Below are 144,179 nucleotides of genomic sequence, written 5' to 3' on the forward strand. Positions count from 1 at the left end.
GGGAAACGCACGCTCGCACCCAGCTCTCGTGGGTGTGGCGTCTCTTGATGCTAAGTCGGCTTCTCCACGTCTCACGGTGCCTGTACGGATTTCTACTTCAGCCAGCTCTTCCCTCTCAGCCGTGGCCTGCCTGGATTCTGGTGCCTCTGGGAATTTTATTCGGGAGTCCTTGGTGAATAAATTCCGCATTCCGGTGACCCGTCTTGTCAAGCCACTTCACATTTCCGCGGTCAACGGAGCCAGGTTGGATTGCACCGTGCGTTACCGCACGGAGCCCCTCCTAATGTGCATCGGACCTCATCACGAGAAAATTGAATTTTTGGTCCTTCCCAATTGCACTTCCGAAATTCTCCTTGGACTACCCTGGCTTCTACACCATTCCCCAACCCTGGACTGGTCCACTGGGGAGATCAAGAGTTGGGGTCCCTCTTGTTCCAAGGACTGCCTTAAACCGGTTCCCAGTACTCCCTGCCGTGACCCTGTGGTTCCTCCTGTATCCGGTCCCCCTAAGGTCGTTAGGGACTCTGCCTGCCACAAAAAATGCCTCTCCCCCCCTCCCAGTCCACTCAGGCAAGCCTCGGTGCCTCCTCATGGCCCTCGTCCTGGTGTCACACTGCCCCGTGCCAGGCCTCGCCCTCTGCCCTCCCTCCCCATTCCCACTCCTGCTGTACTGCCTGCCATTGAGGAAACCATCCATTCCTTCCCGGTGTCCTCATCCCAGGGGAGGCAGTCACCGGACAAAAAAAAGGGGAGACCTAAGGGGGGGGTACTGTTACGCCTAGCGCTCCGGGTCCCCGCTCCTCCCCGGAGCGCTCACGGCGTCTTTCTCCCTGCAGCTCCCCGGTCAGTCCCGCTGACCGGGAGCGCTGCACTGTCATGGCCGTTGGGGATGCGATTCGCACAGCGGGACGCGCCCGCTCGCGAATCGCATCCCAGGTCACTTACCCGTTCCCGTCCCCTGCTGTCATGTGCTGGCGCGCGCGGCTCCGCTCTCTAGGGCGCGCGCGCGCCAGCTCCCTGAGACTTAAAGGGCCAGTGCACCAATGATTGGTGCCTGGCCCAATTAGCTTAATTGGCTTCCATCTGCTCCCTGCCTTTATCTGACCTCCTCCCATGCACTCCCTTGCCGGATCTTGTTGCCTTGTGCCAGTGAAAGCGTTTTGTGTGTCCAAAAGCCTGTGTACCAGTACTTCTGCTATCCACCCTGACTACGAACCTTGCCGCCTGCCCCCGACCTTCTGCTACGTCCGACCTTGCTTCTGTCTACTCCCTTGTACCGCGCCTATCTTCAGCAGCCAGAGAGGTTGAGCCCTTGCTAGTGGATACGACCTGGTCACTACCGCCGCAGCAAGTCCATCCCGCTTTGCGGCGGGCTCTGGTGAAAACCTGTAGTGACTTAGAACCGGTCCACTAGCACGGTCCACGCCAATCCCTCTCTGGCACAGAGGATCCACCTCCTGCCAGCCGGCATCGTGACAGTCACACTGTCTCTGCTGGCATGCCTTCTTTTTATAGTGCATCTTGATGACATCTCTTTTACCCATGTAAGCGATGTATAAGCATCTGATCATCCACATGATATATAAGAAAGATGGATTCATTAGACCAGGCCACCTTTTTCTATTACTCTATTGTCCAGTTTTGATGTTTATGTGCCTATTGAAGGTGCTTTCGATGTTGGAATGGAGTTAGTTTTGTGCAACCCCATGGGCGGCAAGCTGCGATGCCCTGTGTGTTCTAACACTTTTCTTTTAGTCGGCATTAACTTTTTTTAAGCTCTTTTGTGGGATCGGACCAGATAGAATACTCTTAAAGGGTACCTTTCATCAAAAAAACTTTTGATATATTATAGATTAATGTATGCAGAATAACTTTCCAATTGCATGTTATAAAAAAATATGCTTCTTTCTATTTAATTCTCCACTTTGAAAAAATGACCACTAGAGGTCTCCCTTCTAGTCCTGGCCGCAAGCCCTTTTTATAGATTTCAGTCTCTGTCCTAAATCTCAGACTGCAACCGGGACACAGACAAGCTCAGCACTGCTCCCTGCAGTGAAAGAAGCATATTTTTTAATAACATGCAATTGGAAAGTTATTCTGCCTACATTAATCTATAATATATCAAAAGTTTTTTTTTGATGAAAGGTACCCTTTTAGTTCATGTCATTGGTTGCCCTTCCTTGGGCTAGTTTTAGTAGGAAGCTAAAGTAGAAGTGGAAGTGCTAGTCACAGATGTTAAAGACCTTATCCACTGCCAGTTTCTCTGACAGGTGAAATATTAATTTGCGTATTTCCAACATGAAGTGCTATTTCAGACTGATCAGACAAGATACCTGTAACTGGCTTGAACAATTTACTTTTTGACTGGTGGATGAGTAAACAATGTATAAGTTGTATACATAAATAAATGTATGCACCCCTGATAAAACGCTGGCTGTGTCTACAGTGTTTACAACTCATAGGACGCATCCAACGCTTTGCAGAGGGGCAGTGCCAGCCCAGGGACCGGATGCCTTCCTGGATTCTGAATTCTGGTGTGCACCTCCACTGTTCTGATAGCCCTACCCAGGCACCCTGACCTCCCCCAAGGTAGGAAGCTTAGTGCTAAAGAGGTGGAAGGTGAAATTATCTATCCTGTTCCAAAAGGACATGTTGGTCCCTATAACATATCGTAAAAAAGAGTAGTTACATTTATACAGTTATAAAATTTCAAACAGACCTTTAAAGGCAGCCATAAGGCCCTCGGTAAAAAATGAGTTTGACGCTCCTGATATAGGCGTTTTTATTACAGACTGGCTTTAAGCATGTTCATACCTGTAACATATACTTAAATAAAAAATATTTATGCTTCAAAACAGTCTTTGAGGAACGTGTTTCAAGTTAAAGTGCATAGCGCTTGCTGTGCCTCCTGCTGTTGAGGTAATATACTAAGTTTGTGCTCTTAAACTTTATTCAGCATCCCTGTATCTTCAACTGCCATGTGCAGCCAGTGGAATAACAAATACAGATATATCATCTAGAGAGGCTAGCTTTCCAGTGGATAACCTCCAGCTATTCTCCTTCCGAACCCCTCTAGTACGAAGAACAAGCTCTTGAGCAGCAAGGTTATATCTGCAACACAATGTAGATAAAATTAAAGACTTATGTAACTGAACTTTTTTTTTATTCTATCACTAGATGGCAGTGTGCTACCTCTTTATTGGGAATGCAATATTAAAAAGCCGTGCACTTTCTCTGCATGTTGATTTGTTATTAATTATGAATGTATTGAATTAGACATCCTTCATATCTAATTACAAACAAGAAATCAAACCAACCAAATGTACCCCTTAATATTCCATCATTATGGATTCTCCTAGGCTTTCTTCACTGATAGAATGGATACAAATAGCTATTATAAAGGAATGGCCATGGAGCTGATGCTTGTTCAAAGCTATGTTCACACAGCGGAAGTTCTGAGCAAAATGATGTGGAAATATTCTGCTCGTAAATTCCACTGATTTCAATGGGATTCTGCTGCAATTTCAGCAGCAGATGTTTCTGCCGATTTTGGCATCTGCAGAAACAATTCACTTGTTCATTGTTTCTGCTTATTTCATTCAGAAATGCATTGGCGTCTATGAGGACGGCGCGATTCTGAGCAGTCCTTGTGCTGGAGTAGTGCCGTAGAATGTGTTTTGTGTAGTGCCGTAGAAGGTGTTTTGCCATAGAATGTGAGAGGGTGACTCAGCACTTTTCAGTGCTTGAGCATCACAGCCCCATCACATTCAATTGGCTGACACTCGCACACACGCCCCCTACCTTTGGTTACTGCGGGGTCTGCGTAGGTGGGGGGGGGGGGGGAGATGTGCGCATGTCACGTGACATATATATTCATCCCCAAACACTGTTCATTGCAAGAGGATGTCTCGCTGTGATAGCCAAAGCTTCATTGGGGTCTCGCGCTTGCGGGGGAGAAGATGTCAGCGGGAGAATGGATGTCTCCTCCCGCTGTCAGCCCAGCGCCCCCGCCATTTGGATCATGCGCCCGTGGGGGGAATCAGTGACACTCGCACACCTGCACCCTACCATTGGTTATTGCGGGGGGCTTGTGCGCGTGTCCCATGACATATATATTCATCCCCAAACACCGTTCATTGCAGTGCGACTTCGGTTACCACAGCAAGAGGATGTCTCACTGTGATAGCCGAAGCTTTATTGGAGTCTCGCGCTTGCGGGGGACAAGATGTCAGCGGGAGGATGGATGTCTCCTCCCGCTGTCAGCCCTGGCTCACAGTGTACTGAATACCCTGTATAAGCTCTGCGGTGTCACAAACCGGCAGGACGGGTAGTGGATCCTCTGGACCAGAGAGGCGATGACGCGGGTTGTACTGGAGGACCGGTTCTAAGCAGTTACTGGTCTTCACCAGAGCCCGCCGCAAAGCGGGATGGATTTGCTGCGACGGTAACTACCAGGTCGTATCCCCCAGTAACAACTCGACCTCTCTGGCAGCTGACATGGCGTGGTACACAGGGAGTAGGCAGGAGCGTAGTCGGACGTAGCAGAGGTCAGGGCAGGCAGCAAAGGTTCGAGGGCGAGTAGTGGGTAGCAACAGGTTCGGCAACAGGCGAGGCAATATAACACTGTAGGGAACGCTTTCTCAGAGGCACAAGGGCACAAAGATCCGGCAAGGGCAGGAATGGGCAGGTAATTTATTAGAAAGTAGCCAGAGGTCAGGGACCAGCGGACCAATCAAAGGTGTACTGGCCCTTTAGTTTTACAGAAGGCGGTGCGCGCGCGCCCTAGAGAGCGAGGCCGCGCGCGCCGGGAGGCAGGGACTGACGGTGGAGGGAGCCAGGTAGGACAGACAGGGACGCGGCGCGTGAGCGGGGACCAGCCGCAACGGCAGCCGCGTCCCTGACACAAGGGAACCCGTGCCCCCGGTCAGCGCGTCTGACCGGGAGGCGCAGGGACCCCGAACAGGGAGGACGGGGAAGTGGGCGCTCCGGTCCGGGGAGGGGACCGGAGCGCACGCTGTGACAGTACCCCCCCTTAGGTCTCCCCCTCTTCTTAGTGCCCAGAAAACTGAGGATGAGACTGCGGTCCAAGATGTTCTCCTCAGGCTCCCAAGACCTCTCCTCAGGACCGCAGCCGTCCCAATCAACCAGAAAAAATCTTCTCCCCCGAGAGATCCTAGTCGCCAAGATCTCCTTGACGGAAATAATATCAGAGGTACCGGCAACAGGGGTGGGAGAAACAAGCTTGGGAGAGAAACGGTTAAAGACAGCAGGTTTAAGAAGGGAGACATGGAAGGAGTTATGGATTCGGAGGGAGGGGGGAAGATGAAGCTGGTAAGAGACCTGATTGATCCGACTCTTGATTATATAGGGTCCCAAGTAACGAGGGCCCAACTTGTAACTTGGGACCCTAAATCGGATGTATTTAGAGGAGAGCCAAACCTTGTCACCTGGGCGGAATTCCGGAGGAGCTCTGCGTCTCTTGTCGGCTTGAGGAGAACAAGCGGAAGCCTTGAGGAGAGCAGCTTGAGTTTCATGCCAGACGGTGGAAAAGTTCAGTACAAGACTGTCAACAGCAGGTACAGAAGAAGGAGTGAAATACTGCGGCAGAGGTGGAAGAGGATGACGGCCAAAAACTACAAAGAAAGGGGACTTGTTAGAAGCAGAGGATTGTTTGTAATTGTAGGAGAATTCCGCCCAGGGAAGTAGATCCACCCAATTGTCATGGCGAGAGGACACAAAGTGGCGCAAATAGTCGCCCAAAATTTGGTTGACCCGTTCTACCTGGCCGTTGGACTGAGGGTGGTACGAAGAAGAAAAGTCCAATTTGATCCCGAGCTGACCACAAAGAGCCTTCCAGAATTTGGAGACAAATTGTACCCCACGATCTGAGACAATATGTTTGGGTAGACCATGGAGACGGAACATATGTTGGAAGAATTGTTTGGCTAACATGGGTGCTGAGGGTAGACCGGGCAGGGGTACAAAGTGAGCCATTTTGGAGAAGCGATCTACCACGACCAAAATAACGGACATGCCATGGGAGGAGGGAAGATCAGTAACAAAGTCCATAGCGATGTGAGACCAGGGAACTTCAGGAACAGGTAGAGGCAAGAGGAGACCCGCTGGTACAGGCCTGGACGAAGTCCGAGATATCTTTCTCCAGAGAAGGCCACCAGTACCTTTGGGAGATTAGTTGGAGAGATTTTTGTACCCAGGGATGACCGGCAAAAAGGGAAACATGGCCCCACTTGAGAATTTGCAGCTGCTGACGTGGCGGTACATAAGATTTGCCTGGAGGTAGAAGGCGCAGGTCCACGGGAGCAACGGCAATAAGGCGTTCTGGTGGGATGATATATTGGGGAGATAACTCGTCGCCCACCACATCCGAAGAGTGAGACAGAGCATCTGCCCTAATGTTCTTACAAGCAGGACGGAAATGAATCTCAAAATGAAAACGGGCGAAGAACAAAGACCAACGAGCCTGACGGGGATTTAGTCTCTGGGCAGACTGGAGATAAGCCAGATTCTTGTGGTCCGTGAAGATGTTCACAGGATGTGTGGCGCCCTCGAGTAAATGTCTCCATTCCTCCAGTGCCAACTTAATGGCCAGCAGTTCTCTGTCTCCAATGGAGTAATTTCGCTCAGCGGGAGAGAATGTTTTAGAAAAGAAGCCACAAGTCACTGTCCTGCCCCCGGAAGACTTTTGGAGAGGACAGCTCCGGCCCCCACCGAGGAGGCATCCACTTCGAGAGACAAGGACTTGGTGGAATCTGGCCTAGAGAGAACGGGTGCAGTGGCAAAGGCGGCTTTCAGTGACTGGAAGGCTTCTTCAGCTTGGGAAGGCCAGGATTTGGGATTAGCTCCTTTTCTAGTTAGAGCCACGATAGGGGCCACCAGAGTGGAATAATGAAGGATAAATTGCCTGTAGTAATTAGCAAAGCCCAGGAATCTTTGTATGGCTCGGAGACCAGAGGGGCGTGGCCAATCCAGAACCGCAGAAAGCTTAGCTGGATCCATTTGAAGTCCTTGGGCTGAGATAATGTATCCCAGGAAAGGCAGGGAGGACCGTTCAAAAAGACATTTTTCAAGTTTGGCATATAAGCGATTTCTCCTAAGGTGAGTGAGAACTTGTCGCACATGGACCCAATGTTGGTCCAAATTGGGGGAAAAGATGAGGATGTCATCCAAGTATACGACCACGCAGGTAAAAAGTAGGCCCCTGAAGATGTCGTTGACATTACAAAGGCCGAAGGACATCACCAGAAACTCAAAGTGCACGTCCCTTGTGTTAAAGGCGGTCTTCCACTCATCTCCCTCACGGATGCGGATCAAATTATAGGCCCTTCGAAGGTCCAATTTGGTGAAGATCTTAGCCCCTCGGAGACGGTCAAATAGCTCAGAGATTAGGGGCAGAGGGTAGCGGTTCTTGATGGTAATTTTATTTAGTCCTCTGTAGTCAATGCAGGGACGGAGAGAACCGTCCTTCTTGGCCACGAAGAAGAAACTGGCTCCAGCAGGGGAAGAAGACTTTCTTATGAACCCCCTCTGCAGATTCTCACGAATATAGTCGGACATGGCAAGAGTCTCAGGAGGTGAGAGAGGATAAATTCTGCCCCAAGGTGGAGTCGAACCGGGCATAAGGTCGATCGGACAGTCATAGGGTCTGTGAGGAGGAAGGACCTCAGCTTGTTTCTTGCAAAAGACATCCGCAAAAGAATGGTACGGCTTGGGCAGACCAGGAGGCGGAGGAACTTGCGGGACCAGTTTGACCGGACCAGGCTTGAGACAATGGTCTAAACAGGAGGAACCCCAACGCAGGATCTCACCGGTGGTCCAATTCAGGACAGGACGATGACGTTGAAGCCACGGCAGACCCAGGAGGAGTTCTGAGGAGCAGAAAGGAAGGACAAAGAACTGTAAAGTCTCTGTATGAAATATTCCAATGTCCATCTGCAGAGGCTGGGTACGGAACTGCACAGTGGTAGAGAGCCTCTCACCGTTAACTGTAGAGATGAGGAATGGCTTGGGTAGACGGATTACTGGAATGCGGTACTTGTCAACCAAGGAGGCGTGAATGAAGTTGCCAGCTGAACCGGAATCCAAGAAGGCGGTAGCGGAGAAAGAGGACTTGGAAGAGATGAACAACTGCACTGGTATGGTGAGACGTGGAGAGGATGAATCCACACCTAGCAACGCCTCTCCCACGTTTACTAGGTGCGAGCGTTTCCCGAACCTGGAGGACGGAGAGGACAATCTTTAAGGAAGTGCTCGGTACTGGCACAGTACAGACACAGGTTCTCGTCTCTGCGGCGGCTTCATTCTTGCGGAATCAGGCGTGACCGATCCACCTGCATGGCTTCCACGGCGGGAGGCCCAGTAGCGGGTTGAGGTGGACGCAGAAAAAGGAGCCAGACGAGGGTAGCGTCTAGGACGAGCCTTTTCCTTTTCTAGGAGGAGTTCCTCTTGTCTCTCGGCGAAACGTTTGTCAATCCTAGTGGCCAGCAAAATGAGGTCACTAAGGGAGGAAGGTAGGTCGTGTGCAGCCAGAACGTCCTTTATCTCACTGTTGAGACCCTTCTTGAAGGTGGCACAAAGGGCTTCATTGTTCCAGTTCAGTTCAGAGGCCAGGGTGCGGAACTGAATGGCATAGTCACCCACGGAAGAACCTCATTGGGTCAAGTTAAGTAAGGCAGTCTCTGCGGAGGTAACCCGGGCGGGCTCCTCAAACACATTCCGGAACTCTTGGCAGAAGTTCTGGACGGAAGAGGTGGCTGGATCTGCGCAGTCCCATAGTGGAGTAGCCCAGGCCAGGGCCTTCCCGGACAACAAACTGAGAATAAAGGCTACCTTAGCTCGCTCAGAAGGAAACTGGTCGGACAGCAGCTCGAGGTGAAGAGAGCACTGCGACAGGAACCCACGGCACTGCTTCGGATCTCCGTCATATTTATCAGGCAGGATCCTGGAACCGGTGGCAACTGCAGGCGGAGGTGTAGCGGCAGGTGCACACGGAGAAGCTGGCTGTTGCTGAGAAGGCAGGAGCTGCTGCATCATAGCAGTCAACTGGGCCAGCTGTTGACCCTGCTGGGCCACAATGGAGGTGAGGTCCGCTAGGCTTGGCAGGGGAACATCAGCGGGATCCATGGCCGGATCTTACTGTCACGAACCGGCAGGACGGGTAGTGGATCCTCTGGACCAGAGAGGCGATGACGCGGGTTGTACTGGAGGACCGGTTCTAAGCAGTTACTGGTCTTCACCAGAGCCCGCCGCAAAGCGGGATGGATTTGCTGCGGCGGTAACTACTAGGTTGTATCCCCCAGTAACAACTCAACCTCTCTGGAAGCTGATATGGCATGATACACAGGGAGTAGGCAGGAGCGTAGTCGGACGTAGCAGAGGTCAGGACAGGCAGCAAAGGTTCGAGGGCGAGTAGTGGGTAGCAACGGGTTTGGCAACAGGCGAGGCAATATAACACTGTAGGGAACGCTTTCTCAGAGGCACAAGGGCACAAAGATCCGGCAAGGGCAGGAAGGGTCAGGTAACATTTATTAGGAAGTGGCCAGAGGTCAGGGACCACCAGCGCACCAATCAAAGGTGCGCTGGCCCTTTAATATTACAGAAGGCGGGGCGCGCGCGCCCTAGAGAGCGGGGCCGCGTGCGCCGGGAGGCAGGGACAGACGGCGCAGGGAGCGGGAGCCGGGTAGGACAGACGCGTCCCCGACACAAGGGAACCCGTGCCCCCGGTCAGCACGTCTGACTGGGAGGCGCAGGGATCCCGAACAGGGAGGCCAGGGAAGCGGGCACTCTGGTCCGGGGGAGGGGACCGGAGCGCACGCTGTGACATGCAGCTGACATGTAAAATATCCCCTGCCATGGGGACACAGCACCCGCGGGGGATATCAGTGTATGAGTTCAGCGGCTGACAGTTAACCCGTTCCCCGCCATGGGGACCATGCGCCCGCGGGGGGAATCACACTAGCTACATGTTACTAATTCCCCCTCCATGGGGACCGTGCGCCCGCAGGGGGAATCACAATAGCCACATGTTACTAATTCCCCCGCCATGGGGACAGTGCGCCAGTGGGGGGTATGAGTGTATCAGCGCAGTAGCCGACAGTTAACCCGTTCCCCACCATGGGGACCGTGCACACGTGGGGGGAATTAGCGCAGCAGCTGACTTATAACTATCCCCACCATGGGGACCATGCCCCATGAGGGGGATTTCAGTGCTTGCCGCTTCCCCCCCCCCCCGCAGGCACACGGTCCCCCATGGGCGGGAGAGAGTTACATTTCAGCCGCTGTGCTAATTCCCCCAACGGGCGCATGGTCCCCATGGTGGGGAACGGGTTAACTGTCAGCCACTGTGCTGATACACTGATTCTCCCCACGGGCGCACGGTCCCCATGGTGGGGAAATAGGTTAACTGCCAGCTGCTGCGCTGATACACTGTTCCCCCCCCCGCGGGCGGATGGTCCCCATGCCGGGGGAATTAGTAACATGTTGCTATTGTGATTCCCCCCGCGGGCGCACGGTCCCGTGGAGGGGGAATTAGTAACATGTCGCTATTGTGATTCCCCCCGCGGGCGCACGGTCCCCATGGTGGGTAACGGGTTAACTGTCAGTCGCTGCACTTATACACTGATATCCCCCGCGGGTGCTGTGTCCCCATGGCAGGGAATGTGTTGCATGTAAGCCGCAGCGCTGATACAGGGCATTCAGTACACTGTGAGCTGCGGGTGCAGGGCTGACAGCAGGAGGAGACATTCTCTTGCTGTGGTAGCCGAAGTCGCACTGCAATGAACGGTGTTTGGGGATGAACATATATGTCACGTGACACATGCACCCCCCCCAGTAACCAATGGTAGGGGGCGGGTGTGTGAGTGTCAGCCAATTGAATGTGATGAGGCTGTGATGCTCAAGCACTGAAAAGTACTGAGTCACCCTCTCACACTCTATGGCAAAGCATTCTACGGCACTACACAAAACACATGCTACGGCACTACACTGGATGAACATATAGATTTCCAGAATGTCTGCCCATTGGCAGACATTCCACAAATTTGCCACTATGTGAAGATATGGCCTTATGGGGGCACTGTGGCATATGGGAATGCAAACAAGTTGCCTCCTGGTAGGGCAACTACCTCAGGTTTCACAAACAGTAGATTCCATCCCGAAGGAGTACAAGATATATAAAAAAAATAAACTCTTTCCATGTATTCATTAACAGGTTCCCATTCTTTAACATAGTCTGATATGTCTTACTATGAGAAATATTATATTTATTTTAAATGTTGAAATTAACAAATATCCATTTTGAAGGTATTGCTTTACAAGTACACTCACACAATAACACTGCTTATACCTACCTATTTGGTTGGTCAGTGCCATGAGTGGCAAAGACTCTTTGAACAGTTTCTGCCACTTCTCTGTCAGTAATAACATCCCACAGTCCATCAGTGCCCATTACCATGACATCATCAGCATTATGGTCACAACCAGCCAAGTCATAAACCTTCACCTGCAGAAATAAAGTCCTTAATATAAGAAATACTGATAAAAAGGTATAGCTTGGTGCAGAGAGAGAGGTGTTGACTCCACAGGATATGCCATAAATGTCAAAAAAGATGCAGGTCCAAACTCAGAGACCCACACTTTTCTCTAGAACTACTGTATCTGGTATTAGACACAGAAAAGCCACACACTTCAAGGGATTATCCTAGGATTACAAAAACATAGTTGCTTTCTTAAACACTACCCTGGTTCACTGGTTGTGTGCGGTATTGCAACTCAGACCTATTCACTTCAATGGAGCTCCTCTGCAATACAATACACAACCTTTAGACAGGTGAGGTGCTGTTTTTTGGAGAAAGCAGCCATTGTTTTTCTTTCTTTAATGGTTTCAAAATGGAAGGTATCTGTGTTCAATAATTCATATTTCTTTAAAGGGGTACTCCGGTGGAAAACATTTTTTTTTTAAATCAACTGGTACTAAAACGGTAAACAGATTTGTAAATTATTTCAATTAAAAAATAGAAACATAAAAACATAGAATGCGTTGGCAGATAAGAACCATTTGGCCCATCTAGTCTGCCCAATAAAGGCCCAACTAGTCTACCTAAAAATCATAATCCTTCCAGTACTTATTAGCTGCTGTATGCTCCACAGGAAGTTGTATAGTTCTTTTCTGCTCTCTGCTGACACCTCTGTCTGTGTGGCGTTGCTAAGGTTGGTGTCACCGGGTGCGGTAAAAAATGGTGTCACCCCAAACTCATACGCCTCCCAAAGAATTTTTTTTAGCCTGTTGTGACAGACGCCAGTGGTGTAGTGGAAAATTATTTCTAGTATATTTATCAAATATACCAATTTCCACAGAATAGGACAGTGCTAGAGAACTTTTAACCATTTAAAACCAAAGCTCCCAGTATGACCTAAGCAGTGGTGAGGTTATGCTGTGAGTTGTTGTTTCACCTATCATAACTGCAGAACTTACAAGTGACTACAGCACTGATGGGACAGTCAGGCAGCATACACAATGGTATTTATCAGTGACTACAGGTGGCATCTTCTCTATAGTCTTTCCTTATCTAATTCAGATGGTACATACCAGCAAAATATTCTCTGCAGAAAGTGACACCCAAATGGCTCCTTAATGTCAGTAGAGTCTGATCCTTTATATGAAAACAATAATCATTATAACCCTGCTACACACTGCACTCTCTGAATATAATACTGCTACACACTGTACCCTCTGAATTTAATACTACCACACACTGCACTCTTTGAATATAATACTACCACACACTGTACCCTCGGACTATAATACTACCACACACTGTACCCTCTAAATATAATACTGGCACACACTGTACCCCCTGAATATAATACTACCACACAGTGTACCCTGTCCAGTGCCCTCATCATATTAATGCCCCTGTCCTGTGCCCCTGACATAATAATAATGCCCCCTGTCCTGTGCCCACACACAATAATTATGCCCCGACCTGTTCCCCCACTTAATAATGTCTCTTCCTGTTCCCCCACCTAATAATTCCATCTGTCCTGTGTCCCCACATATAATACTAGTGCCCTCATCCTCACCCCCCCCCCCCCAGGTAACCCTGTGCCCCTCAAATATAATTCCCCCTGTCATGGGCCACATATAATGCCCCCTGTCCTGTTTCCGTCACATATAATGCCCCATGATTTGTCCCTCACTTATAATGCCCGTCATGTGCCCTCTCATTTAATGCCCCGTCTTGTGCCCCTCACTTATAATGCCCCCCGTCCTGTGCCCCTTACATATAATGGCCACTGTTCTGTGCCACTGACATAAAATGCCCCCCCCCCCGTTCTGTGCCCCTTACATTAAATGCCCCCTGTCCTGTGCCCTTCAGATATAATGCCCCCTGTAATGTGCTTCTCCGATATAATGCCCCCTGTGATGTGCCCCTCACTTATAATGCCCCCTGTCATGTGCCCCTCTCATATAATGCCCAGTCATGTGCCCCTTACTTATAATGCCCCCATAGTGCCCCAAACATAGTAAAAATAAAATAAAAAATTATACTCACCTAATCCACGTTCCCACAAGCAGATCTCTCCCTTGCTTCTGGTTTGCAGCGTGTAAGTCGCGGGGACCGGCTCTCCGGCAGGCGCGATGATGTCACATCATCTACCTACCAGGGATCGCATTCCCAGCGGCTCACGCACTGCAAGCCAGAAGTGTCTGCAGTGTGTGAGTGAATGGAGGAGCGGGAGCTCCCATTTCACCATTCTAGTGTACTGCCTCTGCGTTCCCAGAGGCAGTACATTTGCTTGCATTGCTGGGTGACACCATTGTGGGATTACTTCCCACTTGGGGGTTTCACCCGGTGCGGCCCGCCACACTATAGCAACGCTACTGGGAGAGGTTTGCTATGGGGATTTGCTCCTACTTTGGACAGTACCTGACACGGACAGAGGTGTCAGCAGAGAGCACTTTGGTCAGACTGAAAAGAACAACTCAACTTCCTCTGGAACAAAAAAAACAGCTGATAAGTACTGGAAGGATTAAGATTTTTAAATAGAAGAAATTTACAAATCTGTTTAATTTTTTTGGCACCAGTTGATTTAAAAAAAAAATTTCCACCGGAGTACCCCCTTTGAGCTATTGACAATAGAAAACTATGAAAAAGTGATTATGGCACTAAAACCATCCTTTTTGAGTGACCATGTGTAGACATCAGTATCCAAGATTAGTACATCTGGCAGGTTGTTGAAATACATTAAAATGTTTTCATCAGAAAGAGAAATGGGTTGTCTGAAGGTTAGCACTACATGTACTTATTGAACAGTTTTGTATTAAACACTGCACAGTACTGTGTTTTATAATCTATTGTCTACCCAGTATGATATGCTCTTTTATGTTACAGCTGCTAATCACTGTATATTTGAAGTGGGCTTGCAAGATTGTATGCTTTAGCTGCTCAAGCAGACTTTTTTGTGAACATACTGTAGACCAGTGGTTCTCAACCTTTTTTGCCTGAGTACCCCTTGACAGCCCATTCCCAAAAATTTGTACCCTCATATTTGAAACATTTTGCAATGATTATAGTATAATTCATATGCTTTACTTTCCTCTATAACAGGTTCCTCTCCCTATCTCCCCAGTCCCCCGATTTACAGGTGACGTCTTCTGAGTTTTTTTACATTTCTTCACTATCTGGCCTAGACCGCCATTAAGATTTCGCCCATACAAGACTCCCACACAGAACCAGCCAAACAAACATTTTAGGCTCCTTTCTGCAGTACAATACCCACCTATTTACAATCTCCCCATGTTTATTGTCACACAGAGTAATAGTACTCGCTTTGCATCCCCATAAAGTTGTTAGGCCCCCTCTGTGCCCCCAAATATAGCTGTAGGCCCCAGGGAGTCAGGGATAGCGTGGGGGAGCCTAAAGCTAGATTGGTAAGTGTGATGGCAGATAACGGTCTTGTGGTACAGTTTCCAAGTGTGAATAAAACATATGGTTTTCCTGCCAAACTGCGGTTGGGTAGCTCTGTGAGAAGAATGCTGTGTGAGCTGCTGTTTTGTGGCCTGTATGTAGTGCCGCCAATGTTTTAGTGGTGATTACATATTACCTGAGTGTAGCAGAGTCATAAACTGCAAATAAGGATGCGGCTGGAGAAGTAGTCGAGGGCATCCTCTAAGGCTTAAAGGAGTAGTCCAGTGGTGACCCAGTGGTGAACAACTTATCCCCTATCCTAAGGATAGGGGATAAGTTGCAGATCGCGGGGGGTCCGACCGCTGGGGCCCCCTGCGATCTCCTGTACGGAGCACCGACAGCCTGCGGGAAGGCGGCGTGTCGACCTCCGCACGAAGCGGCGGCCGACACGCCCCCTCAATACAACTCTATGGAAGAGCCGAAGCGCTGCCTTCGGCAATCTCCGGCTCTGCCATTGAGATGTATTGAGGGGGCGTGTCGGCCGCCACTTCGTGCGGAGGTCAACACCCGCTATCTGGCCGGAGAGCCTGGCCCCCGTACAGAGAGATCGCAGGGGTTCCCAGCGGTCGGACCCCCGCGATCTCAAACTTATCCCCTATCCTTAGGATAGGGGATACGTTTTTTACCACTGGACTACCCCTTTAATATGCAAGCACACAGAAGATTGAGGCTACACAACTGTGTATTGGACAGCTTTGTACTAAAACACATGCATCAATTAATGGCTTCTTGAAAGCTTTGTGTTTATTTAATAATGGCTCATAAAAGTGTGATAATTGTAGCTCTTAACAGCTATTCTGTTATTACATTGATAGCAAATCTACTTCCAGTAAATTAGAAGTAAACATTCATATGGGCAGCAATAAGAGAGGGAATATGTACAAACCTAGACTTTCCAATGCAGTCTATGATCTCAGCAAACGTCATTCAGCAAAGCTATGTGGCAAAAGGGTAAACCACAGAAAAACATGGTACACACTTTAGGTTATAGCTGAATAGTTTAAAGACACATAAAGTATACATACCCCAGGCATACAAGACAAGAATGGCTTGATGTAGATGTTTGAGTTATAGACTTTAAGATCATGGTCTCCAAATCCCCGTGTCACCCCGATAGTGGCCATAACCCTAGCCTGGTAGGACAACAATAAACAGCACAAAAACAATTAACAATGCAGTTTTTTTTTAACAATATGCCTCAGTGAAGGGCATTTAAACCATTAATATCTTTAAAGAAAATCAGACATGTTAAAGAGTACCTGTCATGAAACAAACTTTTTAATATGTTATTGCTCATTGTAAATAAATAATCTTTGTAAATGATGTCCTGCTTTAAAAATCTATTCTTCTATGTTTTTTCCATACTTGAAAAACCTGCCACTAGGGGTCTCCCTTCTTGATCTGCCCGCACCCTATGAACAGACTTTGGACTCATGCCGGGCGTGCTGTGGGGCGGGACATCTGCGGCTCTGGACAGCTCTTGCTCACTGCCTGTCAATCAGACAGGCTGGATAGAGCGCTGTGCATGCCACGCGGAGCGCATCAGCTCATTGACCCCTGCCTCCTGTCCCCTGCCTATGTAGGCAGCCAAGCACAACACAGCACGGCAGGTCCCCGCTCCGATATTCCTCCTCTCCGTATTGCACGTGCAGAGAGGAGGGGAACATAGGTGTCACGATTCGGCTGGCAGGAGGTGGATCCTCTGTGCCAGAGAGGGATTGGCGTGGACCGTGCTAGTGGATCGGTTCTAAGTCACTACTGGTTTTCACCAGAGCCCGCCGCATATCGGGGTGGTCTTGCAGCGGCGGTAGTAACCAGGTCGTATCCACTAGCAACGGCTCAACCTCTCTGACTGCTGAAGATAGGCGCGGTACAAGGGAGTAGACAAGAGCAAGGTCGGACGTAGCAGAAGGTCGGGGCAGGCAGCAAGGATCGTAGTCAGGGGCAACGGCAGGAGGTCTGGAACACAGGCTAGGAACACACAAGGAAACGCTTTCACTGGCACAATGGCAACAAGATCCGGCGAGGGAGTGCAGGGGAAGTGAGGTATACATAGGGAGTGCACAGGTGAACACACTAATTAGAACAACTGCGCCAATCAGTGGCGCAGTGGCCCTTTAAATCGCAGAGACCCGGCGCGCGCGCGCCCTAGGGAGCGGGGCCGCGTGCGCCGGGACAGGACCGACGGAGAGCGAGTCAGGTACGGGAGCCGGGGTGCGCATCGCGAGCGGGCGCCACCCGCATCGCGAATCGCATCCCGGCTGGAGGCGGTATCGCAGCGCACCCGGTCAGTGGATCTGACCGGGGCGCTGCAGTAGCGAGGATGTTGCGAGCGCTCCGGGGAGGAGCGAGGACCCGGAGCGCTCGGCGTAACAGTACCCCCCCCCTTGGGTCTCCCCCTCTTCTTGGAGCCTGAGAACCTGAGGACCAGACTTTTGTCTAGGATGTTGTCCTCAGGTTCCCAGGATCTCTCTTCAGGACCACAGCCCTCCCAATCAACCAAAAAATTTTTTTTCCCTCTGACCGTCTTGGAGGCCAGTATCTCCTTTACGGAGAAGATGTCAGAGGAACCGGAAACAGGAGTGGGAGAAACAAGTTTGGGAGAGAAACGGTTGATGATGAGTGGTTTAAGAAGAGAGACATGAAAGGCATTAGGAATACGAAGAGAAGGAGGAAGAAGAAGTTTGTAAGAGACAGGATTCATTTGGCACAAGATTTTGAAAGGACCAAGATAGCGTGGTCCCAGTTTGTAGCTGGGGACACGGAAGCAGACATATTTAGCGGAGAGCCATACCTTGTCTCCGGGAGAAAAAATGGGGGGAGCTCTTCTTTTCTTATCAGCAAACTTTTTCATGCGAGATGAAGCCTGTAAAAGAGAATTTTGGGTCTCTTTCCATATGGTGGAAAGATCACGAGTCACTTCATCCACAGCGGGCAAACCAGAGGGCAAGGGAGTAGGGAGGGGGGGGAAGAGGGTGACGGCCGTACACCACGAAAAATGGGGATTTAGAAGAAGATTCAGAGACTCTGAAGTTGTACGAGAATTCGGCCCATGGTAGAAGATCTGCCCAGTCATCCTGGCGGGAGGAAACAAAATGCCGTAAATAGTCACCCAGGACCTGGTTAATTCTTTCTACTTGCCCATTGGATTGAGGATGATAAGCAGAAGAGAAGTTTAATTTAATCTTGAGTTGTTTACAGAGAGCCCTCCAGAATTTTGACACGAATTGGACGCCTCTATCCGAGACGATCTGCGTGGGCAAACCGTGAAGACGAAAAATGTGTACAAAAAATTGTTTTGCCAACTGAGGCGCTGAAGGAAGACCAGGAAGAGGAATAAAATGTGCCATCTTGGAAAATCGATCAACGACCACCCAAACAACAGTGTTGCCACGGGATGGGGGTAAGTCTGTAATAAAGTCCATACCAATCAGAGACCAAGGCTGTTCGGGGACAGGCAGAGGATGAAGGAGACCAGCAGGCTTCTGGCGAGGAGTCTTATCCCGGGCACAGACAGTACAGGCCCGCACAAAATCAACAACATCCGTCTCCAGAGATCGGCCACCAATAGAAGCGAGAGATGAGTTGCAAGGATTTTTTGATGCCCGCATGGCCAGCGAGGTGGGAGGAGTGACCCCATTTGAGAATCCCGAGACGTTGGCGTCGAGAAACGAAGGTCTTCCCTGGAGGAGTTTGCCTGATGGAGGCTGGAGAAGTGGAGATCAGACAGTCAGGAGGAATGATGTGTTGCGGAGAGACCTCTACTTCCGAAGCATCCGAGGAACGAGAGAGAGCATCGGCCCTAATGTTCTTGTCGGCAGAGCGAAAATGAATTTCAAAGTTAAAACGGGCAAAGAACAAAGACCACCTGGCCTGGCGAGGATTCAGCCGTTGGGCAGACTGGAGATAGGAGAGATTCTTTTGGTCGGTGTAAATGATAACTGGAAATTTTGATCCCTCCAGCAGATGCCTCCATTCCTCAAGTGCCAATTTAATGGCCAGTAGTTCTCGATCCCCGATGGAGTAGTTCCTCTCCGCCGGAGAGAAGGTCCTAGAAAAAACCCCACAAGTAACAGCATGCCCGGAAGAATTTTTTTGTAGGAGGACCGCTCCAGCTCCCACTGAGGAGGCATCAACCTCCAATAGGAAGGGTTTAGATGGGTCAGGTCTGGAGAGCACGGGAGCAGAAGAAAAGGCAGACTTGAGCCGTTTAAATGCGTCTTCCGCTTGAGGAGACCAGGACTTAGGATTGGCATTCTTCTTGGTTAAAGCCACGATAGGAGCCACAATAGTGGAAAAATGAGGAATAAATTGTCTGTAATAATTGGCGAACCCCAAAAAACGTTGGATAGCACGGAGTCCGGAGGGGCGTGGCCAATCTAAGACGGCAGAGAGTTTGTCTGGATCCATTTGTAGTCCCTGGCCAGAGACCAAGTATCCTAGGAAAGGAAGAGATTGACATTCAAACAGACATTTCTTCATTTTGGCATAAAGTTGATTGTCTCGAAGTCTCTGAAGAACCATGCGGACATGCTGGCGGTGTTCCTCTAAGTTGGCAGAAAAAATCAGAATATCGTCCAGATACACAACAACACAGGAATATAAGAGATCACGAAAAATTTCATTAACAAAGTCTTGGAAGACGGCAGGGGCGTTGCACAGGCCAAAGGGCATGACCAGATACTCAAAGTGTCCATCTCTAGTGTTAAATGCAGTTTTCCATTCGTCCCCCTCCCTGATGCGGATGAGATTATAAGCACCTCTTAAGTCCAGTTTGGTAAAGATGTGGGCACCTTGAAGGCGATCAAAGAGTTCTGAGATAAGAGGTAGGGGGTAGCGGTTCTTTACCGTGATTTTATTAAGTCTGCGGTAATCAATGCAAGGACGTAGGGAGCCATCTTTTTTGGACACAAAGAAAAATCCAGCTCCGGCAGGAGAGGAGGATTTGCGGATAAACCCCTTTTTTAAATTTTCCTGGATGTATTCAGACATAGCAAGAGTCTCTGGGGCGGACAGAGGATAAATTCTGCCCCGGGGTGGAGTAGTGCCCGGGAAGAGGTCAATAGGACAGTCATAAGGCCTGTGAGGAGGTAGAGTCTCAGCTTGTTTTTTGCAAAATACGTCAGCATAGTCCATATAAGCCTTAGGGAGACCGGTTACAGGGGGAACCACAGGGTCACGGCAGGGAGTACTGGGAACCGGTTTAAGACAGTCCTTGAAACAAGAAGTACCCCAGCTCTTGATCTCTCCTGTGGACCAATCAAGGGTTGGGGAATGGCGTTGAAGCCACGGTAGTCCAAGGAGAATTTCGGAAGTGCAATTGGAGAGGACCAAAAACTCAATTTTTTCGTGATGAGGTCCGATGCACATTAGGAGGGGCTCCGTGCGGTAACGCACGGTACAGTCCAATCTTTCATTGTTAACACAATTGATGTAGAGGGGTCTGGCGAGACTGGTCACCGGGATGTTGAACCTGTTGATGAGGGAGGCCAAAATAAAATTTCCTGCAGATCCGGAATCCAAGAAGGCCATAGTAGAGAAGGAGAAGGTAGAGGCAGATATCCGCACAGGCACAGTAAGGCGTGGAAAAGCAGAGTTGACATCAAGAACTGTGTCACCTTTGTGCGGAGTCAGCGTACGTCTTTCCAGGCGGGGAGGACGGATAGGACAATCCTTCAGGAAGTGTTCGGTACCGGCACAGTACAGGCAAAGATTCTCCATGCGGCGTCGTGTCCTCTCTTGAGGTGTCAAGCGAGACTGGTCAACTTGCATAGCCTCCACGGCGGGAGGCACAGGAACGGATTGCAGAGGACCAGAGGAGAGAGGAGCCGAGGAGAAAAAACGCCTCGTGCGAACAAAGTCCATATCCTGGCGGAGCTCCTGACGCCTTTCGGAAAAACGCATGTCAATGCGAGTGGCTAGATGAATGAGTTCATGCAGGTTAGCAGGAATTTCTCGTGCGGCCAGAACATCTTTAATGTTGCTGGATAGGCCTTTTTTAAAGGTCGCGCAGAGGGCCTCATTATTCCAGGATAATTCGGAAGCAAGAGTACGGAATTGGATGGCGTACTCGCCAACGGAAGAATTACCTTGGACCAGGTTCAGCAGGGCAGTCTCAGCAGAAGAGGCTCGGGCAGGTTCCTCAAAGACACTTCGAATTTCCGAGAAGAAGGAGTGTACAGAGGCAGTGACGGGGTCATTGCGGTCCCAGAGCGGTGTGGCCCATGACAGAGCTTTCCCACACAGAAGGCTGACTACGAAAGCCACCTTAGACCTTTCAGTAGGAAACTGGTCCGACATCATCTCCAAGTGCAGGGAACATTGTGAAAGAAAGCCACGGCAAAACTTAGAGTCCCCATCAAATTTATCCGGCAAGGATAGTCGTAGGCCGGAAGCGGCCACTCGCTGCGGAGGAGGTGCAGGAGCTGGCGGAGGAGATGATTGCTGAAGCTGTGGTAGTAGCTGCTGTAGCATCACGGTCAGTTGAGACAGCTGGTGGCCTTGTTGCGCTATCTGTTGCGACTGCTGGGCGACCACCGTGGTGAGGTCGGCGACAACTGGCAGTGGAACTTCAGCGGGATCCATGGCCGGATCTACTGTCACGATTCGGCTGGCAGGAGGTGGATCCTCTGTGCCAGAGAGGGATTGGCGTGGACCGTGCTAGTGGACCGGTTCTAAGTTACTACTGGTATTCACCAGAGCCCGCCGCAAAGCGGGATGGTCTTGCAGCGGCGGTAGTAACCAGGTCGTATCCACTAGCAACGGCTCAACCTCTCTGACTGCTGAAGATAGGCGCGGTACAAGGGAGTAGACAAGAGCAAGGTCGGACGTAGCAGAAGGTCGGGGCAGGCAGCAAGGATCGTAGTCAGGGGCAACGGCAGGAAGTCTGGAACACAGGCTAGGAACACACAAGGAAACGCTTTCACTGGCACAATGGCAACAAGATCCGGCGAGGGAGTGCAGGGGAAGTGAGGTATACATAGGGAGTGCACAGGTGAACACACTAATTAGAACAACTGCGCCAATCAGTGGCGCAGTGGCCCTTTAAATCGCAGAGACCCGGCGCGCGCGCGCCCTAGGGAGCGGGGCCGCGCGCGCTGGGACAGGACCGACGGAGAGCGAGTCAGGTACGGGAGCCGGGGTGCGCATCGCGAGCGGGCGCCACCCGCATCGCGAATCGCATCCTGGCTGGAGGCGGTATCGCAGCGCACCCAGTCAGTGGATCTGACCGGGGCGCTGCAGTAGCGAGGATGTTGCGAGCGCTCCGGGGAGGAGCGAGGACCCGGAGCGCTCGGCGTAACAATAGGCTTCTTCATCTATGCGCACTCCTGAGCGGGAGCGCAGCATAGATGAGGGGGCGGAAGCGATACCCTGCAGGGCTTCAGATGATGTTAGGCCTGCAGGGGGATGCCCCCTCACTCTGCACAGGCCAAGCGGTAGTTTTTTTTTTTTTATTCAAGAGAGGGGTTAGGAGTATGTAGGGAAGAATATATAAGTCATCTTTAAAAACAATGGTTCATGACAGGTACTCTTTAATACTGCGACCCCCACCAATCGCTTGTTATAGCATGGAGAAGCATGAAGCAGTGTGCTTCAATCACTAGCTTGGCGCTTACTCTCACTCACTGACTATAGGCAATAAGGCTATGTTCACACCATGGAATATCTGCCCGGAGAGTCTTCATGCAGACATTCCGGAGAGTGCGGGTGCCGGCATAATCTGATGACAATGCATTCCGTGCGGACTCCGCACAAAGAATGAACGTGTTGCACAGAGCAGCTGAATCCTGTTGAATTAAATGGGACTCTGCTGCAGCAGACTCTCCGTGTCGGATTCCAATGCGGAATCTGGCAAGAAAATTACGATGTGTGAACATGGGCTAATGCAGACATGTCAAAAGTTTACTCAAGGCACAAACAGATGACTTTTCCCACAATACAGCAAGGTAAGAAGAGCGAGTATAATATCAAAGTTGCAAACGCTGTATGTGTCATACTGTAAGAATCCAGTTCTACAGACTGTGCTGAATTTTAAATAAAAAATATATATATTCAAGTCATCCTTTTACGTAAAATTTTTTTGTAAACAAAACTAACTTCTATTGCAATATGTTGGTTTTTAGGTCCTCGTGAATGGTACAGTCAGAACTGTAAGCAGTAGGCAGGTAAGAGCACTATATCACATGAGTTTTCTCACTGCTAACCTAAGCCCTATAATGGCGGAACATCCCCACTAACCTTCCCTCCCATACCCGCTTTTTAGTTGTCTTAAAAAAAAAAGCCTGCTGAGGAAGAGGGGTCTCATTTTATTCTGATTTATAGGCAGAGTAAGCTCAGCTACTGCCCCATACAGAGAAAAGGCAGGGACTGAAGACCGATTGTGTATACATCATACATGGGAGCACAAAGTACCACTGGTTATGCAGGATCTCATTTATTATGATTTAAGACGGCAGTAAGCAAATGAAAGTAGCACTGAAAATTTTGGAGCTTGTCTCAAGAGCACCTCAATATTCAGCTGAAAATAGCTGTAATATTTTAGTAACCTATTACATGCAGCTAGTGCATGGAACTATATGTAAAGTAATCAATACAAGTTATGCAATAAATAAGTTAAGAAACCATATTGCATCAATATAAAGTACATCTGTGATACTTCTTAAGAATGAATAAATGCATGCATAATACATAGTATAAAACCACAAGATTATAAATGCATGATATACTGTGTACAGCAAATAGTGGCATAATTACTTCAATGTACACCCAGGTATATCAGTGGTTGGCATATAGTTCAAGAAAGAGTTTGTCACGTACTATTTTTAAGTCTCTGTGCTTCACTCGGTATGGTCTTATGTCAAAATCCAAGAAGTCCAAGGCACCAAGGAGTAAATTTTATCTTTATACCAGATTCATATTAAAATCAGGCAATAAAAAGCCACGTTTTAGACAAAAATTGGCCTTATTCAAGCCAAAACTACGAAGACATGTCTTTGCCATCTTAGCTTGATAAAGTAAATTTTTTAACCAAAATGTTATTTTGTACTTTAATATGAATATGGCATCAAGATGGAATTTTATTTAATACTTTAGCACCTTGGACCCTTTGAATTTTGCTAGTTGGCGGAGAGTCGAAGGAGTACTCCGCTGTAAACATTTTATCCCCTATCCAAAAGGATAGGGGATAAGATGTTAGATTGTGGGCATCCCGGTGCTGGGACCCCTGCAATCTCCGCTGCGGCACGCCTGTCTATCGATGCACAGAGCTTCGTGCTCGATCACTGGCGATGCCGGCCACCACACCCCCTCCATTCACTTCTATGTGAGGAGGCGTGACAGCTATGTATTAGCCATCACACCCCCTCCCATAGACATGAATGGAGGGAACGTGTTGCAAGCTTCCGTGTTCCGGACGCCACCACTGTTGACCCCGGAGATCGCGTGGGTCCCCAGTGGCAGGACCCCTGTGATCTAACATCTTATACCCTATCCTTTGGAAAGGGGATGAGATATTCACAGAGAAGTACCCCTTTAACTTCTTAGGAACGCAGGGCGTACCTGTACCCTGCTCCCGCGATATAACGTGGGGTCACACGGTCCCGGCAGCTAATGAAAGCCGGGACCAGTCGCTTAAACCGATTCTGGTGTTAAGCCTTTAGATGCGCCGATCAAAGTTGATCGCCACGTCTAAAGTGAAACTAAAAGCTTCCCGGCAGCTCAGTCAGGCTGATCGGGACCACTGCGGTTATACTGCGGTGTCCCGATCAGCTGTTAGGATACGAGGAGGGTCTCTACCTGCCTCCTCGCTGTCTGATCGCCGAATGACTGCTCTGTGCATGAGATCCAGGCAGGACCAGTCTAGCGCCAAAAACACTGATTAATGCTATGCTATGGCATAGCACTGATGAGTGTCTGCAATCAGTGTAATGCATGTTAAAGTCCCCTATGGGGGCTATAACATTGCAAAAAAAAAAAGTGGAAACAAAAAGTTAATGGCCCTCATTTGCTATTGCAAACCCGACATGTTTTGTCTGGTTTTGCGCCAGATTCTGTCGCATTGTGCCAGAAATTTTGTCTGTGCCAGAATTTGCGCCAGAATTGAAAAAACACCCACTAACTCTCCATTTTGCTAAGAAAACCCCAAAAAGATGCGTGGTCGCTGGGAAAAGGGGGCGTGTTCTCCGGAAAGGGGCGTGTTCCCGACATTTTCAGAAAAACCCAACATATTTACTACGGTTTCCACATAAAATGTGGTGGATTTGAGCTGAGGAAAACCAGACAGATCAGAGCATGTGTAAAAAAAGCGAAGTGTAGGGAAAGTGGAAAATGTAGGGAGACCTTCGTAAATACTGTGGAAAATAATAAAAAATGGTACGATAAACACATCAGATCACAGCGCTAAAAATTAGCACTCACATCACCCCTTATGCGGAAAAATAAAAAAAGTAATAGGGGTCAAAAGAGGACATTTTTATAAGTCTACATTTTTGTGCATGTAGTCGTGATTTTTACCAGAAGTAAAACAAAATTAAACCTATATAAGTAGGGTATCATTTTAATCGTATGGACCTACAGAATAAAGATAAGGTATCATTTTTTACCAAAAGTTACAAAATGGCGTTTTTTATTTCAATTTTGTCCCACAAATATTTTTTTCCGGTTTTGCCATAAATTAGGTGGTAAAATGATTGATGTCATTACAAAGTAAAATTGGTGGTGCAAAAAATAAGCCATCATATGGGTTTGTAGTTGCAAAATAGAAAAGAGTTATGATTTTTAAAAGGTAAGGAGGAAAAAACGAAAGTGCAAAAATGGAAAAACGCTGAGTCCCTAAGGGGTTATATTGAGCCATATTTGAAAATAGAAACAATGCCCTCAGGGGATATTATTCATTAAAGACAGTGCTGGAAGTGTCTGTAAAGGGAAATTAGCCAAAGCATAGAACAAATGTGTTAAATATTTAGTGGTGGCCATCTTTAAAAAAAAAAAAAAAAAAAAAAAACCTGACTTAATAATGGTGCTGGGTGTCTTTTTTTAAATTTATTATTCAGCTAGTCGGGGGAGAAATAAACTCCCATCACAGTTACTGATAATGGTATATGAAGAAGGTCCTGACACACGGTAAATAACTTCAACACTATTTTATTGAGCTTTCAGCTATCAGCTTGGCGTTACTGCATGCGTTGCGGCTCACCTGAGCCTTTGCTCCTAAAATAAACAAAAAAGAAGAAAACAGCTATGCTAATCATAATGTATCACATACATGATATGTTTAGACTAATATATCTCACAATATGGAATTCCTAATGATGAATATTCAAGTCATTCGCTGTTGGACCTGGGAAAAAGATAAAAAACAATACAATGTCAGAATATTATAAATATTGCGGAATTTCATAATCTCGATTGAGACCTTTAGGGGATAATGGCAAAGAAGTTTCTTAAAGGGGTTCTCCAATGCTTAAACATCTTATCCCCTATCCAAAGGATAGGGGATAAGATGCCTGATCGCGGGAGTCCCGCAGCTGGGGACGCCTGTGATCATGCACGCGGCACCCTGTTTGTAATCAGTCCCCAGAGCGTGTTCGCTCCGGGTCTGATTACGGGCGACTACAGGGCGGGCGGCGTGTGACGTCACGCCTGCATTGGCGTGTGACGTCACACTCCGCCCCGCAATGCAAGCCTACGGGAGGGGGTGTGATAGCTATCACACCCCCTCCCGTAGGCTTGCATTCAGGGGCAGAGCGTGACGTCGCATGGGGGCGCAGGCGTGACGTTACACGCCGCCCGCCCTGCAGTCGCCGGTAATCAGTCCCGGAGCGTGTTCGCTCCAGGGACTGATTATAAACGGGGTGCCGCGTTCATGATCACGGGCGTCCCCAGCTGCGGGACTCCCGAGATCAGGCATCTTATCCCCTATCCTTTGGATAGGGGGATAAGATGTTTAAGCACCGGAGAACCCCTTTAATGTCACAGCCACGTCTAGGGTATTGGACTTGTTCTAAAATCTGAAACCTTAATTGGGCAACTGAGTGTCTGCGGGGAGGTGCGACCCATAGACTGGTTTGAGTGGCATTGGGGCCGCTCTGCCAGTGGGTCGTTTCCCCCCGTGGGCACTGGTGTCGCGGCGGTGGTGGTCGCCGCCCAGAGCTGCGCCATGTTATGCTAGGGACGTTGGGGACCCACACTAAATGGGTGGCCTTGACGTGGCGAGTTGGCTTGTACTTTTTGATCAAAAATGTATACTAACAACCTGTTAGTTTTTGATATTATGCTGAGAGGCAATCAGATCATTATACAAGATCGTAGATGTGCACCATGTCTGTTTTCTACCCGAATTCACACTGTGTTTTCTATCCCCTCCTTTTTTTTTGTTTGAACATGTGCTGCACTCTTCCCCACCCCCTCAGCCCAACCCTATATAAGTAGTAGTTAGCTACACATGGGCCATTTCTTTCCTAGCAGCCTCCCAGTCTGACTGGGAGAGCATGGTAAGTGAGCTATTGCACCTTGTTCACACTGGTGTGGTGCTGTGCGGCGTCCATTGCTGCCGTGGCGCCGTGTCTGCGGGAAGGTGCGACCCATAGACTGGTTTGAGTGGAATTTGGGCCGCTCTGCCAGTGCGTCGTTTCCCCCCGTGGGCACTGGTGTCGCGGCGGTGGTGGTTGCCGCCCAGTGCTGTGCCATTTTATGCTAGGGACGTTGGGGACCCACTCTAAATGGGTGGCCTTGACGTGGCGAGTGGGCTTGTACTTTTTGATCAAAAATGTATACTAACAACCTGTTAGTTTTTGATATTATGCTGAGAAGCAATCAGATCATTATACAAGATCGTAGCTGTGCACCATGTCTGTTTTCTACCCGAATTCACACTGTGTTTTCTATCTCCTCCTTTTTTTTTTTTGTTTGAACATGTGCTGCACTCTTCCCCACCCCCTCAGCCCAACCCTATATAAGTAGTAGTTAGCTACACATGGGCCATTTCTTTCCTAGCAGCCTCCCAGTCTGACTGGGAGAGCATGGTAAGTGAGCTATTGCACCTTGTTCACACTGGTGTGGTGCTGTGCGGCGTCCGTTGCAGCCGTGGCGCCGTGTCTGCGGGAAGGTGCGACCCATAGACTGGTTTGAGTGGCATTGGGGCCGCTCTGCCAGTGGGTCGTTTCCCCCCCGTGGGCACTGGTGTCACGGCGGTGGTGGTCGCCGCCCAGTGCTGTGCCATTTTATGCTAGGGACGTTGGGGACCCACTCTAAATGGGTGGCCTTGACGTGGCGAGTGGGCTTGTACTTTTTGATCAAAAATGTATACTAACAACCTGTTAGTTTTTGATATTATGCTGAGAAGCAATCAGATCATTATACAAGATTGTAGATGTGCACCATGTCTGTTTTCTACCCGAATTCAGATCAAGGATTTATGTTGACTCAAACAATCTTTCATCCGTTGTGAGGTTTCTCCAATGTATAAAAGTCCACATGGACATTTTAATGCATATATGACATTGGATGAATCGCACGTAAAATGGCCTTTAATTTCAAATGGTATTCCTCTGTATGAATGGAAGATCTGGTCTCCCTTCACTACACTCGAACAATGAGTGCAATGCAAGCACGGGAAGGTGCCGTTTTTAGGAGCAGATATAAACTGTTGATGTGGTTTTTTACGGGTGCTTCCGATATCAGCTTGAACTAAATTATTTCTGATACTTGAGGCTTTCTTATTGCAACAGATAGGCATACTCGTGAATTCCTTAATGTGAGGAAAGGCTTCTCTTAAGATTTGCCAGTGTTTACGTACCACTTCATCAATTTTATTATTGAATGGATGGAATTTGTGTATGAAGTATATGCGCGGTTGTTCTGCTTTAGGTATCTTGTAAAGACTCAATTTCTGCTACTTTTAATAAACGAGAAGGACAATCCTATTCAGGAATTTATTCTCCATCTCATTTATTCTTATCTCCTGTGTCTCAGGTTTGGAGACAATACGGCTCACTCGCTGAAACTGTGATTTCGGAATCACTCTCTTGGTAGTATGTGCATGATTGCTGGCATAATGTAGAATACTATTTTTATCCGCAGTTTTAGTGTATAGATCGATAACTAGTAAATCCTTCTCGTTTTTACTGACAGTTGTGTCTAGGAAATTCACTTGATCCTGATTTACTGTCATAGTGAAGTTGAGTTCTGGCCATACTCCATTTATCTCATCCATGAAATCCTTTAGTGTTGGACGTGGCCCCACCCATACACAGAATATGTCGTCAATAAAGCGATACCAAGCCTTGGCATACTGTTTAAATAAGCTGTGTGTATAAACAAAATGTTCCTCAAAAAATGACATATATGAATTTGCGTATGGGGGGGGAGCACATTCGCCCCCCCATGCAGATCCTCGCTGTAAAAATGATCTTGAAAGAGAAAGTAGTTGTAGTGTAAAATCAGATTTAACATATCGAGAAAAAATTCTCTCACTGCCTGAATCCCCTTTTGATGCTCGAAGATGACGTGTAGAGACTCTCTACATCTATTGTGACTAACCACGTTTCTTTCTGTAATGGTCCAATTTCTTTAATTCTAGTAAGAAAGTGTGAAGTATCTAACAAAAAGGATTTTGTAGTCTTAATTAATAGAGTCAAGGCCTTTTTGAGGGTCAAGGAAAGTGGTGTCAAGATGGAGTCGTTAGAAGCGACTATGGGGCGGCCAGGTGGGTCCACAAGGTATTTGGGGATTTTTGGCAGTATATATATTAGGGACAACAGGATTCTCATTTATCAAATATTTAGCTAGTTTGGTATCAATTACCCCTAAACCCTGATAATGGGTTATAAGATCTTTAATTTTTTGGTTAGGGTCAGACTCATCCTTCCTATAGGTAACCTGATCACATAATTGTCTATGTATCTCGCTAACATAGGTGGTGTGGTCCATGATAACTATGGCACTTCCTTTGTCAGCAGGATTCAAAATCAAATCGGGGTAATTTTTCAATAACTCAAGAGCACTTTTTTCTCTTATAGTAAGATTATGATTTATGGGAAAATCTCCTTTTAAAATATGATCCATAATCTTCCCCGTATCCCGATTCACTTGTTGTAGTTTTTTGTTTATTTTAGGAACATGTCTTGCATACACCATAAGTTGCATGTTGTAACGCCCATTTTTTGTGATGCTATAAGATGTAATTTCTGTTGTGTGTAAACAGCTGTTGAGAAAGGCTCAGGTGAGCCGCAACACGTGCAGTAATGCCAAGCTGAAAGCTCAATAAAATAGTGTTGAAGCTATTTACCATGTGCCAGGACCTTCTTCATATACCTTTGTGATACTTCCTCTTGCACCGGACACAAGCCGCAGTGCCGACTGCCTTTTTAATTAATTTGATTCTCCGGTTCGTGCACCGGCAGGCGCTCATGTCAGCCACGCTCTCCTACAGCCAAAAGGACGCCGCAAGAATATTGCAGGAAGTCACTGCTTTTTTGGATTTCCTAAAGATTCCGTCATGTGAATACAAACCCCTGGACTTGGAACTGATTGCATATGATTTACACGATACTACACTTGCGGAATATCACCGGTCAGAAAAAATTCCCCGGGGTCTGCGAGTGAAATTTAGTCCTTCTTTTTTCTCGGACGACCAGTAATATTGTCAACACTTTGAGAGGATCATTAATAAATGTTGATCGGACTTGATGCTATTAACCATTTCTTGCTTACAGCATGCTATTTGCACTATTAAGGAACAGGTTAACAACAGCAGTTGAATTGCAGTTGCATGATTCTATGAACAGTGAGGAGTTTTCTGCTTTAAAAAGTGCCACGGATACCTTGTTAACCTCTTACGGCAGTGAATTGGAGACCAAGAAAAGAAAAAAATTCATTCGCGTTACAGAGGACTACATACAAAATAAAGTTTATAGATGGCAGGAATCTCAAGATTACTTGGGACCCAGAGGAGGATATCGTTCCTCGAGCTACAGTAGCGACCGTACACATAGTCAAGGCCGCCGCCCTTTTCATTGGAGAGGCAGACCACCGCGAAGAGGAGACGGGCAGGACACCACCACCCGAGATCCTACCGCTTTAGGGACACTAAACAGATCCCAGGTAGGGATGCTTCATTGATTGTTAATATTTCTTCAAAGAACTTAACCCCAGAACAAATGAGTGTTCTGGAGAAGGGACTTTAATTTTGTATGGAAAATAGATTTGATACATTTCAGATGGAGATTGATCTAGCTCGGTTGTTCTGCAATATACGTCTCAAAACATATTTTGCTAATAAGACTGAATTGATACCGATGGTTGCTAGTGGTAACGGCAATACTTTATATCTTGATGACTAATCTTAAACTCAAGAGCACTTTTAATCCACCTAAAACTGAACATGCTGTAGAAACATTTGTACAACTAGTGAAACGGGATACGGGGATGATTATGTATCATATTTTAAAAGGAGATTTTCCCATACATCATAATCTTACTATAAAAAAAAAAATGCTCTTGAGTTATTGAAAAATGACCCCGATTTTATGGTGAAGCCTGCGGACAAAGGCTGTGCGGTAGTTATCATGGACTGCACCGCCTATATTAGCGAGATACGTAGACAATTATATGATCAGGTTACCTATAAGAAGGTTGAGGCTGACCCTACCCCTTTGATAAAACAAAAAATTAAAGATCGTATAACCCATTAACAGGATTTAGGGGTAATTGATACCAAACTAGCCAAATATTTGATAAATGAGAATCTTGTTGTCCCTGTAATATATATACTACCAAAAATCCACGAACGCCTTGTGGACCCACCTGGCTGCCCCATAGTCGCTTCTAACAACTCCATCTTTACACCACTGTCCTTGACCCTCGAAAAGGCCTTGACTCCATTAATTAAGACTGCAGCAAAATACAACTCATCCCCTATCCACAGGGGGGGATAAGTGTTTGATTGCAGGGGGTCCAACCACTGGGACCCCCCACGATCTCCCGTGCAGGAAGCGTGCCGACCGCAGCGTGACGTAGCGGCCGACATGCCTCCTCCATGTATCTCTATGGGAGAGGGGGTGTGGACGGGGCGTACCGTTGACCTCAGAAAGGTCAACGCTACGTGCATTAGCCACTCACATAGAGTGGCAATGCGTTTGGGAGATCACGGGGGGGGGGGGGCTGGGGCGGTTACGGACGGACGTGTCCCAGCGGTCAGACCAGATGAAAGATCGTTTAGGTCAACATAAATCCATGATCTGGTGCAAGAATTTGTTACTCCCCATACCACACCACTTCCATGACAAGTAGTCCAGTTAAAGGGGTTATCCAGGAAAAAACTTTTTTTTTATATCAACTGGCTGAAAGTTAAACAGATTTGTAAATTACTTATATTAAAAAATCTTAATCCTTTCAGTACTTATGAGCTTCTGAAGTTAAGGTTGTTCTTTTCTGTCTAAGTGTCTCGAGAACCACCCAGTTTAGAAGCAAATCCCCATAGCAAACCTCTTCTAAACTGGGCGTTTCCCGAGACACGTGTCATCAGAGAGTACTTAGACAGAAAAGAAGAACCTTAACTTCAGAAGCTCATAAGTACTGAAAGGTTTAAGATTTTTTAATAGAAGTAATTTACAAATCTGTTTAACTTTCTGGAGCCAGTTGATATATATATATATATCTATATCTATAAAAAGTTTTTTCCTGGATAACCCCTTTAAGGTTTCAGATTTTAGAACAAGTCCAATTCCCTAGACGGCGACATTAAAAAAAAACTTCTTCTTTGCCGTGAGGCATATTGGATTCATACCGTAAATACATTATCCCCTAAAGGTCTCAATCGAGATTACGAAATTTCGCAATATTTATAATATTCTGACATTCTATAGTTTTTTATCTTTTTCCCAGGTTCAACAGAGAATGACTTGAATATTCATCATTAGGAATTCCATATTGGGAGATATATTAGTCTAAACATAACATGTATGTGATACATTATGATTAGCATAGCTGTTTTCGTCTTTTTTGTTTATTTTAGTAGCATGTCTTGCACATAACATAAGTTGCACGTTGTAACGCCCATTTTTTGTGATGCTTTAAGATGTCATTTCCGTTGTGTGTAATCAGCTGTTGAGAAAGCTTAGGTGAGCCGCAACGCGTGCAGTAACGCCAAGCTGATAGCTGAAAGCTCAATAAAATAGTGTTGAAGCTATTTACCGTGTGCCAGGACCTTCTTCATATACCTTTGTGATACTTCCTTGTGCACCGGACACAAACAGCAGTGCCGACTGCGCTTTTTCATTCCGTTACTGATAATGATTACACAACTCTAGGCACCTAGTTATAATGGATTTAGTGACAATTCAGCCTCCCCGACTGTATACTTATAGTCTCTTCTGTTATTTAGGAGAATAGAGATAAGGATTATTACACTGTCATCCCAGCAGACAGAGATGGTACTGGCTTTGACTGCCAATGTGATGCTGTGCTGATGCATCATGGGATTTGAAAGAGAGAAAGTGCATTTTGAAATCTGATCTGTCAAGATGGTGGCTGATCAGTCATATAACCCAGCTGCAGTAATGAAATGGGTTAATATAGCTACACTGGAATGAAACAGATAACACTGCAGGAAAGGTGGCAGTGAGTGTGCATTATATGGGCAAAAGAGTGCTTCAGATGAATTTAGTACATACATTTGAAACAGGTACCAAATCTGTTAAGTGTCATTTATGAATGATAACACTGAATTCTAGTACATAAATATTACTCCATTTATTTATTAGGTACATTTTGTATTAATATCAATAGAACAACAGCTAATCCAACTATGATATATGATTCCTTATGTTCTGAGATAAATATGAGTAAAAACTTGCTATAAGGTGAAAAGGTCCATAAAAAGCTTATATATGTAATAGATATATAGCATGTCAATTTATGTTGCTAATCTGCTGGGGAAACACTGTGGATCTTCCTCATATCTGACATGTGAAAGTATATGGTTCCTGTAGTGTTACCAGCATAAACTAACCTTTTTTCCTTCTCCATAAATAAGTGGGAACTTCATATCATCTTCTTCAATAGTTTTATAAGCCCTGTAAAGAAAGAAAGAGAATGAATATAAACATTTCAAAGTTAAAATGGATATTTCTTAAATTAAACTCCACTCAAAATTAAAGCTTAGTTGTGATCTTGGGAGGAAGTGTTATGTATGTTCACATGGCAGAATGCCACACAGTCCCACTGATTTCTATGGGATTCTGCTGCTTTGTTCACATGACAGAATTTCCGCAACATCTGGCTAGTGCTGGGCGGCATACCGAATACCGAAATTTTTCCATATCGCAATACAGGTTGGGCCCCTCCCCCCCTCGAATGACTTAATTATCAGCCGCAGCGCGCTGTCCTCACATCGGGGAACCAATCATATATCACCCGCTGGCGCTGTTCTGCTTCTCTTCCCCCACCCCGCTGGGTTTATCTGCAAAATGCTGTGCTGCCCCCACATCGGGGAACTAATCATATGTCACCTCGTCATCCTGTGAGTTGCGGGCCGCCAGTGCTGGAAATCTGTACTGTACTACATATTCCTTGTGCCCGGGCTCCAAAAACAAACAAAATTAACTTCAACTCACCTTTCTACGTTCCCCCGTCATCGCTCGGGGGAACGGCCTCACGCTGGGGATGGGAACGTCACAGAGCTGTCAGCCTATCACTGGCTGCAGAGATGTCCCGCCTCGGTCGGTTATCGGCTGAGCGCACTGTCATGTAAGGAGCCGGACGGCTTCTTACATGACAGTGCGCTCAGCCTATCACTGGCTGCAGCGATGTCCCACCTCGGTCGGTGATAGGCTGAGCGCACTGTCATGTAAGGAGCCGGACGGCTCCTTACATGACAGTGCACTCAGCCTATCACCGACTGAGGCGGGACATCGCTGCAGCCGGTGATAGGCTGAGCGCACTGTCATCCCATCCCCAGAGTGAGGCCGGTACCGGAGCAAAGTGGGAAGGTGAGTTAAAGTAAAAATTTTTTTGTTTATTTTTGCAGCCCGGGCACAAGCAATATGTAGTACAGTACAGATTTCCAGTGCCGGTAGCCCGCTACTCACAGGAGGATGAGGTGACACATCATTAGTTCCCCTATGTGGGAGACAGCGCAGCGCTCGGCTTATAAACCCAGCGGGGGGGGGGGGGGGTTGTGGGTTATAGAAGCAGCGCCCACTGGTCACATGATTGGGGTAGTGGCATCCGCTAAAGCATTGAACTTGTTTAATGTTTTTGCTGATTCTGCTTGAATGTTGCCATCCATTTCTGGGTGCTTTTTCACATATGTTTGGGGTCATTGTCCTCCTGGAAGACCCAAGCTCCCAGACGCAAACCCAGCTTTCTGACACTGAGCTGTACAGTGCGACCCAAAATCCGTTGGTAATCCTCAGATTTCATGATGCCTTGCACACATTCAAGGTCACCAGTGCCAGAGGCAGCAAAACAACCCCAAAACATCATTATACATTCACTATATTTCACTGTAGGTACTGTGTTCTCTTCTTTGTAGTCCTCATTCCGTTTTCGGTAAACAGTAGAATGATGTGCTTTACCAAAAAGCTTTATCTTGGTCTCAGATGTTTACCCAGAAGGATTTTGGCTTACTCAAGTTCATTTTGGCAAAATGTAGTCTTGCTTTCTAATGTCTTTGTGTCAGCAGTGGGGTCCTCCTGGGTCTCCTGCCATAGCGCTAAATAGCCCAAAATAGCAGTATGCATGCTTAAATGCCACTCCTTTCAGATGGAAGATTTGGGCCACCTGTTGTTGTAACATAGTTCATAAGGTTGAAAAAAGACCAGAGTCCATCAAGTTCAACCTATAACCCTAATGAGTCCCTACTGAATAGATTCTGAGGAAGGCAAAAACCCTCATACTAGAGGTAAAAATTCCTTCCCGACTCCAATATGGCAGTCAGAATAAATCAATGGATCAATGTTCCCTATAAATCTAGTATACATAACCAGCGACAGGGACGTGCACAGGAATTTTGAGGGGCAGGGGCTCAATGTGAAAAAAAGGGCACACCCGATCCATATGCAACTCCCTAGACCAGTGTTAACCCAAGCACGGTCCTTAAAGGACAACTGCAGCCAAAATTTAACTTATCCCCTATCCACAGGATAGGGGGTAAGTGTTTGATCGCGGGGGGTCCGACTGCTGGGCCCCCCAGTGATCTCCTGTACGGGGCCGTGGCTCTCCCGTGCAGGGGGCATGCCAGCCGCAGTATGACGTTGTGGCCGACATGCCCCCTCCATACATCTCTATGGGAGAGGCGGGGAGGCAGCGTTCATGCCTCCCCGCCTCCCCCATAGAACTGTATGGGGACGCGGCGGCGACTGGGCAAAAACCGTAGAGCTCAGAGCTCGACGCTACGCGCATTAGCGCTCACAATGAGCGCTAATGCCGGTGCCCCGTTAGGGAGATCGCGGGGGGTCCCAGCAGTCGGACCCCCTGCGATCAAACACTTATCCCCTCTCTTGTGGACAAGGGATAAGTTAAATTTGGCTGCAGTTGTCCTTTAAATACCCCCAACAGGTCATGTTATCAGGTGATATAGTTGTAGAGATGCCTGATGCACAGACCAGAATTATATCACCTGTGAAAGACTAAGGGAATCTTGAAAACATGACCTGTTAGGGGGACTTGAGGACCGCGCTTGGGAAATCTACAGGATAGAGGACAAGTGTTTGACCCCCGCGATCTCCCTAACGGGGCCCCCGCATTAGCACTCAGTGAAAGGTCGACAGTTACGCACCCTCCCCGCCCTGTCCCCATACAGTTCTATGGGAGAGGCCGGGAGGCACAAACGCTGCCTCCCCGCTTCTCCGATTGAACTACATGGAGGAGGCGTGTCAGCTGTGATGTCACACCGCGGCTGGCACGCCCCCTGCGCGGCAGAGCTGTGGCCCCGTGCATGAGATTGCGGGGGGGCTCGGCGTTTGGACCCCCCGCGATCAAACACTTATCCCCTTTAACACACCATGCACAGCTCACCCGTTGCACTGATATAGCTTTTCTGTCCTCCGTTCCGGCCTTCTTTCTGCTTCCTGTGCACAGATCGAAACACTGCAATGAACTTATTGCCGGGCGCAGCGATTTCCCGTCTTGACCAATGATACAATGAGCGCAGGGTCATATAACAGGCCAAGGCTCCTTATATGACATGCGCTCAGCCTATTACCGACCGAGGTGGGACCTCACTGCGGCTGGAGATAAGCTCATGGCAGTGTCCTGGTGCTGTCCACACCTCGAGTTACACTGGGTCTGGTGCTACATAAGCTGCATATGGACTATGCTCAGTTATCAGCTGTGGACAGTTCCAGGAGTGGGGAGAAAGGAGCCCTGTTAAAAGGGTACTCTGGTGGAAAACATTATTTTTTTTTTTAATCAACTGGTCCCAAAAAGTTAAACAGATTTGTAAATTACTTCTATTAAAAAAATCTTTACCCTTCCAGTACTTATTAGCAGCTATATACTACAGAGGAAATTCTTTTCTTTATGAATTTCTTTTTGTCTTGTCCACAGTGCTCTCTTCTGACACCTGATGCCTGTATCAGGAACTGTCCAGAGCAGGAGAAAATCCCCATAGCAAACCTCTCCTGCTCTGGACAGTTCCTGTCATGGACAGAGGTGTCAGCAGAGAGCAGTGTGGACAGGACAAAAAAGAAATTTAAAAAGAAAAGAATTTCCTCTGTAGCATACAGCTGCTATATTATTAAATTGCAGTCATTTAGAAATCTGTTTAACTTTCTGGCACCAGTTCTTAAAAAAAAAGAAGTACCCCTTTAAGGTATTTAGAAGCCAAATTTGTTCTGCACAATAGTTATTTATCATAAGCAACGGAGTTGTGCTTTAAATGTAGGCACTATATAAATAAAATTATTATTATTAACACAAATACAGTGTGAATCCAGCCATTGGGATTTTGCTACAGATTTTTTTGCTGCAGATTTTATACTGTTGAATTACCAGCAGAAATTCTGCAGCAAAATGGGGGAGATTTATCATAACCTGTCCAGAGGAAAAGTTGTCCAGTTGCCCATAGCAACCAATCAGATCGCTTCTTTCATTTTTAACAGGGCCTCTGAAAGCAGCGATCTGATTGGTTGCTATGGGCAACTTTTCCTCTGGACAGGTCCACAAGAAAGGTGGGACAGTACAAAGATTGTAGGGACTGATGATGTGGGGAAGATACAGATGTGAAATGGCATTATAGGGGCACAGGTGGGTAACACTATTGGTTTATAGTAGGGATGCACCGATATATCGGCGGCCGAAAATAGCTATTTTGGGGAAATGCCGAAACAACAAAAAATTTGCCGATAATGACCCACCTCCCCTGCCCGCCCACCGCACAAGTTACAAACACTGCCAGTGCCAGAGGCGTAGCCTGGGGGGTGCAGGGGGGGGGTGGCCACACCGGGCTCAACATCTGGGGGGGCGCGCTCTCCGGGATAGGAATACTTCTTTTTTTGTGCCCGGGCCGGCTCCCGTGTGTGGCTGCAGGCAGGGGCCGACCAGAGCATATAAAAACTAATACTGTATGTATACTAAAAACCAGGGGGCCTCCAGCTGTTGTGAAACTACAACTCCCAGCATGCCCGGACCGGCAAATTATTAGTTTTTATATGCTCTGGTCGGCCCCCGCCTGCAGCCACACACGGGAGCCGGCCCGGGCACATAAAAAGAAGTATTCCTATCCCGGACATCCCTGTGTCCCGAAAAATCTTTTTGGGACATAAGGATGTCCGCCGGTCACTCACCATTCCCCGGCGTACTCCTGCGATCCTCCTTCGGTCCTTCGCTTCTCCGCCTCTATGGTTGTACGTACAACCATAGAGAAGCAGGAGGACCATCGCAGGATCATCGCGGGAGAACGCACGCCGGCCGGGGCCTGGTAAGTGACCGGCGGCGCGTCATCTTCTTCAGTGTTCCAGTCACCGCTCCTCCGGTCCCGGCACCTACTGCTATGGTCCATAGGCCATAGCAGTAGATGTGACCCCGGGCCGGAGGAGCGGTGACCGGCACACTGTGGGGGGCAGCAGAACAGACATACAGCCTCCAGCCATACACTGTATATGGCTGGAAGCTGTATGTCTGTGGGGTTGGGGGAAGCTGCCTACTATTGTGGGGGAACTGCTGACCTAATGTGGGGGGGAGCTGCCTAATATTGTTGGGGGGGAGCTGCCTAATATTTTGGGGGGGAGCTGCCTACAAATGTGGGGGGAGCTGCCTAATATTGTTGGGGGGAACTGCCTACTATTGTGGGGGAAATGCTGACCTAATGTGGGGGAGCTGCCTACTATTGTGGGGGAACTGCTACTATTGTGGGGGAGCTGCCTACTATTGTTGGGGAGCTGCCTATGAATGTGGGGGAGCTGACTACTATTGTGGGGGAGCTGCCTACTATTGTTGGGGAGCTGCCTACTATTTTGGGGGAGCTGCCTACTATTGTGGGGGAGCTGCCTATTAATGTGGGGGAGCTGCCTACTATTGTGGGGGAGCTGCCTATTAACCCCTTAACGACGCAGGACGTATATTTACGTCCTGCGCCGGCTCCCGCGATATGAAGCGGGATCGCGCCGCGATCCCGCATCATATCGCGTCGGTCCCGGCGCTCATCAACGGCCGGGACCCGTGGCTAATACCACACATCGCCGAAAGTGACCCGGCTGCTCAGTCGGGCTGTTCGGGACCGCCGCGGTGAAACCGCGGCGTCCCGAACAGCTGACCGGACACCGGGAGGGCGCTTACCTGCCTCCTCGGTGTCCCATTGGCAAATGACTGCTCCGTGCCTGAGATCCAGGCAGGAGCAGTCAAGCGCCGATAACACTGATCACAGGCGTGTTAATACACGCTTGTGATCTGTGTAAAAGATCAGTGTGTGCAGTGTTATAGGTCCCTATGGGACCTATAACACTGCAAAAAAAATGTAAAAAAAAAGTGTTAATAAAGGTCATTTAACCCCTTCCCTAATAAAAGTTTGAATCACCCCCCTTTTCCCATAAAAAAAATAAAACAGTGTAAAATAAAATAAAAATAAACATATGTGGTATCGCCGCGTGCGTAAATGTCCGAACTATAAAAATATATCATTAATTAATCCGCACGGTCAATGGCGTACGCACAAAAAAATTCCAAAGTCCAAAAAAGCGTATTTTGATCACTTTTTATACCATTAAAAAATGAATAAAAAGTGATCAAAAAGTCTGATCAAAACAAAAACCATACCGATAAAAACTTCAGATCACAGCGCAAAAAATGAGCCCTCATACGTGGAAAAATCAAAAAGTTATAGGAGTCAGAAGATGACATTTTTAAACGTATAAATTTTCCTGCATGTAGTTATGATTTTTTCCAGAAGTGCGACAAAATCAAACCTATATAAGTAGGGTATCATTTTAACCGTATGGACCTACAGAATAATGATAAGGTGTAATTTTTACCGAAATATGCACTGCGTAGAAACGGAAGCCCCCAAAAGTTACAAAATGGCATTTTTTCTTCGATTTTGTCGCACAATGATTTTTTTTTCCGTTTCGCCGTGCATTTTTGGGTAAAATGACTAATGTCACTGCAAAGTAGAATTGGCGACGCAAAAAATAAGCCATAATATGGATTTTTAGGTGGAAAATTGAAAGGGTTATGATTTTTAAAAGGTAAGGAGGAAAAAACGAAAGTGCAAAAACGGAAAAACCCTGAGTCCTTAAGGGGTTAATGTGGGGGAACTCCCGACCTAATGTGGGGGAGCTGGCAATCTAATGTGGGGGAATCTAATCTAATCTAATGAGCGGAGCGCTGCATTTTACCAAAAGACGGGGAGAAGTCATTTTCGGTTTCGGCCGGACATTTTTTTTTTATTTCGGTTTCCTTTCGGTTCTGAAATTTCCATTTCGGTGCACCTCTAGTTTATAGCAGTGTTTCCCAAGCAGGGTGCCTCCAGCTGTTGCTAAACTGCAACTCCCAGCATGCCTGGACAGCCTTTGGCTGAGAGTTGTAGTTATGTACCAACTGGAGGCCCCCTGGTTGGGAAACACTGGTTTATAGGGAGGGAAAGAACAACTATGCTGGACTAAGCTTTTCAGGTACTGTAGGTGGGGGACACTATGGGGGAGATTTAACAAGACCTGTCCAGAGGAATAGTTGCCCATAGCAACCAATCCTTTTCAAAAGTAAAATAAGCAATCTGATTGGTTGCTATGGGCAACTTTTCCTCTGGACAGGTCTTGTTAAATCTCCCCCATAGTGTATATCCGAATAAATAAGGAAAAAAACAAAACACAAAAACACACTATAATTTCCCTGAAGCTGCTTGTACAGAGGAGGCCAGTCCTCCCTGACAGACCACCCTGCTGATCATCAGTTACTGTCACTGTGGACTCTTCTAACTCTTCTAAGTCCCCTCACACAGTCCACCCTCTCTACAGTCCTCCCTGACAGACCTGGCTGATGATCACTTACTGTCCCCTCATGGCAGCTCCAGCGGATCTTCTATCCTCCATCTCTTCCTTTCCTTACCCAGAGAGGAGCAGGGAGGGGGAGGGGCCGTCAGCAGCAGCAGGACCCCGGGAGAAAGTGTCCAGAGAATGCCTGTATGACAAGATGTCACTTCCTAACACTTGTATCTGCTCTTTCTTCTTGTCCCCTGCTGTTATCTCTATCAGCCGTGCCTCTATACACTCCTGTCCCTGTGCCTCTGTGCCTCACACCTTTAAAAAAAAAAAAGGGGGCATTAAGGGGCTGGTGCATGAAAAGGCAGGGGCTCAAGCCCCCTTTCAGCACTATGTGTGCACGTCCCTGACCAGCGATGTTATTTTTCACCAAAAATGCATCCAGCCCCTTTTTGAACTCTTGAACCCTATTGATGCACCCCATGATTTTATTTGCCTTGGCAGCAGCTGTCTGACACTGGTCACTACAGCGAAATTTACTGTTAACTAAGACTCCCAAGTCCTTTTCCACGTCAGTCGTCCCAAGTGTTCTGCCATTTAATACATAATCCCAGCCCGGATTTTTATTCCTCATGTGCATTACCTTACATTTATCAGTGTTGAACCTCATCTGCCACTTCCCAGCCCAAACCTCCAACCTATCCAGATCCATTTGTAACAGTGCACTGTCCTCTATTGTGTTTACTGCTTTACAGAGTTTAGTATCATCTGCAAAGATTGCTACTTTACTATTCAACCCCTCTACAAGGTCATTAATAAATATATTAAATAGAACAGGACCCAAAACGGACCCCTGTGGTACCCCACTGATCATTGGGATTCCCAGTGGTCAGATGCGTAACCACTGCTTCATTCAGGCAGGAGATTTAAGTCTTCCTTTTTATGATAAAAAAAAGGGTCAGGAATAAAAGAAAACCAATATGGATGAACAAAAATGTTAAGGGGGCAATAAATGACTATAATAAAGCATTTAAACTACTAAAACAGGATGACAGTGAAGAAGCATTAAAAAGCTATAGAGAAAAATGTAGAATATGTAAAAAACTGATAAAAGCCACAAAAATGGAGACAGAAAGACTTATTGCCAAAGAGAGTAAAACTAACCCCAAAATGTTCTTTAAAAGTGTAATCCGGCCCTGAGACATCTTATCCCCTCCCATAGACTTGCATAGCGGGGGACAGGGGTGATGTCACATGGGGGCGGAGTCGTGATGTCATGATACTCCGACCCCGTGGTCCCCACCCGGCTGTTTGTGAACTGGCACTGTGGCGTGCAGCTCAAACAGGTGGGTGGCGAATACAAGATTGCGGGGGTCCCCAGCGGCGGGCCCCCCGAGGTGAGACATCTTATCCCCTATCCTTTGGATAGGGGATAAGATGTCCCAGGGCCGGAGTACCCCTTTAACTACAAATCACCAGGTCCAGATGGCATTCACCCCCGTGTTCTAAAGGAATTAAGTAATGTAATAGACAGACACCTATTTTTAATATTCAGGGACTCTATAGTGACAGGAACTGTTCCCCAGGACTAGTGCATGGAAAATGTAGTGTAGTAACCTTGGTTGTATGTAAATTGTTGGAGGGTTTTCTAAGAGATGCCATTTTGGAGTATCTTGATAAAAATAAATGTATGACTCCATATCAGCATGGCTTTATGAGGGATCAGTCCTGTCAAACTAACCTGATCAGCTTTTATGAGGAGGTGAGCTCCAGACTGGACCAAGGGCAATTGCTGTATGTCGTATATAGAGATGAGCGGATCGAATTACTGTAACTTTGCTCATCTCTAGTCGTATATCTGGATTTTTCCAAAGCATTTGATACGTTGCCACATAAAAGTTTGGTGCATAAAATGAGAAGGATGGGGCTGGGGGAGAATGTGTGTAAGTGGTTAAGTAACTGGCTCAGTGATAGGAAACAGAGGGTGGTTATTCATGGTACTTATATTGATTGGGTGACTGTTACTAGTGGGGTACCACAGGGGTCAGTCTTGGGTCCTGTTCTATTTAATTTATTCATTAATGACCTTGTAGAAGGGTTGAATAGTAAAGTAGCAATCTTTGCAGATAATACAAAACTCTGTAAAGCGTTTAACACTATAGAGGACAGTGCACTGTTACAAATGGATCTGGAAAGGTTGGAGGTTTGTGCTGGGAAGTGGCACATGAGGTTCAACACTGATAAATGTAAGGTTATGCACATGGGGAAGAAAAATCCAGGCTGGGTGTATGTATTAAATGGGAGAAAACTTGGGACGACTGACGTGGAAAAGGACTTAGGAGTCTTAGTTAACAGTAAATTTAGCTGTAGTGACCAGTGTTGGACAGCTGCTGCCAAGGCAAATTAAATCATAGGGTCCATCAATAGGGGCATAGATGCCCACGACAAGGAAATAATTCTACCGCTGTACAAATCAATAGTCAGACCACACATGGAATACTGTGTACAGCACTGGGCACCAGTGTACAAGAAAGATATAGTGGAGCTGGAGAGGGTTCAAAGATGGGCAACCAGAGTAATACGGGGAATGGGAGGACTACAGTACCCAGAAAGATTATCAAAATTGGGGTTATATAGTTTAGAAAAAAGAAGGCTTAGAGGCGACCTAAAAACTATGTATAAATATATCAGGGGACCTTACAGAGATCTCTCCCATGATCTATTTATACCAAGGACTGTATACAGTGGTCCCTCAACATAAGATGGTAATTTGTTTCAAATGAACCATCGTATGTTGAGGGATCTGTGCAATGTAAAGTATAGGAAGTTATACTCACCTGTCACCGCTGCCCTGGATGTCGCACTCCATCGCTGTCGCCACGTCCCCGGGGTGTCACCACCGCTCCGGACAGTCTCTGCTGCATGGTATCGTCGCTCTTCATCGCCGTCATCACGTCGTTGCGCATGCCGCTCCTATTGGATGACGGGACGGCGTGCGCTGCGACGTGATGACAACGGAGGAGAGCGACGGCGATGCAGGGGATCCTGAAGAGGACGGTCCAGTGCACTGGGGACGGGTGAGTGATCATCACCAGACCACACGGGGCACCTTAAATGGCTATTCGGTGGCAGCTGAAGCAATCTGCTTTGCCGGATAGCCGTTTATGCGATGGCCCCGACATACAAAAGCATCGTAAATTTGATGCTGCCTTCTACATGTGAGGGCCTCTGAGAGGGGACATCGTAGGCCGGGGGGTCACTGTATATAGCAAGGGGGCATCCTCTACGTCTTGCGGAAAGAAGGTTTCTACACCAGCACAGACGGGGGTTCTTTACTGTAAGAGTGGAACTCTCTGCCAGAGGAGGTGGTCATGGGGAACTCTGTAAAAGAATGCAAAAGGGGTCTGGATGCATTTTTGGAGAATAATAACATCACTGGTCATGTATACTAGATTTATAGGGACAGAACGTTGATCCAGGGATTTATTCTGACTTCCATATTTGGAGTCGGGAAGGAATTTTTACCCTTAGTATGAGGTTTTTTTTTGCCTTCCTCTGGATCAACTCAGTAGGGACTCATTAGGGATATAGGTTGAACTTGATGGACTCTGGTCTTTTTTCAACCTTATTAACTATGCTACTATGATCACTGGGGGTCCCAGTGCCCTCGTGATCAGACATCGCTTTTCCTTCCCCTCTCTGCTACCTCAAACACTACCTTTTTGACATTTATTTAACTGTAAATATTATATCATTGTTGAAATGTCTTTATAGAAGTCCTAGGCCACTACAACATGGGCATTGTTGTGTAAGGGATAAAAGACTGTCATACTTCATATAAACTTTCTCATGAGTTTACACTGCAAACCAGACCGTGCCCAAAACATTGAAAGATAAAGGCTACAATGCCTGTACTACAATAGTATGTTACTGTTTTGTAACTACAGCTTCTATGATGACCTTTGTGTCTCCATTTCCCACAGAGAGGCACATAAGGGAAGGAGTAACACATAACTGCAGGATTCTTGTTTGGTTTAGATGCATTGTAGCAATACAAAAAATATCAAAAATGCATAAATCCTTCAACAATACCTTCCAATTTTCAATAAATAAAAAAGGGACATATAAGGTTGTGTGCGCAGCATACCATGGCCATTTTTGTTAACCCATGCCTCTGACCACACCAAATTCCCATCCAAGCACACCCAGTGCCTAACGCCCTCCGGTAACAGATCAGTGCCTAAACACCTACAGAGCACCACCCTTATCCAATGTGGAAGGATGTCAACTTGGTGTTGGTTGGGGCAGAATGCATAAGCAAGTAGATAGAGGAGCGTTTGAAATCCAGGAATATCCCACTAGATCCAGGATGATTGACGCAAATCCAACTATAAACAAAGTAGCATTATCCCTCCATAATGTACTGTGAATTAATATACAGACAATATGATGTATAGGTCACAGTCCTGGAACATCACCCATTAACTAGGACTTTCCGGTTGGATTAGAGACAACTGTGGGTTTGCTTTAAATAAAAAGATAACAGATCTTAAATTTCTACGATACACTCCTAAACGTTATTGTCAAGTAAAAAAAAAAAAAAACTTTAGTCTTCACTCCCTGGCTCTCTACTTTTTTTTTACTTATTGCAGCAGACTGGCTCCTGCAACAAGATGGATTGAGCGGTGAGCTGGGGAGTGCTCCCGGCTACATCTAGTGAAGGGTGGGGGGTCTCAGTCAATCAAACCTTTTAACATGTCAATGCAAATGATGAAAGTTTACTTAAAGTCACAGTAATGCTTCTAACTTCTAACATGATGAGCCTTATTACACTTCATCCTATTATTAAATACAGGTTATATTACCAGCCTGTCATGGTGTGGTCACGATACAACATTCTTTTCTTAAGCTCTTTCTGCTGAATCCTTCTTGGAAACTCAAGGCAAGTAAATTCATTACCCAGCAGTTCTGGCTTCAAAGAGGCCTGAAAGATAATTTACAATATACAAAGTATTCACTTTTTTTTCCAATAACAATACAGTCATTTTTAAAAAGTATCCCAAAATACAATAGTCTGATCTGGAGGTGACTCGCCAAACCTCTCAAACATCAAAGAAGTCAGTGAAATGTCATGAAACTAAAAGTTACCAGGCATGAGGACAATCTTTGCTACCAGTGGGGTGGTATCATATGGAAACTTACTGCCTGGTGCCATTGTTGCCATTGTAGGGGAGATAATGGAGATTTAGACATAACAGCCCATCTATAGAAATGGGTTGCGAGCAGCTCACTAACAGAGTAAAGATATATATATATATATATATATATATATATATATATATATTTATATATATATATATATATATATATATATATATATATATATATATAGAAAAATAATGATCTAACAACGAGGTCTCTGATAAAGAACCTTCTACATCTCTGGAGGAAAAGTAAGTGCAAAATAAAAGGAATATCAGACTTCAAGGTAAATTAGATCATTGGTATAAATACATTGTAAAATGCTCAAAAAGGTTCACTGTGGCTAGGGTTAAAGTAATTTTTACCCTCAGGGGTTATTTCGTGAGTCCTAGCTTGGTTAATAGATAAGTACTATGGGGGAGATTTATCAAAACCAGTGCAAAGAAAAAGTTGGCCAGTTGCCCATAGCAACCAATCAAATTGCTTCTTTCATTATGCAGAGGCCTTGTTAAAAATGAAAGAAGAGGGCTGATTGGTTGCTATGGGCAACTGGGCAACTTTTCCTCTGGACAGGTTTTGATAAATCTTTCCCTATAATCCTAGCATAAGGGAACCTTTTAGGGTACAGTCATGACCGTGAATGTTGGCACCCCTGAAAGTTTTCTAGAAAATGAAGTATTTCTCACAGAAAAGGGTTGCAGTAACACATGTTTTGCTATACACATGTTTATTCCCTTTGTGTGTATTGGAACTAAACCAAAAAAGGGAGGAAAAAAAGCATATTGGACATAATGTCACACCAAACTCCAAAAATGGGCTGGACAGAATTATTGGCACCCTTAACTTTATATTTGGTTGCACACCCTTTGGAAAAAATAACTGAAATCAGTGGCTTCCTATAACCATCAATAAGCTTCTTACACCTCTCAGCCGGAATGTTGGACCACTCTTCCTTTGCAAACTGCTCCAGGTCTCTCTTATTGGAAGGGCGCCTTTTACCAACAGCAATTTTAAGATCTCTCCACAGGTGTTCACTGGGATTTAGATCTGGACTCATTGCTGGCCACTTCAGAACTCTCCAGCACTTTGCTGCCATCCATTTCTGGGTGATTTTTGAGGTATGTTTGGGGGTCTTTGTCCTGCTGGAAGACCCAAGATCTCAGACGCAAACCCAGCTTTCTGACACTGGGCTGTACAGTGCGACCCAAAATCTGTTGGTAATCCTCAGATTTCATGATGCCTTGCACACATTCAAGGCACCCAGTGCCAGAGACAGCAAACAACCCCAAAACATCATTGCAAAAACGACAAAGAGGAGCGCTCCATGGTGCAGATAAATGATGATAAAAGAAATATTGATGGTAAAAAATGTGCTTACCAATATAAGTTGTGCAAAGGCCAGCACAACTTGGAGAAGGGCATATATGTGGATCCCTCTGCTGCCACTCCACAATAAAATGTAATAAAACCAACGACCTCCAAACCAGTGGAAAATAAGGCGCTGAGGGACCAGGCGATGGATAGAGCAATCAGTTTATTCCCAACATGCAACGCGTTTCACGCAAGAGTGCTTCATCAGGCATACGCGTTGCATGTTGGGAATAAACTAATTGCTCTACCCATCAACTGGTCCCTCAGCGCCTTATTTTCCACTGGTTTGGAGGTCGTTGGTTTTATTCCAAAACATCATTGAACCTCCACCATATTTCACTGTGGCTACTGTGTTCTTTTCTTTGTAGGTCTCATTCTGTTTTAGGTAAACAGGAGAATGATGTGCTGCCTGGGTCTCCTGTCATAGCATTTGATTTCATTTAAATGTCGACGGATAGTTCGCGCTGACACTAATGCTCCCTGAGCCTGCAGGACAGCTTAAATACCTTTGGAACTTGTTTGGGGCTGCTTATCCACCATCTGGACTATCCTGCATTGACATCAATTTTTCTCTTCCGTCCACGCCCAGAGAGATTAGCTACTGTGCCATGGGTTGCAAACTTCTTGATAGTGTTGCGCACTGTGGACAAAGGCAAATCTAGATCTCTGGAGATGGACTTGTAACCTTGAGATTGTTAATATTTTTCCACAATTTTGGTTCTCAAGTCCTCAGACAGTTCCCTTCTCCTCTTTTTGTTGTCTATGCTTAGTGTGGCACACACAGACACACAATGCAAAGACTAAGTGAACTTCTCTCCTTTTTATCTGCTTTCAGATGTGATTTTTATGTTGCCCACACCTGTTACTTGCCCCAGGTGATTTTAAAGGAACATCACATACTTGAAACAATCTTATTTTTCCACAATTTTGAAAGGGTACCAATCGTTTTGTCCAGTCCATTTTTGGAGTTTGGTGTGACATTATGTCCAATTTGCTTTTTTTCCTCCCTTTTTTGGTTTAGTTCCAGTACACAAAGGGAATAAACATGTGTATAGCAAAACATGTGTTACTGCAATCCATTTCTGTGAGAAATACTTCATTTTCTAGAAAAATTTCAGGGGTGCCAACATTTACGTACGTTCACACTGCGGAATTCCGTGAGCGGAATTCCAGGAGTAGAATTTCACAGTGAACAGTACCATCAATGTGAATGGATCTTCCGCGAGACCCATTCACACTGCGGAATGGTTCAGCGCAAAGAAGGAACATGTTCATTCTTTGCACAGAATAGCTATCAATGGTGAAGGAGCAGTGCCACACGGTCCTACCGCCGAAGTATTTTTGGTGGCAGATGCCTGACGGAGAATCCGCTCATGGAATTCCACGAGTGAAGATGCCGCTGTGTGAACATACCCTTGCAGTATCTAGTACTCAACTATTAACCCCCTAGGGTAAAAATTACTATAGCCTAGCCACAGTGAACCTTTTCGATCTAATCTACCTTGAGGTCTGACATAACAGATCATCTCTCTGGAGATTTTTGCAATTGTGTTCTAAAACAGGGATTTCTAGAAAGTTTTCTGAGCTGCCCTAGAAGGATTGGGGAATGGTTTAAATGACCAGTCAATTGTAACCTGATGAGATGGATATTTCACAAAATAAAAAAAAGCTGGTGCAATTGTGTGTGTGTGTGTATATATATATATATATATATATATATATATATATATATACACACACACACACATACACATCCCATCCAATTGCTTTGAACTGATATCTGATTGGTTGCTATGGGTAACCTTTCCATTCACTAGTTGTTATAAAACTTATATATAAATAAAGCATTAATTTTTATGACCCTTCTCCATCAATATGGACGTACTGTACGTAATAAGTTGCTTTTCGTTCTTGCTATCTGCTAAGGTGTGTTTTCATTGTTTGTATGTCACATACCCAGTTGGCATAACACCACCCCTATTTTCCTGTGTGCTGCCTGCTCTGAACTTTGCCATTCTACTGTGTCTAACAAAGTACCACCTGCCTCAATCTGCGTACTGTATGACTACGATGTATGCCTGTTGCCTTGGTACTTCCTCTTGGCATTGTTGCTGAGACTGTGTCAGGGGTAGCAACCTGGTCTCCTTCAATCTGCCTTTCAAGTAGGCAATTGCTAGAATGGTCTTACAGGCACTATGGGAGTTTTACCACTTGTAAAAGTCACAAGTTCCTAAACCTGACTCACAGGAACATTCAGTAGGCTCATATGACCATTTTCAGACACTGACTTGTCAAGGATGTTGTGGTTTTGTGTTTCAGAAATGCAGTAATAGTAAGATGCACATTTTGCAATTTTATTTCAGGAAATGTCCTCCCCATTCTAGTCAAAAATACATCAGAAAGTAAAGTTGCAAAGTGTTCACACACAGGAAATATTCACGTAAAGACAGAACTTTACTAGTGGGGTATGATAGGTAAATAGGAATGTAGTGTGCTTACAAGCAATTGAAGCCTCTGCCTTTCGGTTTCCGGAGTAAACTCATGTGACATCTCTATGGTTTGTCCCTGTCGAATGATGATGGCTCTGTAAATAGATGGCGAAATATAAGTACAAAACCACGAAGCAGGAAGTAGATAATACAAACAATGGCATGTTCAGAAGTAGCAGAGTCTTTTTTCACCATGGATTTTGCCGTGGATGTATGCCAATATCCACCCATGTTATATGCTACTTTAGTGGCAGATTCAGCTATCCACTTACTGCGGATTTTACCCTTTGCAAAAAAATCCATACAGAAAATATGCAACTTTTCCCACCAAATAATGAGCATGCTGAAAATGTAAAAAATATGCAATGTGCCATAAAATTTGTATTTCATCTCACTTCCACTCCACCTAGATATATTTTACTATACATTGTTCTGGATTTTGTGAAACATCTGAACGTACTACAGTATTCACTGCAGGCTAGATCCCAGCTCAGTAAACTCAACAAACTTTATCATTTCTACATTAAAATCTTCCTTCCATGGCTTCTCTGCCTTTTGGCTAAGATCAAGTGTTGTATCTGTTCTTATCAGTTTAATATCTGATACGTCCCCTATCTGGGGACCATATATTAAATGTTTTTTTGAGAACGGGGGCTGATTTCGAAGCTTGCTTCCATCACCCTATGCATTGACCCGATATGGCAGTATCTTTGGGTACAGTGCAACAAAAATAAATATTTGTCCCCGGTACACATCAATAAATAAAGAAAACAGATGCAAAGACCAAAAGACAGAACTACCAACTGCTTATATGGTTTTAAGGTGGGCCAACCAGCACTCCACCATAGCCAAGTAACAATACAGCCAGATAAATACAGTATGTGCCCAAAAGATGCGCATCAGGGACCCCTGCACATATCAAAACATGTTACTCACATTAGACGTCTGACAATGACAATACATATCTGACAATAACCAACCCTAATGGTTACTATGGCACATCTTCCACATTTCTTTTCAACTACACTGCTCAAAAAAATAAAGGGAACACTAAGATAAAACATCCTAGATCTGAATGAATGAATTAATCTTATGAAATACTTTCGTCTTTACATAGTTGAATGTGCTGACAACAAAATCACACAAAAATTATCAATGAAAATCAAATTTATCAACCCATGGAGGTCTGGATATGGAGTCACACTCAAAATCAAAGTGGAAAACCACACTACAGGCTCATTCAACTTTGATGTAATGTCCTTAAAACAAGTCATAATGAGGCTCAGTAGTGTGTGTGGCCTCCATGTGCCCATATGACCTCCCTACAATGCCTGGGCATGCTCCTGATGAGGTGGCAGATGGTCTCCTAAGGAATGTCCTCCCAGACCTGGACTAAAGCATCTGCCAACTCTTGGACAGTCTGTGGTGCAACGTGGTGTTGGTGGATGGAGCGAGACATGATGTCCCAGATGTACTCAATCGGATTCAGGTCTGGGGAACGGGTGGGCCAGTCCATAGCATCAATACCTTCCTCTTGCAGGAACTGCTGACACACTCCAGCCACATGAGGTCTAGCATTGTCTTGCATTAGGAGGAACACAGGGCCAACCGCACCAGCATATGGTTTCACAAGGGGTCTGAGGATCTCATCTCGATACCTAATTGCAATCAGGCTACCTCTGGAAAGCACATGGAGGGCTGTGCGGCCCCCCAAAGAAATGCCACCCCACACCATTATTGACCCACTGCCAAACCGGTCATGCTGGAGGATGTTGCAGGCAGCAGAACATTCTCCATGGCGTCTCCAGACTCTGTCACGTCTGTAACATGTGCTCAGTGTGAACCTGCTTTCATCTGTGAAGAGCACAGTGCGCCAGTGGCGAATCTTTGCCAATCTTGGTGTTCTCTGGCAAATACCAAACATCCTGTGGAGGTTGGGCCCTCATACCACTCTCATGGAGTCTGTTTCTGACCGTTTGAGTGGACACATTCACATTTGTGGCCTGCTGGAGGTCATTTTGCAGGGCTCTGGCAGTGCTCCTCCTTGCACAAAGTAGCGGTCCTGCTGCTGCTGGGTTGTTGCCCTCCTACAGCCTCCTCCATGTCTTCTGATGTACTGGCCTGTCTCCTGGTAACACCTCCATACTCTGGACACCATGCTGACAGACACAGCAAACCTTCTTGCCACAGCTTGCATTGATCTGCCACCCTGGATGAGCTGCACTACCTGAGCCACTTGGCGGCATTTTCCAGCACTTAACTCCACCATATTGTTAGGTTGAGTGAGCCCCCTGCCTGCTTCTGATTCCTGGAGCAGGCTTTTAAATCTTGCCAAAATAATCCAGCTACATGCTCTAGTGTATTTCCAGCACAAAAAGTTGTTTTGTTAAGGTATTGTAGAGACTACTCTTCTCAACACTCCAACTGCAGCCACAATTTGCATTATTTCCTTTAAGGACACAATTTTTTTGTAGCACTACAAGATAGATTTGAACTATTAAGTGGCAGCTGCAGACCACAAGATTGCGGAGAGCTCATTGTATTTGCTTTGGACTGCAGCTGTAACTTCAAAGTTAAAGGGGTATTCCAGGCAAAAACTTTTTTTTATATATCAACTGGCTCTGGAAAGTTAAATAGATTTGTAAATTACTTCTATTAAAAAATCTTAATCCTTCCAATAGTTATTAGCTTCTGAAGTTTTCTGTCTAACTGCTCAATGATGATGTCACGTCACAGGAGCTGTGCATGATGGGAGAATATCCCCATAGGAGCTGGACAGCTCCCGGGACGTGAGTCATCAGAAAGCAGCTAGACAGAAAACAACAACTCAACTTCAGAAGCTAATAACTATTGGAAGGATTAAGATTTTTTAATAGAAGTAATTTACAAATCTGTTTAACTTTCCGGAGCCAGTTGATATAAAAAAGTTTTTGCCTGGAATACCCCTTTAAATTTAATCAGTTGTGTAGTGCTACAAAAAGACACATTCTTGCCTGAATTATCCCCAAACACAGCTAAAGAACTCCAAATGTTCTTGTTTTTTCTTTTAACAGCTATTAAATATTTCATCTAGTAAGTATTGTCAGCTCTCCAAAACACTTCTTAAATACCCAGTATATTATTACATCACCAACATTTTTGCTACTGCAAAAAATATTCGTTTCACCCAGAGGACAAATTTATTTGAATTACATTTCCAAGAATGATCTGGCATAGTCATATTTCCTTTGTATATCTTCAGACAACATTCAGGGGACATTATCCTATTTTTAATGAGAAGTGCTATCTCTTACAACCTTTATTTTCCTAAATCTCTTCTTCACTGTTCATGAATTTGAGAAATATGTCCTGCAGCTTCTATGCTTAGACCTACAAGCACATCAGGGAGTACACAGCAATTTCTAGAATGTAAGCTTCAAAGATTAAAGTACATTTGCATGCTTTACAGTTTGGGGAGAGAAAAAAAATTCACAGACCCCTTAAAAGCTATAATACTATATATATTACTTATATTAAGATATTATTATATATTATTATGCTAGGGACATTAGGGACCCACTCTAAATAGGTGGCCTTGACATGGCGAGTGGGCTTGTACATTTTTCGTTTTTTAATTTATGCTAAGAAGCAATTAGATCAAAATACATATTGTGGATGTGCGACCATGTCTGTTTTCGCTACTTGAATTCACATTGTGTCTTCTATCCCCTTCTTTTTTTGTTGGTTTTTACTTGGTCTGCACTCTGCCCCACCCCCTCAGCCCAACCCTATATAAATGAGCAGGAAGCTACTCAGGGCCCTTTCTTTTTTGGTAGCCTCCCAGTTTGACTGGGAGCATATGGTAAGTGAGCTTTTACACTTTGTTCACACTGGTGTGGTGCTGTGCGGCGTCCATTGCTGCCGTGGCACCGTGTCTGTGGGGAGGCGCGGCACTGGGACTGGTTTGAGTAGCATTGGGGCTGCTCTGCCAGTGGGTCGTTCCCCCTGTGGGCACTGGTGTTGTGGTGGTGGTCGCCGCCCAGTGCTATGCCGATGTATGCTAGGGACGTTAGGGACCCGCTCTAAGTAGGTGGCCTTGAAGTGGCGAGTGGGCTTGTACATCTTGATCAAAATGCATACTAACAACCTGTTAGTTTTTGAATTTATGCTGAGAAGCAATTAGATCAAAATACAATTTGTGGATGTGCGACCATGCCTGTTTTCTCTACTTGAATTCACTTATATTAAGATATACTTAACCAAGATTGTGAACATTTTGTGGATATTTTAATATGGATAACCATTATCCGAAAAAAAAAAAAAAAATTTGGGGGGGGGGTTAAAATATGAAAATAGAAATTTTTACACAACACAAAAATAAAATAGGTTAAATAGGTTAAACAAGAGGGCATATTAAAAGCCGAAATTTGAACTATATGAAGTCCTTTTTAGGGTGCGTTCCCACTTGGTGTATATGCAGTGTTTTTCCCACTGCGCAAAATTTACGGCAGCAGCGGGAAATACGCTGCGTATTCCTGGCTCACTATACACACACAGGGCTTTCCGGCAGCAGCCCTATGTGTGCAGTGAGTTTTGAAGGCGGAGCCGCGCGTCACAGTCATGCCGGCACACAGCCCTGCCTCCAAAACTCACTGCACACATAGGGCTGCCGCCGGAAAGCCCTGTGTGTATAGTGAGCAAAGAATACGCAGCGTATTTCCCGCTGCTGCCGTAAATTTTGCGCAGCGTGAAATAAGTTGTGTATACGCCAGGTGGGAACACACCCTAAAACTAAAAAAATTTGTGAAATTAACATGAAACAAAAAAAAAAAATACTATATAAGTTGATAATGGCAACTGGCAAAAAAAAATGCTTGACAGGTTACTCAAAATATAACCAAATTTATACAAACAAACATAAAAAAAAACTAAAAAAATTTACCTCATCAACGAGCAACTTTTTTTTTACCAGCACGCAATCACCTCTTTGGTGGTGCCCCAGAATCCACACATTCTGATTTATCTTGAGAGGGAGGAACCATGGAGGCCTCTGAGGGTACCTGGCTAACAATGGCCGCAGACATATTTTCTAAAATCTGCTCGGCTGCAGTAGGTTGGGAAAGGTGATGGGTTTTAGATGTCTGTTTACCACCCACTTTAGACATTGCAAACTAAACTATATTAAATAAATAGGGGCGTACTGAACGCTAGCTTAACAAAGACGCAAAGGGCTCTGTCACAAACTAGCATAAACTGACTAATGATTTCGCTTTCGTGAGAGAAAAAGTGTCGCTGCGACAAATTTATTAGCGGCGTGTAACAATATAGTAAATTTGCCGCACGTAAGCAGAATGGAAGTAAAAAAAAAACTAAACCCTAAAAACTAGCATACCTAAGCAAACTTTGATAAATGCCCCCCTATGTCCATCCAATGACAATCCATTGGGTTCAGCACTTCTGATCTTATACGATGTCCTCTTATATAGTAAAAGCTTTGGAGATATCATATTTCCTCCTTCTACCGCTATTCAGAACAGTTTGTTTTATGGTATTTATCACGTGCTTCCTAATACTTGCTCAATAGCTACAATAGTACTAAACCATGTGGTCAGTAAAAACTTGCTGAAATCAGGATAGTATGCAATATGTGGTAACTGTACTGCTTTACCATGTGACATACTTATTCATAATACAAAGTTAACACATAGTTGTACCTGCTGTCGCCAGCATTGGCTACATATAGTTTGCCCATGAAGTAAACAGTCACAAGAGCACAGCAGCCTCCGTCAATGCTATGCGACGTTCTCTCTCTTTCAATTTGCTCATCCTGTAAGCATACGAAAAACAATGTCAACAAATAAGAAATAATCTTAATGCACAGATTTCTTATATTTATGTACATTGTTATCCACACAGTGAAAAAACACACATATTAGGCTGTTACTTGCAGAAAATACTAGAGATCTAATGTATGTTCTTGTTTTGTAAGGTACATTTGGTTGTGCAGGTTGACTTTGTTGGCACATTCCATGGTTTTCTTCTGAGATACCTGACACCATCGAATCTGTCTGATGTTTATCCAACCTACGTGGAGGGATTTTCTGAAATGTCAGAATATGACATTGATGGGTGTTGGGGGATGGTTTTTCCCTCCTAGGCAGATAGTTATACCCTTTTCCGATGGTGGTGGGTGAATGCCAGACACGGTGCTCTATGCTAACACCTCTATCCATGTCAGGAACTGTCTGGCACAGGAGAGGTTTGCTATTGGTTTTTGCTTCTGTTCGGGACAGTTCCTGACAAGGACAGAGGTGGCATCAGAGAGCACTGTTTCTGACTGGAAAGACTACATGACTTCCTTCAAAGCAAATAGCAGCTGTTACACACTGTTGAGCTTTTATAAATAGAAGTAATTTACAAATCTATATAATTTTCTGGCACCAGTTGATTTGAAAACACTTTCTTCTCCAGTGTACCCCTTTAAAGCCTTTTCTGCCTTCTAGAGGGTGGGGGAGTCTAACCCCAACTCCAAAGGATTAAAGAGGTATTCCAGGAATTTTTTTTATTTGACTATGCTACAGGGGCTGTAAAGTTAGTGCAGTTCATAATATAGTGTCTGTACCTGTGTGTGACGGTTTTCTCACAATTCTTATGTGATTTTCACCCCAATATTTATTTTTAACAGCATACAAAATGACTGCTGTCTCGGATTTCTCCCAGCTTGCAATGCGGTCGAGACCTGACTCACTAGTCAGCTGATGACAGGGAGCCTGTCTGCTTCAATGGGTGGAGAGAGCAATCTGCAAGTAATGCAACAGATGGAGGCACCCTGATTGAAAACCACAGGTCTGCAGCTCATTTATGTTTCAATGGGTGGGGTGGCTGATGTGTGGGAAGGAGGAAAATGGAATCATGGGATTTGTAGGCAAACAAGAAAACTGAAAGCAGGAAATACAAGTTCACAAAAAGCTAGCCACAGTGTTATTGTAATCTCACAGCATAGCCATTTAGCCCCAAGACAAGCGCAGATCCTTCCTAAGCATGTCCATTACTGTCTGCCAGGTACGTACTAAAATCACCTTAGGCTGGATAACCCCTTTAATTTTTATCTTTTCAAATTGATTTTTAGCACACCTCTCTCCATTTCCATTACATTTATGTCACCATATGGCATCAAGACTTGAATATTATCATAGAATTAACAGATTGGCAGCAAGTGTGAGACTAGATGTTCCCTTATAAATGTGGCCATAATGGAAATAGCATATAAAGTGCTTATCAGAATATATAAAATGTCCACCTGGCACTGTTTTGTGAATAGTAAAGCTGAAGCTGTTGAGGAGGTATGCATGTAGATGGCACACAGCAAGTCCATTTTCATTCAACTATAAAGTGGGGCTTAATCGTCCGTATAGATTGCAATGAAATGAGCAACTTGAAAGAAACAAAAGAATGTGTCATGACCAATACATTTATTTTTTAATTAACTTTCCATAAAGCCAAAATAAGACCTATGCTGGGGAATTAAAAGCTGAAAAGAATGAGGAAAAAATTGACTGCAGCGGAGCTTCCAACCAATAAGATGTGGGATTCAGGTGGTATAGTAGTTTCAATAGCTCATTTATTGAAAACTGGTAAAAAATAAAAATAAGACAAATAAGACAAAAATACATGAAACGACAAGTCGTGGCAAGACGCATTTCCGGAGGGTAATCTCCCTTTATCAGTTGCAAACAAGAAAGTCGTATACATAAGGGGTGAAGATCAGGCTATAAATACAGTAAAATGGGCGCCAAAGCAGAGTAAATGCCTGATCTTCACCCCTTATGTATACAACTTTCTTGTTTGCAATTGATAAAGGGAGATTACCCTCCCGAAACACTTCTTGCCACCACCTGTCGTTTCATGTATTTTTGTTTTATTTATCTTATTTGTATTTTTTACCAAGTTTTCAATAAACGAGCTATTGAAACTACTATACCACCTGAATCCCAGATCTTCTTGGTTGGAAGCGCCGCTGCCGTCAATTTTTTCCTCAGCCTTTTCAGCTTATACGACTACAGACCTCTTCTAAGGTTTCCGTACATTACACTGCAGGCCTGCACTCCACCTACCCGGACATTACGATAGGTAACATACCTCCACATAAAGGGTACACCTCTGCAATTTAGAAAGGCCCGGAGCATTGTCATCTCTTCTTTTTTTCCTCACCCTCTCCTCACAGGGGAATAAAAAGGTCAGAGTGTAGCAGGGGCGTACATAGGCAACAGCCATTTTGCTCTACATTGCGCTTCTTCCATGCTTATGAATTAGTACCTGCTTCTGCGGTTGCCCTTCTATAGGTGATGCTATGCACATTTGATGGATGTGCCCCAAAATAGTCAGATTTTGGAGTAGAGGGTCTTGCCCTCTACAAACTGTGAGCAGCATAAAACTGGTGCAGGCATCGTGATTCCCCTACACTATGAATCACTCCGAGACTCTTAGGCACTCCAGAGTAATCATAGTTTAAAAATGCTGCTGGGACCCAGTAACTTGTCCTCGAGGCAGCTTCTTGTGACTGCTTCTCACCCGGCCGGCTTGAGTGGCGTGTCTCTCTGTCTGGTGACAGGTTCCCTTTTATAAATCTATAACCCACTTGAAATTTCATTTGGCCCAACTGGACCCCGAATTGCACACCTCCTTCCACATATATATACCCATTTTTCCTTCTTTCATTTATTCTCCTTTATATTGCATGCTTTCCTGGCCAGGAAGATTTGAACCTGTTCTCTACTCTTGTAGGCTCACTAAGTTGTGCTTCTGAGGTAAATTCATACTGTTATGAACTTTACTGACACATCTGTATTGCGCTGTTTTGGTTACTGTCATTAAAAAGACTTTTCACATGTTGCCCTGATACCAGCTGTGATTGCAAGTCTATGCTGACTTGTACAGAAAAAAGATCTGATCTGGCGGATGGCTGGCGAGTAAAGTGCGCATTTGGCCTTCACATGACTTGTATTGCTTGTCTTGCAGACACAGGACAAAGCTGAGCTAGTTTTCAGAGATGAAGATTTATGCAGCAGGAGGAGGTTGGGGGGGTGGGGGTGGCTGATGAGGGAAAAAGTTTGAATATAGTAGAAAGAAAAATAATTGATAAAAATAAAATTAGTAGAAAAATTCGATAAAATTCAGTATTCTGATTTTCAAATGTTGGTGGGTTATATTTTGAATGCACATCTTTCAGCCTGCTGACAGGCACATACAGAGCTTGGGATGGGGAGTCCATACATGCAGCATGCATGAGTAAGATAAATGCATTTTGCACAAAAGTTCTTTGAGATTGCTGCTGGATCCTGCCCTCAGCTATAGCCGATAGTTCTGGGCACCTAACAAGAAGAGCCCACCCACTGGGTACTCGCAGAAGTAATGTTTATAAATGTTTATCAGGAACATATAGATTCCTTTCCCTGAGCTCTGTAAAAGCCTGTCTGCTCAAAACTGCTGACAGGTCTGCTTTAAGGAAAGCAATAAATAAATAAAAATCAAGCAGTAAAAACAACCCTACATTGTACAATGAAATACCACATACAGCACAAAGAAAGACCAGGTGGATTTCCTGGAATAAAAAAAAAACAGTTGTGTAGTTCTTTCCAGTCTGACCAAGGTGTTCTCTGCTGCCACCTCTGCCCGTGTCAGGAACTGTCCAGGAGAGGTTTGCTATGCTTCTACCAAACCTACAGTTCTTGCCCAAAAATAATAATACACCAATACTCCTTGAGAAAGCTTTGGCGAAACGCGTCAGAGTGTGAGGTGGGGGAACATCCTTTGGGGTCAGATCGTGCAGCATTGGTGTGTATACTATTTGTGCAGTGCCAACAACTTCCCTTTCATTTTATTACTATTTACTATTGCTATTTTCCTGCTCATTGTATATCTCATTCTCAGTCCATACCTGCACTTTATAGGATTATTTGCATATTGCATTATACTAAAAGCTTATATCCTGGACTTTGCAGCCTCCTTGGAAGATTGCAATATTATTGTACTTTTGTCTATGCACTTATATACAGCACTAGTGATTTTATATTATGATTATGAGTGCATTCTAAATTGATTTATTTATATTTTGGGCAGGTTGCAATAGAGTGTACTGCATTATTATCTTGCTATACATTAGTATATTTCTACATTGACTGACCCCTCCACTATCATTAATTGAGTATACATAACTTATAGTTTCTGTTCTGTATATTTATTTCTAATAAAGTGATAGAAATTGGTTTACCTTAAACTGGAGTATTGGTGTTGTCACGATGCCGGCTGGCAGGAGGTGGATCCTCTGTGCCAGAGAGGGATAGCGAGGACCGTGCTAGTGGACCGGTTCTAAGACACTACTGGTTTTCACCAGAGCCCGCCGCAAAGCGGGATGGTCTTGCTGCGGCGGTAGTGACCAGGTCGTATCCACTAGCAACGGCTCACCTCTCTGGCTGCTGAAGATAGGCGAGGTACAAGGGAGTAGGCAGAAGCAAAGTCGGACGTAGCAGAAGGTCGGGGGCAGGCGGCAAGGTTCGTAGTCAGGGGAGATAGCAGAAGTTCTGGTACACAGGGTTTAAACACACAAAACGCTTTCTCTAGGCACAAGGGCAACAAGATCCGGCAAGGAAGTGCAAGGGAGGAGGTTAGATATAGTCAGGGACCAGGTGGGAGCCAATTAAGCTAATTGGGCCAGGCACCAATCATTGGTGCACTGGCCCTTTAAGTCTCAGGGAGCTGGCGCGCGCGCGCGCCCTAGAGAGCGGAGCCGCGCGCGCCAGCACATGACAGCAGGGGACGGGAACGGGTAAGTGACCTGGGATGCGATTCGCGAGCGGGCGCGTCCCGCTGTGCGAATCGCATCCCCAACGGCCATGACAGAGCAGCGCTCCCGGTCAGCGGGACTGACCGGGGAGCTGCAGGGAGAAAGACGCCGTGAGCGCTCCGGGGAGGAGCGGGGACCCGGAGCGCTAGGCGTAACAGTACCCCCCCCCTTAGGTCTCCCCTTCTCTTTATCGGGTAACTGCCTCCCCTGGGATGAGGACACCGGGAAAGGATGGAGGGATTCCTCAACGGCAGGCAGAACCGCAGGAGTAGGAATGGGGAGAGAGGGCAGAGGGCGAGACCTGGCACGGGGCAGTGTGACACCAGGACGAGGGCCATGAGGGGACACAGAAGCTTGCCTGATGGAACTGGGAGGGGGGGAGGGGCATTTCCTGTGGCAGGCAGAGTCCTTAATGACCTTAGGGGGACCGGATACAGGAGGAACCACAGGGTCACGGCAGGGAGTACTGGGAACCGGTTGAAGGCAGTCCTTGGAACAAGAGGGACCCCAACTCTTGATCTCCCCAGTGGACCAATCCAGGGTTGGGGAATGGTGTTGAAGCCAGGGTAGTCCAAGGAGAACTTCAGAAGAGCAATTAGGAAGGACAAAAAATATAATCTCCTCGTGATGAGGTCCGATGCACATTAGGAGGGGCTCCGTGCGGTAACGCACGGTGCAATCCAACCTGGCTCCGTTGACCGCGGAAATGTGGAGTGGCTTGACAAGACGGGTCACCGGAATGCGGAATTTATTCACAAAGGACTCCCGAATAAAATTCCCAGAAGCTCCAGAGTCCAGGCAGGCCACGGCTGAGAGGGGAGAGCTGGCTGAAGTGGAAATCCGAACAGGTACCGTGAGACGTGGAGAAGCCGACTTGGCATCAAGAGACGCCACACCCACGAGAGCTGAGTGCGAGCGTGCGTTTCCCAGACGTGGAGGACGGATTGGGCAATCCACCAAAAAATGTTCAGTACTGGCACAGTACAGACAAAGATTCTCTTCCTTACGGCGATTCCTCTCTTCCAGGGTCAGGCGAGACCGATCCACTTGCATGGCCTCCTCGGCGGGAGGCCTAGGCGCAGATTGCAGTGGAGACTGTGGGAGAGGTGTCCAGAGATCTAAGTCTTTTTCCTGGCGGAGCTCTTGATGCCTCTCAGAAAAACGCATGTCAATGCGAGTGGCTAGATGAATGAGTTCATGCAGGTTAGCAGGAGTCTCTCGTGCGGCCAGAACATCTTTAATGTTGCTGGATAGGCCTTTTTTAAAGGTCGCGCAGAGAGCCTCATTATTCCAGGATAGTTCAGAAGCAAGAGTACGGAATTGTATGGCGTACTCGCCAACGGAGGAATTACCCTGGACCAGGTTCAGCAGGGCAGTCTCAGCAGAAGAGGCTCGGGCAGGTTCCTCAAAGACACTTCGAATTTCCGAGAAGAAGGAGTGTACAGAGGCAGTGACGGGGTCATCGCGGTCCCAGAGCGGTGTGGCCCATGACAGGGCTTTTCCAGACAGAAGGCTGACTACGAAAGCCACCTTAGACCTTTCAGTAGGAAACTGATCCGACATCATCTCTAAGTGCAAGGAACATTGCGAAAGAAAGCCACGGCAAAACTTAGAGTCCCCATTAAATTTGTCCGGCAAGGACAGGCGGAGGCTAGGAGCGGCCACTCGCCGCGGAAGGGGTGCTGGAGCTGGCGGAGGAGATGGTTGTTGCTGCTGTAGCTGCGACTGTACTTGCTGTAGTTGTGACTGGAGTTGCTGTGTCATGGTGGTCAAGTACGACAGCTGGTGATCTTGTTGCGCTATCTGTTGCGACTGCTGGGCGATCTGACGAGCTTGCTGGGCGACCAGCGTAGGGAGGTCAGCGACAACTGGCAGAGGAACTTCAGCGGGATCCATGGCCGGATCTACTGTCACGATGCCGGCTGGCAGGAGGTGGATCCTCTGTGCCAGAGAGGGATAGCGAGGACCGTGCTAGTGGACCGGTTCTAAGACACTACTGGTTTTCACCAGAGCCCGCCGCAAAGCGGGATGGTCTTGCTGCGGCGGTAGTGACCAGGTCGTATCCACTAGCAACGGCTCACCTCTCTGGCTGCTGAAGATAGGCGAGGTACAAGGGAGTAGGCAGAAGCAAAGTCGGACGTAGCAGAAGGTCGGGGGCAGGCGGCAAGGTTCGTAGTCAGGGGAGATAGCAGAAGTTCTGGTACACAGGGTTTAAACACACAAAACGCTTTCTCTAGGCACAAGGGCAACAAGATCCGGCAAGGAAGTGCAAGGGAGGAGGTTAGATATAGTCAGGGACCAGGTGGGAGCCAATTAAGCTAATTGGGCCAGGCACCAATCATTGGTGCACTGGCCCTTTAAGTCTCAGGGAGCTGGCGCGCGCGCGCCCTAGAGAGCGGAGCCGCGCGCGCCAGCACATGACAGCAGGGGACGGGAACGGGTAAGTGACCTGGGATGCGATTCGCGAGCGGGCGCGTCCCGCTGTGCGAATCGCATCCCCAACGGCCATGACAGAGCAGCGCTCCCGGTCAGCGGGACTGACCGGGGAGCTGCAGGGAGAAAGACGCCGTGAGCGCTCCGGGGAGGAGCGGGGACCCGGAGCGCTAGGCGTAACAGGTGTATTATTATTTTTGGGCAAGAACTGTAGGTTTGGTATTATGTGGCATCTTGCCAATGTGTGAAGTATTTATTTTCTTCACATTTGCTTATGTCCTATAATTTTGTGTAGGTTTGGTTTTGCTATGCTTCTACTCTGGATAGTTCCTGACACAGACAGAGATGGCAGCAGAGAACATTCTGGTCAGATTAGAAAGAACTACACAACCTCTTCTGGAGCATACAGCAGCTGATGTACTGGAAGGGTTAAGATTTTTAAATAGAAATAATTTACAAATCTGTGTAACTTTCTGGAGCCAGTTAATTTGAAAACATTCATTTTCCACCGGAGTACCCCTTTAATTCTTCCCCAGAAGCAAAAGAGCCCGCTCTCTAGTACTCATCCTCGTAACAACACATTTTTGGCCTTGAGGATTGTTGCATTTCCAAGACCCGTAACTTTTTTTTTTTTTCATCGGTATATCTGAGCTTGTTTTTGTGGCACAAGTGGTATATTTCTATTTAATGGAATAAAAAATTGCTTTTCCATAGTTCTTTTTGTGATTTCATGCTTTAAAAATAAAATTCTATCTAAAATTCTGTGGGTTGTTACAAATGCAGCATTACCAAATATATACAGGAATTTCTTATACTTTAGTATTTTTGCACAAAAACACATGTTTTAGGGAAAAACATTTTTTTGTCACTGCATTCTGATAGCTGAGGAAGGTGCTGTAATAGCAAGAGGCCTAAGATGTTTGTTCAACGATTATGCAGAGACAAGTCATGGATGAACAAATCTTCATGGTGGTCTGGGCCAGATAGAAAGTACAGGAAAATAAAATGAATTTAATCAGAGTAGATATATCCTGTGACTCACTGGATGTAACTACTCTGTAGGAGGGGTCAGACGGGGGTCTGGGGTTTGTGTTAAAGGGGTACTACCGTGCTGACAATGTATCCCCTATGTAAAGGATAGGGGATAAGTTGCCTGATCGCGCGGGGTCCCGTCGCTGGGGAGCCCCGTGATCTCGCACGCAGCACAAGATCGCGGGGCTGCGTGCGACATTGCTCCGGGTCTGATGACTGCCAATGACGGGGCCGGAGTATCGTGACATCACGGCTCCGCCCCCATGTGAAGTCACCCTCTGCCCCCTCAATGCAAGTCTATGGCAGGGGGCGAGACAGCTATCTCGCCCCCTGCCATAGACTTGCATTGAGGGGCGGAGCGTGACGTCACACGGGGGCGGGGCTGTGATGTCACAATCACCGGCCCCGACATTACACCCAGAGCGGATGTTCGCTCCAGGGCCTGATGAGAGCGGGGTGCTGCGTGCGAGATCACGGGGGTAAGTTGTCAGCACGGTAGTACCCCTTTAAGGGTCTATATTTGTATTTTGGAAGTTTAGTAGATGGTCTATATCTATTTTTGAATTTACTGAAGGAGGTCATATGTTCAATTTGTTATTCAAAGTCTGCCATAAGTTAAAGGCATGTGTCTTATAAATATAGACATAGCATACATGTGCACCCTCACCCTACAGACACCAATTTAGCCCAATAAATCCTACTAACTTATAATGGTGTTCATCTTTTTGACAGGAAGAATAGCACTCTATGTTGCACAATTCTTCTATCATATCTGAAGGAACCACCAACAAAAACTTCAATCTCATTCTTGAAAAAGTCTAAATCAGAGAGCAATAGACATGGTTGTATGTGTCAGGCCAGGCAGTAGAAAGCTTAGATACAAGCAATGGAGTCCACATATCATACATAGTCTCATGAAATAAGGCAGGCTTCTTGAATGATGTTTTGAGAGTTGATGTCTGTTCTGCTCATAGTGCAGTCCATGTAATGTGAAGCGACCACAACCATAGACATGAATGGAGGGGGCGCGAGGAGGGGGTGTTACTTCACGACCACGGCCACCCGTAACCGGCATTCTGAACATATATGTTCAGGATATCGGGGTCCTGGGCAGGAGATTGCAAGGAAGTCCCAGTGGCCAGAACCCTGCGATCAGACATCTTATCCTATCCTTTGAATAGGGAATAAGATGTCTTGGGGCGGAGCATCCCTTTAAAGGAAACAATAAAAACTATTTATTTTAAATCAACTGGCTCCAGAAAGTTAAACAGATTTGTAAATAACTTCTATTAAAAAATATTAAACCTTCCAGTACTTATCAGCTGCTGTATACTACAGAGGAAGTTCTTTTCTTTTTGAATTTCTTTTCTGTCTGACCACAGTGCTCTCTACTGACACCTATGTGCATGTCAGGAACTGTCCAGAGCAGGAGCAAATCCCCATAGAAAACCTACCCTGCTCTGGGCAGTTCCACACACAGACACAGGTGTAAACAGAGAGCACTGTGGACAGACAGAAAAGAAATTCATAAAGAAAAGAACTTTCTCTGTAGTAAACAGCAGCTGATAAGTACTGGAAGGATTAAGATTTTTTAATAGACGTAATTTACAAATCTGTTTAACTTTCGGGCACCAGTTGATTTAAAATAAATTGTTTTCCACTGGAGTACCCCCTTTAAGCCTTTTTCACACAAGCCTAGTTTAAGTCTATGTTAATTTTTTGAGGTCTATAACATGAAACTAATGATAATCAATGGGCTATTTCCAAGCTTGTAGAAAATTCATGTATATTTTAAAAATGCAGCATGTGCTATTTTCCTTTGTTTTGAGGATGAAATATGCCCAAAAAAGTCTATGGAGAGGGATTAAAATATGCATGTAACTGTATTTGATCCATATTGGCTCAGTATATTCATTTATTTTGTCATCGGTTTTTCAATGTTTGATTTAATTTCATGTATATAAAACAGCCCATCAATATTTACTGTACAAAATAAGGATGGAATACTGATGAAATACTGATGGTATTTCATTTGAAACACAGTCATGGCCATAAATGTTGGCACCCCTGAAAATTTTCCAGAAAATGAAGTATTTCTCACAGAAAAGGATTGCAGTAACACGTTTTGCTATACACATGTTTATTCCCTTTGTGTTTATTGCAACTAAACCAAAAAAGGGAGGAAAAAAGCAAATTGGACATAATGTCACACCAAACTCCAAAAATGGGCTGGACAAAATTATTGGCACCCTTAACTTACTATTTGGTTGCACACCCTTTGGAAAAAATTACTGAAATCAGTCGCTTCCTATAACCATCAATAAGCTGGTGGGGTCCTACTGGATCTCCTGCCATAGCATTTCATTTCATTTAAATGTCGATGGATAGTTCACACTGACACTGATGCTCCCTGAGCCTCCAGGACAGCTTGAATATCTCTGGAACTTGTCTGGGGCTGCTTATCCACCATCCGGACTATATTGGGTTGACACCTTTTACCAATTTTTCTCTGCATCCACGCCCAGGGAGATTAGCTACAGTGCCATGGGTAGCAAACTTCTTTATAATGTTGCGCACTGTGGACAAAGGCAAATCTAGATCTCTGGAGATGGACTTGTAACCTTGAGATTGTTAATATTTTTCCACAATTTTGGTTCTCAAGTCCTCAGGCAGTTCTCTTCTCCTCTTTCTGTTGTCCATGTTTAGTGTGGCACACACAGACACACATTTCAAAAAAATAAGTGAACTTCTCTCCTTTTTATCTGCTTTCAGGCATGATTTTTATATTGCCCACACCTGTAACTTTTCCCCAGGTGAGTTTAAAGGAGCATCACATGCTTGAAACAATCTTATTTTTCCACAATTTTGAAAGAGTGCCAATAATTTTGTCCAGCCCATTTTTAGAATTTGGTGGGACATTATGTCAAATTTTCTTTTTTTCCTCCCTTTTTTGGTTTAGTTCCAATACACACAAAGGGAATAAACATGTGTATAGCGAAACATGTGTCACTGCAATCCTTTTATGTGAGAAATACTTCATTTTCAAGAAAAATTTCAGGTGTGCCAACATTTACGGCCATGAATGTATGTATGTATTATGGATCGAGATTACAGATATATTTCCATAAGCTTGTGTAAACCGGCCTTAAATGGGTACTGTCAGATTAGAAAAACTTTTTATATGTTGTACATCTTGGCAAAACATTAACCTTTCTATCATACTTCATAAGAAAATGTTTTTCCTTTTTATACAAATCATGGCTTATAAAATCATGACTTTGTCCAAGCTGAAGCATAGGCATGGACAAAGTCCAGTAATTGAGGGTGGGCTAGCACTCCTTTGTCTGATAGGACAGGGGAGAGTACAGAGGATTAGAATCAGACAGGAGAGCGCACAGAGGAGTCCTATCCGGCAGGAGAGAGCACAGAGGAGTACTATCAGACAGAATAGAGCACAGAGGAGTACTGTCAGACAGGAGAGAGCACAGAGGAGTCCTATCAGACAGGAGAGAGCACAGAGGAGTCCTATCAGACAGGAGAGAGCACAGATGAGTCCTATCAGACAGGACAGAGCACAGAGGAGTCCTATCAGACAGGATAGAGCACAGAGGAGTACTGTCAGACAGGAGAGAGCACAGAGGAGTCCTATCAGACAGGAGAGAGCACAGAGGAGTCCTATCAGACAGGAAAGAGCACAGAGGAGTCCTATCAGACAGGAGAGAGAACAGAGGAGTGCTATCAGACTATCAGACAGGAGAGAGCACAGAGGAGTCCTATCAGACAGGAGAGAGCACAGAGGAGTCATATGAGACAGGAGAGAGCACAGAGGAGTCCTATCAGATAGGAGAGAGCACAGATGAGTACTATCAGACAGGAGAGAGTACAGAGGAGTACTATTAGACAGGACAGAGCACAGAGGAGTACTATTAGACAGGAGAGAGCACAGAGGAGTTCTATCAGACAGGAGAGAGCACAGAGGAGTGCTATCAGACAGGAGAGACCACAGATGAGTACTATCAGATAGAAGAGAGCACAGAGGAGCACTATCAGACATTAGAGAGCACAGAGGAGTCCTATCAGACAGAACAGAGCACAGAGGAGTCCTATCAGACAGGAGAGAGCACATAAGAGTACTATCAGATAGAAGAGAGCACAGAGGAGTGCTATCAGACAGGAGAGAGCACAGAGGAGTCCTATCAGACAGGACAGAGCACAGAGGAGTCCTCTCAGACAGGAGAGCGCAGAGGAGTCCTATCAGACAGGAGAGAGCACATAGGAGTGCTATCAGACAGGAGAGACCACAGATGAGTACTATCAGATAGAAGAGAGCACAGAGGAGCACTATCAGACATTAGAGAGCACAGAGGAGCACTATCAGACATTAGAGAGCACAGAGGAGTCCTATCAGACAGGACAGAGCACAGAGGAGTACTATCAGATAGAAGAGAGCACAGAGGAGTGCTATCAGACAGGAGAGAGCACAGAGGAGTCCTATCAGACAGGACAGAGCACAGAGGAGTCCTATCAGACAGGAGAGCACAGAGAGGAGTACTATCAGACAGGAGAGAGCACAGAGGAGTACTATCAGATAGAAGAGAGCACAGAGGAGCACTATCAGACATTAGAGAGCACAGAGGAGTCCTATCAGACAGGACAGAGCACAGAGGAGTCCTATCAGACAGGACAGAGCACAGAGGAGTCCTATCAGACAGGAGAGAGCACATAGGAGTGCTATCAGACAGGAGAGACCACAGATGAGTACTATCAGATAGAAGAGAGCACAGAGGAGCACTATCAGACATTAGAGAGCACAGAGGAGTCCTATCAGACAGGACAGAGCACAGAGGAGTCCTATCAGACAGGACAGAGCACAGAGGAGTCCTATCAGACAGGACAGAGCACAGAGGAGTCCTATCAGACAGGAGAGAGTACAGTGGAGTGCTATCAGACAGGAGAGACCACAGAGGAGTGCTATCAGGCAGGAGAGAGTACAGAGGAGTACTATCAGACAGGAGAGAGTACAGTGGAGTGCTATCAGACAGGAGAGAGCACAGAGGAGTACTATCAGACAGGAGAGCGCAGGGAGGAGAGCTAGCCCACCCTCACTTACTGGACTTTGTCCATGCCTACTTCAGCTTGGACAAAGCCATGATTTTAGAAGCCATTTCTATAAAAAGAAAACATTTTTTCTCATGAAGCATATTAGAAAGGTCAATGTTTTGCCAAGATGTACAACATATAAAACATTTTTGTATCTGACAGTGCCCATTTAATATTTGATTTAATAGTGATTTTAATGCCTTTTTTTTTTTATTCTTTCTCCAGCCACTATTATTTATATTATTGCACAATGATCTTGCCTGTCAGTGTTGCAATATTTAGTGTTTTTTTTATTTATTTTTATTTTAAGTTAGTGGAGGAGACTAAGACCCAGATTTATCAGTCTAAGGACAAAAACTAATAGCAAACAAGTTTGAGTTGCATAGCAACCAATCACAGCTTAGTTTTCATATCTTAACGAGCTCTGGTAAAATCAAAGCTGAGCTGTGATTGGTTGTGGGCAAGTCACACAGATTTGATATATCTAGGCCTATATGTATTTAAAAGGTGCCACTGTACAATAGCCCTACGTGGCACCATATTAGGGAGGTGTCCTACCCTAAGAACAAAGCTACTAGTTGAAGACCAGTGTACTATGGCATTCAATGGAACACAGCACCATTTGAAATTAAAGGCAGTATGGGCCCATATATTTTCTTTTCTTCAGATATGTCTTTTACAGAGCTGTAATCCACATGTGTATAGGGCCTTAGGGTATACAGATATACCAAGACCTTGTGGACAGCACTGATGATAAGGATAACAATCTAAAAAATATTGTATGTAAATATAAAGTGAAATATCAAGGTAAATTTATAAACATTTGGCTTTCCTATGAGTTAATAATAAAGATTTCATACAATCAGTTCTATTCTTAAAAGGGTTATCCAAAAATATAAAAAAACAAAGCTAATTTCTTCCTCAGGTTGTGTGTGGTATTACAACTTTTCCCTATTCACTTCAATGAAATGGAGCTGCAATATCACACACAACCTAAAGTACAGGTGTGGTGCTGTTTTCGAAAGAAATAAGCTCTATTTTTCTAATACTGAGTAACCCTTTTAAGGCTTGTAATAGATGTAAATATATTTATTAATGTGAATATGTACTCTACACATATAATAGGGGTATGCGGCTTCACTATTTATTTTAATTGTATTTCAGCTGTATGTCTTAAATTTCTCAAGAGACTGATCTCTGTTCCTATTTCTGTTCCGTCACTCCTTAAAAATAGAATGGCTGCAAATTACAGAGTGTTGTGACATGCCATTAGGGACAATTTAACCTCCTGTCCGTGTCCTCAATCCTGACGGCTAGGCAGTTACAGATAAGGATGGTACCTAGTTGTCCCCCAGCACCGGATACCAAGATAAACAATGTGCCACTGTTGCCTTATCAGCTAGTGCAGAATGATATCATGGCTGAGCCAGTTGATAACTACATGACAGAATATGTGTTTCCAGGTCAGAAAACAACAATGCAGTGCCGTGGAGATGACAGCAATGGACACATGTCTATCTATATAAACCTAATGCCAGTCAAATACATCATACCACATTAGGCTGGAGTCAGCTCCTTGAAGTAAAAGGAGTTACTGTGATAAAAAAAAAATAGTGCGGCTCCCTTTAGATATTGGTGGAGGTCTAAACAAACCAGACATCGGTATGCTCACCTGCCAATTTCCTTGCCTATTTGTTATAAACCGGAAGTTCATTTTTATAACACTAGGGCAGAAGAAGAAGAGTGTTGGAGGCTATACTGCAGCACATAGACCATATGGCATTGCATAAAGGAGGAATTCTAAGTAATATCTCAAGCGATCAAGTATGCCACTATTTCTTTTCAGTTAAAATTTTACATAATAAACTCTGTGTTTCCATATGATTCAGGCTAAGCTTGTCAGTTCAGCCTTACAGTACTTCAGACTAGCAGAAAAGGCCCCACTGCCCATCATTATATACCTACACCAACTAAGGGCCTTATTACCGAACAGACCAATCCTTGTGTGATAGAGACAGTGATCAGCTGACGAACTAGCAAACACTTGTTTGTCAGCTGCTTGGGTTGTTTTGACCTGTTAAAACATCATTGGCCGTTACTCCTGAATCTCTGTATCATATGGACTGTTTTTTTCAGAAATCTTTTGCTCCATATTTGTCCTTTTTGTTTAAGTTCTAAAACAGCATATCGAACTATTCACGTGTTCTGGGCGTGCCTAAAATATACATTTTATTAGATAATTTAAAAGCATCTAAACTAAATGTGCCTGTGTAACCAACACCAAGTAATAACACAAAAATGTACAATGATATGCAAATATTGTGGTATATATACAAGTGGCACAAGTAGGATCTGCTGGGCTTTGCCAGCCCCATCGTGCCAGTATACAAGAATATAACCACAAATTAACCGCTGACGCGTTTCTACCACTCATTCAAGTGACTTCATCAGGGAGGTATAAATATTGGTTTAGTATCGCAATAGGTATGGCTTATCAAATAACCACAAACATTTGTAGTTCTGGCCAATGGCTATTTCACTGCATTTTATTAGATGTAGACTTTCAATACTTATACACAATATTATATGTTTCAATTAGGCCTGTTGTGAAGGGAAAAGACTATCCCTAAGATTCCTGTAGGGAAAAAAATCACATCATTAGGATAGCCTAGAAAGGAAGCTCTGTCCCTAGATGAACAGTTCAATGTAAATTGCGCCACTGAATCCACCTGAAATATAAAAACAGGCACAAAGAGACCCGTTCCGTGTGCATCCTGAAAGGGAAAGCGGACTGTATAGTCACAAGTCCCTATGTTACTCACAGTTTTCCTATGACCAGGATGGGTACAATGCATAACCTGCTGTGGTGCAGGGAGCTGGAGATTTCTAGCTCTGCTCGCTTAACACAGAGAGGTCTGATGCGCATATCAGAGGGAGCGTACACCAGTTCGGGTTACCAGCTATGCGCATGTCACGATAAACAACTGACTATTGTGGCACTGATTACAATAAACATTCTGGTTTGTAGCAGTCTTGTTTGAAATGCATGTATGACTGTTAAAGTTTGGCAATAAGATGCATGTGAGTATGCAGATGTCTTATTATGGAAATAACTGGACTAAAGCCTGGGGGGGGGGGGCGGCTAAAATGGGCGGTCCCACACAGGAACCTATTTCAGAGCTATCAGCCCTGAACTAAAAAATGGTGACCACTGTCACATGAGATAATTGTATATTGTTGGGCATATCTAAATTACAGTCACATATTAATATCCAAAAATATCCAGGGGAGAATCCGCTCAGGAACAGGGATTCTCCAAACCCATATAAACTCAGGGTGTGGGATGGTGGGAGGGGAGGGGGGACAGGACAGCAGGGCTTATTTCTAAGCGGTTTACAGTCCCATCTTGCATGTGGGAATGAGGGATCCTCTTATCAGAATAGAAATTAGTCCAGGCACATCGGAGATATATCTTAATAGATGAAATGATAGATAATAAGGATTAAAAAGATTATGATGGTATAGAAACAGATACACCAACAAATATATGAGTGGGCACAGTGGGATCGTCTATTGCAGGGTAACCCTACTGGGTGACATGACAGGGACAGGGTAGATAGCGAGGCCCTATGGCACTCTGTGCTATCCCTATATTATCCTAGGTATAGATCCCTAAAGCCTAGGAGGGGGTGCCCTAAAATGGGCGGTCCTGCACAGGAACCTCCTATTTCAGAGCTATCAGCCCTGAACTAAAAAATGGTGACCACTGACTCCTTTAGGGCCAGCCACAGCCATCCCTACCTACCTAAGAGGCCACCAAGACATCCCGCAGCACCCATTCATAAAAAGCACCCAAAATTAAGCTGCTTGTTTAGTCCCCGTGGGGAGACTGTATCTAAAAGGTAGATCCAGCGACATTCTCTTTGTAGTAAGAATTTGTCCAAATTCCCACCCCTCTGTGAAAGTGTGACCCTGTCAATCCCCTCAAACTGAATGGATGACAAATTGCCACTATGCTGTTGATTAATATGTGTCGCTATTGGGGTGTCTCTCTGGTTTCTCATGTCTCCTATGTGCTCTAGGACTCTTCTCTTCAATTCTCTAATTGTTTTCCCAACATACATGAGGGGACAAGAACAAAAAGCAACATATATGACCGATTTGGATGAACAGTTGATGAACTGTCTAATGGAAATTGGGCATTGTTATAATGGTACTATGTCGCTTTTTGTAATGTACTGATACGACAATGACCACATTTAAAGCATCCAACAGTATCCAGTTTTGTGCTGTGCTATTATCTGGTTGGAGATGGCTCCGGACCAACAGGTCCCCAATGCTCCTGCACCGTCTGAATGTAATTTGGGGCTGAGGCTAATTATCTCCCGAAGGTACGGGTCCATTCTTAAAAATATCCCAATGTTGGGAAATAATTTCCCGTACCTGTATGAACATTCTATCATAAGTTCTTATGATATGTGCTTGGGGACTGGCTGCTGTTGTTTTTGGAAGGAGTAGATCATTTTTTGGTGTGGTGGATGCTACAGTATATGGTATGCCTGTGATAGTAAAAAATCTGGGTAACCCATACTTCTAAATCTCTGCCTAATGACCCCTGCCTCCCTCCTGAAATCTTGTGGCAACAAACAGTTCCTCCTGAGGCGGAGATATTGCCCCTTAGGGATCCCCTTTTCAGGGGGCCCAGGTGGCAACTCTCCCACCTCAGGAGTCTGTTCTGTCTGTTCTCTTTCATCACAAAATAGGTGCGTTGCCTACGCACCTATTATAGGTGCGTACGCAAAGTAGCTGGGGGCACATGGGGACCCCATGGCGGTCCCCCTGAGCTGGTGGAAAATGTGACCATTGAATTAAAAGTAATTTTTAGTTAAGACAAAATTAAGTAGTTGTAGTACAAATGTATTGTGTTCCTGAAAACAATTACCCCTCATCTTGAGATAGTACACTACTGCCTGAGGGCCAACTAAATGGCGTATTGATGAGTATAGAGCCTCCACATCAATACTTGCGAGAATGGTACCTTCACTCATGGAGATCCCCTCAATTAGTTAGAGTAGGTCCATTGTGTCTCGCAAATAGGACGGGATTGTGAACACAAATTGTCTTAAAATTTTGCCTATATAAATGCCCACATTCTGTGCTATGCCACCTATGCCGAAGACGATAGGCCGACCTTTCAAAGGCACCAGGCCTTTATGTATCTTTGGCATAGCACAGAATGTGGGAATTGTTGGTGAGACAGGCTTCAAGAACTCAAACTCTTTGCAGTCAATCGATTTTCTTTCCAGAGCATTATTAAAAATAGATGTTAGTTCTAGGGTATATAAGGGTAGGGTCCCCCGGAAGTATTTCATATGTCTCGTGGTCATCTAACAGTTTTTTTTCCCATCCGTGTATATTTCAACCTGTCCATGAAGACAATATTTCCCCCCCTTATCTGAGGATTTAATAATAAGTTGTTTGCTATTTTGTAATTGTCTGAGTGCCTGTCTCTCATGCAATGTAAGGTTATCTGTATCACCCGTGTGGGAGGTGGGGAACAGTTTGAAATCCCTAAGCACTAGCTCTGTAAACACATCTATGCATGATGAATCTCCTACAGGTGGAACGCTTTTACTGGTTGGTCTTAAATCAGTAAATGGACCCTGGCCTTTGGGATTCTTGTTTTCATCCAATTGTGTTACTAGATCCCTAGTGGCAGCAAGTTCTTCTGCAGAAAGGCCCAGTTCCTGACGTTCTCATCTATTTCGTAGCTTAAAGAACTTGTGCCACCTAAGCTTGCAAGCAAATAAGTTTATGTCTTTTGTCCATTTAAACTGATCATTGTTGACAGTAGGGATGAAAGATAAGCCTTTTAGGAGAACAGATCTCTGTGCATCTGATAGTGTAACACTGGATATATTAATAATGTGTGTTTCCTCAGTCTTGTCTATCGTTTCTGTTGATTGTTTGGCATACGTGGTGGAAACCGTAGCTGATATGGGTCTCTCTGACTCCCATCTAAAAAAGGAGAGGGATATGATGAAGAGGGCATATCACATGATGATGCTTGATTGTTACTTGCACCTAGGTATTTTCCTCTCCCTCTTTATCTACAGTTTCTATCCGTACCTCTGTTACCGCCCCTCTTGTTGCCAATTGACCTACCTTACAATAGTTTAGTGTCTGACGAGGACACTTTTGTTTCAGTCTCTCTAGGGACTGAATTTTTTTCTAATACAGTGTAAACACGGTTCTCCTTAAAATTCGCAAGGTCCCTAGCAAACTGAGTGTGTTTACGAAGCTTCAGTTGGTATTGGAATTTCTCAATTTGACTTTGTAGTTGAGTTTCCTTGTTGGGGAACTCAGGGTCACTTTTAAAACATAACACAACATCTTTTTTTTCCTGTAATGTGGTAAGTACCATATCTTAGTTTTTCTTTTCCTCCTCTAGGAGGATTTCCATAAATTTGGTGGAAAAATTTGTGGTTTCTGCCTCCCACTTCACAAGAACTGTATGTTCTTAGTCTAGTTGAGGGTAGTATAGGGACCCTCAATCCCCGGGGTATGATACATTGTCTTATATAATTTTCAAAGCTTTGGACCTCCCAAAAAGAAGTTGCATACTGTTTGGAGTATTGAGCGAGTTCCTTGAACGCTGATTGCATAGAAGGAGTGTACTTCGGTTGAGTAAATGTATTTTTGATTTCTAATGCTGGGTAATACATACGCCTAAGCGTGGTTGGACGCGGGACCTTTACATATGCTGTGCCTATTTGTTGAGTTCTAAAACAGCCCAAAATACTCTGCGTGGAAGTAGCCTAAGGACAGGGTCACACAGTATTTCAGAGCGAGCTGTGGCCCGGGTAGCTCGGAGTGTCCGCTCATAGTGGCAGATTTCCTGCGGTAGAAGTCCATTGCTACAAGCGGACACAAAGAACTACCTGGCAGCAGTCGGGAGCTCGCTCTGCAGTCCCTCTGTGACTGCCCTTGGTGCATCCGCAGCGTGAAATACACTGTGGATACACCCCATGTTACCCTGCCCTTAAGGTATATAAAGTAATAACTTGCTCCCTTAAACTTTTACATTGTGCATGTCACGATGCCGGCTGGCAGGTAGTGGATCCTCTGTGCCAGAGAGGGATTGGCGTGGACCGTGCTAGAGGATCGGTTCTAAGTCACTACTGGTTTTCACCAGAGCCCGCCGCAAAGCGGGATGGTCTTGCTGCGGCGGTAGTGACCAGGTCGTATCCCCTAGCAACGGCTCAACCTCTCTGGCTGCTGAAGATAGGCGCGGTACAAGGGAGTAGACAGAAGCAAGGTCGGACGTAGCAGAAGGTCGGGGCAGGCAGCAAGGATCGTAGTCAGGGGCAACGGCAGAAGGTCTGGAATCACAGGCAAGGAACACACAAGGAACGCTTTCACTGGCACTAGGGCAACAAGATCCGGCGAGGGAGTGAAGGGGAAGTGAGGTGATATAGGGAAGTGCACAGGTGTAAACACTAATTGGAACCACTGCACCAATCAGCGGTGCAGTGGCCCTTTAAATCGCAAAGACCCGGCGCGCGCGCGCCCTAGGGAGCGGGGCCGCGCGCGCCGGGACAGAACTGACGGGGAGCGAGTAAGGTACGGGAGCCGGGGTGCGCATCGCGAGCGGGCGCTACCCGCATCGCGAATCGCATCCCGGCCGGAGGTGGTAACGCAGCGCCCCGGGTCCGTGGAACCGACCGGGGCGCTGCAGTGAGGGAAGTGTAGCGAGCGCTCCGGGGAGGAGCGGGGACCCGGAGCGCTCGGCGTAACAGTACCCCCCCCCTTGGGTCTCCCCCTCTTCTTGGAGCCTGAGAACCTGAGGATCAGACTTTTGTCCAGGATATTGTCCTCAGGTTCCCAGGACCTCTCTTCTGGACCACAACCCTCCCAATCCACTAAAAAAAAAGTTCTTCCCCTGACCTTTTTAGAGGCCAAAATCTCTTTGACAGAGAAGATGTCCGAGGAGCCGGAAACAGGAGTGGGAGGAACAGATTTAGGAGAAAAACGGTTGAGGACGAGAGGTTTAAGAAGAGAGACGTGAAAGGCATTAGGGATACGAAGAGAAGGAGGAAGAAGAAGTTTGTAAGAGACAGGATTAATTTGACACAAAACTTTAAAAGGACCAAGATAGCGTGGTCCCAACTTATAGCTCGGGACACGGAAACGGACATATTTAGCGGAGAGCCATACCTTGTCTCCAGGGGAAAAAATGGGAGGAGCTCTTCTTTTCTTATCTGCGAATCTCTTCATGCGAGAAGAAGCCTGTAAGAGAGAATTTTGGGTCTCTTTCCATATGGTGGAAAGATCACGAGAAATTTCATCCACAGCGGGCAGACCAGAGGGCAAGGGGGTAGGGAGGGGGGGAAGAGGGTGACGGCCGTACACCACAAAAAACGGAGATTTGGAGGAAGATTCAGAGATTCTGAAATTATACGAGAATTCGGCCCAAGGTAGAAGATCTGCCCAGTCATCCTGGCGGGAGGAAACAAAATGTCGTAAATAGTCACCCAAGATCTGGTTAATTCTCTCTACTTGTCCATTGGATTGAGGATGGTATGCAGAAGAAAAATTTAATTTAATCTTGAGTTGTTTACAGAGAGCCCTCCAGAATTTAGACACAAATTGGACGCCTCTATCCGAGACGATCTGTGTAGGCAACCCGTGAAGACGAAAAATGTGTACAAAAAATTGTTTAGCCAACTGAGGCGCAGAAGGAAGACCAGGAAGAGGGATGAAATGTGCCATTTTGGAGAATCGATCAACGACCACCCAAATAACAGTGTTGCCATGGGATGGGGGTAAGTCAGTAATAAAATCCATACCAATCAGAGACCAAGGTTGTTCGGGGACAGGTAGAGGATGAAGAAAACCAGCGGGCTTCTGGCGAGGAGTCTTATCCCGGGCACAGATAGTGCAGGCTCGCACAAAGTCCACCACATCAGTCTCTAGAGTCGGCCACCAATAGAAGCGAGAGATGAGTTGCACAGATTTCTTGATGCCCGCATGACCTGCGAGATGGGAGGAGTGACCCCATTTGAGGATCCCAAGGCGTTGGCGTGGAGAAACAAAGGTCTTTCCTGGAGGAGTTTGCCTGATGGAGGCTGGAGAAGTGGAAATCAGGCAGTCAGGAGGAATGATGTGTTGAGGAGAGAGTTCAATTTCAGAGGCATCTGAGGAACGAGAGAGAGCATCGGCCCTAATGTTTTTATCAGCAGGCCGAAAGTGAATTTCAAAATTAAATCGGGCAAAGAACAGAGACCACCTGGCCTGACGAGGATTCAGCCGTTGGGCAGACTGGAGGTAGGAGAGGTTCTTGTGATCGGTGTAAATAATAACTGGAAATCTTGATCCCTCCAGCAGATGCCTCCATTCCTCAAGTGCTAATTTAATGGCTAGAAGCTCTCGATCCCCGATGGAGTAGTTCCTCTCCGCCGGAGAGAAGGTCCTGGAAAAAAAACCACAAGTAACAGCATGCCCGGAAGAGTTTTTTTGTAGAAGGACAGCTCCAGCTCCCACTGAGGAGGCATCAACCTCCAATAGGAAGGGTTTAGATGGGTCAGGTCTGGAGAGCACGGGAGCCGAAGAAAAGGCAGACTTGAGTCGTTTAAAGGCGTCTTCCGCTTGAGGAGGCCAAGACTTGGGATCGGCATTTTTTTTTGTTAAAGCCACAATAGGAGCCACAATGGTAGAAAAATGTGGAATAAATTGCCTGTAATAATTGGCGAACCCCAAAAAACGTTGGATGGCACGGAGTCCGGAGGGGCGTGGCCAATCTAAGACGGCAGAGAGTTTATCTGGGTCCATTTGTAGTCCCTGGCCAGAGACCAAGTATCCTAGAAAAGGAAGAGATTGGCATTCAAACAGACATTTCTCTATTTTGGCATAGAGTTGATTATCACGAAGTCTCTGAAGAACCATACGGACATGCTGGCGGTGTTCTTCAAGATTGGCAGAAAAAATCAGGATATCGTCCAGATATACAACAACACAGGAGTATAGTAGATCACGAAAAATTTCATTAACAAAGTCTTGGAAGACGGCAGGGGCGTTGCATAGACCAAAGGGCATGACCAGATACTCAAAGTGTCCATCTCTGGTGTTAAATGCCGTTTTCCATTCATCCCCCTCTCTGATGCGGATGAGATTATAAGCACCTCTTAAGTCCAGTTTGGTAAAAATATGGGCACCTTGGAGACGATCAAAGAGTTCAGAGATGAGGGGTAGGGGGTAGCGGTTCTTAACCGTGATTTTATTAAGACCGCGGTAGTCAATGCAAGGACGTAGAGAGCCATCTTTTTTGGACACAAAGAAAAATCCGGCTCCGGCAGGAGAGGAGGATTTACGGATAAAGCCCTTTTTTAAATTTTCTTGGACGTATTCAGACATGGCAAGAGTCTCTGGGACGGACAGAGGATAGATTCTGCCCCGGGGTGGAGTAGTGCCCGGGAGGAGGTCAATGGGACAATCATAAGGCCTGTGAGGAGGTAGAGTCTCAGCTTGTTTTTTGCAAAAAACGTCCGCAAAGTCCATATAGGCCTTAGGGAGACCGGTTACATGAGGAAGCACAGGGACACGGCAAGGTTTACTGGGAACCGGTTTTAAGCAGTCCTTGGAACAAGAGGGCCCCCAACTCTTGATCTCCCCAGTGGACCAATCCAGGATTGGGGAATGGAGTTGAAGCCAGGGAAGTCCAAGAAGGATTTCAGAAGTGCAATTGGGGAGGACCAACAGTTCAATCCTCTCGTGATGAGATCCGATGCACATTAGAAGGGGCTCCGTGCGGAAACGTATAGTACAGTCCAATCTTTCATTGTTTACACAATTGATGTAGAGGGGTCTGGCGAGACTGGTCACCGGGATGTTGAACCTGTTGACGAGAGAGGCTAAGATGAAATTTCCTGCAGATCCAGAGTCCAAGAAGGCCACAGCAGAGAAGGAGAAGGCAGAGGCAGACATCCGCACAGGCACAGTAAGACGTGGAGAAGCAGAGTAGACATCAAGGACTGTCTCACCTTTGTGCGGAGTCAGCGGACGTCTTTCCAGGCGGGGAGGACGGATAGGACAATCCTTCAGGAAGTGTTCGGTACTAGCACAGTACAGGCAGAGATTCTCCATGCGGCGTCGTGTCCTCTCTTGGGGTGTCAGGCGAGACCGGTCGACCTGCATAGCCTCCACGGCGGGAGGCACAGGAACAGATTGCAGGGGACCAGAGGAGAGAGGAGCCGGGGAGAAGAAACGCCTCGTGCGAACAGAGTCCATATCCTGGCGGAGCTCCTGACGCCGTTCGGAAAAACGCATGTCAATGCGAGTGGCAAGATGGATGAGTTCATGTAGGTTAGCAGGGATTTCTCGTGCGGCCAGAACATCTTTAATGTTGCTGGATAGGCCTTTTTTAAAGGTCGCGCAGAGTGCCTCATTATTCCAGGATAATTCTGAAGCAAGGGTACGGAACTGTACGGCATACTCGCCAACGGAAGAATTACCCTGGACCAGGTTCAACAGGGCAGTCTCAGCAGAAGAGGCTCGGGCAGGTTCCTCAAAGACACTTCGAATTTCCGAGAAGAAGGAGTGTACAGAGGCAGTGACGGGGTCATTGCGGTCCCAGAGCGGTGTGGCCCAAGCCAGGGCTTTTCCAGACAGCAGGCTGACTACGAAAGCCACCTTAGACCTTTCAGTGGGGAACTGGTCCGACATCATCTCCAAGTGTAATGAACATTGGGAAAGAAAGCCACGGCAAAACTTAGAGTCCCCATCAAATTTATCCGGCAAGGATAGTCGTATTCCAGAAGCGGCCACTCGCTGCGGAGGAGGTACAGGAGCTGGCGGAGGAGATGATTGCTGGAGCTGTGGTAGTAACTGTTGTAGCATAACAGTCAGTTGAGACAGCTGTTGGCCTTGTTGCGCAATCTGTTGTGACTGCTGGGCGACCACCGTGGTGAGGTCAGCGACAACTGGCAGAGGAACTTCAGCGGGATCCATGGCCGGATCTACTGTCACGATGCCGGCTGGCAGGTAGTGGATCCTCTGTGCCAGAGAGGGATTGGCGTGGACCGTGCTAGAGGATCGGTTCTAAGTCACTACTGGTTTTCACCAGAGCCCGCCGCAAAGCGGGATGGTCTTGCTGCGGCGGTAGTGACCAGGTCGTATCCCCTAGCAACGGCTCAACCTCTCTGGCTGCTGAAGATAGGCGCGGTACAAGGGAGTAGACAGAAGCAAGGTCGGACGTAGCAGAAGGTCGGGGCAGGCAGCAAGGATCGTAGTCAGGGGCAACGGCAGAAGGTCTGGAATCACAGGCAAGGAACACACAAGGAACGCTTTCACTGGCACTAGGGCAACAAGATCCGGCGAGGGAGTGAAGGGGAAGTGAGGTGATATAGGGAAGTGCACAGGTGTAAACACTAATTGGAACCACTGCACCAATCAGCGGTGCAGTGGCCCTTTAAATCGCAAAGACCCGGCGCGCGCGCGCCCTAGGGAGCGGGGCCGCGCGCGCCGGGACAGAACTGACGGGGAGCGAGTAAGGTACGGGAGCCGGGGTGCGCATCGCGAGCGGGCGCTACCCGCATCGCGAATCGCATCCCGGCCGGAGGTGGTAACGCAGCGCCCCGGGTCCGTGGAACCGACCGGGGCGCTGCAGTGAGGGAAGTGTAGCGAGCGCTCCGGGGAGGAGCGGGGACCCGGAGCGCTCGGCGTAACAGTGCATCTCACTCTTCAGTGAAACTCTTTATTACTATATAGCTTTGACATGGAGATCATCTCTTTGCTGAATATCTGCATGCAGAAAAATATATGTATGTGTTACCAAGCCTTTATGAACTTTGAAACAGGGTTGCTATTACAAGATTGGTCCCGATTAGGTGGCAGTTGGCCAGGTAGGTCAGAATGCCCCAATGCCAAGTACTGATGAACAGGCAGGAGGAGCAAGCTGATGCTGTAGTAGGTAGTAGAGCAGTACAACAGAGTAGCAGAGCTGAAATGGTGTTGTAGCAGCATTGAGTGTTTAGCACAGCAGAGCTAAGAAACACAGATGCAGCCAGGTGGTGCAGGCTTGGTGAGAGCATAGGTAAGACAACTTCAGGGGCAACTTCAGGAACAAGGCACAGGTCAGGAACACGGATTAGCAAGACAGAATTCAGACAACTTTGCTAGTAGTAAACTACACAATTGCTCAGACATCAGGAGATGGTTGCAGCAAACTTTTATCTATATGGTGCCTGACAGGGATTGGTGATGGAAACTTAGTGAAGTGCGCCCTGATTAAGTTGCAGCCAGTGCTTTTGCCAGAGCAAGAACTGCAACAGTGGTAGAAACAGCAGGAGGGAGTCCAGAAGAGGAAGTTCAGGGCCTAAAATGAAGACGTGGTGCAAAGAATGAAGCTAAGCACCGGTGACTGCCAGGACAAACAGTATGCCAGCGGATGCCAATAGCCGGCGTTACAACCTGACAAGGTTCCAGAAGAGGATGATTGCTGGTTTACGCCTGGTAGTGGATGCTGTTATTTATGTTTCTGGGTCAAGGTTAACCGTTTGATCACATATTACTATGCTAGGGCCGGCAACACATCTACAGACAGAAAGCGCTCTGATCAAAAGACAAGCCCTTCACACAGAGTGTCCCTAAACTTACTTTCAATTAGTTTAGTGTTCTTTGGCTAAAATTTGACACTGTGCTTTTCTGTCCCTCATGTCATGCTTTGATTTTTTTGACCACAGCTACCTTTGTCTGCAGATTATTCTTTATACTGAGACATGATCAAGGAAACATTTGACCTCGAGGCAACCATAAACTCAGCAACTCGGGTCATAGATAAACCTACCAGGCACGCACCAGCAATCTCTCCCCCTTAGAACTTTGTAATGTCTTACATATCAAGCCCCTAAAACAAAAAAAACATAACATTTTTAGAATAACACAAGTTCTAAGTTTATCAACAACGATATAAGCTACGTGACTGACAATAAAAGGGGGCATTACCAGTCATAGCTGGGTGTTAGGAAAAGTTAAACTTTACTATGTAAAAATTGTGGTGTTCTAGTTATTTTGTCTAACCACTAAACATGTTTTATTGGCTAAGGGTTTATAAACATGCCTTTGGCCCTATACTGTGTATTATTTACTTACCATTTTTTTAAAAGCATTTTCCAGTGCACCAATAACAAGACTCTCAGGAAACACTTGTTTTTCTAGATGGAAGCGAATTGCTGTGTCCATAGTTGGATTAGATATCTCATGAGTGTCTGAAATATTTTCAGTCCTAGTTGTGTTCTCAGGATCCAGACACAGAGGAGCGGCTGTAGTCTGCTGCAGGATATGTTCAAGGTCTCTTAGCTGATCGCGTATTTGAAGGTGAAGGAGTCTTGATGCAGTCAATGCACACCCATATCCTGCATGGCCATCAAAGAGTCCCCAATAATAGAAACTGACTTTATCACTGACCTGGAATATTTAAAAGGAAAAAGAAAATAATAATTCACTACAAGTTCCCCCTGATAATATATAACACATCATACACAGAAGAAATTCAGTTCAATAATGCTGTACTTCTAGAGGCCCAATATACATGATAACCACTACATCAAAATGGACTGGTTACTTAAAGGGGTACTCCGTCCCTAAACATCTTATCCCCTATCCAAAGGTGGGACCTCCGCGGTTTCCCTGCTGCACCCGGGGTTCGTTTAGCGCGTTGGGTGCAGCGCCGGAGGCTCGTGACATCATGGCCGCGCCCCACTCGTGTCGTCATGGCCACGCCCTCAATGCAAGTCTATGGGAGGGGGTGTGACCGTGACATCAGGAGCCTTCGCTCCATATTGCCAGTCATCCCACGGAGCAAAGTTCACTCTGTGTACCGGATGTCTGGGGTGCCGCAGCCGAGATCACGGGGTCCTCAGTCGCAGGACCCCCGCGATCAGACATCTTATCTCCTATCCTTTGCATAGAGGATAAGATGTCTAGGGGCGGTATACCCCTTTAATTGTGACTACTGAATTGGAACAGGGTGGCTGTCCACCAACCATCCACTACTCCATCCATCTGCACCATCCAGGGTTGCACAGTACTGATCAGTGAACAGGACTGTTTGAAAATTAGTCTTCATGTATCTTTCTGCCCAATGCAGCCATTTCTGCTTGTGAGCATTGGTTAGTGGTGAGCGAATAAAAGGTTTATGCACAGTTGCAAGACTCTGGAGGGCTCTACACCTTGATGTCCGCGGAACTCCAGAGGCACCAGCGGCTTCAAATATCTGTTTGCTGCTATGTAAAGATATTTTAGCAGCTGCTCTCTTGATCCAAAGCATGCATCTGGAAGAAATCTTCTTCAATGTGCTCTGATTCAGCCACGAATCTCTTAATAGTACAATGATCACGCTTAGGTTTTCGTGAAATATCTAATGTTTTCATACCTCGTCCAAGGCATTGAACTATTTCCCTCTTTTTGGCATCAGAGAGATCCTTTTTCTTCCCCATATTGCTTGAAAATGGTGCTCTGCTTAACAAGGTGGAACACCCACCTTTAGTAGTGTTACACACTGCGCTCTGTCCTCAAGCACCGGCTGTGAGCACAGTGCCCCCAACCGCCGGCGGGGCCGGGATTCAAATCGCGGGACGCGCCTGCATGCGAATTCCGGCCCATCACTCACCTCGTCCCGCTCCTGCAGCTTTCTCTATCTCTCAGCTTCGGCAAGCGAATCCCCGTCCCCTAGGGCCAGAGCTTTGAAATTTAAAGGGCCAGTATGCCCATAATTAGTAAACGCACCTGACAGCACATTATAAGTTGTTGCACCTCCCATACCCCCCTGCCGGATCTTAAGGGCCTATTGCCTGAGAGAAAGCATTCCCTATTGCCTGTTTTGCCATACCTGTGTATCCAGACCTTCCTGCAAAATTTTTTGACTACGAACCTTTGCCGCTTGCCTTGACCTTCTGCTACGTTGACTACGCTACAGCCTCCTCCTTCGGTACCTCGCCCTGCCCAGTTACCTGTGTGGTCATGCCGTGTCGGGGGTAGCGACCTGGGTGTCGCCTGCCACAGCAAGCCCATCCTGCCTTGCGGCGGGCTCTGGTGAAGACCAGCGACACCTTAGACTTCGCTCCCCGATACGGTCCGAGTCATTAGCCACAAAGGTAGAGGATCCACATCCAGTTTCGTTACAAGTAGTTTTTCCTTAACCTCCCTGGCGGTATGATTCTTTCTGGAAATTTGTACCAAAAGCGGTACAATTTTTTGCATTGAATTTCACATCTCCCCCCCGCCCATTTCACATCTCCCCCGTCACATTCCCCCTCCCTTGTCACATTCCCCCCCCTTATCACATCCCCCCCTTGTCACATTCTCCCCCCTTCATGTCACATTCCCCTCCCCCCCTTGTCACATTCCCCCCTCTGTCACATTCCCCCCTCTTGTCACATTCCCCCCTCTTGTCACATTCCCCCCTCTTGTCACATTCCCCCCTCTGTCACATTCCCCCCTCTGTCACATTCCCCCCTCTGTCACATTCCCCCCTCTGTCACATTCCCCCCTCTGTCACATTCTTCCCTCTGTCACATTCCCCCCTCTGTCACATTCCCCCCTCTGTCACATTCCCCCCTCTGTCATATTCCCCCCTCTATCACATTCCCCCCCCTGTCACATTCCCCCCCCTGTCACATTCCCCCCCCTGTCACATCCCCCCTGTCACATTCCCCCCCCTGTCACATTCCCCCCCTGTCACATTCCCCCCTCTGTCACATTCCCCACTCTGTCACATTCCCCCCTCCCGCACATTCCCCCCTCTGTCACATTCCCCCCTCTGTCACATTCATCCCCCCTTCTCACCTTGTCCTGCAGCAGGATACACTGGGTTTGCCGGCAGATTTCAAACCTAGTGTATTTGCTGCAGAACAAGTCCTTTCCCCTTCAGCCAATCACAGGCTTTACACCACTGCAGCCTGTGATTGGCTGAAAAGGGAAAGGTCCTGCAAGATGAATAAAGAAGAGAGCAGGGACCGGAACGCACGGAGGGGAACTGCATCTGCAGGGACCGGGACTAGGTGAGCAGAAGTTTTTTTTATTTTACTCCTTTTTCCTTTTACACTTAGCTCAGTGTTTTTCTAACAGGGTGCCTCCAGCTGTTGTGAAACTACAACTCCCAGCATGCCCGGACAGCCTTTGGCTGTTCGGGCATGCTGAGAGTTGTAGTTTTGCAACAGCTGGAGGCCCCCTGGTAGGGAAACACTGACTTTTAGTATTTTTCTTTATCTGCTCTGGCCGGCCCCCGCCACGGGAGCCGACCCGAGCAGAAAATCGCATGTTTTCCCGGGGGCCGCATCGCTATATCGCATTGCTTTTGCGATATATCATGCAGGCCGGCAACTCTGCAATTCTACCCCAAGCGTGACTCGGGGTTACCGATCCTGGCAGGGAAAATTCACCCCGAGTCACGCTCGGGATTACCGCTCAGGAGGTTAAATTGGGCTCACCTGGAAATCTAATAATCACAGGTGTACGAGATTGTTTTCAGTGATCAAAAGAGCCCTGAGACACAATGCCATCCATGAGTTAAGCTTTAAAACTAAATATTTAATCTTTGTGACCCTCAAATAGAATTTGCATAATAATTTGGAACAGGGTGTATATGTGTGTGTGTATATATATATATACATATATATTGGGACATTTAGGAAACAATGAGATGTATTTACAGCATGCTGCCTTGTGCCGAACCATGCAAAAGGCAGAGGAGCAGACACAGGTAATAAATAGTAGGTGCTGCAACATTGCAACATCACTGCAATAGTCTGCTGTAAAAAATATGTTCTGCAACAGCTCTGGGCGAGGAATTGGCAGTAGTGCTGTGGGAGGAAAGTGGGAAGGGTGGAAGGAGTATGACAGATCTGAAGGAAAACAATGCATATATGCTTCTGCAGCATTTATATTTTTTGATGTCAGAATACCCCTTTAATAGTGGTAGAGAGAGAGACTCTATTGTTATTTGTTACATTTGAGATAAAAATGACACTGTCAGATCTTAGAATATTACCAAGGCAATATAATAAATGAGTACCATAATGTGGGATCTATTTTTTATTTTGCGTTTCTACTGTCCTACTGAACATTTTTTTTGGCCACAGGGAAATCCTATAATATTAGAATGGCTGGTAGGAACCATATTACATCATAATGAAATTTGTCATTAAGGAAAAGTGAATAATTTTAAAGTTTTCCTTTCTTGGATGACTTACTTTGTGAATAGTTTGTACTTCTGTGTTTAAATTCATGTCGCTGAGTAAGCCGTCATGTTTCTCGTCTTTATCTTCAGCAACCACAAATTTACAACACACATTATCCTCATTGTGATGACTTTTTCCAGCATTGATCACTCTGCAATAAAAATGCAGACAATATTAAATATTGGAAATTTGCTAGTAATACTCATGGGCAACATGTTTTATATTGTTTTATTGCTAAAATCATATGTACACGGATATAAAAATGTTAACAAACTGGGCTCATGCAATATGTAATATTATCACGAATAAAACAAACCTTTTAAAGGAAGTCTGTAAGGAGATTTATGCTGCCTTCATATCCTCCCTTTTTACTAGCAACTTTTTTAGAGCTCTTATCTCGGAACATCTTATAGGTCTTAATCGTGATGCCCTGCCTTCGTGCACTGGCAACTGTCTACTAACTGGACCGGAGCTATAGGTTTGCAACATCTAGTTACTTGCTGCAATAAAGTCTTCAGATTAATGTCCATCAATAAGACTTGTGTAGCACTATCCTGGCAGCATAGTCTTGTTGGGGGGGGGGGCAATGCAACTTATGTCTCTTTGCCTCCTGCTCTCAACTCATATCAGCTAAGGGGCAGTGCCCAGCGCTTTTACGGGCTCTGGGGCACATGGCCTGACGAGTGCCTGGAACGTTCCAGAAATTAGGCCCTGTTCTCCCATTGCTTTCTATGGAAAGCACTGCTCTACAGCTTGGTCACTAGATGGCACTGTGTTGTAACTTGTGTAAACTCTGCCGCACTTGTATGCAAATGTGAGTGGTGACTGTGTTGTAACACTTTGAATGTCAACCTGTATAACTGAGCTAGGAAGCAAATACACATAAATCACATAGTACATATTATATGTATATATGTCGTTTGTAGGGCGTGGTCAAAGGTGATGAAATCACTCCAGGGGTGGGGCTACAGCTCAGAGACAAAATAAAGCCAAGACTTTGGAGACATCAGATAATGATGCGTTGTCTTGGAAGAGAGGAAGGTGCCGGGGAGCTGGGGGACAACACCACATTGAAAATGAAATAATCACACAACTTACTGTCAGGGCTGAATTATGCAAAAAAAAATAAAAAATGCAGTAAAATTTGTGATAACACTATATTGATAAGTTTTATATCTTGGAGTGAATTTTCTAATACCGGATGACTCCTTTAATATTCAGGAAAGCTAAAGTTGTATTACATTCTGCACTTTATAGTAATATTAAAGGGGCACTCTATGGAGCCATTATGTAGGCACTTAATGGACACCTTACTTGAGTACCTTACAGAAGTATGTGTGTACTATAAAACAGTGTTATTTGGCACTATATCACAAATTTATTAGAGCACTCTGACAACCTATATTCGTAATACATCTAAATAATACATGAAAAGGTGAAAATATCCAGTAAAATGTATGTGTTTTTCTGATTAAATTTATTTGTAAAAAAAAAAAAAAACTATTTCTACTATTTTTATGGTTGAAGTCTATTATGGATTTAGGTGGAAAACACCTGTTTAGTTTTCATTTTGATCCGTTCATTTTGATCCTTAAAAAAACAGAAGTCAAACATAAACAGACCTTTACGGTAACTCTCACATCTTTAAACATACTGTGTAAGAATATGTGATTCACTAGTAGAAACAACAAGAAAACAGTAAATAGGGGTGTTAACTTCATAGAAAGGAAAACCACTGTAGATGTTAGAATTAGAATATAAGAGTGTAGATCAGCGTCATCAATAGACAAAGCTTACATATTACTACACATTTAGTTCTGCTTTACCATCTCAGACAACATGTCATTATTTTGGATACAATTAAAGAAGTCCTCCAGGATCTAAAAACGTATCCCCTATCCTGAGGATAGTGATGTGTCAGGTTGCGGGAGTCCGACGGCTTGGATCCCCTGCAATCTCCTGGATAGTCCTCACAAAGGGTGTGTGTCAACTACAACATGAAGCGGGGGCTGTCACGCCCCCTTAATACAACGCTATGGGAGAGCTGCATTCGGCAATCTCCGGCTCTGCCACAGCGATGCATTGAGGGGGCATGTTGGTGGCCACTTTGTGTGGATGTCGAGACCCCCTTTCTAAGGACTGCCAGGTCCCACCCATCAGACTGTTTGCCTGACTCCATGGGGGATTTTCAAATACGTTTATTGTAAGTATACAGCAGCCTGATTTTTCAGCAAAGGTATGCCTAAGAAAGGCACGTAAAGCCTTACTATATTGTGTATACAGCTTCACAAACCTATTATATGTGACAGAAGAGTTGGGGCCTCATTCTTAAAATTGCAGAGGGCCACAGGGGTCGAGTCCCCACAAGCAGATAGTTATCCTGTTTACTGTGGATAAGGGTTACTTTGTAAGTTGGAAAAACTCTTTAAAGAAGAGTGCAGTATAACCATAAGGGCCAGGCCTTTTTCCATAACTCTTCCAACAAAATGCTTAGATAAGGGTAGCTTTGCAAGTTGGAAAAACCCATTCAAATGCAACCTATCAGCTCAGTATCTATTTACCCTGTTTTCGCTCATCTCTGGAGGGTATACTCTAGGCCCCCCTGGGAACCGTAATATTCTATGACACTCCTCTGTCAATTGACAACAATCATTGCAGCTACCATAAAGCACACACCCTGCTGAACTGCCTTTAAAAAAAAGTATCGCATAACAATTTAGAACAATAGCAACATCTTATTTATCATCTATTAATGAAACGTATATCAAATACTCCCGAATGTATATTATTTTTAGGTTATAATCAATTCCACTTATTTTGTAAGTGGAATTTAAATTCATATCAGATGGCTGTGTATACATGTCCTTGAACATGTTCACTAGAATACTATATCTTTGAACCATTTTAAAAAGAGAAGCAACTTTGCAATGGATTTTCGAAGCTGCAGTCTGGCGGCAGGGGCTGAGGAGAGGAACCATCTCTAACCACAGTGTCTGCCGAGGAGGGCAAATAACATAAAACCCCATCGTCTGGGTTTTCTTACTATGTCACCATTTGTTTTACTCAGTCTTGCATACAATGTCCCCCATATAGTATTAAAACATACACACATATAGACAAAACGTCGGGTTTTCTGCTTGAGAGATTCTGACTGCTGAAGCCTGACTAGAATCCTCAAAACTAAGACACTTTTCAAGAATGTCACTAAAACCAGACGTTTCACACAGAGCACAGCACACCCACTGGAAATACAGGTCTATGGGGACGATAACAACATTAACATAGAATTCACCAAACTTGTAATATAGGTATGACTATTTCAAATATTTAACCATTTAGACGCCACAGTCAATGGCTATCCTGGTATCTACACATACAGTCACCTGACTTGTCCAGCATCTGAATACCATAAAATGAAGGTGTAAGGAGTAAAGGATATAACCCATACATAATTTATATACATCCGAACGGTATGACTGGGGTACCCCAGTTTCACGCCACACACTCAGCACCCTCACAGCTTGAATGTGCATGTACCAAACAATTTGCTACACTTGATTCCATTTACCATCACAGACTGTTTAATACGTGTTTATCACAAGAACTTATTGGACAAAGGACATAATACAACAAGGTTGGAATGCTGCTGGACCATGGACATAAACTGTTCTTGGGAGACATTGTATTGAAAGCTGTGCCAATCGGAATGTGTATAGTTACTTTTGACTTAAAATGTAGAAAACAAAGACAGGCGGGGAAGGCAAAAACATATAACTTTAAAAAGGCAAACTTCCCTGGGCTGAGAGCTGCACTACAGGACATAGGCTGGGGGGAGGTGTTCTCAAATACTGATACAGAAGGTAAATGGGACATCTTTAAATCAACTCTAAATAACTATACAGCTAAATATATACCAAAGGGGAACAAATATAAACGATTAAAATTAAATCCTACATGGCTGACAAATGATGTTAAAAGAGCAATAAACAACAAAAAAAATAGCCTTCAAAAAATACAAATCTGATGGGTCAGCTATAACATTTAAACAGTACAAGGAGCTTAATAAAATCTGTAAAAATGTAATAAAAACAGCAAAAATTCAAAATGAGAGACAGGTGGCCAAAGAAAGCAAAACTAATCCTAAATATTTTTTTAGATATATAAATGCAAAAAAACCAAGGACAGAGCATGTAGGACCCGTTAATAATGATAATGGGGAGGTTGTCACAGGCGATATAGAGAAAGCGGAGCTACTGAATGGGTTCTTTAGTTCTGTATATACTAGGGAAGAAGGAGGAGCTGACATTGGACAGGTCAGTGCTGGTAACACCATGTAATGTACTGAACTGGCTTAATGTAGAGATGGTACAAGGTAAGTTAAGTAATTTAAATGTAAGCAAATCTCCAGGGCCAGATGGATTGCACCCAAGAGTTCTTAGAGAGGTAAGTTCAGTAATATCTGTACCCCAGTTCATGATATTTAGAGATTCACTGGTGTCTGGTATTGTGCCAAGGGACTGGCGCAAGGCGAATGTAGTGCCAATCTTCAAAAAGGGCTCTAGGTCTTCCCCAGGAAACTATAGACCGGTAAGTCTAACGTGCAATGTGGGTAAATTGTTTGAAGGACTTATAAGGGATTACATACAGGAATACATAGGGGATAATTGTATTATAAATGATAACCAGCATGGGTTTACTAAGGATAGAAGTTGTCAAACCAATCTAATTTGCTTTTATGAAGAGGTGAGTAGAAGCCTTGACAGAGGAATGGCTGTGGATATAGTGTTTCTGGATTTTGCTAAAGTGTTTGATACTGTCCCTCATAGACGTCTGACAGGTAAGTTAAGGCCTTTGGGTTTGGAAATTTTAGTTTGTAACTGGATTGAACACTGGCTCATGGATCGTACCCAGAGAGTGGTGGTCAATGATTCGTACTCTGATTGGTCCCCGGTTATTAGTGGTGTACCCCAAGGTTCTGTACTGGGACCGCTGTTGTTTAATTTATTTATCAATGATATAGAGGAGCTCCGTTTCTATCTTTGCAGATGACACCAAGCTTTGTAGCACGGTACAGTCTATAGAGGATGTGTATAGGTTACAAGATGACTTGGATAGACTAAGTGTCTGGGCATCCACTTGGCAAATGAGGTTCAATGTGGATAAATGTAAAGTTATGCATCTGGGTACTAATAACCTGCATGCATTGTATGTCTTAGGGGGGGATTAAACTGGCAGAGTCATTGATAGAGAAGGATCTGGGTGTACTTGTAGATCACAGACTACAGAATAGCATGCAATGTCAGGCTGCTGCTTCCAAGGCCGGCAGGATATTGTCATGTATAAAAAGAGGCATGGACTCGAGGGACAGGGACATAATACTCCCCCTTTATAAAGCATTGGTACGGCCTGACCTGGAATATGCTGTTCAGTTTTGGACACCAGTCCATAAAAGGGACACTGTGGAGCTGGAGAGGGTGCAGAGACGCACGACTAAACTAATATGGGGCATGGAACATCTTAGCTATGAGGAGCGATTAAAGGAGTTACAATTGTTTAGTCTTGAGAAGAGACGTCTAAGGGGGATATGATAAATGTATATAAGTATATTAATGGCCCATACAAAAAATATGGAGAAAAACTGTTCCAGGTTAAACCCCCCTCAAAGGACGAGGGGGCACTCCCTCCGTCTGGAGAAGAAAAAGTTTAGTCTCAAGGGGCGACACACCTTCTTTACCATGAGAACTGTGAACTTATGGAACAGTCTACCTCAGGAACTGGTCACTGCAGAAAAAATTAACAGCTTTAAAACAGGATTAGATACATTCCTGGAACAAAATAACATTAATGCTTATGAAGAAATATAAAATCCCATCCCTTCCCCAATATCGGGACACACCCCTACCCTTCAATTCCCTGGTTGAACTTGATGGACGTATGCCTTTTTTCAACCGTACTAACTATGTAACTGTGTAACTATATACCTATTGTTTAGAGATATTACAGCAGGTTTGTGCATAATTTTGCATGGGTCATACACATATAAATTGTTGGGAGACATGTACAAGACATATAGATTTCTACAGTATATATTGTACAGTATATATCTATACTTTGAAAGTGTTGAATTTAAGAATCTGTGGGTTGCATTGAATAATAAGTATCTAAGACACTGACTGAAATAAGCTTAGCTGCAAGGATCATGTGGTTTATTTGTGCACATGTGGTCTATTTGTATTTATATGCTTTGAACTTTTATATGCTATGACGTTTTATATGCATACCTACATACAGCTCTGGAAAAAGAAACCACTGCAAAATTATCAGTTTCTCTGGTTTTACTATTCACAGGTATGTGTTTGAGTAAAATTAACTTTTTTATTCAATAAACTACTGACAACATTACTCCCAAATTAAAAATTTAGAGTAATTATTTAAAAAAAACAACTGGTCAGAATAACAAAAAAAATAAAGATGCCTTGTTTTCAGACCTCAAATAATGCAAAGATAACAATAACAAAATATTGATGTCTTAGCTCAGGAAGATTTCAGAAATGAATATTTGGTGGAATAACCCTGATTTTAAATTCCAGCATTCATGCGTCTTTCCACCAGTCTGTCATATTGCTTTTGGGTGACTTTGTGTCACTCCTGGCACAAAAAATTCAAGTAGCGTTTGATGGCTTGTGACCATCCATCTTCCACTTGATGCAATAGTCATGACAGGGTTTTGATCTGGTTGTCCTCCATTTACACCATGTTTGACCTGGCTCTGTGGCATAGTGCATTGAGGAAACGGGTATTCTTCCAGGATAACTTGTACTTGGCTTGATTCATGTGTCTTCATAAAGATAAATCTTCATGATCCCAGCCTTGCTGAAGCTTCACCAGATCATTAACGATCATCCACCACATTTCACAATGGATGTGTAACATTGTGGCTTGTATGCCTTCGCACCCACTGTGAAATTTGGTGAAGAATCGGTGATGATCTGGGGATGCTTCACCAAGGCTGGAATCGGGCAGATTTGTCTTTGTAAAGTACGCATTAATCAAGCCAAGTACAAGTTAAAGCTCTGGCCATTTCAAAAAGGGGGACAGGCATTGGCAGCAGTAAAGGACCAATATCTGCTAGACTTCCTGCTTCATGTCAAATATTTTAATAATTGGGGTCTGAAATCTGAGACTCCCACTGGTCACTAGAATAAGTAAGGTTAAGCTCTCGCTGTGTCACGGTACTGGTGAATACTGCTGGAGACCAATGGCAGAGACTAGGCCAGAATGAAGGAGACTTGCACAGAGTAGCAGGAAGGTATGCAGAGATCCAGGTGAGGAATCAGGAGGAGACTTGATAATCACTCAGCAGGTAAACAAGGTTTGCAGGGTAAACCGCAAGTGGAGGAACAGACCCAAGAGCAAGTTCCAGGCTAGAGGACTGTACAAGCAGGAACACAGACACAATACTCAAGCACTGAGCAACAGGCCTGAGGGGTTTATATATCAGACAGGAAGTAATATGGCACCCAGCTGAGACACAATCCTCCATCTTGACTGAGGGAAAACTTGAGGGAAAACCAGTCCAAACTAAACAGACGTAGCAAGGCAATTCTTGACACCCTGTTTGTTCTAGCAGTCAGTGGGGGGTCTCGGCACTCAGGCACTGACTAATAAAAACTTTTGATAAGCCTCTATGACAAATGTGTTAGGTGCCTACCCCGTTATATGGGGGGAGATGATAAAAAGGTAACATGTGACGGTGGAATCATTGGATCCATGCATTACATGAACAGTCATTCATTTGATTGGTTACCATATAATGCTACAAATTTGCTGCTGAATAAATGTACATCTAGGAATGACTTTACCTGGCCACAATAGATGAATTGCCAAGGGTTAGGTACTATTCTGTCCAGCATGGTAGTAAAATATCAGAGGGAAAACCCTATTATTGTCATCGGGATCAATTCTGGCATTTTTCATGTTAGCTGATGTGCAGGACTTATTCAGAAGCCAGCTAGAAGAACATCTCTTGCAGCATTCTCCTACCAGCCTTTGAAACATTTCAGGCAAAAAAGGTGAAAAAGCCTGTTGACAGCTGATTCATTTTTGCATTAGTTTTTGCATCAGTTGGGAACATTTGTAGAACTAGAAAACCCTGATGCAATAGATATATGTAGCCCGACCTTGCGTTTGGCAGTGATCTGTGAGCTTAAAGTGAACCTGTCGACAACAAAAACTTTTTATATAATGTAGATAATACCATTATATGTATATTTGTATGTATGTATGTATGTTACTGGTATATATAGTTAGTATGGTTGAAAAAAGACATACGTCCATCAAGTCCAACCAGGGAATACACATTGGTAAAAAAAAAAAAAGGGTATATTTTTGTCCCTGTAGCTATTGCCTGTGTGTCTTCATGAGGAGTTCAAATACAGGAAGTGAGGGTAGACAAGCAGGACTCTGTGCACTAGGAAAAGCAGAACAATGGCCCTCATTTACAAAGACTGGAGTGTCGGTTAGTTTTTTTTTTTTTTCAGTGTACTCGTCTTTTTTTTCCTTGTGATTTACTAATCTGTCGCATGTGTCTTTTTTTTGTGTGTTGCACGATATTAAATTCTGTCGCACGGGAATAAAAAGCGTTGCACTGGAAAAATAAAAATGAAACTAAATAAATAAAGTAAAGTTACTCTGCACATGGATGTAACTTTACATTCATGATTGTTAAAGGAGTACTCCGGCGTGCACTTTTTCCCCATCTGGGCTGCAATATAAAAGAAAACACACTTTCTCTTACCCGCCAACAAGCCCCCGGAACTCCGGTACACTCCGGTACAGGTGTCCGGTCCCCGGGCTGTATTCTTCTTACTTCCTGTTAGCCCGGCACGTCACACGGAGCTTCAGCCTATCACCGGCCGCAGCGATGTCCCGCCTCGGCCGGTGATAGTCTGAAGCTCCGTGTGACGTGCCGGGCTAACAGGAAGTAAGAAGAATACAGCCCGGGGACCGGACACCTGTACCAGAGTGTACCGAAGCTCCGGGGGCTCGTTGGCAGGTAAGAGAAAGTGTGTTTTCTTTTATTTTGCAGCCCGGATGGGATAAAATGAAAAAGTGGGCGCCGGAGTACTCCTTTAATGGGTTAACAACCCAAAAGTTAAAAAAAAAATATATATATATTAAAAAAAATCTATTACATAATTTAATCATAAAAGCGTTGAGGGGTTAAAAATGCATTTAAAGTATAAAACAAGTAATTTAATCATGAACCACAGTGGTCAGCTGTCCCTATCTCAAAAACACTAAATTTTTCCATTTTCACTCGACCCCTGGGCTGTCGGTTTTTCAGAGTTGAGAAATCACACTTTTTTCAGAGTGATTACTCCGAGCGATTTTTCCATTTTGTCGGGTTAACCCCCATTTTTGAGTAAACCACGCCCCTTTTGTAGGTTAAATTAAACTCCGAGTGTTTTTGAAAATGTAGGTTGTGCTCCTAAATTTTGGGTGCAGATTTGGTTGCACGCGGGATGCGACCAAATTTTGGGCGCAATAACTGAGAAAAAACGTTGGTTCTCCTTTAGTAAATGAGGGCCAATGTGCACTGAGGCTCTATAACATACTCAAGTCTCTCAGTTGACCATTTGCTGCAATATATCCTCTGCTAAACAGTCTGGCCTCCAGAAGAATACCTACCTACAATGAACCTACACTAATTTTTAGAGCCTGGGTATAAACAAGCGTAGGTCAACCCACTGTTCCGAAACACAAGATGCAAAGTATATTAGAATGTTACATAACTTTTTTTAATGTATTAAATAGGCACTGCCAGATTCAAAAACTTTTTATATGTTTATATCTTACCAAACATTAACACTTCTAATTTACGCCATAAAAAATATTATCTCCTTTATTAGAAATCATGGCTTATTAAAAAAAATAAAAAAGACCATTAGGGGTCAGAACATAATCCTGTCTGGCAGCAGCATCATCTTTGTCCCAGGCACAGGCAGGGACAAAGTCCAGTAAGTGAGTGTGGGACTAGCACTCCTCTGTGCTCACTCCTGTCAGACTGCAGCATGAAAACAGAGTGGGCGGGGTTATAGAGCAGTCTGCAGTGATTGGATGAAGAGACCCAGCACAGCACAGCAAACTCAGGGAGGAAGTGAATGTATGGTGAGTGAGGGCAGACTCAGTGACTGCCTCAGACACGCCACTTCCCGAGCAGTGGTTGTCAGAATGAACGACCAGCAGAACAGGTGAGCAAGTTAAATACAGAAGCAAGACACATTAAAAAAAGACATGTAAAGCATTTGCATGACCTAATGAGTAACATATAGAAGCTTGGTTTTTCTTTGATATAATAGGTACACTTTAACATAAGATATGAAACAGTCACACAGTAGCTTCTCTGCAGTAAATGAACAAGACATGAAGACTGCACTAGCAAACACCACAGAAAAAAGTAGCCTCTATCTGACTTCCTTTGTGGGTTAGCACAGTGTTACGCTTATTAACTATTAAGCACAAGGTCTTGTGACAAAGCTTGGAGGCCCAGAATTATTTTTAGTGGAACTTGTTCCTCAATTGCTAAAACTACCTGCTGCGTAGTCATATTTTTTTTTAGCACAATGCCTGTCTCAGTAGATGAAGTCAGTCAAAGTAAACTCCTGCTGGTTAGGTCAGAAGTCAAGATTAAGTATTAATTTCTCCAGTTAATACCCAAAACCCTCCCCGTCTGAAACATAATACAATTTAACACAACCTCTGACTTTTACAGAACTGTAAGGCTGCGTTTTCACTTGCTTCTTTTTTGGGAAAACTGTCACTGCAGTTTTTGAGCTAAAGCCAGAAGTGGATCAATGAAGAAAGGGTAATTCCTTCCTTTATATTTCTCATTGCTGCTGAATACACTGGCTTTGGCTCAAAAACTGCAGATAAAAAACGCAGCCTTAGGGTAGGGTCACACGTAACGGATCTGCAGCATTTTACGCTGTAGATCTGCCGATGACTGGACCAAGTGTGCCTTCTGCTGTGCCTGCTCCTAACTGCAATCCACCGCTACAAGCAGACACACAGGACCTGCATACAGTGTACTCACAGACATCGTGGTCACTTTCCCTGCTTCTTGAGCTAGGCCGAGAGCGGCCGCAATGTCTGAGTACACTGCGCATGCACACAGTGAATCGCAGGTCCTGTGTGTCTGTTCATAGCGGCTGTAGTTGCTATGAGCAGGCACAGCAGGAGGCACACTAGGATCGGTCATCAGCGGATCTGTAACGTTCAATACCCTTATACTGTACTGAACAGACAACCTTTTATGGCACCCTTCTGTACCCCCATACACCTACTATATTATGTGGAAGCTAGCAAAGTTTCTTTTCAGCATGATTCCTTAAAAACATAACAAATAATTGTGGAATGGATAGAGCAAATGCCACCTATAGGATAGGGGATAAATGTCTGATCACAGGGGGTATGACCACTGAGCGATGGGGGAACGTAGGAAGGTGAGCTAAAGTTATTTTTTTTCTTTTGCAGCCCGGGCACAGGGGAAGGTAAAAGTTTTCCGCCGCATTTCTCCTTTAACATGCATTCTTTTTCATAGTGGAGAGGGTAATAAGCAAATGCCAAATTTCTCTGGCAGCTGCTTATCTCATGTGGAAGTAAACGATTAGGTATATTAAAATCTAACATGCCAAATCTTTCTTTCACTGACATTTGCCTTTAAAGGAGGTTTTGGAGACCTCAATACATAATAAATAGTTGCTCAAACCTGCTGTACTATTGCTATACATTCTTCCCTGGCTCCTCTGCAGCTCCAGGCACTGATCCCAGATGCTGTAGAGGAGCCAGGGAAGAAAGTAAGAAAGTATAGCAGTTCACACTGGTGATGCCAGTGAATGGCTGAGAAGCAATGTGACGTGCCATCTGCAGCTTCAGGAAATAAAGTTCAGCAGAGACCGAATGCTGATACCAGAGGCTACGGGAAAGGTAGGGAGGTAAGTATAGTTTTTTTTTTATGTTACCAATAGGGATATCCCGATACCGATACTGTGCTTGGTTTTAATGTAACAATGATGTGCTTGATTTTAATGTAACTTTATTCTTTCATGAGTTATTTACAAGTTTCTGACCACTTATAAAATGTGTTCAATGTGCTGCCCATTGTGTTGGATTGTCAATGCAACCCTCTTCTCCCACTCTTCACACACTGATAGCAACACCGCAGGAGAAATACTAGCACAGGCTTCCAGTATCCGTAGTTTCAGGTGCTGCAGAATGGGTAAAACAAATTTGGAACAGGACCCTCAGTTTACGCAGAAGATTTTGTTCAGTGATGAGGCAAACTTTATGTGCTAAATAAAGCCACAACTTGAACTGCATTTCAAGTACTCTTGCATATCTTTATCATTATCTATCTATCTACATACCAATACACTACTGAAAGTGGAACAAAGCTGAGCAAAAATCTGTATTAGTGACATCAATTTATAGAAATGAAAGTGTATTTTCCATAGGTTCATACTTCTCTCGCAGTTGCAGATTCTAATCTACAAAAAGCATAAAAAAAGACTTAAAGGGTTTTTTCCGGTTCTATAAAAAAAAAAGTTAGTCCTCCTCCTCCTCAACACATACACAAGCATGCACACTGTTACGCCTAGCGCTCCGGGTCCCCGCTCCTCCCCGGAGCGCTCACGGCGTCCTTCTCCCTGCAGCTCCCCGGTCAGCGCTGACCGGGAGCGCTGCTCTGCCATGGCCGTTGGGGATGCGATTCGCACAGCGGGACGCGCCCGCTTGCGAGTCGCATCCCAGGTCACTTACCCGTTCCCGTCTCCTGCGGTCATGTGCTGGCGCGCGCGGCTCCGCTCTCTAGGGCGCGCGCGCGCCAGCTCCCTGAGACTTAAAGGGCCAGTGCACCAATGATTGGTGCCTGGCCCAATTAGCTTAATTGGTTCCCACCTGTTCCCTGCTTATATCTAGTCTCCTCCCTTGCACTCCCTTGCCGGATCTTGTTGCCTTAGTGCCAGTGAAAGCGTTCTTGTGTGTTTATACCCTGTGTACCAGAACTATTGCTATCTCCCCTGACTACGAACCTTGCCGCCTGCCCCCGACCTTCTGCTACGTCCGACTTTGCTTCTGCCTACTCCCTTGTACCTCGCCTATCTTCAGCAGCCAGAGAGGTGCCGTTGCTAGTGGATACGACCTGGTCACTACCGCCGCAGCAAGACCATCCCGCTTTGCGGCGGGCTCTGGTGAAAACCAGTAGTGTCTTAGAACCGGTCCACTAGCACGGTCCTCGCCATCCCTCTCTGGCACAGAGGATCCACCTCCTGCCAGCCGGCATCGTGACAGTAGATCCGGCCATGGATCCCGCTGAAGTTCCTCTGCCTGTTGTCGCCGACCTCCCCACACTGGTCGCCCAGCAAGCCCGACAAATTGCCCAACAAGATCACCAGCTGTCGTACTTGACCACCATGACTCAGCAACTCCAGTCGCAGCTACAGCAGATTCAGTCTCAGCTACAGCAGCAGCAACCATCTCCTCCGCCAGCTCCTGCACCTCTTCCGCAGCGAGTGGCCACTCCTAGCCTCCGCCTGTCTTTGCCGGACAAATTTAATGGGGACTCTAAGTTTTGCCGTGGCTTCCTTTCCCAATGTTCCCTGCATCTGGAGATGATGTCGGATCAGTTTCCTACTGAAAGGTCTAAGGTGGCTTTCGTAGTCAGCCTTCTGTCTGGAAAAGCCCTGTCATGGGCCACACCGCTCTGGGACCGCGATGACCCTGTCACTGCCTCTGTACACTCCTTCTTCTCGGAAATTCGAAGTGTCTTTGAGGAACCTGCCCGAGCCTCTTCTGCTGAGACTGCCCTGCTGAACCTGGTCCAGGGTAATTCCTCCGTTGGCGAGTACGCCATACAATTCCGTACTCTTGCTTCTGAACTATCCTGGAATAATGAGGCTCTCTGCGCGACCTTTAAAAAAGGCCTATCCAGCAACATTAAGGATGTTCTGGCCGCACGAGAGACTCCTGCTAACCTGCATGAACTCATTCATCTAGCCACTCGCATTGACATGCGTTTTTCTGAGAGGCATCAAGAGCTCCGCCAGGAAAAGGACTTAGATCTCTGGACACCTCTCCCACAGTCTCCACTGCAATCTGCGCCTAGGCCTCCCGCCGAGGAGGCCATGCAAGTGGATCGGTCTCGCCTGACCCTGGAAGAGAGGAATCGCCGTAAGGAAGAGAATCTTTGTTTGTACTGTGCCAGTACTGAACATTTTCTGGTGGATTGCCCAATCCGTCCTCCACGTCTGGGAAACGCACGCTCGCACTCAGCTCTCGTGGGTGTGGCGTCTCTTGATGCCAAGTCGGCTTCTCCACGTCTCACGGTACCTGTTCGGATTTCCACTTCAGCCAGCTCTCCCCTCTCAGCCGTGGCCTGCCTGGACTCTGGAGCTTCTGGGAATTTTATTCGGGACTCCTTTGTGAATAAATTCCGGATTCCGGTGACCCGTCTTGTCAAGCCACTCCACATTTCCGCGGTCAACGGAGCCAGGGTGGACTGTACCATACGTTTCCGCACGGAGCCCCTTCTTATGAGCATCGGATCTCACCACGAGAGGATTGAACTTTTGGTCCTCCCCAATTGCACCTCGGAAATTCTCCTTGGACTTCCCTGGCTTCAACTTCATTCCCCAACCCTGGATTGGTCCACTGGGGAGATCAAGAGTTGGGGGTCCTCTTGTTCCAAGAACTGTCTAAAACCGGTTCCCAGTATCCCTTGCCGTAACTCTGTGGTTCCTCCTGTATCTGGTCCCCCTAAGGTCATTAAGGACTCTGCCTGCCACAGGAAATGCCCCTCCCCCCCTCCCAGTTCCATCAGGCAAGCTTCTGTGTCCCCTCATGGCCCTCGTCCTGGTGTCACACTGCCCCGTGCCAGGTCCCGCCCTCTGCCCTCTCTCCCCATTCCTACTCCTGCGGTTCTGCCTGCCGTTGAGGAATCCCTCCATCCTTTCCCGGTGTCCTCATCCCAGGGGAGGCAGTTACCCGATAAAGAGAAGGGGAGACCTAAGGGGGGGGGTACTGTTACGCCTAGCGCTCCGGGTCCCCGCTCCTCCCCGGAGCGCTCACGGCGTCCTTCTCCCTGCAGCTCCCCGGTCAGCGCTGACCGGGAGCGCTGCTCTGCCATGGCCGTTGGGGATGCGATTCGCACAGCGGGACGCGCCCGCTTGCGAGTCGCATCCCAGGTCACTTACCCGTTCCCGTCTCCTGCGGTCATGTGCTGGCGCGCGCGGCTCCGCTCTCTAGGGCGCGCGCGCGCCAGCTCCCTGAGACTTAAAGGGCCAGTGCACCAATGATTGGTGCCTGGCCCAATTAGCTTAATTGGTTCCCACCTGTTCCCTGCTTATATCTAGTCTCCTCCCTTGCACTCCCTTGCCGGATCTTGTTGCCTTAGTGCCAGTGAAAGCGTTCTTGTGTGTTTATACCCTGTGTACCAGAACTATTGCTATCTCCCCTGACTACGAACCTTGCCGCCTGCCCCCGACCTTCTGCTACGTCCGACTTTGCTTCTGCCTACTCCCTTGTACCTCGCCTATCTTCAGCAGCCAGAGAGGTGCCGTTGCTAGTGGATACGACCTGGTCACTACCGCCGCAGCAAGACCATCCCGCTTTGCGGCGGGCTCTGGTGAAAACCAGTAGTGTCTTAGAACCGGTCCACTAGCACGGTCCTCGCCATCCCTCTCTGGCACAGAGGATCCACCTCCTGCCAGCCGGCATCGTGACACACACTTTGCTTTTTGCCCTGAATTACAAGCATTTTTAATTAGATTTTTGGTGGTATTATTTCTATGCATATAGATTATATATTTTTAAGTACTATGGGGATAAGACCGGCCCCTGGATACTATAATTTATTCTGAAATGCTCACCCGAGTAAGTAATCATGGGGGGAGCAGTCTCTTAGACTATTCCCTGCTTCACCGCCTTAAGTGTTGTGTCTTTCCCCTATACATTACTAGTGAGAGATGCATCACTCAAGGTTGGCAGAGACATAGCTGCAGGGACCAGCCTCAATGACTGCTTACCTGGGTCCCATAGTTATAAAACTATAATTGTGCTCGGGGCTTCACACTCGTGCTTACAACGATACATACACACCTGTATGAAAGACGATAAACTTAACAAAGCGGTCAGATTTGTGCGCCTTTAGTGGGCATACCCTGTAATGGAATAAATTGAAAAAGGGGAGAGTTGGAAGTGGTCCGCAAAACGTCATCATTATATACCCCCGCCCCCTACCCACAACTCCTTGATGCCCTGCCTAGAAGTGCAGGGGCAGAAAATACTCACGCCCCTCGCACAAATACAGCCTGATAGCCTAAATACTTGTGCTCAGGGCTTCACACTCGTGCTCGTGATTACAACAATACATACATACCTGTATGAAAGACATTAAACTTAACAAAGCGGTCAGATTTGTGCCCATAACTGCGATGGAGATCTGACACCGTGAACCCAAGGTCAGTCAGGGGCCAAAAATACAATTCAATCCAAACCCCAGGGCCGAAGCCTGGGGTAAAAAACCCTAACTGCGAAGGAGGGCAAAAAGTGGGCAAAAAGTCAAGCAAGTAGGAAAAATAACAGAATTTATAATCATGAACCAATACCACAACTCTAACACAAAACCTAATTTAGACTCTAACTTGGGACACAAAATAAAGAATCTGCGAACTAGCTATCCTTATAATCGATGCCTAGTACAGAAGAGCTTTGGTAGTCACACCCATTCTGTAATAAATGAGCCGGCACGGAAACAGGATCAGTCTGACATACTAGCTGATATATGCCTCGTTAACATACTTGCCTATGACATCATGGCAAAAGTGAACTAATAGATACCTGTCAGGCATAAAATGAAACTATCCAGTCCCTGCTATTAAGCGGCAAAAATAAACTGTTAGCAAAATAACACCCAACAACAACTACATGATAGGCCTTTGATGATAAGAACCTTGTGGTGCCATATTGCCTGTAAATCAAACTAAACTCGAATAATCACCTTACCTGAAGACTAAGCCATACCTTAAACTGCCAAGCTTCCGACTCAAATTGGTCTCAGGAGTGGCGTCCCGTTGCGAGTGACCGATCCCTTCACCGCCATCGTGCCTGTAGACATGACAGGTCTTTCCGTAACCATTGTGCCTGTAGACATGACAGGTCTTTGTGTAACTATCGTGCTTGTAGACGTGACAAGTCTTGCATAACCATCTTTTTTTTTTGCAACCACCTGCGTGTCATGAAGTTATTACTCTGAAAGAATGTCAGTAACAATAACTACGCAGTGTATCCCCCTGCAGACGTGGCATGTATGAAGGTTATACCACCACCTACGTGTCGTGATGTTGTTGCTCTGAAAACGTGTCAGTAACAACTGCACAGTGCATCCCCCTGCAGACGTGGCAGGTATAAAAGGTATACAACCATCTATGTGTCGTGATGTTGTTGCTCTGAAGACATGTCAGTAGCAACAATTATGCAGAGCATCCCCCTGCAGACGTGGCAGGTTTGACGGGTATACAACTGCTTATGTGTCATGATGTTGATATTCTTAAGATGAGCCAATAACAGTAAGTACTCAGATTGTGCCGCTGCAGCCATGACGAATATCCCAATGTCCACAACTACTGGGGTAGTGCAGATCCTTGGAAAAGGTTGTAAGGTAGAGGCTGCGTGTAACATGAGAAGTTGATCCAAATGCTGACAAATAAGTGAAACTGACTTGATGATGTACATGATACTAATGTTTTATTGCTAAATATAATATCAGCTGTAGTAATAAATAGCCGGAACTTATGCTGAAACATGACAGGTGTAGTAGTGTAAGTGTGCTATCTAACGTATAGATGATTATGAACCTAACAAGAGTAGGCATGTAAATTTAATACCAGTAAATGGTCATGGACACATGACTGATGTAAAGCTAAAATGCTGCGTATGACTGCACAGTGTTAAAGAACACAAAAATATATCATTGCTCACAATATAATCAATAAGTGTATGAAACAGTATCAATGCCATGAGTGTATGAAACAGTATCAATGCCATGAGCGTATGAAACAGTATACATGCTGTGAGCGTATGAAACAGTATACATGCTGTGAGCGTATGAAACAGCATCAATTCCATGAGCATATGAAACAGCATGAATGCCATGAGCATATGAAACATTATCAATGCCATAAGCGTAAGAAAACAGTATCAATGCCATGAGTGTATGAAACAGCATCAATGCCATGAGCGTATGAAACAGTATAAATGCCATGAGCGTATGAACAGTTCAAATGCCATGAGCGTATGAACAGTATGAATGCCATGAGTGTATAAACAGTATGAAACTTAAGAGCGTAAAACAGTATAAATGCCATGAGCGTATGAAACAGCATGAATGCCATGAATGTGTGAACAGTAAAAATACTATGAGTGAATGAAACAGTATGAAATGCCATGAGCGTATGAACAGTATTAATACTATGAGCGTATAAACAGTGTGAATGCCATGAGCGTAACACAGTATACTATGAGAGTACGAATAGTATAAATGCCATGTGCATATGAACAGCTTGAATGCCATGAGTGTATGGACAGTATAAATACTATCAGCATACAACAGTATAAATGCCATGAGATGAACAGTATAAATGCCATGAGCGTATGAATAGTAAATGACATGAGCATATGAACAGTATAAATGCCAAGAGCGTATGAACAGTATAAATGCCATGAGCGTATGAACAGTATAAATGCCATGAGTGTATAAACAGTATAAATAGTATGAGCATATGAACAATATGAAAGCCATGAGTGTATAACAGTAACAAATTGTCTAGTTTTAGTACATATGATTGTGGAATACGTCAGAAGTCTCTGTGTGGTACAGATATGAGCATATCCTAATGTGGATACGTAATCTGCTTCACTACAGTGAATTGTTTACGCATGTACCCTACCACACTATGCCCTGCCCCCAAATAAACCTGTACCATGATGCGTATACCATATATAGTAAGATACGCTACTCTGGGGCCATTGTCTCAAATACACCTCGGAACCCCGTTTAGCTGGTTGTACAATAAGTAGCACGTGTCTAGAATGTGAAAACCTATGAGACAATGATGGAAAAAACGTAACGGGATATTGTTCCAACATACACGATAGGAGTGACAGCATTCACACTACAGGAGTTTACTGGCCTCCTCGCATATTACATAGGTACAGGCTCTGCACAGCACTACGCAGCCTGCACAGCAGATAATTCACAGAGCCTGTAGACCCGCAGGCTACACATATCACACCAATGACACTCAGACTATACACCAGCTACGTACTTCCATGCACTCAGATGAATATAAATCAAACGCCCAACTTAAACAGGAGCGCGGCAGTCACACAGCGCCGCTCGTACACGTACAGACACCTCTATATCCCCTAGCCCAGTGGAAAGTTATCTGCACCTAGCGAGCTCTATAACCTACTCAGCACCGTTATATGAACCTGTAGAAAAGCGAAAGACTGAAGATTCAGAACATCAAACTGCATGACAAGACATGCATAATATTTTAAAGTGCAGAGCATAGCCATAATCGAATAGCCCAATTAAGACCTACAGGCTTACATACACACCTCACTTATTACCCACAAGCAGTCCCATTATAACTGCTGTGTATGCAGCTATTACCCCCCACCCACACACACACACACACACTCCCAATACCTGCAACATATAGCAGCCGCAGCTGGAGGGCAGCCACACAGTAAACATGACTAACTTCACTCTCCACGGCAGAAGCTGCACGATTGCTAATGCTACAACTGCCGAACTGGACACAGATGAAGAAACCTGTGCCGGACACCAGCACTTACCCACACATGTCACAATGGTAACCATCGGTTGCTCAGCGTCTGAGGTAAGCCACAAATTTACCACTGCGGCGGTCAAAACATCTCATGAGGCAGCCACCAGGTTACGAGATACTGCAATGCTCCGCCCAACTTACACTACGGGCAAACAGCGTGGCTCCGAGGGGAGAAGGTCAATGTTCCGAGCAGTGGTGGGAGATTCGAACGCTGAACTTCCGCCCCAAATGTAACACGTCTGCAAAACGTCACGTACGCCCGCCAGTAGGTGCAGGGGCATTATATACCCCTGCCTTCTACCCACAACTCCTTAACGCCCCGCCTAGAAGTGCAGGGGCAGAAAATACTCACGCCCCTCGCACAAATACAGCCTGATAGGCTTAATACATTCTCAGAAAGGCTGTGCATTTCAGAGCAAATCATAGTGTCCTGGCATCCTACTGCCTGTGCCTGTTTCATTCAGCCTGTGTTTGGGCAGCATGAAACAAGTTCCCCCTATTTGCTTTCAGTGGACAAAAACATTCTTGTTACTGTATGACCAGAGGCTGAGCACTGCAGAGATCTAGACCAGGTCACAGCAGAAAGGTAGATATAATTGCATCCAGTCTAGACCAGTGAGCTAAACACATATCGGCAGCAGGAATCTCTCCTCGACTGACAATTTGCTGTAATGTATCAGTGCAGAATGCATCATTCTTGATTCCAGGGGACATTTAGCTCAAAGTGCATTGCTTAGATTGGATGCGTACACTTCTCAGCTGAGAACATCACTCGATTTACAGCAGTCAATCTCTGCAGGAAAGCAATGAATATTTCCATCACCTGACAGCAAACAGTGACCTTGAAAATGTAAGAGGGTGTAAAAACAAAATATATCAATAAGCTTTCAGTTACTAACCTTTATTTCTATTTAGCCCATAGCGACATCTGCCATACATATTGCCATGTCAGTGCAGGGAATAATGCACCCGAAGATCACCCAGAACCACTTCCCCTGCCTACTTGCATATTTGCCCTAAACAGCGGATCCACAACTGGGTGCCATTCCCTTGGCTAGACTAAAGTGCAGGGGCGTCAAGTGAAAACAATAAAACAGAACTGTATGGAGATTGGGAAAACAGGTCAGGATACAAAGGGTTAACAATCTATAACAAACAGACAGGAAACAAGGAAAAAAAAATCACAGCAGGAATGCAAAGTAGTAACAAACAGATACCAGGAAAATATATTGGCAGGCATAGCCGACTGACAACAGCCCCAGGACAAAAGCAATATACAGCAGGTATGAGAGTAATGACAAAACAAGTTACCAGGGGATATAAACAGCCGGTTAACCAGGATTGAAGGTGAGTTAACTCAGGACACTATACAGATCAGGATACACAGCTGCTGGATCACACAATACTAAACACAGTAAAACAACACCAGGTATAGGGGCAACCCAAGAAGCAATAGATCAGGACCTATACCGTGGTGGAGAACAAAACAAACAGGTCTGAATACAAGTTAGATACAGGTTCATGTTTGTGCAAGACATAACAGAGAACACCCCAGGCTGGGGGCAAAGCAAGAGAAGCAATGGATCAGGACTCATACCGTAGAGGAGTACAAAACACAAACAGGCCTGAATACATACAAGTCAGGATACACATTCATGGATACCAAAAGGAATGGAAAGCTCAACAACAAAAATAATATGAGGTTAACTGGGTACACCTGCACCCGCAGGTATAGAGAAAAAGGAATAGACAATGACAGAGTCCCAGTCCTCAAATACACAGCCACTGAAGAAGTGATTAAAACGCATGTGTCCACACCCCGAACTGTTTGGATTTATTTTAAGTTTTTTGGTTTTATTTTGATGCTTTCAAGGCTGCCTATACAGAGCATTTGACTACACAGAGCTGCTAAAAACTTTCATACAGTTTCATATTCACACTTTGGACCGCTATCTATATAGTTGCATGTGACTGCCATCCCTTCTGCTAACCAGGAGCGAGGATTTATTGGAGCGAATTCACACTGCATCTTGCAATCCACTCTGATCGTACCTTAACACTTCCACCAGCTTCGGACTGTGCAGCGCACCCGTGACGTCAGATGCAACTCTAATTCCGTTTTTGCTGTACACGCTCTGTGCAGAGCGGTATACTGGAGAGACCAGCCATGGTCCACACTGAGGCTTGATTGGGGCCGGCTACATTCAGAGCAGAAAGCCACTTCAACTACAGTGCAACTGACGACCGGGACTTCCCAGCCGCGAGCATTATTATGTGCCATTAACACCGACTGGCACGGTGGTGAGCAATTTAATATTGGCATACATGTGATAATTTCTCCTCTGTGGGAGACCGCTCCAGACTTTACCGTTAATAAGGATCGGCTATTTAAACTAACCTACTATTTTCCAGCATCCCCTTGCACTGCAGTATTTATTCTTTATATCATTAGGATTTATTTATGTTTGGGTCATTTTATTCGTACTTCACATGATACATCCTTTACTGATTGTAATATTTGGTATTTGAATGCCTATATGTGACCTATTTTATATGTATTATTAAATACTATTTTTACCTCATATCCATTGTAGATCCATTTTTGGTTGAAGTATTTGAGGACTGGGACTCAGGATACACATTCAGATAAGGCTGGGTTCACATCTCGTTTAAGGCAATACGTGACCGCATACGGCTGGGGGGAGCTAAAACCGAGCGGTCCTGTATGCGGCCCGTATGTTATGTATTTCAATATGCCTACCGGACTGAAACGCTGACTTCGGTCGGCTCATTTTTGCCCTGTATGCGGTTTTCCCACTGGACCTTAAACCGTGGTCTACCACGGTTTTAAGTCCAGTGGGAAAACCACATACGGGACAAAAATGAGCCAACCGGAGTCAGCGTTTCACTCCAGTCGGCTCATTGAAATACATTACATATGGCCCACATATGGCAGGGGGACGGGAGTGACCGGTTTTAGCTCCCCCTTAGCCGTATGCAGTCCCATATTGCCTAAAACGTGGTGTGAACCCAGCCTAACATACATAAACTAGACAAAATTAAAGTGATCATGAGCCATGAGTACAAATGGATCACAAGACAAACTGGACTAAGCTAAAAGCGTAAAAAAAAACCAGGTCAGAAGTACAAAGGACTAAACCCAGAACAAAGCTGAAAATCAAGAGGAAGGGACAGAGGACTGGGGAGAAATCAAATACCCCTCCTCAGCTGCTAATTGGCCCTGTAACTCCTTTCTGACCAGAGCGCAGCATGCAAAGCCTGACCAGGTGCGATCATTACACATGTATGGGCTCAAAAGTCAAGCCCGCTACATACATGACAGGTAACAGTTGTGTTATACAGCTGATACCTGTTCACATGGGCTGAGATCTGAGATAACTCTAATCCCTTTCGTCTACACACTGTGGTCAATAAAAATTGTGGCACCTAGACTGTTATTCAGTGTTGGGGCCCTCTTATGAAATTGGTAACACCATTCTTCCCAGTTATCAGTTTAATTAAAGTTTTACAAATATAAGAAAAGACAAACTGCTGGCTTTGTGGTCAAAAAACAAGGAAATAAAAGCTCAATATGTATCGCTCACCTCGCAAAAAACAAAACAAAAAAAAAACAACAACATGCTCTCACAAAGCAATACATAAAGCAAAGCAATCTCAGAATACAGCAACAGAAACCAAATAAAAAAGTATATTCTATTTAAAAGTGAAGAAGCCCCAAAAATTGTGTCATTGGGTGAGATTTATCAAAACCTGTGCTAAGAAAAAGTTGACTAGTTGCCTATAGCAACCAGATTGCTTCTTATTTTCAGAGGCCTTTTCAAAAATGAAAGAAGCGATCTGATTGGTTGCTATGGGAAACTGGTTCACTTTTCCTCTGTACAAGATTTGATAAGTCTCCCCCATTATTCCACATTTATCTATTTGTTATAGGAAAACCAGACCGTTTTGGCTTCAGGCAGATTGATAAATCATTATCAATCAGCCTGAAACCCTAATTGTCTGGTTTTTCCCACAGCAACCAATCACAGCTCAACTTTTGAGTCTTAACAAGCTGAAGTGAAAGTTTAGCTTTGATTGGTTACTATGAGAAAAAACAGACCATTAGGGTTTCAGGCTGATTGATAAATCAGGGCCATTACTTTAGGGATACCCCGATGTGTTTTTTTTTTTTTTTAAGCTTTGACCTGTCCCACCGGTATTGATTTCCTGTCCTCCAGTGCTCTATACATCCCAATGGAGAATAGCCGAGCAGCAGTTTTATGTGTCGGGCCCCAAAAGCAGAAAGAAGACCACATCGGAGGATGGGACAGTGACACCTGCGACATCGGGGAATCGGTGGGAGGTAAGTCAAAGTTGTTGTTTTTTATTGCAGCAGACTGGGCATATGGAGCTGGAAACCATATGGGCCCAGATTTATCAATAGAGTGATTTTCCCACAGCAACCAATCACAGTTCAGCTTTCACTTTACCAGCGCTCGTTTGCTGAGCTGTGATTGGTTACTCTGGGAAAATCACTCTATTTTCTCTCTCACACAGTTTGATAAATCTGGGCCATCATATGTATTTCAAGAAGGATACATACAGTGACCCATTGCAACCAATCAGATTGCTTATTTTATTTAAAAACAAAAACAGGAAATAGGAATAAAACAATATGATTGGTTGCTATGGGCAATTGCACCACTCTTTCTCTACACAGGTTTTGATAAATCTCCCCCTAAATACTTTGAAAAGAGTTCAGAGATGGGGTATAGTGTGGGTGAACAGGAGACCCATGAGGGGTTAATGGGTTACATACATACCTGCACTCCAGAATTCGGTCCCTCCAAAGATCGGCACCCATATTCAGTGAATTGCGTGCTGGAGGCGGGCCCGTTGGCTCAATTTCACTATTCTTTGTCGCGGATCACATGGTGCCCGTGACAATAAATAAATATAGTGAGCCGGCGGGCCCGCCTCTGGCGCGCAATTCACTAAAGATGGGTGCTGATCTTCAGAGGGACAGATCTCCAGAGTGCAGGTATGTATTTAAAGGGGTACTCCGGTGGAAAACTTTTTTTTTTAAATCAACTGGTGCCAGAAAGTAAAACAGATTTGTAAATTACTTCGATAAAAAAATCTTAATTCTTCCAGTACTTATTAGCTTCTGAATACTACAGAGGAAATTATTTTCTTTTTGGAACACAGAGCTCTCTGCTGACATCGTGACCACAGTGCTCTCTGCTGACACCTCTGTCATTTTAGGAACTGTCCAGAGCAGCATATGTTTGCTATGTGGATTTTCTTCTACTCTGGACAGTTCCTAAAATGGACAGAGTCGTCAGCAGAGATCACTGTGGTCATGATGTCAGCAGACAGCTCTGTGTTCCAAAAAGAAAATAATTTCGTCTGTAGTATTCAGAAGCTAATAAGTACTAGAAGGATTAAGATTTTTTAATAGAAGTAATTTATAAATCTGTTTAACTTTCTGGCACCAGTTGATTTAAAAAAAAAAAAAAAGTTTTCCACCGGTGTACCCCTTTAACCCCTCATAGATCTCCTGTTCACCCACACTATACTCAGTGTATTGGGTTTAGTGTGGGTGAACAGATAATTTTTTTTCCTTTTTGGAAGAAAGACAAGACAGAGGGATATGATATAAACGTTTACATACATAAAGGGGGTCAACATGGTAAAGGAGAAGAGGACATAGTATTCTATTAGACGGCAACATTTTAAAAGTAATATCAGGGAGTATTACTTTACTGAGAGTAGTGGATGCTGACCGGGCATGGAGGGAATTGTAGTAAGTGAAGCATTTTTCTACACCCTTTTTTGTGTGCTGGTAATGTGTAGGAACACCAAATGTATTAAATGGTCACAGAGCATGTGATACATTTTGTGCAGGTCACATTTTCTGAAATTTCTCTCTTCACATACAGCAAAAAGCTAAGTCTGGGCTGGTGTAGTTTTAGAGACTTTTCAGTGGCTTTGCGCAAATAAACCGTCTAAAGACAATGATAAATGCCTCAGCGTTCGGGACATTTTGTTCCGAATGCTGGGTGCGGGGGTCGTGACATCACGCCACGCCCCCTCCCATAGACTTGCATTGAGGGGGCGTGGCCGTGACTTCACATCCCTTGCAGCCAGTACCCAGCGTTCGGAACTAAATATTCTTAACACTGGGGAAGTGGAGCACCCCTTTAACCTGTTAAGGACCCAGGGCGTACCTGTACGTCCGGAGTCCGCTCCCGATCTATAATATCATAGCGGGTTGGGCCCGGCCTCTAACAACCGGGCCGGGACCCGTGGTTAATAGCGTGCAGCATTGATCGCGGTGCCGCGCGCTATTAACCCTTTAGACTCGGCGTTCAACTTTGAACGCCGCGTCTAAAATGAAAGTGAAACCATGTCGGTTAGCTCAGGGAGCTGTTTGGGATAGCTGCGGCGAAATCGCGACATCCCGAACAGCTTACATGACAGCTGGAGGATCCCTACCTGCCTCCTCGCTGTCCGATCACCAAATGACTGCTCAGTGCCTGAGATGCAGGCATGAGCAGTCATGCGGCAGAATCATCGATCAGTGGTTTCCTATGAGAAACCAGTGATCAATGTAAAAGATCAGTGTGTGCAGTGTTATAGGTCCCTATGGGAGCTATAACACTGCAAAAAAAAAGTGCAAAAAAAAAGTGAATAAAGATTGTTTAACCCCTCCCCTAATAAAAGTTTGAATCACCCCCCTTTTCCCATAAAAAAAAAGTGTAAATAAAAATAAACATATGTGGTATTGCCGCATGCAGAAATGTCCGAATTATAAAAATATATCGTTAATTAAACCGCACGGTCAATGGCGTATGCGCAAAAAAATTCCAAAGTCCAAAATAGTGCATTTTGGTCACTTTTTATATCATGAAAAAAATGAATAAAAGCGATCAATAAGTCCTATCAATGCAAAAATGGTACCACTAAAAACTTCAGATCACGGCGCAAAAAATGAGCCCTCATACCGCCCCATACACGGAAAAATAAAAAAGTTATAGGGGTCAGAAGATGACAATTTTAAACGTATACATTTTCCTGCATGTAGTTATGATTTTTTCCAGAAGAACGACAAAATCAAACCTACATAAGTAGGGTATCATTTTAATCGTATGGACCTACAGAATAAAGAGAAAGTGTCATTTTTACAAAAAAATTACTGTGTAGAAACGGAAGCTCACAAAAGTTACAAAAGTGCGTTTTTTTTTCCAATTTTGTCTCACATTGATTTTTTTTTTTCGTTTCGACATAGATTTTTGGGTAAAATGACTGATGTCATTACGAAGTAGAATTGGTGGCGCAAAAAATAAGCCATCATATGGATTTTTAGGTGAAAAATTTAAAGAGTTATGATTTTTTAAAGGTAAGGAGGAAAAATGAAAATGCAAAAACGGAAAAACCCCTGGTCCTTAAGGGGTTAAGGGTTGTTGTAATAAGACATAACTTTTGATATGTCGCAGACACATGAAAAGTCTTGATCCTTGGAGGTCAGCATGTTCTCCAATAAAGCCCAGTATTGGGGCCAGGTGGATGGCCAGTGCAGCCCCCCCTCTGTGCCCTCCAGCACATAGTCCTCTCTGCTGCTCCATCTCATATCATCTATTATTCATCCGGATTCCTATCCTGCAGTTACTGTTAGTGAGATGAATAATGTAAAGCTGTGTATGAGCCGATAGTCCTGAGAACTGCTCAGCTATCTATATATACTTGTAATAGCCATATACCGACAGTATACTCACTCTGCATAGCCCGTGCCCCAGTGCAGCTCCCCGGGGGTCTTGAGGGTCAGCACGATCCTGGCATTGTGATCGCCCGATTTCTGGAACTCCTCTGGCGATAGCTTCAAGAAGGACGGCCGACAAGGGGGCTGGGGTTTAGCAATGGGAACGCTCGGGGTCTCCTTCTCAGGGGTAGAGGGGGCGGGCAGTGCACTTTGTTTGCTGGACAGAGACCCCCCCAGAATCCCTGTGACAGCTGATTTCACTCTGCTGATCATCCCTGGAGCTCCCCTGCAGGCTGCAGCCACATCCAGGCTCACCCGCACTGCCCAAGGGGCACCTACTTACTGAGGCAGCGGAGAGAGAGCTCAGGTGTATGCACAGGACTCCCGGATATGATGCTCGGGCTCTTCAGGGTGACACCCAGGGGTGTGCACAAAGCTCTGCCCACTGCTTCCCTGCGTTCACCTTGTCCTCAGTCCTGTGGAGCCCCAGTAGGTGACATCCCCATATTCCTCAGTGACCTCTCTGCTGCAGCACTGTGCACCCTACCAGTCCTGTCCTCCACCACCCCCACTGCTGCATGACTCACTGCTGCTTCCTCCTAGGCTTCAGCTCTTCTTTTCCTAGCTCCTGAAATGCAGTCAATTTATTATTATACATTAGTCTCTTCTTGCCAAACAATAACGTCAGCAAATGTGACCTTCTTGTGAGATTCCAGGAGGCTCAGCTCTTCTTCAGCTCAATAATAATAATAGTAGTAATAATAATAATAATAGTAATAGTAGTAGTGGTAAGAGCAGCAGCACTAGTAAGCCTATTATTGTTAATGTAGTAGTATTGTTGTTGCTCCTATTATGATTATTGTTGCTCTTATTATTGTTGTTGTTGCTTTTATTATTCATAATTTCGTTCTGCACACCTTAGTTCATTGATTTCTAGAAACATGCCAATTTCATGTTGTATTCACCATTTATTTATTTTCGTAACTATATGAAAACCTGTTTTTTATGTCAGATGAGTTTTAGTTTTTTTTTATAGTACCATTTTGGGGTACATATCACTTATTGACTAGTGTTTATATATTTTTGAATGGAGGGAGGCGACAGTAAAGTTAGGGAAAGGGAGTTGCACCATATGCCATGTGATGCCATAATTTTATTCAACAGGATGTCACAATTGTGGGACTACCAAATATTTATTTGTATACACATCTACCTACAGTCTAAGGGTATGTTCACACTACGGAATTCCGTGGTGTGAACTTAACATTAGTGTGAATGGGTCTCCGCGAGACCCGTTCACACTGCGGAATTTCAGCGGCGGACAATTCCGCCGCTGAAATTGTTCTGCGCAAAGAAAGAACATGTTCCTTCTTTGCGCGGAAGTCCGCAAGCACTGCATAGCCATCAATGGTGATGGTGCAGTGCCGCGCAGTCCTTCCGCCGCCACCGGCTGCCAGTCAATCTCCGCTGGCTGAATTCAGAGAGTGGAGATTCCGTTCACACTCCGTAGTGTGAACATACCCTTAGGCTAAGTTACCTACAGTATAAGGCTAAGTTTCCACAGTTTTTGGAATACAGCCACTGGAGTTTTGGAGCCACAGCCAGGAGTGTAGTCAAAAGGAATAGGACATATAAAGGAAGGACTTACACTTCTCCTCCCTTATGGATCCACGTCTGACTTTGGCTCAAAAACTGCAGTGTCAGTTTTCCAAAAACTGCCTTAAAGGGGTACTCCGGCGCTAAGACATCTTATCCCCTATCCAAAGGGGATAAGATGCCTGATCGCTGGGGACCCCACGTGATCTTGCACACAGCACCCCGTTATAATCAGTCCTCTGAGCATGTTCACTCTAGGTCTGATTATTGGCGATCACGGGGGCCGGAGCATTGTGATGTCACGGCCCCGCCCTTGTGTGACATCACACTCCGCCCCCTCGATGCAAGCCTATGGGAGGGGGCGTGACCCCCGCGATCAGGCATCTTATCCCCTATCTTTTGGATAGGGGATAAGATGTCTTAGCGCCGGAGTCCCCTTTAAAAATAATATTAGCACCATTCCTCCTAGTATTCACCTTAGCCCATCTCTCACATCTTTAACTATGGCCTGGTGGTCCAGATTCCAATAAGTATTTCAGCAGATAAAGTAACATGGCACTACCAACGTGATCAAACTCCCTGTACTTGGCTGTTTTTAGACATTTAAAATATGAATAATAAAAAAAAAGAAGAAAAAAAAAAATTTGATGAGTGCCACATCTATTTCTGGTCTAGCAAAGTAAGCAAGACAAAAATAGGAGGCACCAAACTAACACAGCGGAGTCTCAATCTGTAATGCAATGGAGGTCTATGGTTTAAATAATTTTTATTGGATTTTTTTTTGAGAAATTGACAACAAAGGAAAGATTGGCCAAAGAAAACAACGTGGCCAAGGAACAATACATAACAAATATAACACAGTTATATAAATATTACTAAAGCAATCAATCAGCTGTATGTAGAAATATTAATTTGCAGAATCATGTCTTTGGATGTTGCGGATATTATAGACATATCCGGTAAGTCATTATAGGTCACCTTGAAAAGTAAAAACTTCACATAAGCAGTTTTAAAGTATTTTATAGTCATACCTATAACTCTGCAGCGAAGAATAGGATTTTTCATGACTAAGGCTGGGTCCACACTACGTTTTGTCCCATACGGGAGCGCATACGGCAGGAGGGAGCTAAAACCTCGCGCTCCCGTATGTGACCGTATGCGCTCCCGTATGCCATTCACTTCAATGAGCCGACCGGAGTGAAACGTTCGGTCCGGTCGGCTCATTTTTGCGCCGTATGCGCTTTTACAACCGGACCTAAAACCGTGGTTGACCACGGTTTTAGGTCCGGTTGTAAAAGCGCATACGGCGCAAAAATGAGCCGACCGGACCGAACGTTTCACTCCGGTCGGCTCATTGAAGTGAATGACATACGGGAGCGCATACGGTCACATACGGGAGCGCGAGGTTTTAGCTCCCTCCTGCCGTATGCGCTCCCGTATGGGACAAAACGTAGTGTGGACCCAGCCTAAGTCCCGTAGTCCTCCCCTCTCTCGTCACAGGAAGACTTACCGGAAATATGTGCAAAGCGTGACACCTAGTAATCATAAGTAGTAATGGGTAGTAGGGTAGTACCATTTAATAATATAGGATGAACATAATATAATGGAATGGATCCCAGGACAGCATGAAATCTAATAAAACCGTGATAGAAGTGATGTGCATGGTTAATTAGCAACACCTAGGCCAGTGGATAGTGCTTCGTCCAGGTCTTCCATCTCGACTCGCAGGTACGTCTGTTGTTTAGCTTCCAGGCGTACGTCGTTTCGTAAAAACAATTGGACTTGACTGTTTCTATAATGTCGGCTGTAGAAGGGACAGAAGAGGATTTCCACCTAGCTGCAAGTTGAAATCTGTAGGCTATTAGGATATGGCATAAAGGTGTTCTATAAGCGGCGTCTGCTGTGTGAAGACCTATGTTTAAAAGTACAAGTTTGCTGGATATGGATAATGACTTGTGTGAAACCAGTTGTACTAATTCCTCCACACCTTTTTTCAATGTGTGAAGTGCAGGACACGACCAGAAAATGTGACTTATGGTGCCTGTCAACCCGCATCCCCTCCAACATAGTTGGGAACATGAGGGGATCATGTAATGCAATTTAGCCGGGGTATAGTACCACATAGAGACCATCTTGAAAAATTGTTCTCTATGGCCTAAACACGATGTGTGTTTATTTAAAGATTTAAGAGCCTGAGCCCATTCATAGTTAGAGATTGTCAGGTTTTATTATTTTTCCCACTTAGAATGCTGTGGCCCATTATTTATATATAGGTCGTTATTGTAGAACTGATATAATGGCTTAAGGGTAATTTTCGAGATGGAGTCAGAGGATAGGTTCATGAGGTCTACAAGTGTTTGAGGAATGGATACTGTGGGTTGGGGAAATTGTTTCAAATGTTTGACAATGGTGTTATATGATCTTCTCTCTGCATCTGGTAAACCGTATATCGATTGGAGGAATGAATCGGTACAAAAAAAAATGCTGAAAATACAGTGGTGCCTGGACATCCAGAAACACATATAAGCAAATAAACAAAGCAAATGAATCTGGCAACTCACCGCAACCATAGGTGATTCAGCGTGGTGCGGCCGCCATGGATGTCCGGGATGGTGTGGGAAGCTCAGAGGCGACAATCCGGTAGTTTTCGGGCAATAGCACTTCTTCCGGCCTCAAGAGGGCGGAAGAAGTGCTATTGCACAAAACCTACAGGTTTGTGGATATGTGGATATTAAGTGCTCTGCTGGCGCACTACAATGCTCAGAAGAGATGGAGCAAAATGTGGCTTTTTGAAAGACAATTTTGCTGAAATGGTTTTTGGGGGGCATGTTGCATTTAGAAAGTCCCCAGGGTGCCAGAACAGCAAAAACAAAAAACACATGGCATACTATTTTGGAAACTACACCCCTCAAGGAACGTGAAAAGGGGTACAGTGAGCCTTAACACCCCACATGTGTTTGACAACTTTACGTTGAATTTGGACATGAAAATGGAAAATTAGATTTTGAACACTAAAATGATGGTGTTACCCCAAATTTGCATAGGGGCAGACCCAGATGCAAGAATTACACTTGCCTCCGATACCAAAATTATCCTACGGCAGTGTTTCCCAAACAGGGTGCCTCCAGCTGTTGCAAAACTCCCAGCATGCCTGGACAGCCAATGGTTGTCCGTCAGCACTGAGAGTTGTTGTTTTGCAACAGCTGGAGGCTCCGATTTAGAAACCATGCCGTACCAGACATTTCTCATTTTTATTGGGGGGGGGGGGGGGGGGGTTGGGTAAATGTGTATTGGGGTATATGTACTGTATATGTAGCGTTTCACTCTTTATTTTGTGTAAGTGTTGTGTAGTGTTTTTAGGGTGCATTCAGATGGGCGGGAGATTACAGCGAGGAAAATTTGCTGCATCTCAAACTTGCAGTGAGAAACTACAACTCTCAGCATGCAGTGACAGGTGAAGGGCATGCTGGGACTTGTAGTTATGCAACAGCTGGAGGCACACTACTGCAACTCCCAGCATGCCCTTTGGCTGTCCGAGCATGCTGGGGGTTGTAGTTTTGCAACAGCTGAAGGCACACTGGTTGCAAAACACTGAGAGTTTGTTACCTAACTCAGTGTTTCCCAACCGGTGTTCCTCCAGCTGTTGCAAAACTACAACTCCCAGCATGCATGGTCTGTAAGTGCATGCTGGGAGTTATAGTTTTGCTACAGCTGGAGGAACACTGATTGGGAAACACCGAGTTCGGAAACAGACAATGTTTCCCAACCAGTGTGCCATCAGTTGTTCAAAACTACAGCTCCCAGCATGCCTGACAGGCATGCTGGGAGTTATAGTTTTGCAACATCTGGAAGACAGATGTAGTTTTGCAACATCTGGACTATACAGTGGTGTCCAAACGGTAGCGCTCCAGATGCGGCAAAACCACAACTCTAAGCATGCTCAGACTGCCCAGGCATGCTGGGAGTTGTAGTTCTGGAACAACTCCCAGCATGTCTGGACTGTCTGGGCATGCTTGGAGGTTTGCAACATCTGGAGCACTACCGTTTGGACACCACTGTATAGTGGTCTCCAAACTGTGGCCCTCCAGATGTTGCAAAACTACAACTCCCAGCATGCCCAGACAGCCTTTGGCTGTATGGGCATGCTGGGATTTGTAGTTTGGCAACCCCTAGAAGGCAGCAGTAAAGATCACTTTACGGCGATCTTTACTGCTACCTTCACCGCCGTCGCCTCCTTACCGCCGCCGCTGATCCCGCCGATGGTCTCCGGTCCCTGCCACAAGTCCCTTAGGTACCACCGCCATCTTCTCCTCCCGCTCTGCCCAACATCCAGGGGTGGGCAGAGCGGGGATTTCATCTTTAACCCGTCCCGTCCCCAACTGCCATTGGTCAGTCAGTCCTGACAACCATTGACAGGGGATAGGAAGAGGTGGCACCACTGCCACCTCACTCCTATCCCTTGGGATGATCGGGGCTGTCACTGATAGCTCCGATTATCCCTATTTTCCGGGCGATCAGGTCACCAGAGACCCGATCAGCCCAGAATAGCCGCAAATCGCCGATCTGAATTGGCCGACAATGGGGGGGGGGGGGGGGGGGATTGTTTTGGTACCCCCCCCAGGCATTTGCACGGGATGCCTGCTGAATGATTTCAGCAGGCATCCCCGTCTGGTGAGCGTCGGGGACAGGAAATGCTCAGGGCCTTAAGGATTGGGGATGCAGGGCATATGCATGCGCCCTGCGTCCCCAAGAGGTTAAGTACTCAGGCCATTTTCACCTTAAGGCGTACTTAAGGCGTATCCGATCCAATAAAAAACATTTTTTTATATATCACTCAGTACCTAATCCTGACCATGTATATCTATGTGTTTAGCACCTTTATTTATTTTCTACATCTTTTATGTGTCTAGCACCTTTATTAATTTTTTTTCATTAAACTTTTAATTTAACTCACTAGTCTGAATTCCTCTCAAAGGGAGGGATGTGGCCTCACTGTGCAGGTCTCCGCCCCCTCCCTCAGTATGATGTCTGCTCACATCTCCCCTAGCATTAGCAAAACTACAACTCCCAGCTTGCCCTCACTGACAGTAGCGGGACACAAGCTGACAGTGGGAGGATTTCTCCTCTAGCTGTGAGCCCTACGCTCACAGCTGTCAATCAAGGAAGTGTGTCCATGACATAGGTGATGATGCATGGACACAGCAGGACTAGTATGTGTCCAAGCAGGCAGGGGGGGGGGGCAGTTGTTTGACTGGCTTTTTCAGTATGAAATACTGAAAATTTTCTAATGAAGGCAAATGCAAAACCTATTGGTTTTGCGTTCTTTACAACATATCAAAAGTCCAGTTAAGGACCCCAGCATTTTTTGCACATCTGACCGCTGTCACTTTAAGCATTAAAGGGGTACTCCGTCCCTAGACATCTTATCCCCTATCCAAAGGATAGGGGATAAGATGTCAGATTGCCGCGGTCCCGCTGCTGGGGATCCCCGGGATCCCCGCTGCGGCACCCCGCTATCATTACAGCACAGAGCGAGTTCGCTCTGTGCGTAATGATGGGCGATACAGGGGACGGAGCAGTGTGACATCATGGCTCCGCCCCTCATGACATCACGGCCCGTCCCCTTAATGCAAGTCTATGGGAGGGGGCGTGGTGGTCGTCACGCCCCCTCCCATAGACTTGTATTGAAAGGGGCGGACCATGACGTCACGAGGGGCGTCATTACTTACAGAGGGAACTCGCTCTGTGCTGTAATGATAGTGCAGTGCCGCAGTGGGGATCCCCAGCAGCGGGACCGCGGCGATCTGACATCTTATCCCCTATCCTTTGGATAGGGGATAAGATGTCTAGGGGCGGAGTACCCCTTTAATAACTCTGGGATGCTATTACTTTTCATTCTGAATTCGAGACTGTTTTTCCGTGACATATTCTACTGTATGTTAGTGGTAAATTTTTGTCGATACTTGCATAATTTCTTGGTGAAAAATTCCAAAATTTTGATTTTTTTTTTACTTTGAATGTCTCTGCTTATAAGGAAAATGGACATCCCAAATAAATGATATATTGATTCACATATGCAATATGTCTACTTTATGTTTGCATCATAAAGTTGACATCTTTTTACTTTTGGAAGACATCAGAGGACTTTAACCCCTTCTGGACGGAGCCCATTTTGGCCTTAAGGACCGGAGCGTTTTTTGCACATCTGACCACTGTCACTTTAAACATTAATAACTCTGGGATGCTTTTAGTTTTGTGCTTTTCGTGACATATTCTACTTTAACATAGTGGTAAATTTTTGTCGATACTTGCATCCTTTCTTGGTGAAAAATCCGTAAATTTGATGAAAAATTTGAAAATTTAGCATTTTTCTAACTTTGAAGTTTTCTGCTTGTAAGGAAAATGGATATTACGAATACATTTTTTTTTGGTTCACATATATAATATGTCTACTTTATGTTTGCATCATAAAATTTATGAGTTTTTACTTTTGGAAGACATCAGAGGGCTTCAACGGTCAGCAGCAATTTTCCGATTTTTCACAAAATTTTCAAACTCAGTATTTTTCAGGGACCAGTTCAGGTTTGAAGTGGATTTGAAGGGTCTTCATATTAGAAATACCCCATAAATGACCCCATTATAAAAACTACACCCCCCAAAGTATTCAAAATGACATTCAGTAAGTGTTTTAACCCTTTAGGTGTTTCACAGGAATAGCAGCAAAGTGAAGGAGAAAATTCACAATCTTCATTTTTTACACTCACATGTTCTTGTAGACCCAATTTTTTCATTTTTACAAGGGGTAAAAGGACAGAATTTTTACTTGTATTTGTAGCCCAATTTCTCTCGAGTAAGGACATACCTCATATGTCTATGTAAAGTGTTCGGCGGGCACAGTAGAGGGCTCAGAAGCGAAGGAGCGACAAGGGGATTTTGGAGAGTACGTTTTTCTGAAATGGTTTTTGGGGGGCATGTTGCATTTAGGAAGCCCCTATGGTGCCAGAACAGCAAAAAAAAAAAAAACACATGGCATACCATTTTGGAAACTAGACCCCTCGGGGAATGTAACATGGGATAAAGTGAACCTTAATACCCCACAGGTGTTTCACGACTTTTGCAAATGTCAAAAAAAAACATTTTTTTTTACCTAAAATGCTTGTTTTCCCAAAAATGTTTAATTTTTAAAAAGGGTAATAGCAGAAAATACCCCTAAAAATTTTAAGCCCAATTTCTCCTGATTCAGAAAACACCCCATATGGGGGTGAAAAGTGCTCTGCTGGCGCACTACAGGTCTCGGAAGAGAAGGAGTCACATTTGGCTTTTTGAAAGCAAATTTTTCTCTGGGGGCATGCCGCATTTAGGAAGCCCCTATGGTGCCAGGACAGCAAAAAAAACCCCACATGGCATATCATTTTGGAAACTAGACCCCTCGGGGAACGTAACAAGGGGTTAAGTGAACCTTTATACCCCACAGGTGTTTCCCGACTTTTGCATATGTAAAAAATTTTTTTTTTTTACCTAAAATGCTTGTTTTCCCAAAAATTTTACATTTTTAAAAAGGGTAAAAGCAGAAAATACCCCCCAAAATTTGTAACACAATTTCTCCCGAGTACGGCGATACCCCATATGTGACCCTTAACTGTTGCCTTGAAATACAACAGGGCTCCAAAGTGAGAGCGCCATGCGCATTTGAGGCCTAAATTAGGGACTTGCATAGGGGTGGACATAGGGGAATTCTACGCCAGTGATTCCCAAACAGGGTGCCTCCAGCTGTTGCAAAACTCCCAGCATGCCTGGACAGTCAACGGCTGTCCGACAATACTGGGAGTTGTTTTGCAACAGCTGGAGGCTCCGTTCTGGAAACAGTGGCGTACCAGACGTTTTTCATTTTTATTGGGGAGGGGAGGGGGGCTGTGTAGGGGTATGTGTATATCTAGTGTTTTTTAGTTTTTATTTTATTTTTTGTTAGTGTAGTGTAGTGTTTTTAGGGTACAGTCGCACGGGCGGGGATTCACAGTAGTTTCTCGCTGGCAGTTTGAGTTGCAGCAGAAAGTTTGCGGCAGCTCAAATTTGCAGCCAGATACTTACTGTAATCCTCCGCCCATGTGAGTGTATCCTGTACGTTCACATTGGGGGGGGGGGGGGGGACGGAAATCCAGCTGTTGCATAACTACAACTCCCAGCATGCCCGTTGGCTGTCGGTGACTGCTGAGAGTTGTAGTTTTGCAACAACTGTAGGTACACTGGTTATGTATCACTGAGTTTGTGACCCAACTCAGTGTTTCACAACCAGTGTGCCTCCAGCTGTTGCAAAACTACAACTCCCAGCATGTACGGTGCATGGTGTACGGTGACTGCTGAGTTGTAGTTTGCAACAGCTGGAGGCACACCCGTCGTGAAACACTGAGTTAGGTAAAAAAAAAACTCTGAGTTTCACAACCAGTGTGCCTTCAGCTGTTGCAAAACTACAACTCTCACCAGTCACCGACAGCCAACGGGCATGCTGGGAGTTGTAGTTATGCAACCAGCAGATGCACCACTACAACTCCCAGCATGCACTTTAGCTGTTTGTGCAAGCTGGGAGTTGTAGTTATACAACAGCTGAATGTACACTTTTCCATAGAAAACATGTGCCTCCAGCTGTTGCAAAACCATAAGTCCCAGCATGCCCATAAGGGAATGCTGGGAGTTGTGGTTGTCTGCCTCCTGCTGTTGCATAACTACAGCTCCCAGCATGCCCTTTTTGCATGCTGGGAGCTGTTGCAAAGCAACAGCAGGAGGCTGTCACTCACCTCCAACGGTCCAGCGCATGGTGTCAGTCCCGCCGCCGCTGCTCCTGGGGCCCCGATCCCAACATTGACGCCGGGGATCGGGGTCCCCAGCACCCGGGGTGCACGTCCCGCACCCGCTCACGTCCTCCGGAAGAGGGGCGGAGCGGGTGAGGGAGTGACACCCGCAGCAGGCGCCCTGATTGGTCGGCCGGTAATCCGGCCGACGAATCAGGGCGATCGTGAGTTGGCACCAGTGCCACCTCACCCCTGCAGGCTCTGGCTGTTCGGGGCCGTCAGAGACGGCTCCGAACAGCCAGTAATTCCGGGTCACCGGGTCACTGGAGACCCGATTGACCCGGAAACGCCGCAGATCGCTGGACTGAATTGTCCAGCGATCTGCGGCGATCGCCGACATGGGGGGGCATAATGACCCCCCTGGGCGATATGCCGGGATGCCTGCTGAACGATTTCAGCAGGCATCCGGCTCCGGTCCCCAACCGGCTAGCGGTGGGGGCCGGAATTCCTACGGGCGTATGTATACGCCCTCGGTCCTTAAGGACTCGGGATGCAGGGCGTATCCATACACTCTATGTCCTGAAGAGGTTAAAGTTCAGCAGCAATTTTCCAGTTTTTCCAGTAAATCGAAATTTTTCAGGGACCAGTTCAGTTTTGAAGTGGATTTTAAGGGCATTCATATTAGAAACACCCCAAAAATTCCCCCATTATATAAAGAAATGCACCCCTCAAAGTATTCAAAATGACATTCAGAAAGTGTGTTAACCCTTTAGGTGTTTCACAGGAATACTAGCAAAGTGAAGGGGGAAATTCAAAATCTTCATTTTTCACACTCGCATGTTCTTGTAGACCCAGTTTTGGGATTTTTACAAGGGGTAAAAGGAGGGAAATCCCCCTAAAATTTGTAACCCAATTTCTCTCGAGCAAGGAAATATCTCATGTGAATGTAAAGTGCTCTGTGGGTGCACTACAAGGCTCAAAAGGGAAGGAGCGACAATGGGATTTTGGAGAGTGAGTTCTTCGGAAATGGTTTTTGGGGGGCATGTCACATTTAGGAAGCCCCTATGGTGCCAGAACAGCAAGAAAAGAAAAAAAAAGCATATTATTTTGGAAAGTACACCTCTCAAGGAACGTAACAAGGGGTCCAATGAACCTTAACACCCCACAGGTGTTTGATGACTTTTCGTTAAAGTTGGATGTAAGAAAAAATTTCACTAAAATGCAGTTTTTTCCCCAAATTTTACATTTTTTTAAAGAGGTAATAGGAGAAAATGTCCCCCAAAATTTGTAACCCCATCTCTTCTCAGTATGGAAATACCCCATGTGTGGATGTCAAGTGCACTGCGGGCGCACGCTAATGCTCAGAAGAGAAGGAGTCACACATTTGGCTTTTGGAAAACAAATTTTGCTGAAATGGTTTTTGGGGGGCATATCTTATTTAGGAAGCCCCTATGGTGCTAGAACAGCAAAAAAAAAAAAAAAAAAAAACACATGGCATACTATTTTGGAAACTAAACCCCTCAAGGAATGTAACAAGGAGTACAGTGAGCCTTAACACCCCACAGGTGTTTGACAACTTTTCGTTAAAGTTGGATGTGTAAATGAATTTTTTTTTCATTAAAATGCAGTTTTTTCCCCAAATTTACCATTTTTACAAGAGGTAATTGTTGCATTGTGGGTAATTAACCCCTTAAGGACCAAGGACGTACCGGTACGTCCTTGGTCCTGCTCTTCTGATATAACGCGGGGTTACACAGTAACCCCGCGTCATATCATGGCGGGCCCGGCGTCATAGTGAAGCCGGGACCCGTCTCTAATAGCGCGCAGCGCCGATCGCGGCGCCGCGCGCTATTAACCCTTTAGCCGCGCGCTCAGAGCTGAGCCGCGCGGCTAAAAGTGAAAGTGAAAGTTCCCGGCTAGCTCAGTCGGGCTGTTCGGGATAGCCGCGGCTAATCGCGGCATCCCGAACAGCTGACAGGACAGCGGGAGGGCCCCTACCTGCCTCCTCGCTGTCCGATCGCCGAATGACTGCTCAGTGCCTGAGATCCAGGCATGAGCAGTCATGCGGCAGAATCGTTGATCACTGGTTTCTTATGAGAAACCAGTGATCAACATAGAAGATCAGTGTGTGCAGTGTTATAGGTCCCTATGGGACCTATAACACTGCAAAAAAAAAGTGGAAAAAAAAAGTGAATAAATATCATTTAACTCCTCCCCTATTAAAAGTTTGAATCACCCCCCTTTTCCAATAAAAAAAAAAAACACAGTGTAAATAAAAATAAAAATAAACATATGTGGTATCACCGCGTGCGGAAATGTCCGAATTATAAAAATATATCATTAATTAAACCGCTCGGTCAATGGCGTGCGCGCAAAAAAATTCCAAATTCCAAAATAGTGCATTTTTGGTCACTTTTTATATCATTTAAAAATGAATAAAAAGTGATCAATAAGTCCTATCAATGCAAATATGGTACCGTTAAAAACTTCAGATCACGGCGCAAAAAATGAGCCCTCATACTGCCCCATACACGGAAAAATAAAAAAGTTATAGGGGTCAGAAGATGACAATTTTAAACGTATTAATTTTCCTGCATGTAGTTATGATTTTTTCCAGAAGTCCGACAAAATCAAACCTATATAAGTAGGGTATAATTTTAATCGTATGGACCGACAGAATACATATCAGGTGTCATTTTTACCGAAAAATGTACTACGTAGAAACGGAAGCCCCCAAAAGTTACAAAATAGCGTTTTTTTTCAATTTTGTCGCACAATGATTTTTTTTCCCGCTTCACCATAGATTTTTGGGCAAAATGACTGACGTCATTACAAAGTAGAATTGGTGGCGCAAAAAATAAGCCATCATATGGATTTTTAGGTGTAAATTTGAAAGAGTTATGATTTTTTAAAGGCAAGGAGCAAAAAACGAAAATGCAAAAACGGAAAAACCTCCGGTCCTTAAGGGGTTAAACACCCTGAATTTTATCATGGTCTCAGTGCTTGATTTTACCTTGCTTTTATTTGGAGGAGAATTGTAACTATTTGAAACATTGGGCTGTGCAAATGAAAAATTTTATTTTTCATTTTCATGGACCACTGTTCCAAAAATCTGTCAGACAACTGTGGGATGTAAATGCACACCACACCCCTTATTACATTATGTGAGGGGTGTAATTTACAAAATGGGGTCACATGTGGGTCCACTGTTCTGGCACCATGAGGGCTTTGTAAATGCACATGGCCTTCGATTCCAGCCAAATTCTATCTCCAAAAGTCTAATGGTGCTCCTTCTCTTCTGAGCCCTGTAGAGCGCCATCAGTGCCCTTTACATCCACATACGGGGTATTTATATACTCAGAAGAAATGGCGTTAGAAATCGGTGGCTTTTTTCTAAATACCCCTTGTGAAAATGAAAAATTTAAGATAACACCAGCATTTTAGTGAAAAAATAAATCATTTTCATTTTCACGTCCAACTTTAACAGAAATTCTGTGGGGTGTTAAGACTCACTATACCCCTTGTTATGTTCCGTGAGGGGCGTAGTTTCCAAAATGGGGTCACATGTGGGTGTTTTTTTTTTGTGTTTATGTCAGAACCGTTGTAACGATCCTGAGCCCTGCTGTGGGCCCACAGAGCATTTTACGTCCACATATGGGGTATTTCCGTACTCAGGAGAAATTGCGTTACAAATTTTGGGGGTCTTTTTTCCTTTTACCTCTTGTGAAAATGAAAAGTATGGGGCAACACCAGCATGTTAGTGTAAAATTTTAGATTTTTTTACACTAACAGGCTGGAGTAAACCGCAACTTTTCCTTTTCATAGGGAGCGAAAGGAGAAAAAGCCCCCCAAAATTTGTTAGGCAATTTCTCCCGAGTACAGAAATACCCTAAACTGTTGTCTTGAAATACGACAGGGCTCCGAAGTGAGAGAGCGTCATGCACATTTGTGGCCTAAATTAGGGATTTGCATAGGGGTGGACATAGGGGTATTCTATGCCAGTGATTCCCAAACAGGGTGCCTCCAGCTGTTGCAAAACTCCCAGCACGCCTAAACAGTCAATGGCTGTCCGGCAATACTGGGAGTTGTTGTTTTGCAACAGCTGGAGGCTCTGTTTTGGAAACAGTGCCATACCAGATGCTTTGAATTTTTATTGGGGGAGGGGACTGTGTAGGGGTATGTGTATATGTAGTGTTTTACATTTTATTTTGTGTAGTGTAGTGTAGTGTTTTTAGGGTACATTCACACGGGGGGGGGTTTACAACGAGTTTCCCGCTGGGAGTTTGAGCTTCAGCGGAAGATTTTCTGCATCTCAAACTTGCAGTGAGAAACTCACTGTAAACCCCTGCCCATGTGACTGTACCCTGTACAGTCACATGGGGGGGGGGGGGGGGGGGCGGGGCAAACATCCAGCTGTTGCAAAACTACAACTCCCAGCTTGCCCAATGGCTGTACGTGCATGCTAGGGGTTGTAGTTATGCAACAGCTGGAGGCACACTGGTTGCAAAACACAGTTTGTTACTTAACTCAGTGTTTCCCAACCAGTGTGCCTCCAGCTATTGCAAAACTACAACTCCCAGCATGTATGTTCTATCAGTGCATGTTGGGAGTTGTAGTTTGCAACAGCTGGAGGTGCACTGGTTGCAAAACACTGAGTTAGGTAACAAACTCTCAGGTTTTTTGCAACCAGTGTGCCTTCAGCTGATGCAAAAACTGGAGGCATACTACTACAACTTCCAGCATGCCCTTTAGCTGTCCGTGCATGCTAGGGGTTGTAGGTATGTAACAGCTGGAGGCACACTGGCTGCAAAACACAGAGTCTGTTACTAAACTCAGTGTTTCCCAACCCATATGCCTCCAGCTGTTGCTAAACTACAACTCCCAGCATGCATGGTCTGTCAGTGCATGCTAGGAGTTATAGTTTTGCAACAGTTGGAGGCACACAGGTTGGGAAACACCGAGTTAGGAAACAGACAATGTTTCCCAACCCGTGTGCCTCCAGTTGTTGCAATACTACAACTCCCAGCATGCCCAGAGAGCCAAAGGGCATGTTGGGAGTTGTAGTTATGCAACAACTGGAGGCACATGGGCTGGCAAACACTGAGTTAAGTAACAGAGAATAGTTTGGAGACCACTGTGCAGTGGTCTCCAAACTGTAGCCCAGACTGCCCAGGCATGCTGAAGTGCCAGATGTTGCCGAACTACAACTCTCAGAATGCCTGGACAGTCTCGGCATGCTTGGAGTTGAAGTATTGCAACATCTGGAGGGCTACAGTTTGGACACCACTGTATAGTGGTCTACAATCTATGCCCTTTCAGATATTGCAAAACTACAACTCATAGCATGTCCAGACAGCCAAAGGCTGTTGTAGCTTTGAAAGTCCTAGAAGCAGCAGTGAAGATCACTTTACAGCGATCTTCATTGCTGCCTCGGACGCCGACTCCACTTGCCTGGCGGTCCTCCCCGCTGCCTGCTCCACTCACCGGTCCCCGCGTGCTCCTGAGGTACCTGCCGACGGTTCCCTTGCATCAAGGGCTCCTGCCGCCATCTTCCCCCGCTCTGCCTGGACTTCTAGGGGAGGGCAGAGTGGGGGGTCTGAACTTTCACCCCCGCCCCTGCCCTGCGATTTGCCTGTCAGTCCTGACCGGCCAATTGCAGGGGATAGGAGGAGGTGGCACCCCTGCTACCACACTGCTATCCTTCAGGATGGTCAGAGCTGTCTCTGATAGCTCCGATCATCCCTATTTTCTGGGCTATCAGGTGACCAGGTGATCCCAAGAGGGGCCTATGGGCTCCCTGCTAGTCTCCCCATATAAGCCCTGGATGGAGTTAGCTTCTCTCTCTTTGAGCTCTGCTCTTCTGCCAAGCTGAGGTCCAGTGTCTGTCCAGAGTGTTGGAGGCCTCAAAGTCAAGTCCTGCAGCCATCATCAAGTCAAGTAAGCTAAAGTCACAGCTTTATGAGTCAAGTCAAGTCAGTCCCTGTCATCTGTCAAGTTAGCGTGGTCTGCATTCAATTGTACTATAAGTCCCTTGGGCCCTGGCTGAACTGTATAGACTTTACCAATAGTTATGTTGCGAACATAAAATTTTCCATTCGCGAACGCGAATTTCCGCAAATGTTCGCGAACGTGCGAACCGGGCGAACCGCAATAGGCTTCAATAGGCAGGCAAATTTTAAAACCCACAGGAACTCTTTCTGGCCACAATAGTGATGGAAAAGTTGTTTCAAGGGGACTAACACCTGGACTGTGGCATGCCGGAGGGGGATCCATGGCAAAACTCCCATGGAAAATTACATAGTTGATGCAGAGTCTGGTTTTAATCCATAAAGGGCATAAATCACCTAACATTACTAAATTGTTTGGAATAACGTGCTTAAGGTGTGCTATCAGTTTAATCCCTGTGACGTCCCCTATCAGGGGACGTATATATGGCATCAATTTTAGGAACCGGGAGATGGAAAAAGATGCTTGGTCGGGCCTCCTACTTCAAATTTGGGGCACTGCGCGAGCAAACTAATGTGCCACCACATAGGAGTGGTGTGTTAAGTAGTTCTATTCTTATTAGTTTAATCCCTGTTACGTCCCCTATAAGGGGACGTGTATATGGCATTGATTTTAGGAACCGGGAGATGGAAAAAGATGCTTGGTCGGACCTCCTTCTTCAAATTTGGAGCACTGCGCGTGCAATCTAATGTGCCACCAGATAGGAGTGGTGTGTTAAGTAGTACTATTCTTATCAGTTTAATCCCTGTTACGTCCCCTATCAGGGGACGTGTATATGGCTTTGGCCTTATACTGTACAGAGAGTGATTGATTATGACTTCTTGCACATTCAGGTATCATGGGGCAGCGCACTCAGGTATCAAGGGGCAGTGCACTCAGCCTGTGAGTCCAGAATGGTTCTGTTAGGGATTGTCTCAGTCTCTGGTGTTGATGTTACAGGTATCACAGGTGTACCGCACTCAGCCTGGGAATCAGACACAATCCCAACACATTTACCTGCCTTAGTAGTTAACCCTTTATTCTCTGGCTCTGCACATACAGCATTACTGGTCTTTATCTGCCAATTTTCATCCACATTCAATGTAATATCAGTACATAGTGAAGGCAATCCCTCAGTGACAACAGCTGCAGGCCCCCCGGATGTGTCCACCCCTATCCTCACAGCATTGCCTACCTAAAACTGTGGTCAACTGTATCAGCCCTGAGACAATATTCCTCACCGATTCATAGTCAGTGTCTTTATAACTTATCACCTCCCGTCTCCAGGACACTTGTCTCCTGGTTTCCCTCCTTGTTTGAGGGGCCCAGTTCTGTATTTTGGGGGGCGCACTTTCTTTCCTCTGGGTCTCTATCAGTACAGTGAGCTCCCGCAGACAAACATCCAAACATTCACATTTCAGCAGTTTTTCTTTAGGATCTTTCTCTCTTTTATTTCCATCCCTTACTCTTGAAATTTGTAATTCCTTCTTAAATATTTCTTTATTAGCAACTTTACTACTTACAGCAGCGGAGATCTCTTCATCCACAACCCCCGACCGACCCCCACAAGATGGACCTTCTCCAGCATCATGGTGAAGGCCGAGCTCCAGACCAGGGGGTTTCCCAGAAGACTCAGCCCAGATCCCTTCACTTCCTCCTGTCCTTCCTCTGTACAGTATAAGGCCAGCTCCAATATACAGCAGCCAGGGGCCGGTAATCCCACAGGCCAAAGGAACACTGAGAGACCAACCAGACTGTTCTCAAATGTTACCCGGTCCACAAACCCCACACCCCAAAGAAGGAATGCAGTGCAGATTAAGTACACCGGCCCAGAGGAGGGCGCCCCCACAAGGCAGTTCATGGGGAGAGACATACTTAAGAACTTTATGAAGTTTGATGCCAGTGAGGTCTTCGCCCAAATCCCTGTACCGACCACCAGGATCTATGACATCAGCTTCAAGCTCCCTCAGAACCTGGACTTGTTCTGGGAAATCTATAATTCCACCAGACACAATGAGATGTGGAGACATCTGCAGGTCATCCAGCTGTCCAAGCCCTTGACCGTGGTGGTCACCATTCTGTTTCAGTCAGAGGTGGTGGCTTTGGCCGACTTACAGCACTGGCTGAAAAGACAATGCCTGGTCCTCAGCTCATTTGACAAGATCTACGATGAAGAAGGGATCTGGAACGGAGGATACAGAGTAAAAGTCCAACTTTCCCAGGAACATGGCGTCACCAGACATCTGCCTCATGTCTTCTATTTAGGATCGGAGAGGGGTATCTGCTATTACCCGGGGCAACCAAGACTGTGCCATAGATGTGGGGGCAGACACCTGGCTTATACCTGCCCCCATGTAAAATGTTCTATGTGTGGAGATTTGGGGCACACAAGAGATTCATGTACAGGTCAGGTTATATGTAATCTGTGTTCAGAGTGCGGACCTAACTTCCAGGAATGCACCTATGTACAGCACAATCAGAATAATGCCCGTCCAATGGATGAATCTGAAGAGAATAAATCCTGGGATCTACCAGGGACATTGTATGTACAAGTGGAGCGCAGCTCTGAGGTACAAGGTGTTACTGCCCTAGAGTCAACTTCAGCTGTGCAGCAAAAATCAAGGGACCATCAGAAGGTGAATCTACAGGAAGAAGTGTCACCTGTCAGTGAGGCATTAGAGATGACATCTGAGATATCTGCACAGGAATCATATGGGCATCAGGACCCAAATACCTCCAGCAAAGTCCCAGGAGCCACCATATGTAGAGATCTCACTGCGAAGGTTCAGTGTCCTGAGAGAAGATGACGATGAAATGTGTCCCCCAAGTATCCAAGAGCAGGAGGAGGAGAAGAAAGACATTGAGGTACCTGTGTCCTCTAAGAGATGGGGGGCAAAAGGACACAGCAAACTCAAAAGGACTAAGAAAGTGAGGTGATCGGAATATACCTGAGGATCTGCACCCTTTATGAGAAAGATAAAAGTGTTAACCTTCTAATTTTTTTCTGGAGAAATATTCATGTATCATCTTGGGGGGCATTTACTAAGGGGTTTAGTCATTTTTTTCTGACTATTTTTGGCGCAAAATTGTCGCAATTGCGTCTACCCTATAAATTGTGCGACTTTCCCTAACAAGAGCTAGAAAGTCAAAAAAAAAAATCCCGCTTAATTTACGCAAGTTTTCAGTTTTTACTTGCAGTGGTCAGGAATTTATTAACTGAGACAGTCGCAGTTGCGCAATAAACTGTCGCAACGGCCATAAAAATTGACTAAATTTACTCCAGCTCCAACATGGAGCAGGAAAAGATACTGCCGCCCGGGCTCCGACATACTTTCTCCCCGCTACCCTCACTGCGCTACCGGGACACTACAGTGATTTACATCCCCCCCTCTCACCTGCCAGCGCCACACAACTCCCATCTGTCTGCTGTTGCAAGACTACAAGTCCCAGCATACCCTTACAGTGAGGACACGCTGGGAGTTGTAGTCTTGTAGCAGCGGGAGCTGAGCGGCGCGGGCGGGAGACAAGGGGAGGGGGGGGGGGTAGCGGGGAGGCCGTACGAGGAGCCCGGGCGGGAGACAAGGGGGGTAGCGGGGAGACCGTATGAGGAGCCCGGGCGGCTGCACTGTAATGTCAGCCCGGGCTCCTGCCCTGAGAGCCATAGGCTTTGGCTGTCAGGGCATGCTGGGTGTTGTAGTTTTGCAACAGCTGGAGGGCCACAGTTTGCAGACCACTGGTGTGTGGTCTGTAAACTGTAGTCCTCCAGCTGTTGCAAAACTAAACAGCTGAAGGGGACCGGCGAAGAAGTTCACTTACCCTTCCGAGGCTCCAGCGACGATCGCTGACGGAGATCGTCGCGCGGCACTGTCGCGCGGCAGTGTCGTGCAGCGCTGGATCCTACGGAAGCCGGTAAGTTGCGCAAGCTTCCCAACCAGGGTGCCTCCAAATGTTGCAAGACTACAACTCCCAGCATGCCTGGACACCCTTTGGCTGTCCGGGCATGCTGGGAGTTGTAGTTTTGCAACAGCTGGAGGCACCCTTGTTGGGAAACACTGGCCTAAAACAGTGTTTCCCAACCAGGGTGCCTCCAGATGTTGCAAGACTACAACTCCCAGCATGCCTGGACACCCTTTGGCTGTCCGGGCATGCTGGGAGTTGTAGTTTTGCAACAGCTGGAGGCACCCTTGTTGGGAAACACTGGCCTAAAACAGTGTTTCCCAACCAGGGTGCCTCCAGATGTTGCAAGACTACAACTCCCAGCATGCCTGGACAGCCATTGGCTGTCCAGGCATGCTGGGAGTTGTAGTTTTGCAACAGCTGGAGAGCCACAGTTTGCAGACCACTGGTTTGTGGTCTGTAAACTGTAGTCCTCCAGCTGTTGCAAAACTAAACAGCTGAAGGGGACCGGCGAAGAAGTTCACTTACCCTTCCGAGGCTCCAGCGACGATCGCTGTCGGAGATCGTCGCGCGGCAGTGTCGCGCGGCAGTGTCGTGCAGCGCTGGATCCTACGGAAGCCGGTAAGTTGCGCAGGCTTCCCAACCAGGGTGCCTCCAGTTGTTGCAAGACTACAACTCCCAGGATGCCTGGACAGCCTTTGGCTGTCCAGGCATGCTGGGAGTTGTAGTTTAGCAACAGCTGGAGGCACCTTGGTTGGGAAACACTGGCCTAAAACAGTTGGGAAACACTGGCCTAAAACAGTCACCCTGGTTGGGAAACACTGTTTTAGGCCAGTGTTTCCCAACCAGGGTGCCTCCAGATGTTGCAAGACTACAACTCCCAGCATGCCTGGACAGCCTTTGACTGTCCAGGCATGCTGGGGCTTGTAGTTTTGCAACATCTGGAGGCACCCTGGTTGGGAAACACTGTTTTAGGCCAGTGTTTCCCAGCCAGGTTGCCTCCAGATGTTGCAAAACTACAACTCCCAGCATGCCTGGACAGCCTTTGACTGTCCAGGCATGCTGGGGGCTTGTAGTTTTGCAACATCTGGAGGCACACTGGTTGGGAAACACTGTTTTAGGCCAGTGTTTCCCAGCCAGGTTGCCTCCAGATGTTGCAAAACTACAACTCCCAGCATGCCTAGACAGCCTTTGACTGTCCAGGCATGCTGGGACTTGTAGTTTTGCAACATCTGGAGGCACCCTGGTTGGGAAACACTGTTTTAGGCCAGTGTTTCCCAGCCAGGTTGCCTCCAGATGTTGCAAAACTACAACTCCCAGCATGCCTAGACAGCCTTTGACTGTCCAGGCATGCTGGGACTTGTAGTTTTGCAACATCTGGAGGCACCCTGGTTGGGAAACACTGTTTTAGGCCAGTGTTTCCCAGCCAGGTTGCCTCCAGATGTTGCAAAACTACAACTCCCAGCATGCCTAGACAGCCTTTGACTGTCCAGGCATGCTGGGACTTGTAGTTTTGCAACATCTGGAGGCACCCTGGTTGGGAAACACTGTTTTAGGCCAGTGTTTCCCAGCCAGGTTGCCTCCAGATGTTGCAAAACTACAACTCCCAGCATGCCTAGACAACCTTTGACTGTCCAGGCATGCTGGGGCTTGTAGTTTTGCAACATCTGGAGGCACCTTGGTTGGGAAACACTGTTTTAGGCCAGTGTTTCCCAGCCAGGTTGCCTCCAGATGTTGCAAAACTACAACTCCCAGCATGCCTAGACAGCCTTTGACTGTCCAGGCATGCTGGGGCTTGTAGTTTTGCAACATCTGGAGGCACCCTGGTTGGGAAACACTGGCCTAAAACAGTGTTTCCCAACCAGGGTGCCTCCAGATGTTGCAAAACTACAAGTCCCAGGTTGGGAAACACTGTGCCCGGCCTCCGCCCCACCTTACTGTAAGGGCATGCTGGGAGTTGTAGTCCTGCAGCTGGGGGCAGGGGACAAGCTTGTCACTTGCCCACACATCTCCTGCACCACACAACTACAACTCCCAGCATGTCCTTACTGTAAGGGCATGCTGGCAGTTGTAGTCATGCGGGGCGGGAGATGTGTGAACAGGTGATAATAAATGTACTAACCCATTTTTTTTGTTTTCTTCTCATTTCAGATCCGTTTATCCTGTGACTCCTTCGGATTCGGTGGACTACTTCGATGACCAGCGTTTTTCTTTGTTTGATTTTAATAAAATGGTTAACGAGGGCTTGTGGGGGAGTGTTTTTTGTAATAAAAAATTTTTAAAACCTGTTGTGTTTTTTTCTTACTTTACTAGACAGGCTTAGTAGTGGAAGCTGTCTTATAGACAGAGTCCATTACTAACCTGGGCTTAGCGCTAGCCACAAAAACAGCTAGCGCTAACCCCCTATTATTACCCCGGTACCCAACGCCACAGGGGTGCCGGGAAGAGCCGGTACCAACAGGCCTGGAGCGTCAAAAATGGCGCTCCTGGGCCTAGGCGGTAACAGGCTGGCGTTATTTAGGCTGGGGAGGGCCAGTAACAATGGTCCTCGCCCACCCTGGGAACGTCAGGCTGTTACTGTTTGGTTGGTATTTGGCTGAGAATGAAAATAGGGGGGACCCTATGCGTTTTTTTTTTTTTAAATAAATAATTAAATATATTAAAAAAACGCATAGGGTCCCCCTATTTTTATTCTCAACCAAATACCAACCAAACAGTAACAGCCTGACGTTACCAGGGTGGGCGAGGACCATTGTTACTGGCCCTCCCCAACCTAAATAACGCCAGCCTGTTACCGCCTAGGCCCAGGAGCACCATTTTTGACGCTCCGGGCCTGTTGGTACCGGCTCTTCCCGGCACCCCTGTGGTGTTGGGTACCGGGGTAATAATTGGGGGTTAGCGCTAGCTGTTTTTGTGGCTAACGCTAAGCCCGGCTTAGTAATGGACTCAGTCTTTAAGACAGCTTCCACTACTAAGCCTGTCTAGTAAAGTAAAATAAAAATAAAACACAACAGGTTTTAAAAAAAATTTATTACAAAAAACACTCCCCCACAAGCCCTCGTTAACCATTTTATTAACATCAAGCAAAGAAAAACGCTGGTCATTGAAGTAGTCCACCGAATCCGAAGGAGTCCACAGGATACACAGATCTGTAGAAGAAGTAACCAAAAAAAAAAAAAAAGTGTAAGTACATTTAGGGAGAAAAAAACTGTGTTAAAAAAATGTAATAAACACACACACACACACACACTAAACGCCGTTTACCACTTCTGAGCCATGACTACAATTTACAGTGATCCCTCAACTTACAATGGCCTCAACATACAATAGTTTCAACATACAATGGTCTTTTCTGGACCATCGTAAGTTGAAACCAGACTCAACATACAATGCTACAGACAGTCCAGATCTGTAAAACGTGCCAATGGCTGGAAGAACCAACCAATCAAAATGGGCATTCACTGGTAAAACCCCTGTATTACTGAAGTGTATGCACTGACTGGTGTCTGGTATTACATGTTCTGTACACTTTACCTGTATCAGGGTTAGCTGCTCTTTTGGACACCAGGTGAGGGCGACTCCATTACTTGTTTGGGACATTGCCTGTACTGTACAGGACCCCTGAAGAAGCTCCTGTCCTCTACATAGACCAGTGTTTGCCAAGCAGGGTGGCCCCATCTTTTGCAAAACTACAACTCCCAGCATGCCCGGACAGCCTTTGGCTGTCCAGGAATGCTGGGAGTTATAGTTTTGCAACAGCTGGAGGCTCCCTGCTTGGGAAACACTGACATAGACAGTGATTTACAGCTCCCAGCAGATCTTTATTACTTTTATATGTAAGGATTTGCTTTATCTATATCAGTTATCTACTTATTTTTCTTTGTCACTTTTTCCTATTTTGGATGACATTTTGGTGCCTTTAGAACCAATTACCACGTTTCCATAGAGTTATGGTCTCAACATACAATGGTTTCAACTTACAATGGTTTTCCTGGAACCAATTAATATTGTAACTTGAGGGACCACTGTAGTTATTGAATTATTTAGATGTGGTGAAAAAGCTAAAAAAAAACTCAAAAACAAAAGATCCAGAAGGAAACCAGCAGCCAAACCTATTCAGACAGCAGGAAAAAGGAACAGACTATTTTTTCTACTACATGAAGTAAATTTCCCACTTTTGCCTATGTGTGCCAAATTTATTAATGCCGTGCAACAATTTAGTAAATTTGTCGCACATAGTCAAAAATGAAGTAGAAAAAAACAGGGTAAAAACCAGACTACATAGTAAAAGATTAGTAAATGCCCCTCCTTGTTCTTTTTTTTTCTTCTTAATTTGTTGTAAGCATATAAACTGTGTGTAAATTTTAAAAATATTATTTCCAAATAAAAGATTGTATATGGCTTTGGATTCATCTGGGCCAAAATGGACAGAGTCAAGGGGACTGTAATGTATAAGGAGCCCTGCAAGAGTGGGAAAGGAATCCCAGATATCCCCACTCTGCTGAGGGCCTCCTTTGCATGTGTCAGCATGCAGCGAACTCTTGTTGAAAAGATTGGCTCAGCGGGCAGGACAGCGGGCAGGTCAGCGGCTCAGCGGGTATGGTACCCACTCCTTTTGGATTGGGGCTTCAACTGAGGCTTCGAGAGCGGGCCTCTCAGTGGATGCAAGGTCTGGTTGTTATGCGGGGTATGTTCGCCCAGAATTGTTGCTTTAACCCCTTAAATGGGCACTGTCACCAACTTTATTTTTTGATATGTTGTAGTACTTATGTACTACAACATATCGCTAATATACTTTTATTATTATTTTTTTTCATTAAAAAGGTTTAATTTACATTTAAAAACCGGCTACTGAAAAAGGACTGATTTTGGAGTGGCAATCAGTCCTTTTTCAGTTAGGCTGCACTCGCTCCCTGCCTGTCAATCAGACAGGCGGGAGCAAGCGCATTGGCTCCCCGGCCACTGGCTGGGAGGCCACTCCTCCCGCACATCGCCGCCGTCTCGTTGCCGCCGCTGTCCCTGCACGCCCACTGCCGGACTCTGCAGTAACTGCAAGTGTAATGAGGGAACGGGGTATGCGGGGCGGGGGGGGGGAGAGGAGGGAACGGGCTAGTGCCGTAGTGGGGGGGGGGGGGGAACGGGCTAGCAAAAAAAAGGGAGCTACCCTTTAAGGACCCGGGCTTTTTCCGTTTTTTCATTTACAATTTTTCCTCCTTAAATTTAAAAAATCATAACTCTTTAAAATTTTCACCTAAAATTCTATATGATGGCTTATTTTTGGCGTCACTAATTCTACTTTGTAATGACGTTAGTCATTTTACCCAAAAATCTATGGTGAAACGAGAAAAAAAAAATCAATGTGCGACAAAATTGATGAAAAAACACTATTTTGTGAGTTTTGGGGGCTTCCCTTTTTACACAGTACATTTTTAGGCAAAAATGATACCTTATCTTTATTCTGTAGGTCCATACGGTAAAAATGATACCCTACTTGTATAGGTTTGATTTTGTATCACTTCAGAAAAAAATCATGAATACATGCAGGAAAATTTATACGTTTAAAATGGTCATCTTCTGACCCCTATAACTTTTTTTTTTTTCTGTGTTCAGGGTGCTATTAGAGCTCATTTTTTGCTCCGTGATCTCTGAAGTTTTTAGCGGTACCATTTTTGTTCTGATCAGACTTTTTGATCACTTTTTTGTGGTATAAAAAGTGATCAAAAATGCCCTATTTTGGACTTTTGAATTTTTTTGCGCATACGCCATTGAATGTGCGGTTTAAAAAGCAGTATATTTTTATAATTCGGACATTTCTACATGCGGCAATACCACATGTTTATTTTTATTTTTATTTACACAGTTTTTTTTTTTATTCTTGGAAATGCCAGGTGATTCAAACTTTTATTAGGGGAAGGGATAATTGAAAGGGTTAATGTTTTTTTTTACACTTTTCTTATGCAATATTATAGCTCCTATAGGGGGCTATAACATTGCATTAACTGATCTTTTACACTGATTGATCCATCTCCATAGGAATGGATCAATCAGTGTTTTCGGCGATTGAATGCTCAAGCCTGGATCTCAGGCTTGGAGCATTCATTCTGCGATCGGACAGCGCAGGAGAAGGTAAGAAGACCTCCTCCTGTGCTACAGCTGTTCGGGATGCCGCGATTATACCGCGGTGATCCCGAACAGCTCCCTGAGCTAGCTGGGCACTTTTACTTTAGTTTTTAAAGGGTTAATAGTGCGAGGCACCGCAATCAATGCCGCGCGCTACTAGAGGCGGGTCCCGGCTTCACTATGATTACGGGCCCGCCGCGATATGATGCGGGGTCACAGTGTGACGCCGCGTTATATCGCAGGACCGGGACCCAGGACATACCCATACGTCCTGGGTCCTTAAGAGGTTAATGTTTTTTCTTTTTCAGATTCTCCGAGAGCCAATGTTTATTTCCTGGGTCACTCTTACTTCCATCGGGCTGCACAGAGAGCGGATTGTCGGCCTGGTGGTCGATCTTTGGGCTGCAGTGACATTGTGACTCAGTGGAGAGGTATTCCAGGCATGCGGTGGCCTAGGGTATTGACGGAGGCGGTGGACATCGCAAGGTTAACTCCTACTAGTGTGATTTTGGTGGTTCATGTTGGGGGAAATGACCTTTGTCATTCCCGGGTTCTGGACCTTATAACACTGATGAAGGCTGATGTGGAGAGAATCTCGGTTTTGTTTATGGAACTGGTGCTGGTGTGGTCGGAGATTGTTCCGAGGGTTTCGTGGCAGGGGGCTCGCAATGCCGAAGCCATCGATCGATCTTGCCTGCTGGTGAACTCGCGGATGGCAAGGTTTGTGCGCTCGAGAGGTGGTGTGGTTGTTCGGCACCGGGGATGGCAAGGTCTGTGCGCTCGAGAGGTGGTGTGGTTGTTCGCCACCGGGGATGGCAAGGTTTGTGCGCTCGAGAGGTGGTGTGGTTGTTCGCCACTGGGGATGGCGAGGTTTGTGCGCTTGAGAGGTGGTGTGGTTGTTCACCACCGGGGATGGCAAGGTTTGTGCGCTCGAGAGGTGGTGTGGTTGTTCACCACCAGGGATGGCAAGGTTTGTGCGCTCGAGAGGTGGTGTGGTTGTTTGCCACCAGGGATGGCAAGGTTTGTGTGCTCGAGAGGTGGTGTGGTTGTTCGCCACCGGGGATGGCAAGGTTTGTAAGCTCGAGAGATGGTGTGGTTGTTCGCCACCGGGAGCTCGAAGGGCACAACAGGCGTTTTATGATCCCAGACGGGGTCCACCTGAAGGATAAAGGCTTGGACATATTTTTATGTGGCCATCAGGATGGCCTAGAACAGGCACTTTTCCTCCTTAGTGGCGGTCGGAGCACCGTGTAGGTGTACACGGGCTCCTCGGTGGCCTGGTAAGAGAGGTGTTGGAGGAAAAGGTACCGAGGGCACTTATGCCCGCCAGGAGTCGGGTGGTCGGCATACCGCCTTGGCCCTGAAACGCACACGTGTGAAGGAAACTGACTGATATTATTTCACAGTCAAAAAAGTATATATTTTTTTATAACTGCAAGCTATTGTGACACCAGATAGGAGTGGTGTGTTAAGTAGTTCTATTCATCACAGTTTAATTCATGTTACGTCCGCTATCAGGGGACGTGTATATGGCATCGATTTTAGGACCTGGGAGATGGAAAAAGATGCTTGGTCGGACCTCCTACTTCAAATTTTGGGCACTGCAAGTTCAATGTAATGTGCCACCAGATAGGAGTGGTGTGTTAAGTACTCCTATTCCTATCAGTTTAATCCCTGTTATGTGCCTTTTTTTTTTTGGTTTGGTTTTGGAAGCCACAGTTCATCACCAGAGGCCAGAAAAATTAGGTATGTACACATGCCTGAAAAATTAGGTATTGTTGCAGCCGCTGCTGTAGCAGCGGCCAGAAAAGTTGATGTTTGTTTCCCAGGCAGAAAGTGCACTAAAACATTGCGGCTTGAACCCTAGTTGGTGGCGGATAAGTCATGCAAGTCATCCGGCATTCAGAGGTAAAATACAGCAGCGTGTGGACCATTTTTATCCCAAGGCAGCTCATCTGATCAGGGCTTGTTTAGTCGAATGTATTGCCCACTGTCAGTCACTTCGGGATCCATCCCTCATTCATCTTAATAAAGATG

The 144,179-nt window shown here is 45.6% G+C and overlaps 1 protein-coding gene and 1 non-coding gene across 2 annotated transcripts; one reads left to right on the forward strand and one right to left on the reverse strand.

The window, feature by feature from the left end:
* Positions 1-2,770: 2,770 nt before the first annotated feature.
* Positions 2,771-116,321, reverse strand: PPM1J (protein phosphatase, Mg2+/Mn2+ dependent 1J). Its single transcript, XM_056558300.1, has 10 exons — positions 115,775-116,321; positions 88,099-88,237; positions 83,999-84,313; positions 56,157-56,269; positions 50,474-50,558; positions 46,267-46,385; positions 33,997-34,060; positions 16,013-16,120; positions 11,367-11,518; positions 2,771-3,111 (listed from the first exon to the last, which is right to left on the reverse strand). Exons 1-10 carry the CDS (start codon positions 116,029-116,031, stop codon positions 2,970-2,972), a joined length of 1,494 nt encoding a protein of 497 aa, XP_056414275.1. The 5' UTR covers positions 116,032-116,321; the 3' UTR covers positions 2,771-2,969.
* LOC130359536 (U2 spliceosomal RNA) lies at positions 51,003-51,193 on the forward strand. The gene has a single exon (XR_008890252.1). It is a non-coding gene; the product is annotated as a U2 spliceosomal RNA (small nuclear RNA).
* Positions 116,322-144,179: the final 27,858 nt, after the last annotated feature.

The sequence above is a fragment of the Hyla sarda genome, chromosome 2 (assembly GCF_029499605.1).
Source record: "Hyla sarda isolate aHylSar1 chromosome 2, aHylSar1.hap1, whole genome shotgun sequence".
NCBI lineage: Eukaryota > Metazoa > Chordata > Amphibia > Anura > Hylidae > Hyla > Hyla sarda.

Coding starts and splice junctions, on each gene's coding strand:
- PPM1J (XM_056558300.1), bottom strand. CDS start 116,031: ATGATCAGCAGAGTGAAATCAGCTGTCACAGGGATTCTGGGGGGGTCT. Junction 88,238..115,774: donor TGGGGCACGGGCTATGCAGA/GTGAGTATACTG, acceptor TTTTTATTGCAG/AGTGATCAATGCTGGAAAAA. Junction 3,112..11,366: donor GGCACTGACCAACCAAATAG/GTAGGTATAAGC, acceptor ATTGTGTTGCAG/ATATAACCTTGCTGCTCAAG.